The 137,038-nt window shown below is 59.4% G+C and overlaps 4 protein-coding genes, 1 long non-coding RNA gene and 2 other non-coding genes across 17 annotated transcripts; 2 read left to right on the top strand and 5 right to left on the bottom strand.

Moving 5' to 3' along the window:
• The first annotated feature begins 57,622 nt into the window (after nucleotides 1-57,622).
• On the top strand, nucleotides 57,623-66,240 carry EGFL7 (EGF like domain multiple 7). Of its 3 annotated transcripts, XM_058524461.1 has the most exons (9): nucleotides 57,623-57,641; nucleotides 61,501-61,622; nucleotides 61,839-61,955; nucleotides 63,278-63,393; nucleotides 63,624-63,719; nucleotides 63,857-64,024; nucleotides 64,772-64,836; nucleotides 65,494-65,656; nucleotides 65,850-66,240. In XM_058524461.1, exons 2-9 carry the CDS (start codon nucleotides 61,543-61,545, stop codon nucleotides 65,870-65,872), a joined length of 828 nt encoding a protein of 275 aa, XP_058380444.1. In that variant the 5' UTR covers nucleotides 57,623-57,641; nucleotides 61,501-61,542; the 3' UTR covers nucleotides 65,873-66,240. The 3 variants fall into 3 exon arrangements, with proteins under 3 accessions (XP_058380444.1, XP_058380445.1, XP_058380442.1); XM_058524462.1 differs by lacking the exon at nucleotides 57,623-57,641 and having other exon boundaries at nucleotides 61,375-61,622; nucleotides 63,627-63,719; XM_058524459.1 differs by lacking the exon at nucleotides 57,623-57,641 and having other exon boundaries at nucleotides 61,378-61,622.
• A 532-nt stretch (nucleotides 66,241-66,772) lies between these two features.
• AGPAT2 (1-acylglycerol-3-phosphate O-acyltransferase 2) lies at nucleotides 66,773-83,633 on the bottom strand. The gene is made up of 6 exons (XM_058524458.1): nucleotides 83,400-83,633; nucleotides 71,321-71,454; nucleotides 70,687-70,862; nucleotides 70,369-70,464; nucleotides 68,440-68,512; nucleotides 66,773-67,534 (listed from the first exon to the last, which is right to left on the bottom strand). Exons 1-6 carry the CDS (start codon nucleotides 83,579-83,581, stop codon nucleotides 67,359-67,361), a joined length of 837 nt encoding a protein of 278 aa, XP_058380441.1. The 5' UTR covers nucleotides 83,582-83,633; the 3' UTR covers nucleotides 66,773-67,358.
• Nucleotides 83,634-105,993: 22,360 nt separating this feature from the next.
• DIPK1B (divergent protein kinase domain 1B) lies at nucleotides 105,994-115,176 on the top strand. Of its 2 annotated transcripts, none has more exons than XM_058524457.1 (5): nucleotides 105,994-106,120; nucleotides 109,678-109,812; nucleotides 113,266-113,373; nucleotides 113,519-113,695; nucleotides 114,194-115,176. In XM_058524457.1, exons 1-5 carry the CDS (start codon nucleotides 106,058-106,060, stop codon nucleotides 115,004-115,006), a joined length of 1,296 nt encoding a protein of 431 aa, XP_058380440.1. In that variant the 5' UTR covers nucleotides 105,994-106,057; the 3' UTR covers nucleotides 115,007-115,176. The 2 variants fall into 2 exon arrangements, with proteins under 2 accessions (XP_058380440.1, XP_058380439.1); XM_058524456.1 differs by having other exon boundaries at nucleotides 109,675-109,812.
• Nucleotides 115,177-116,124: 948 nt separating this feature from the next.
• LOC131393509 (uncharacterized) lies at nucleotides 116,125-122,511 on the bottom strand. Of its 8 annotated transcripts, none has more exons than XR_009215931.1 (7): nucleotides 122,474-122,511; nucleotides 121,702-121,753; nucleotides 121,253-121,339; nucleotides 120,200-120,280; nucleotides 118,706-118,802; nucleotides 117,763-118,002; nucleotides 116,125-117,113 (listed from the first exon to the last, which is right to left on the bottom strand). It is a non-coding gene; the product is annotated as an uncharacterized LOC131393509 (long non-coding RNA). The 8 variants fall into 8 exon arrangements; XR_009215936.1 differs by having other exon boundaries at nucleotides 122,478-122,510; XR_009215934.1 differs by lacking the exon at nucleotides 122,474-122,511 and adding an exon at nucleotides 122,330-122,414.
• On the bottom strand, nucleotides 119,932-120,065 carry LOC131393835 (small nucleolar RNA SNORA43). Its single transcript, XR_009215980.1, has one exon. It is a non-coding gene; the product is annotated as a small nucleolar RNA SNORA43 (small nucleolar RNA).
• LOC131393838 (small nucleolar RNA SNORA17) lies at nucleotides 121,414-121,543 on the bottom strand. Its single transcript, XR_009215983.1, has one exon. It is a non-coding gene; the product is annotated as a small nucleolar RNA SNORA17 (small nucleolar RNA).
• Nucleotides 122,512-132,497: 9,986 nt separating the features above from the next.
• On the bottom strand, nucleotides 132,498-135,586 carry LOC131393757 (uncharacterized). Its single transcript, XM_058524797.1, has 3 exons — nucleotides 134,833-135,586; nucleotides 133,055-133,248; nucleotides 132,498-132,848 (listed from the first exon to the last, which is right to left on the bottom strand). The coding sequence occupies exons 1-3, from the start codon at nucleotides 135,530-135,532 to the stop codon at nucleotides 132,753-132,755; spliced, it is 990 nt and encodes a 329-aa protein (XP_058380780.1). The 5' UTR covers nucleotides 135,533-135,586; the 3' UTR covers nucleotides 132,498-132,752.
• Nucleotides 135,587-137,038: the final 1,452 nt, after the last annotated feature.

Below are 137,038 nucleotides of genomic sequence, written 5' to 3'. Positions count from 1 at the left end.
AGGCTGAGACTGGAAGATGGGTATGAGGCAGAGGATGGAAGGAGTGCTCCCGGCAGGGGCACAGCACGGGCGAAGGCCCAGAGTTCAGGTAGAGACTGAAGGCCAGCAGCCTGGCCGTCCACCTGGCTCTCCTCGTGGCCTGGGACCCCTCAGGGCACGGCCTGGGTCCTCCTCCTCTGGAACAGGCCCCACACACAGCAGGATCTGAGCATACGGAGGGATGGGCTTGGGGGCTGTAAGCAGGTCCTGGCTCCAGATGTCCAGGCTCTGTCCCCAGTCCCCCACTCTCACCTGAGCGCAGACCCCTCCTGGTGCAGCCCAGTAGTGGGGGGCAGCTGTGCCCTGGCCAGGATGGAGGTGACTGGCATTGGTGTCCTGCTCTCTGGGGAAGGACACTCATCGGGGTTTGGTCATGATTCCTGCCTAACACCCCAGGGGTTCCCACACCCCACTTTGTTCTAGAAACAGGGGCTGGACACCCGGATGGCAGGATGCTGGGAGACAAATGGAACACCCTTCGAGCCCTAAGGTTACCCTGGGGCCCCCTGAGATGACCCAAGGGGCAGGGAGGGAACGCCTGGCCGGACCCCCCCCCCCCCGCCCTTCTGCCTGGTCCCGTTCTGCGCTGTCAGGAGACCATGGGCAGCCCTTGTGGGGAGCAGATCCAGCCATCTGTCCTCTTGGGCATGGAAGCCACGGTGGCCGTGGAGCCCGGAGACTGCCCAGGGTCCCGTTTGGGGGGTAGAGCCAGCTCTGTCCTGGGAGTCGGCAGCTGGTTTTACTCCGTGTGTGAGAGAGAGTGAAACCTCCGTCTCTAATTATACCCCGGGACCGTCTCATCCCCGCCAACCTTCCCACTTCAAAGGCCACTGGCCTCTAGGCAGGGAGGGAAAGTTTCTGGATTTCCATGAGCCTCCCTTCCTCCTGCGGGCGGGCTCCTGCAGGAGCATCCATCCCAGGCTGTGGGTGCAGCCAGGAAGCCTGTGTCTGCGGCTCTCATCCTTCTGTGAGCAGGCCTCCGGGGCCTGGGGTGGGGAGGGGCCCTGGGGGCCCTGACCCGCGGCCTAGCTCACCGGCCTGCCAGGCCGTGCTGGCCAGAGAGGGGCACTCACCTCAGGACCTGCACCCCCAGCCTCTTTCCCCAGCTCCTCTGCCCCCAGCCAGGCAGGGACGTTCCAACCCAGAGAGGTGAGGGTGGGAGCCTGGCCTGCTTGTGGCCTCATCCTCTCTCCAACGCTCTGTGCCCACTGGATGCACAGCCCTCAGAAGCTCTGTTCTCGGAGTCTGCCCCGCCGTGTGGCAGGCCCCCTCCTGCTTGTGGCACTTCCGAGTTTAGGTCCCTCCTGAGTTTGCTTATGGGGCTGCCCTGGGCTGCCCCTTGGCCCGGGCCGTGCCCTCAGGGCCACTGGCCAGACTCATAGAACCAGCACCTCCAAGACCACACGGCCACCTCGAGCTGGAGGAGTGGGGGGTGCTGCCCAAGCCAGAGTTGGACCGGAGATAGGAGGTGGGGGGCTGAGGGGCAGGGGGAGGCCTGGTCCAGGCTCAGGGCAGGGGGACAGCTGCTCTGGATGGAGTGTGTGGGGGAGGCAGAGCCGGGGTTCCCAGGCTGGAGATCAAAGCAGGTGGAACTGGTGGCTAATTAGGGAGACGACGCTCTCCGAGGGAGGCTCCATGGGCAGAGCCAGGACGAAGACGTTCTCATCCTGGGGCGGGGCTGGATGGTCCCCCATGGACCATGCAGCTGGATGGTCCCCCATGGGGCCAGGTGGGGGTAGACGCTAGCACTGAGCCCGGGATGGAGCGCATGGGGCTGGAACACCAAGCAGAGCTGGCAGCGTAGGGAGAATGCCAGGGCATGAAGGCCTGCTAGGTGGCGTTAATGACGGTCTAGTGTCCATAATGAGGCAGGTGATTTCCTTTCTACTCTGCACTGATTGGGTCTCCCAGGCCAAACCCCACCTGTACTCCAGGCTCTGTCCAAAGCCCACCGACCCAGGAGGCCCTCCCAACCCCTGTGCCGCACCCGTACCCCGCCTCCCACAGTTTCCAAGTTGCTGCTCCTAGCACCTTCCTGACCATCTGACAGCTGCCTGCCGGCCGTGCCTCTGTGTGCGGAGGCAGCAGCTGCCTCCAGCCTGCTGGCCGCCAAGCCAGGGACAGGGCTGCCCGAGGATGTGCATGGTCAGCGTTGGCTCCGTGAAGACGAGTAACCCCTGCCTCGAGGCGTCCTCCTGCAGGAAGAAAGGATGGACTCCCAGGACCCCCAAGCCCTGGAAGTGGGCCCACTGAGGCAACTCCTACCTCACCTGTGTGTGTCCCCCCCCACCTACCCCCTACCCCCGCCCTTATACAGTATGGCCCCAGCGCCGGCTGCCTCTTCCTGTGCTCAAATGAAACTCTGAGCATTTGATCTCGATTTCAAAGGCACTTTGTCCCAGCCCGTGCCGCTGACACGTGGGCCTGGCCGCCCCTGATTCACCTGTCCCTCTGCCAGGCCAGGACCGGGGTCGGGGCAGTTGGTGGCCAAGGAGCTGGTGCGGCCGGGCTCCTCCCCCTGCTGCCCACCAGCTGGGATCATCCTCATCCTCAGATGTTTCTGTCTTTCTGGGGGCTGGCCAGCCCTTCTCAGCCCGGGTCTCTGTATCTCTTGCCCCTGTCTGTCTCCGGATGTTTCTGTGCTTCTCTCTCCGTGTCTCAATCTCTTCCCTCAGTATCTCTCTCTCTCCCTCTCTCTGTCTCTCGTTCTCTGTCTCCTGGGCACAGGCCCCACTCCCTGGGAAAACAGAAACCACAGGATCTTGTTGGTCAGGAACAAATGCCAAATGGGCTGAGGCTCTCCTCTCAGGGGGAGAGGCCCGTCGACAGCTGGACAGCAGCCTCGGCAAATGGTGTGTGTGGTCAGGGCCTCCCAACCCCTCCGGGGCCCCAACTCCCCCACGGGGCTGCTCCTGGGGGACCATAAAAACTCACTGGCTGCGTGTCCCCTTGGGCTGCAGCGGGCAGTGTGCTCGGTGACTGAGGGTCGGGCTGATGGTGCCCAGGCTCGGAGGACGGGGTCCTGGGGATGGGCGAGGTCTCTTCTCCTTGGACACAGCCCATTCCCAGCCCCATCGTGGGAACCCCAAGGCCCCCAGGCAGGGCCGGGCTGAAGGACACCAGTGGGCAGGCAGAGGGGCCGGGGGGAGTGGCTGGCGACTCCCCTACAGCGGCCAGCCTGGCCCAGCCCTTCCCCGCAGCTGCCCCCTCGAGGGCGTTCCTGGGAAATTCTCGGAGTGCCGGGGCCCCCACCCTGCCGCCAGCCGTCACCTTCCTCTGAGGGTGACGGTCCCAAGCCACTGCCTGCCCTTTCTTGGATCCTTCTCCCCATTCAAGGGGGCTTTCTATGTGGAGCTGCTTTCCACCAACCATGCCGAGGTCTGTGCGCCCACCTGCCAAGGGGCCCTGAACCGTATGCTCGCCCCCGGGCTTAGGGGTGACAGCGTAGGAGCCAGCTCCACTCCAGGGGCAGCCTCTCAAGGAACGATGGTAAGCAGGACGCTGCAGCCCAGCCCGGAGCTCTGGGGGCGTCTCAGCCCTTCACTCCACAAATCTCTCCTGAACATCTGCTCTGTCAGGCCCTGTGTGGGGCACTGGGGGTGCTGAGGGGCCCAGGCACTCTATCCCACAGAGCTCTGAGTGTGGGGAGGTGGCCACGGCAATAGGCCTCAAAGCGCGTGGGGCGTGGTGGGTGCGGAGCAGCGGTCCGCATCTCTGGGAAGTCTGCCCCCCACGCATAGCGCCCCGTCTCCACCTCGGAAGGCACTGATGGCATCTGCGGTTTTCACTTCTCCCCGCCCCTCCTGAGATGCTGCTCAGCTGCGGATGCCTCCGCAGACGTCCCCGCCTGGGGCCTTGCAGACGCCTGACCCGGATGGGCGGCTGAGGGGCAGAATGCCATCGCGAGCCCGGGCCTGCCAGAGGCTCCGCTGGGGTGGGGCTCCCCCAGCCCTCGAGGGCTTCTGGGGACCCAGAGGCCAGGGCGCCCTGCGTGTTTGCCTGGCCGTTTGGCAGCACCCTGGGGACACCCAGGGGCAGGGACGGCGGTCTCTAGGAAGCGGATGGGCAGGGTGGTCCTGCCCAAGTGGTCAGAGGCAGTTCCTGTGGGCTGAGCTACAGCTCAGCCAGGCCTGGGGAGGCTGAACAGGGTGGCCAGGGTGCCTTTATGGGATTCTCCCTCCTTATCCTTGGGGCTGGGCTCCCGCCTTCCTGGCCCCTTCTGCTCCGGCAGGAAATCCCTCAGGACTGGGGCCCCCAGGACCCCAGACCCCATCCAGCCCAGCTGGTCATAGAGACCTCAGTGTGGGGCTGTGCTGGGGCAGGGGCAGTGGGGCAGTAAGGCCACAGCATGACCAGGCCTGCTTGAGGATCAGTGGTCAGCGGGGCGCTGGGCGTTTGACCTTCACCACAGGCTGTCCGGCCCGAGGCCGGGAGTTCAGAAATAAAAACGCGTGTGTGTGCGTGCAAGGGGACTCGAGATGAATAGGAGAGCTGGACTCAGGCAAAACCGTGTCCCCAGTACCCAGCAACGAGGGGCATGCTCCCAGGAGGGTCTGTGGGGCTGGGACACTGAGAGCAGGCAAAGTTCTGGTCTCTCCCAGACTGACCCGGCAGGTGGCTACCAGGGGCCAGGGCTGGGGTGTGACAGGTGGGAGGGGTGCTCCCTCGGGACGGAAGGGTTCAGGACAACAGAAAGCGTGGGGGTCAGAGAGGCTGAGTCTCGTGTGTGTCCACGGGAGCCCAGGGGTGAGCAGTGACTGTGGACCGCAGATGGGTGGCCAATCGTGTCCTGGCCGTGGGTGGTCCAGGGGTCTCTGGGGGCCTCCAGAACCCCCTAGAACCCTCCAGAACCTCATGCCTGAATGCTGTTTGGTCCCAGGCTCTCCAGCCTCAGGCCCAATGGCCGACTGAAGCCCTGGGCAGGTGCCGTGTGGGGCTCGGGTACAGAGGGAGGGGACAAGCACTCACTGACTCCTGCCGCGCCCAGAGGTCCAGAGAACACTGACCGGTGAGGAGGTGGTGCAGGCAGCCTGTGCCCCGAGGCCAGCGCCCCCTCGCAGATGGGCCGTCTCCTGAGCCCGGCATGCTCCCCAGAATAGGGACAAGCCTCCCAGGGTGGATCCTCAGAGGGGCTGAGAAAACGCCAGTGCCCGTGTGTCCCAGGCACACATCTGCCACCCAGCATGGCCACCCCACATATGGAGAGAGGAGCCGAGATCATCCAGCGGGTGCTGGTGGCGGAGGGGAGAAATCAGGACCCTCCGACACTGCAGGGGAACCTGCAGTGGGGCAGCTGCTGGGAAATCAGCTGGCAAGTCCTCAAAGGGTTGAACACAGAGCTGACAGGGGACCCGGCAATTCTGCTCCCAGGTGCGTATGTACCAGGAGAGGTGAAAACACACACAAACTTGCACACAGATGTTCACGGCAGCACTAGTCACAATCGCCAACAGGCAGAAACACGCCTTGCCCGCCATAGGGAACACCACGGTGATGGAAGGGACAGCCACCCCACTGCCTGGATGAGGTGCCCGGACTGCCACCCCACTCTGCCCCTGCCTGGCGGAGGACCTGGGCAAGTCTTTTGTTGCTGTTTTAACAGCTTTATTGAGACATAATTCACATGCCACACAACTTACCCATTTAAAATGTATAGTTCAACAGATGAAGAATGAAGAAAATGTGGCCTATCCACACGTGGACTAGTATTCAGCCACAAAAAGGAGTAAGTGCAGATGCGTGGATGGACCTTGCAGGATGTTACGTTGCACCACGTGCTGCACCACGATGGACCTTGAGGGTGTTACTTTCAGTGAAAGAAGCCTGTCACAAAAGACCACATCCTGTATGATTCCACTTACATGAAATGTCCAGAGCAGATGAGTCTGCAGAGACAGAGTAGCTTAGTGGTTTCTTGGGGAGGTGGGGGAGGTTGAGGGCCAGGGGAGACAGCTGAAGGATGAGGGGCTTCTCCTTGGGGTGATGAGAATGTTCTAGCATTGATTGTGGTGATGGGGGCCCATATTTGTGAATACACTAAAAACCGTTGAATTGTACACTTTACATGGGTAAATTGTGTGGCACGTGAATTATATCTCAATAAAGCTGTTAAAACAACGAGAAAAGACTTGCCCGGGGTCCTCGGCCAGGCAGCGGCGGAGCGGGGTGCCAGTCTGGGCTCCTCATGCAGGCAGGGGGTGGCTGTCCCCTCCATCACCGCGGCGTTCCCGTTGGTGGGCGGGGCCATGTGGCCGTGGGAGGCCAAATGGGCCTGGGAGGGGGCGGGCCAGGGCCTGGCTGCGGTTTGCTGTGGGTCCCGCGGTGTTTGTTCAGGAGGCCCAGGCCCTGCTCACGACCTGGCCGGGGGCCTCCCCCCAGGGCCCCTCCCGGAGCCTTCCCAGAAGGATGTTTTTCCAGGGACCTGCTGAGCAAACGGCGTTTGGACTCTGGCCTGGAAGCTTCAGGGGGACGGACCCCACATCCCACCCCTGTTTAGGAGCAGTCTGTTTCCTCCGGACACCCAGACCTGGCCTGAGCCCAGCTCTGCCGCTTCTCAGCCCTCTGAGCTGTGGGATCCTGGGGCTGCTGGCCTCACGGGCTGTCCTGGGCGTTGGCAATGCCAGTGTGCAGGGCTGACCCCTCTCCCTCGAGAGTGAGTGTTTTCATCAAGAGGAGGGTCTGGGGAGGGGCTCACGCAGGACCTGATGTGGCCCTTCCAGGGACAACATTTGGGGCCCTGACCCAGCAGGCCCAGGAAAGACCAGTGCGCCCGGCCGGCGAGGTCCAGGGCAGCTCAAGGAGCCCAGCCCAGCTGCCTAAGAGGGCAGGTGGCATCCCGGCGGGCATTTCGTCCCTCCCCTGGGCCCCCCACTACCTCCCCCAGACCCTGGCCCCTAAACACAACCACACTTCCCACAGCTGGTCCCTACACGGCCGAGCTCTGCGCCATCCGGATCTGGTGGGGGTTGGGTGGGAGTTTTCCCAGAAACAGGCCTGTGAGTCACTAGCCAGCCCAGGAAGTGGCCGCCTCCTGTCCAGCCCTGCCAGCTGACCAATGGGCCTCAGTTTGGACCACAGAGCAAGAGGCCATTCACACATGACCTCCGAGTTGACCGAGCGCCTTCTGCTCCCGTCCCTGCAGAGCTCCCAGCATGGCAGGCAAGATGGCCGGTCAGCAGCCAACGACACGACCCCTGATTGAACTGCGGGAGTGATAGGCACTCCTGGGAGGAGGGGGCATCGGTGGGCCTAAGGAGGCTCCTCTGGAGGACGTGTGTGAGAGGAAGAGCCTTCCCAGAAGGGAACAGCTGGTAGGGAGCCCTGAGATCAGAGCAGACAGACAAGGCCCGGAAAGGAGGCTGGTGGCTGAGCTAGTGGGAGGGGCCGGGCTAGGCCTCACGGGCCTCAGAGGTGGCCGCGGGAGCCAGAGCAGGGGCTCCCCAGGTGCTCTCAGGCCAAGGGTGTGTCCAGGAAGCCAAGAGGAGGCCAGGGAGGAGCAGCTTGTTGCCCCCCACCAACCCAGCTGGCTCCTGACTACAGCCTTGGACATGGGTGCCAAAGGGACAGAGAGGGGCAGCAGGTATCCCAAGGCCATACAGCACTCGGGGCAGGCCCCATAAATCTAAATACTGTTCCATTAGCTTCCAGGGCCCTCTCCCGCCAGTGTGCTGGAATCTTTCAGGGAGTGGAAGGTGGCAATCGAGGGGTCCTGTCAGGAGAGGCAGGCAGGAAAACCCGGGTTCTGGGAACAGCTCAAAAAACGAGGCTGCTCAGCCTCCCAGGGGCTGGCCAGGCAGTGATGCCCTAGGCGTGCTGGGTGACAATGGCCCCCGCTGATCCCTGTAACGGGGTGGGCGTGGGGCTCAGGCTGGGCCTGGCAGGCTTGGTCCCAAATGGGAGTGACATCTACCCTGGATCTAGCACCCTTGCCCTCTGCTACCAGCTTCCCAGCCTGAAATGCAGGGGCCACCAGGGCAGAGCCCGGGCCTCCCCTCCCCTGCAGAGGCTGCTCCTGGCAGATAGTGGGGGGTGGGGGCTTTGTCAGCTCTGGTGACCGGAGCAGTCTGCAGGCCTCACTGTGCCAGCATTCAAGGCCCTCTGCTCCTGCCCTGCGGTGAGCATCCCCCACTGACACCCTCAGCCAGTCCCCGCTCTGAGCCTTTGTCCTCGCTCCCTCCACTGAGAACATGTCCATCCTGCAGGCAGTGCCCTCTGGCTCTGGGTGGCCCTACTTCGCCCCTGCTTTGGTCTGCCTCTGTGTCTGCCTCTGCTCTGGGATCTGGGACGGTGTCCGGGAGGCAAGACTCGGAGGTCGGCCACTGCAGGCTGGGGGACTTTGGAGAAGCTACCTAACCCCTCTGAGCTGGACATCCTCCTGTAGGGTGGGGCATTCGCCTCACTGAGCTGCTTTGAGGATGAACAGGGCTGAGGCAGTGCCCGCCGTGGTGGGAGCACGACTCACCCATGCACACCCCGCAGCTGGGCACACAGCAGGTGCTAGAGAAATGCAGCTGCTGGACTGGTGGAGCTGGAGAGACCCCAGAGGCTCTTGGAACAAATCTCCCGTTGGGGCAGAAGAGGCTGAGGCCAGCAAGGGACCGGGCTTACCCAAGTTGGCCTGCCAGCTCGGCCGCCTCCCTCACCTGCCCCTGAGCACTCCCTCTCTGGCAGAGACCCCTCGGTCCTGCCCCCTCTGCCTACTCAGATCCCACCTGTCCCCCCTACCTCCTCTGAGGGCCTGTCCTGTCCCAGCTCAGCCACGAGGGACCCCAGCCACCATTATGGCCCCCACCTCCTCTTGGGAAGGGGCATCAAGTCACAGTTCAGCTCCAACTTGGGGACAGCTCCAGCTCCCAGGGGGGTGGGGGTTGTCCCCACCGACTTGTTCAAACCATGCTGGGGACTTTCTCAGCCCCTACTGGGCGCCAGTGCGGGGACTCATCCCTGTGCTGAGAAAGGAAGGGCCGCCTGGAGCACATGCCTCTGGGTGGCGACACATGCAGGACCACGGGGGATGGGGTGGGCATCAGGAGTGCCCTTTGGGGGTGTTGGCTTCGGGGTCCCGCCCCCAGTCAGGGCAGACACACAGAAGTCACGCCTGGTCTGCAGTGTCATGCCGAGTGAAGGCTGTGGGGGCTTCGCAGCCTTATCAGCAGATCGGGAGAGGAAGGCTGCCATGCTGCCCCTCTCCCTCCAGGAACCTGGCCCAGGTGGTGGGCAAGGTGAGCCCCTGAGCCCCCTACAGCACGGGAAGGCAAAGCACAGATATCTGGAGCCATCAGGGAACTCTCAGTGTGCTCAGGGGGAAGCTGAGGCACATCAGGTCCGAGTTTTCCCCACACCGTGAACACCCTCCAGCCCCATCAGACTGACTCCCAATGGCCTCACCAGCCCAGGCACACGCGTGTCCTGGGTCCTGGCTGGGGGGTGAGGGCTCGTGCACGTCTCCCTGCTGCCTCTGAGCACCCCCACTCCTCCGCTGCTATCTGGAGCTCCAGACTGGGGGCATGGGGGGCCCAGGAGCCCCGCCGTCCGCTCAGCTCCCGGGGCCAAGGGCAGGAGTTTTTTTAACACACATCTGTCCCCATGTGTCTGCCCCTGGCTCTCCCACCAGAGGGGATGGCAATGGGGAGGATGTTGGGGGCTTTGCTTTCTTGGGTCCCAGAAACATTGCCTCCCCCAACATCCTCCTGAAGCCCAGAGGAGTGAGTCGTCTGGGATCCCAGCTGACAGCAAATTCCAGAACCTTCTCTAGAGCCCCCACCTTTCCCCCCGCCCCCGTGGCCCCGGGGGCGCTCCCCCACCTCCAGCTTAGTATCCTTCCCTGATGGAGGTGATTTCCTCTGCTCAGGCATCCTCCCATGCTCGCCTCCAGAGAGGCCAATTAAAGATGAAATCGGGCCAGGTCACGGGCCAGCTCTGGAGCTTCCAGCTGTCCAAACACGCTGCGCCTGCAGGGTGACCTGGCAGAGGAGACTGCCTGACCCGACTCCCAGGCTGCTGGGGAGTGGCCGGGGTTCAGATTAGGGCTGGGGGCTTGGGGGACCCTCCTCCCTGCAGTAGCCTGGACTCCATCCCTCCTGGGACCCCCAGCCCCATCATGTCAGGGATTTGTCACCACTGATGGACTTTAAGAGGTGGCCAGAGAGAGTGGTGTGGGGAGATCCATGGGGATAGGGGGCTGAGAGACATCGGGGAGCCATGGGCCACCACGGGGGTGTGCAGGAGTGGGGAGGGTGAGAGGGTTTGAGAGATGGGGCTGTGCCTTGGGGTCTGATGGGCTCTGTGGGTGGGGACCCGGCTGACCCCCAGGTCAGGGCCCAGGAAGGCCCAGGAGGCACAGATTCCTGAGTGGCGAGGCTGGAAGTGGTGGGGAGTGTGGCTCTGAGCTCAGGATGGTACCCAAGGTGGAGAGTGGATGCGTTGGCCCGTGGCTGTGGGTCTGGAGGGTCTTCTGGAACGGAGTCCTCACCGAGGAGAGCCGTTGGTGCAGCAGGAGCTGGAAGTGTCGAGATCAGGCAGCAGGACCAGGGAGGGGTTGTCTTGGCTGAGAAGGGTACAATTTGGGCAGGGTGGGATGGAGCCGAAGGTGCCACGACAGGGTGTTCACGGGCCAAAGGCTAGGGGTGAGACAGGGCAGCTGGTCCGTGGGCTCAAGGACACACCAGGGGTTCTGGGCTGGGGCTGCTGGGAGAGGCAGCCATGGGGCAACCGGCCAGCCAATTTCCCAGTCCTCCAGGACAGGCCCTGCTGTGTGCCTGCTATGTGGCAGCCCTGCGCCTGCGGACAGTTCAGCAAAGAGCCGTCAAGGAGCTTTTCGGGGAGGCGGGGGCCTGATTGGAGCCACAGGGCCTTGGTGTGAGTCTCAATGGCTCGCAGAGGTGGCAGGTGAGGAGAGAACCCTGGAGGAGGTGGCCCCACCTGGCTGGGTGACCTTGGGTGAGTCTCTCGGCCTCTCTGGTCCTGAGGGCCTCACCTGTGAGTTGGGGACAATGATAGTACCTAGAGCTGCTGCAAAGGAAAGGAGACTATGGATGAGAAGCGGTGCCCCAGCAGGGAGCAGCTGCACGGGGGTTACTGGATTTGGGGCGATCGGGAGGCTCCCAGAAGGACCTGGTGTCTGAGCCTGGCTCCCGCAGTCAGCTGCTCCCGGGGTTCCCCGGACGGGGCTGGTGAGCAGGAGCACATGCCAGGAGGCCTCCCGGACAGGTGCAGAGAGAGGGCCAGGGCCGGGGGGAGAACCTGTCTTTCAGGGCAATAAACTCCTCATCAGCCGAAACCAGGAGAAAGGAGATGAGAGAAGGGAGTCGTGGCCCGGGCCTGCCCAGGCCCTGGAGTGATGCTCTCATCCAGGCAGCCCCGCCCTGGCCGGCCCTACGGCCCACAGGCAGCGTGGGAGGGGGGCTGCCCCGGGCTCCAGGTTGGGCGGGAGGGCAGAGAGTTGGGGGGGACTGGTGCTGCCTGGCTAATTACTACGGGGAGAGTGTGGGAGAGGGTCTGGGCTGAACGAGCATCCATTCTTTTAAAGGAAAAGAACATGTGAACTCAGATTTATTGCCAGGCAAGATGTGTAGGACCTGTTGCAAAATGGGGGAAAAAAAGGCAGGAGGCTGTGCACCGGCGCGTCCAGGGCGCCCTGGGTTCTGTGAGACGGTGGCGGGGCCCAGGCAGGGGCCAGCACCGACAGCGGCATCTCCAGGTCCGGCCGTTTTTCCTTTCTCTCCTCCTCCGCATCTGTCAGTGTGTCTGCACTGACGGGTGGGGCCTGGCTGTTTTGTAAATGAGGCCCCTTTGGTTGATGGCAGGTGGACCTCCATATGGTTCTGTCTGTCAGGGGCCCCTCCCCGCGATGTGCGGGGTGTGGGGACCACGAGGCCTGGCTCCTGGGCCAGCGCCTTCTCCCTGCACCCCGGCCTGGCCAGGGCCTGGCCTCGGGGGGACGCCCGAGGCTCCATGAGTGTTCCGGGCACAGACGGGCCTGTGTCATCTCCTGCATGCTCACCCCTCGAGGGAAGCCATCACACCTTCTACAGGTGAAGACACAGAGGCAATCAGCAAACATCGAGGGAGCACCTAATGGGTGCCAAATCCAGTGGAGAATGACGAAAAAGAGATGGACGCACCCACTGTCCCCAAGCAGCCCAAGAGGGGCCACAGCCGGGCATGGGAGGGCATGGGCGTGGCTATGAGCAGAGGGGTAGCAGCAGGTGGGGCAGGACTCCCCATCGCCTAGGGAGGCTGAGACCCCTTGCAGGTAGAGCAGTCCAGGAGGACTTCCTGGAGGAGGATGATGAATTTCAGGAGCCCTTGGAGGCTAGGCACCTCTCCGGACCTGTTTCCCCTCTGTGAGATGGGGGAAGACGCTTGTCCTGTTTGCAGCATGGGGTTTTTTGAAAAGAACAGATGAGCTCATGGACGAGAAGGTGCTAGACTTTCTCCTTCTGTGTGCCTCTGTTTCCTCATTTGTAAAATGGGTCCAAGTCATCATGTCTGGGTGTTTGCTGGTGAGCCCTGGCGGCCTGGAGGCTGAGCCCTGGGCAGACCAAGGCCGGTTAGTGCTGTGGATCCCCCGCCCCCGCCTGCCCGTCCCAGGGAGCCCAGGAGGCAGCCTCGGGGACTGGCCAAGGGCCTGCGAGGCGGAGTGACTGGAGGTCGGCATCCTGACCCGGAGCCGGGCGGGAGAACAGGGTCTCTGCTCACGCTCTGCGAGGCCGGCAACACAGCAAAGAGGAAGCTGGCTGGGAACTCCGTGGTGCAACCCCGTCCTTTGTGTCGACGACCTCATGAGCTTGCGCAAAGGACGTGGGGTCCGGAAAGCGGGCTGCCTGTGGCCGCACGCAACGGGCAGTCTGAGGGGTCACCCAGGAGGCAGCCCGCCAGCCAGCGCGGCCCGGGCCAGCAGCGACCACAGGTCACCCCAACCCAGCTGGGGCCCGAGCTGGCCGATGGGCTCCCAGCCCCCTCAGCCCTTCTGGCCCTGGGGCCCACGCCTGCCCTCCCTGCAGCTTCACTGCCACCTGCCCTGGGGGCTCCGAGGGGAGAGGCCACCCCCCCAGGCATGCATGCGGCCACTGGCCTCCCTCTGAGAGGGGCCCAGCCCTGGTCGTATTGTCCTGCCCTCTGTCCCCCCAGGATAGAGCAGGAGGCCTGGCCCTCAGGGCATGGAGCCTCGGAGATGAGGCCAGAGCCACACGCCAGCCCTCGGCCAGTGCCCTCAGCCCAGGTCTGCCCTCGAGAGCAGGGACAGGGAGCTGGGAGCAGGGAGACCGAGGAGGGCTGAGAGGGGTCAGGCAAGGCTCTGGGTGGACCACGCAAGAGGGGAGCCAAGAGAGGTCACTGCAGGCTGAGGGGACCACGGGGCAAAGGCCGGGGCAGCAGCCTGCCAGCCCGGAGCCTGGTGGCCCTCCGAGCAGAAGATGGACCAAGGCGAGGAATCAGCCCAGCCCTACCCAGCGTGTGCCCTGGGGGAGGTCGGGTTGCGCCGGGCACAGGGGTGGCGATAACAGTAATAACACGACAGTGGCCATCGTCACCCCGACGCTCCTCCCACTGCGCCTGGCAGGCAGGAGCCCCCCCGCCTGATCTTTGCCTCGGCGCAGTGAGGGGAGAAAGGAGGCAGGAGTCAAGAGGCACCCCTACGCCCCCCAGGAGTGACAGCCCCCTAAAGGACAGCCCTGGAGTGCGGGGGAAGGGGAGTGCAGACTTGCTCCCCAGGACTGCCAGGCCCAGGCCAGGTCAGGGTAGGGGCTGGGAAGGGCTGGCCGGGACCTGGTTATCTCAGCTCCCCTGACAGGGCGCTGGATACAGAGCCCAGAGCCCCCAGCCAGGCAGGTTATCAGGGGCGGCTACAAGCGTGACCTCACCAGGCCCAGGCTGGGCACAGGCGGGGGTGCCCGAGGCGTTCTCAGCCCACCCAGTGCCCGCTATCTGGGGCGGCCTCGCCCAGCCCGAGATAATTGCCCAGAGCAGAGATAGATGCTGGGAACAACGCCACTGGGCTGGCTCCAGCCCAGGGAGGGAGGCTCCGCCAGGCCGCGGTGAAGGGCTTGGTGGAGTGGCTCGCCAGAGTAAGCGCTGTGGGCTGGGTCTGAGCGTCCCATACAGAGACCAGGACACGGAGGCCCAGAGAGGAGGGGTGGATTGCCTGGGTCACAGGTGTATTTGAGCCGAGCCAGGACTGGAGTTTGGCCTCTGATCTCCTACACAGAGTGGCCTCCTCCAGACCCTCTGCCACACCCCCTGCAGGCCTAGCTGTAAGCTCTCCACTTGGGGGGAGCTGCAGGATGGAGGGGGACGTGCCAGCCCCGCATGGGGCTCCCGGGGCTGCACTGCTCTGCCCAGGACCCACCGGCTTGAGCCCGTGCCCGTGGCTGCGCCTCCTCTGTGCCAGGCCCAGCGTGTGACTCGTGGCCAGGAGAGGGGGAAGAGGACAGCTGTTCCACACCCACCAGGGCCCCGGGGCCTGGCCTGGACTTTCTAAGAGCAGAGGGGGCCTGCCTCGACATGTGGTGGGTCCTGGGAGAATGCGGGCCTTCTGGGATCGCAGAAAGCCCCTCTTCCCACACAAACGGCCTTCCAGGGCCCCCACCCCGGACCCACCCAGTGCCCGCGGCCAGCCTTCCTGCCTGCTCTTGCGACACCCACGTGAGAGCTGTGGCAGAAACCAGAGTTGCTGGCTCAGGCCCTGACGTGCCCCCTGCTGTCTCACACGGCTCTTCTCGCGTGGTGGGACAGCCGGACACAAGACCCCAGGAGACCTGTGGCTCGATGCCCGCGGGTTCTCAGGAGGGCAGTGGTGAACATATCCTGGCCCTACGTCCCAGGATAAGGCACTCTGGGCCCCGACCCTCGGCACTGAGCTGTCCCACAAAGGCCTCCGTCCTGCCAGCTGGGCAGGGGTGTGAAAGGAGTCTGGGCCTGAGCCGGCCCTTGATCCTCTGGGCAGCCCAGGCAAGTCCACGCCGTCCCCACACCTCAGTTTCCCCACTGTGAGCGAGACATCAGATGCCTCGGGCTGGCACCCCCGGCCTGGCCCTCCTCGGGGAGAATCTGAGTCACACTGCCTCCTACAGGTGAGGGGCCAGCTGTGATGGTCGCTTCTCCCAGGGGCCCTGGGCAGCCTCAGGGCTGAGCACGTGTCGGGGTCCTGCCTTCTCCAGCCCTGGCCCCTCTCAGTTCAGGGCCCACATGTTGCCTGTCTCCTAGGAGAAGGGGTTCAGGTAGGCCCATGCAAGGGGAACCCTGGGGGCCATGGGGAGATGGAGGGTCCTGCCCGGGCATGTCTAGGGCTCTCAAAGCTTCTCCTGGAACGTGTGTGCAGAGCTGGGAGAAGGAGGAGGTCGGGGTGGGTAAGTGGGCATCAGGGGTCCTAGACTCTAACTGGAGGCCCCCAGAACCTGTCCAGCCCGAGACCCAGCCTTCCCTCCCCCTTCAGCTCCTCCTGGGTGGGGGGCTGGCCAAGGGCAGGTAGGCAGGTGGCCTGCTGCCCCTGGCTTCCTGTTCCCAGCACTGGCTGCTGCAAGTGGGGCCGGCGACAGGGGCCTTCCTTCCTCTGTGACAGATGGAGAAGGAGCAGTGGTGACTGGGGAATAAACAAGCCATGGGCCTCCTGCCCGTGTGGGAGCTGCTGGGGTGGGGTCCTCACAGGTGGGATCAGTGGAGGAGGGGGTGCTGGCCCTGCGACCAGAAGCCTCCTGGAGGCAGGTGATCTCCTTTCTATGCTGGGGACCAGGCATCTCTGGTCACTTTCCACACGGAATCTGGCAGGGTCACCATGTGTGGCTGTGCAGGTTGGACACTGCTCAGGAGACTGCTAGTTGTCAGGGCAGCAGCCCCGCCTACATGAGGCATCTTTCTAAAGCACAAATCAAAGTTCTTCCTTCGGCACCAGCTTCAACCTGGCATGGCGCCCCCCTGCCCACAGGGTGAAGCCCGAGTCCTCTGCCAGCGGCCCCCAGCCTCACCCTGCATGACTCCTCTGTAGCCCCCCATGGCTCTCAGCCTGGATCTCCCTCCCTGTGAGCAGGTAACACCAGCTGTATGCTCCCTGCCGCCTCTGCTGTCCCCATCGTGCCCTGGCCACACCGTGCTGGTCCTGGTCCCTGGGACACCTCCTCCCTCACTCCCCCTGCCTGGTGGTTTGTGGGCTCTGTTGGGGCTGGGAGGGCCTGAGTCAAACCACTTTGGAATCCCACAGAGATTTGTGGAAGGCAGGGAGGGAGGGACAGGGGTCGTGGGAGGCAGGTTTTGCCAATGAGGGGACCCTGGACTGGGGTGGAGAGTGAGCTGGGGGGTGTGGATCAGGTGGCCCGGGGAGCCTCTGGTCAGTGCCCAGTACAGTCCAAGGGGCCGAGGACAGCACACTGACGAAACAGTGCCCCGCCACCAGCCCCTCTGCTGGGCCCTTGAGGCCCCCTGCAGCCACTGGGCCCCATGCCCCTCACCCCGCACCCCTGCCCTCCTGCCTCATGTGCAGATGTGTGGGGAACAGAGGCAGACTTTCTGAGCCTCACCCTCTCTCTGTACAGGAGCCCGGGCACCTCCATGCCCCCTGCTTGGGCAGTACCCGCTCAGCCATAGGTGCCAGCTCTGCTCTGTCCCTCAGGTGCATCTCTGCTCTTGCAGTCGCTCGGGCCCCCCTCCAAGTGTCGCTGGCCTTCAGGGGCCGGGGCATGGGCCGCCTCTGCCAGGGAGCCCTCCCCTGGAGTTCCTGGGCAGAGCCTGCGTTTGCCACGGCCTTACGGGAAGCCTGAGGGGCCTTTGTGGGCCTGCTGGGCTCTCAGGACATTTGAAACCCCGGGGGACGTGGGAGGCTCTCAACCAAGGTCCCGTTACGGGGGGACCACGCCCACTGACCCGGCCCGGCTCTCGGGTCTACCCCAGCCTGTTCCCACCAGGCAACTTGGAGTGCTGAGAGCAGGCACATGCCCAGGCAGGGCCCGCTGCAGCTGGAGGCTCAGAGGATGGCACTCCTACCCCCTGCCGTCATGCTTCCTTGGGGGTCAGGGGTCAGGGAGGTGCCCACCCACAGGTCACACCCTCCTGGCTCGGGGCCCCTCTTCCTTTCTCTCTCCTTCTCTTCAGCAAACCAGGGACCCACGAAGGACCTGGGGTCCCTCATGGGACTCAGAGACCAGACCTCAGTGTGCCTGGGCCCCGAGTGACCACCAGGGAGCCTGGTGGCTCTCTGTCCTCCCCTCATGTCAGGGAGCAGGGGCCTCTTGAGGGGCTCTGGCCACCTCTCAGGCCTCCACACCTGTCCCCAAGGGCTGGCACAGCTCGTGACCCTGACAGGGAAGGAAATGCTCTGGTGACTTGCCTCTCTGCAGACCCCCACTGGCCACACGGGCAAACTGCCCAGCTCAGCCCCCTGGTGGAGACAACCATTGAGCGTCCGCTGTGTGCAGCTGCACGCTGCTGAAGGGGCGGAGCTGCTGGGGTGGGGGACGCAGCCAGGCCCAGGGGCCAGAGGCGGGAGTGGTCTCCAAGCCTGCTCCCGGGAGGGCCAGGGAAGGGCCAGGCTGCCCTCCTCTTGGGTGCGGGGAGAGTGGGCACTTGCGGGCACACACACCCGGCCCCCTGCCACACCTTGCTCCTGGGCTCGGTATTTTCCCACGCTCGGAGCTGGCACGGGGGGCTGGGCCACGCTGGGACATGTCGTCCAGATCCAGGGAGGGTGGGCGAGGCTTTCCTCTGGGCCCGGGGGCAGGGGCCACTGCAAGCTGAGACACGGCCTGGAGTGGGGGAGCGGAGTTGCAACACCGGCTGAGCAGCTGCAGGAGGCCCAGCCCACGCTGGGCACGTGTCCCAGCCTGCCCGGCCTGCCCTGGCACCTGCCCCCAGGGGGAGGGGAGGCAGGTAGCTGTCCTTCCTAGAGTTGGACCCAGGGACGTGGGCCAGGGCCCCACCCCACTCTGGTCCTCAGTTTCCCCCTTTGAGATTGGGGATCATAAAGCTGGGACACCCATGTGGAATGACACACACACAGCGCTCAGCACATCGTCAGAGCCTGGGAGGCGGTCAGTGTTGCTGACCTCAGTTTCCCCTCTGGAGAGCGGGATGATGGGACCAGCCACCTCGTGGCCATTGGGAGACCCCAACAAGAAAACCACAGGTTTGGGGCCCTGGTCCTTGCAACATCATGGCTGTGCCTTTGTGACAGAAAGTCAGGGATTCCTAGGGCCCCCGAGTCTGATGGACTGGGGGGACGGAGGCCTGCGGCCCCTGATCCCTGGGCCTCACCCAGTCCCGGGCCGTGACCTCCGATCTGTCCAGCCAGCACTGGTGAGGCTCCCTCTGGAGCCAAGAGCTGGGTGGAGGGCAGCCCTCCAGGGGGGCCCCCTGCCTCAAACCTGCCCCAGCCCCCAGCCAATCCCTTCAGAGGCCAGCCCCTCTGGCGACAGACCTGACCCTGAGCAAATGTATTTCCTTTGAGGTCAGGCTGGCCTGTGGGTCTCCCCCCACCCACCAGGTCCTGGGGTGGGTCTGTGGTTTTCAAGACAAACAGGCTCCTCTCTGGGCACCACCCCTGCAGGGCTGGCAGGGACCCAGGCCGATGGCGGCCCTGAGGAGCAGGCAAGGCCCTCACGTGTCCCTGACGTGTCAGATTTGCCACAGTGGAATACAGGACAGGCTGGAGTGGCGCCTTGGACAGATCCTCCCTTGTTCTGTTGTCATATGGGGAAACTGAGGCCCAGGAAGGCGCAGGCCTGTGGCCAGGTTCATGAGCCAGGCTGGGCCCCCCAGGGAAGCACTTGGCCTCTCTGGCCTCCAGAGCACTCCATTTTCCTTGCTCCCCTCACTGGGCGGAAAGGGGGGCACCAGGGCGTAGGGCTCTGGGGAAGGGACCCCACAGGTTAGGAGCTCTAACAGGCTGCCGTCAGAGGCTGGGAGGGTGAGATGCAGCTCCCCGGGGAGGCACCCCTCGACACCCCATTGCTCTCGGGCAGCCCCCAAGCAGGCGTGGGAACGTGACTGTCGGGAACAGGGCCTCCCCCGGGAATTGGCTGCTGGGTGCCGGCCAAGAGCTGGCCCATCCAAAGAGGAAGCAGGTTTCAGCTGCCGCAGCTTGACGTGAAACCGCTGGGGGCAGATGCAGACCGTCCAGACCGACCGAGCCCTGACCCCAGCCCAGGCTGAGCCCTGATCCCCGTCGTAGGCTGAGCCCTGATCCCTGTCATAGACTGAGCCCTGATCCCAGCCACAGCCTGAGCCCTGACACAGGCACAGACTGAGCACCCTCCCCAGTCATGGACCAGCCTTGACCCCAGAGACTGGCCCCTGACCCCGCGCACAGACTGACCCTGGCTTCAGCAGAGCTTCAGCCTCGTCTCTGCAGAGCTCAGACTCCAGCTTTGTCTGTCTCTGGTTCTGCTTCCTCAGGCCTCAGACCAAGACCACGGGGGTTGCATTAGCAGAGGCAGGTCTGGGAGGCGACAGCCCGCTCCACTGGGTGTTGTGTCCCCTCCTGGTCCTGCACTTTCAAAGGGACTCAGAGCAGCTAATGCAGGAGGGAGACCAGAGTGCAAGCCTGGGGGGTCGAGGGAGCCAGGGCTGGCAGGTGTAGAGGTGGGAGGCCTGGTCACCCTAGGGGGATCCACATTTGCTGAGCCCCCACCGTGTGCCAGCAGGGGAGTCTTCCAGACGTCCCCGAACAATGGAGAGTGCCCGCTCGCTTTGCGGAGGAGGAGCCTGGCTGGATGGGGTCAGTGTGTGCAGCGCATGATCCGAGTTAGTCTGACCCGAAGCCCCTCGGACCCAAGCCTCATCCCACAGACGCCTGCCTGTGGAGCCGGGCAGCCTTGAGTGGGTGGGGTGCCTTCACTGGGAGTGTGCAAGGAGACCACTAGGCTGGGGAGACAGAGCTGGATCCGGGCCCCCAGGGGAGGTCAGCTTGGGCTCTTAGGCCCCTGCGGCCACCGCCCTGGGCTCCCTGAGCCTCCCGGGTCTGAGGCTGGGAATCCTGAGCCTGGGGGAAAAGAAGCTGTGTTTATTGGATCTCTAATCTCTGCGCCTTATCGCAGCCTGTTTGCCCACGGAGAGTTCAAACACAGGCTGGAGGTCACAGGGCGGGGGGGGGGGGCGTCCGGGGGGGGGAGGCCGACGGTATTTGCCCAGCTTCTCTCGCCGTGTTATAAATAGCACGGAGCTTCTCAGCATGGAGGTCTGCAGCAGCAGATGCCAGGTGGTGTGCCTGCACTGTTGACATTCCCCAGCTCCGAGGTGGCGTCTGATAGCGACCCATGAGGGCGCGGCTGAGGGGTGCTTTCTCACAGGAAAGCCCGAGAAACGGCCACCGCTGCCCCCCCCGCCCCGCCCCACCACAGGGCTCGGCCACCTCCCACGCTGTCCCAGCCCACACCTGGATGGCAGGAAAGTCCACTTGGAGTTTCCAAGGGCTGGGCCGGGCCTCGGGTCCCAGGCCCCATCGCCCTGCTGCCGCCAGCACTGGCTGGGCTGGGGGCAGCAATGTCCCAGGGTGAGGAAGGGCCCAGCCCCATCCAGGGCGCCCATGCTCTGCTTGAAGGAGGCAGTGCAGCCTAGTAGTTAAGGCATCCGGAAGGTTCTATAAGCTTGGGCAGTGTGTAACTGGTGCAGTCTATTTCCTCAGCTATTAAATGGGGTACTCGTGGGTCCCGTGTCACAGAGACGTGGGGACACTGATGAGATGCTCAGCCCACACCCTCTAGCCTCCACATTGGGCCCTGCAGGGCCATGGCCGGGTCTCATCCACACAGGCTGACCCACCCATGAGGGTGAGGCAGGGGTGGGCCAGCCTCTCATTCAGGCACCAGGCTGAGAGCCGATGCAGGCCGCTGGGCGGGTGGAACTCTCCCCTAAGCATTCAGCAGGCCGGCACCCAGCCACTCCCCAGTTGCTTCCAAGGAGGGCCCTTTTCCTTTTCGGGGTTTATTGGGGTTTATTCATCCTCATCAGCCAGTTTACGGGGCCTCTGAGTTGCTTCAAAGCCCTCCTGGTACCACCAGCTTGAAGAGCCCTCCCGCCTCCCCAGAGATGGGCGTCCGCCTTCTGCTCCCCCAGGCCGCTGGAGCCCTGGTCCACCTCCAGGGCTTTAGGGCCGAGGGACGTGGAGAGTGAGGTGGGGAGATGCGTGGTAGGCTTGGTGTCCTTGAGGGGCTCAGAGGGGCAGCCAGAGCTGCACCAGGCCTTCGCTGTGCACAGCTGACGCCGTCTGGAGCCCGAGCCCAGGCGCGCGGGTCTGGGCAGGCGGGCCGGCCCCAGGCGAGGGCGCCAGCGTGGCCAGCATGGGCTGAGCAGTTTGGGCACCAGGCCGCGGTGTGGCGTGGGTGGGCCCCGGCGCTTTGCCTTCCTGAGCCCCTTCCTCCGTAAAAAACAAAAATTGTGAAAATTCGATTTTACGGCTGTGTTGGTCTAAAGACAAATATGTTAATACTATATGTGAAAGCATTTTCTTGTTCTTTTTAAAAATTCAGTTTTTTTCTCCTGATTTTAAAAGACATTAAAATATTTCCCCAGAGCCTCTGAAAGTCTCTTGGGCCCTGGTCCCTGGACCCCATGGAGGGGTCAGCCTCTGGGAACTCAGGGGCCCAGAGGAGGGGCCTGACCTGGGCTGAGGGTCAGGGAATCGGCTCAGAAGATGTGACACCAGAGCCAAGAAGAGACACAAGAGGAGGCAGCCCAGAAGGGGGGGGGCGGGTAGGAGGCGGGAAGAGCACCCAGCTGCTGGAGATGGGTGGAACCAGGGGGTCCCAGGAGCCTGAGCCTCCTGGCAAGGAGGCCGGGAGGCAGGGCCTTCAGGAGGCAGGGCCTGCAGGGAGCCTCCGGCCTCCGTGGGGCTGGGGTTAGTCGGGAGGGCTATGGGAACCACAGGAGGTTTAAGACAAGATCCAATCTGCATTTCAGAGGCTGCTGGCCTGGCAGGGGTGGGGTGGGGAGGGGGAGGGTGTGTGTGGGGTGTGTAAGGTGGTGGGGGTGCTGAAGCTGCATCCTGGAGTCAGGGAAGACGCTGCTGCCGGTGTTGGGGGTGAGGCAGGGGTCCCAGCAGGAACAGGGCCGGCTGCCCGTGAGGGAGAGATCGGGAGGCTGGCTTGGCCCCAGGCCTCAGTTTCCCCACCAGTACAATGAAGGGTTGGGCTAGATGGTCTCCAGGGAGGCTCCTGAAGGCCAATGGAAGGAACTGGGCCTGAGGGAAAGCAGGGTATCATCCGGGTTGAGGGGTCTTCACCCAACATTCCAGGAGGGGCCTGGGGTGGGGGTGCAGGCCAGGGAGCTACCCCACCCCCCTGCACTGCAGCTTCCCAGCTACAGAGATCTGCCCCCTCGCTGCCCTCCCCCCTCCTGGGGCTACCAGCCCAGGACCAGCAGCCCTGTGGTCTCCCCACCTGCGTGCAAGCGCCTCCCCCTCCTCTCTTGCTCCCTTGGCCAAACCGCCATCCACCAGGCCTGCAACACCTGCTGCTCCCTGCTCGCGGGTTCCCACGTTCCTCGTCCTCTGCTGTGCTCTCCACTGGCCCCGACGTGCCTGCCCGCCCTCCACCGGACTCGGGGGAGCCCAGGCGCCCAGCGGCCCCTTAAGGACCCCGAGGCAGGACTGCCCAGGCCTGGAAGCTGCAGCCCTCTGTCCTGTGAACCCGGGAGAGCTCTCAACCAGAATACTTGCCAGGAGAAACCAGGGCCTGCACAGCCTGACACCCCATTACCACCCCATTTCACAGAAGAGAAAACTGGGGCACCCTCAGTCTCCTTGACCAAAGCTTCCAGGCTCCCCTCCCCTTGGCTTTTCACCTGCAGGGAGAGAGGGGCACAGGCGGGGAGAGGGAGTGAGAACCAGGCCAGGGCCCCTCAGCTGCCTCCCCATCACTGGGGTATGTGTACCTAGTCTGTGGTCTGTGTCAGGGCTGGAGAGTGGCTGCCCCAGCACGGATGGGGTGGCTACCTGGTGGCTGAGACGTGCTTAAGAGAGCTGGGCAGGCGTGGAGGGAGCTGTGCCTGTTCCAGGCTGTCTGTTCTGGGGTTTCCTGTGTGCTGTTGGGGGGACCCTGGAGGCTGGGGTCCTTGCCTCGTCACTGCCTCCACCAGCTTCCTGCTCTGTACCTCAGTTTCCCCAGCAGCACCAGGACCTGTGGCTCTGGGCCAGTGAGTGCCAAGGCTGGGCCAGGACAGGCCCCAGGATGGGAGGGACCCTGGGATAGGATGAGCCCCAGGATGGGACGGGCCCGGGAAGGGATGGACCCCTGGATGGGACAGGCCCTGGGATGGGACGGGCCCCAGGATGAGACAGACACTGGGAGGGAACCTCCACACCTTCCCAGCCATCTCTTTATTGGCAAACAAAGGCCCTACTGACCATATGCTGCAGCTCTGATTTGTTTGGGCTGGGGGGGCCTGGGGGGCCGGCACGCCCTGCCCCACCCACCTTGGCACAACAGAAACACTCCTTAGCCTTCGTGGCCCCTCCCTGCTCAGGCCTCCCCAATCCCCCTAATCCCCCCTGACCGAGCTCCCTCCCCACAGCCTTGGGACCCCAGGCAGGCTGCCGATGTGTGGGGTCTACAACGTGGGGGGGAGGGTCACAGCTCAGTCCCCAGGGAGGAGGGAGAGGATGGGGCGGGGGTGGGGGGGACAGTATTGCTGGGACAGACTGTAGCCTGAGGGAGTCGTTACCTGCTTCAGCCCCAGAGGTAGGAGGGGAAGGGTTGGCTCCCTCAGGCAGGGCCCCCACCCCATCTCCGTCCCCCACTGCCAAAGCTCCAGGCCCATTCTATCCCCCATAGAGGCTGGCAGAGTGGGGACCTCACGTGCTCTGCCCTGCCCCTCCTGAGGCTTAAGCCCCCAGACTCTTTCTGGTTCACCTCCCCAGCTCCTCCCTAGCTGGGTGGGGTCCCACCTCTCCCCTGTGCCCCGCCCTCCCGCCTGGATCAGCGATGCTCTGTCCCCTTCTTCAGGATCAGTCGGTGGTGTGAGCATCTCACTGGGCTCACACCTGCATCTCTGTCCCGGGGTCCTGCCCCTCCCAACCTCCTCCAGCCTCCTCCCTGTAGTGATTAATAAATGACCGTGAGACATGAAAACGGAGCTCAGAGAGGCCTGGCAGTGCCCCCACACTCCAGACCAGCTCTTGGGGCTCAGCCCCAGCCCCAAGAAGCAGTCTCTAGCCTCTTGCTGTAGAATCCACCCTCTCGTACCCCCTCCCACCCTCTCCCATCCCCACACCAGCCTTCCGCGGGTATATTCCCTAAGCTCCTGGCGCCACCTGCTGGACCTCCCCCTGCTCAACCGTTGACACTCAAGTGGAGGCCCTGATGGGGAGGGGGCTCAGGAGGGGAGGGGCTCAGATGGAGAGGGGGTCAGGAGGGGATGGGGCTCAGGAGGGGAGGGGCTCAGAAGGGGAGGGGCTCAGATGGAGAGGGTCTCAGATGGGGAGGGGTCTCAGATGAGGAGGGGCTCAGATGGAGAGGGGTCTCAGATGGGGAGGGGTCTCAGATGGGGAGGGGGCTCAGATGGAGAGGGGCTCAGATGGAGAGGGGCTCAGAAGGGGAGGGGGCTCAGATGGAGAGGGTCTCAGATGGGGAGGGGTCTCAGATGAGGAGGGGCTCAGATGGAGAGGGGTCTCAGATGGGGAGGGGGCTCAGATGGAGAGGGGCTCAGATGGAGAGGGGTCTCAGATGGGGAGGGGGCTCAGATGGGGAGGGTCTCAGATGGAGAGGGGTCTCAGAAGGGGAGGGGCTCAGAAGGGGAAGGGCTCAGATGGAGAGGAGGTCAGGAGGGGAGGGGGCTCAGGAGGGGAGGGGCTCAGAAGGGGCCGAGCATGGACCTGCCCCTCCTGGGGACCCAGGCCACCTGGGCAGTAGGGCAGAGCTGCCAAGCCCCGCCAAGGACTTCAGAAGAAGAAATTAAACTCAAAAGAAGTAGAAGAAATAATAAAGATGAGTAGATACAGATGAAATAAAACTACTACTAGCTACTAGAACTAATAACTAAATTTAGCAAGGTTGAGGGGTCAAGGGTCAATTTAGAAAAATCAATTACATTTCTATATGCTAGTGTCAAACTGTTGGAAAATGGGATTTAAACATTTTTAAAATTTATAATAGCACCAAAAACATCAAATACATAGGAATCAAACTAATGAAAAAAATACGGAAGACTTGCAAATCAAAACTAGAAAACTTTGCTGAGAAGAACTAGGGAAGGTCTAAGTAATTGGAGAGATAGTCAGTGTTTGCTGCCTGGAAAACTCAATATTTCTAAGATATCCATTCTCTCCAAAATAATGTATAAATTCGTTGCAAATTCTATCAAAATTCCATCAGAATTTAAAAGGTTTTTGACAAGATGATTCTAATTTTAAATGGAATCACAGAGGATCTAGAATCGCCCAGAGGATTCTGACAAAGAAGCAAAGGTTGAAGGGCCTGCACAATAAAGACTGACTGTGCAACCGTAGGGATTAAGACAGCGTGGGTCTGGCAGAAGGACAGACAAATGCAACCAGGGAAGACAGAACAGGGAGTCTAGGAAAGGCTCCCAAATGTATGGGCCACTGGTTTTCAGCTAAGACGCCAAGCCAATTCAATAGGGAAAGAAAATCTTCTTAACAAACAGTGCTGGAACGACTGGATATCCGTATAGGAAAAATTGAACTTCAACTTTTATTTCACTCTGCACAAAAGCGAAATCAGGATGGATCATAGGCCTAAACATAAAACCCAGAACCTTCTGGAAGAAAACGTAAGAGAAAATCTTCATGACCTTGGGTAGGTAAAGATTTCTTTCAGGTCACAGAAGCATCAGCCATACAAGAAAAGAAACTGATAAATTGGTTTTCATCAAAATCAAAATTTTCTACTCATCAAAAGACACCATTAAGGAAATGAGTAGGCAGCCTAGAGACTGGAAAAAAAAATTCACAACGTCTGACAAAGGGTTTGTGTTCAGAATATGTACAGAGCACCGACAAACAAACAATAAGAATACAGACAACCCAATTTTTAAAGACAGACAAAGTATTTGAATAGGCATTTCACAAAAGGAGGTGTGTGAACGAACGACCAATAACACAGGGAAAGGAGCCAGACATCTGTAGACATCAAGGTAATGAAAATTAACATCTCAGTGAGATACCAGGATACACCCATTAGAACAGGTAAAATCCAAAGACCGATGACACCAACTATTGGTCAGGACTTTTAGCAACTAAAGCCCTCGTATTTTGCCAGTGGGAGTGTAAAAGGCGACAACCATTTAGAGAGCTCTTTAGGAGTTTCTTAGTAAGTTAAATATGCATCTGCCCTAAACCCCAGCAATCTGACTCTCAGGTGTCTATCCAAGAGGAATGAAAATGTCGCTCTATCAGTTATCTGTGGCTGTGTAACAGATCGCCATAAGCTTGGTGGCTTAAAATACGCCCCCCCACCCCCGATGAGCTCACGGCTCTCTAGGTGAGCAGTGCCAGGTGGCGTGGGTTTCAGGAAGTCTGGGCTTATCTAGAGGCTCAAGGAAGAGCAGGCTTCCACGCTCATCAGGTTGTTGGCCAAACCCAGTTCTTCGAGTTGCAGGACCCAGGTCCTTGTTCCCTTGCTGGGTGTCTGTCTCTCCTAAAGGCCACCCTCATTCCTTGGCACAGACACCCTCGTCTTCAAAGCCAGCAACAGCACCAAGGTCCGCTCTGACCTCCCCCTCTCCATCGCTGGAGAAAACCCTCTGCCTTTACACGGATCTCGTGAGTAGATCATTCTCACCAGGGTGATTCCTTTTGCCATATAATGTAACTTGGTCACAAGAGTACCGTCTGGCTGTATCCACAGGTCCCACTCACGCTCAAGATGCAGGGTGTACAAGGGCAAGGTCATTAGGGGGCCAGCCGTAGAATCCGCCTGCCACAGCCACCATAAAACTTCTATGAGGACGTTCCGGGTAGCCTGGTTCATAAGGGCCAAAACATGGGAGCCGATCCAACGTCCCTTAGCAGGAGAACAGTCAGCATCTTGTGCGATGGCCACACAATGGGCATGCTCGGTGCAAAAAGGAGCTGCAGATGCACATGACAAGGATGAATCCAGAACCAGGATGCCGCTAGGACTGTTCTTGCTGGAGCACAGGGTAGCAATGCTGAGCCCACCACTCGTGCACACTGGAATGCAACACCTAAGTAAACGGACGGTGGGTGGTGGGAGACAGGCTGGTCACTGTCGGAGTGGGAGTGACAGATAAGCAGAGGGAGGTGCTAGAATGGTCCAGGGGGTGATGGATTAGAGTTGAAGACATCAGTATGAACTCACGTTTAGCTTCATATAAACACAGATGGCTACACCTAGAAATATTTATAGATATGTGCATAGGCACAGGTTCCCATACACACATACATTTCCCTGCTCTCTCAGCTGAGCGGGCCCGGAGCTATGACACCCAGTAGCAGCGAGCACACCTGCACCCAGCCGTTGGTTTCTAACACCACTTTCCAACGAAAGGACCCAGGGCTCCTTGGGGAGATGGCTGAGTCCAGGATGGGGGCAGGAAATGCACACGATGAGCCTGGAGCATCTTGCGGTGCCAGAAAGTAAGGAAGTGCTCAACCTCCCCCCAAAACAACCCCACAATGATGGGGTGTATGTCAAAGGGACGCAGCCACCAACCCGAAAGAGCCCCCACTGGGCCAAAGATGGAGCAACCTGAGCCACAAAATAATTTCGCATTGAATTCTAACCCAGAGCATGAAATAAACATCCGTGAGTCCATCCTGACACAAATAAACGATTGAATACGTAAGTAATGGAGATGATAGACAACCCTCTCAGGCCAAAGAATTCCAAATAATTTATGCAGATACCCCCCCCCCGCACGTGGGGCCTAAGACCCTCTCCTTAGGTGTGGCCGTGCAGGGTGGCCCTTCCACGGAGGACAGCGTGGAAGGTGGGGGAGTGACTTGACAGTGGAGCCACCTGGAAGCCCGCCTCAGCCAGGTGATCAAGGCTCAGCCAAGCCTCCTGATACGATGTGATGAGAAGGGCACTCACCTCTGTGGTCTTCCCCCTACCCCGCCCCCCAGTCATGAGAAACACATCAGACAAGTCCCGATGGAGGGGCATCTACACCTGCCCAGTCCTTAAAACCGTCCAGGCACCAAAAACAAGGAGACTCTGAGAAACTGTCACGGCCCAGAGGAGCCCAAGGAGACAGGATGACCTCCTGTCATGTGGGGTCCTGGATGGGGTCCCGGGACAGGAAAGAGATATAGGGTAAAACTAAGGGAATCTGAATAAAGCTTGGGCTTTAGTTAATGATGACGTATCAATGTTGGGTCATTAATTGTGAGTAATGTAAGATGTTAATAACAGGGAAACCGGTGTGAGGTGTATGGAAGTCTCTGTGTTCTCTTTGACGCCCTTGTGTGAGTCTAAATCTATTCTAAAATAGAAAGCTTACTGAAAAGCCCTTAAAATGTGGCTGCAGTCACGGGGCGGGGCAGGGCAGGGCAGGGGCAGACAGAAGGGGGCAGATTAGTAAAATCAAACTCATTCCAGGTCACTTATGGCATATGCTTGTGGATGGAAAGCATCAAAATGAAGACACCATGTGGATGCCAAGGCCTCGTCTTGCTTTCTAAAAATGCTCAGGACAGGATTCCAGTCTGTTCTTAAAACTGTCCTCTTAGGTCAGAGTGGAAGTGACCTCATCCATTGGTCTTGGCTAGAGCTCCAAGGAGCAGCTATGTGGGTGGCCGTGGTCATCCTCTCACTAGGAGCCCCCTCCTCCCGCTAACCTAACCTGTTGTCAGCTTTCCGTCCCAATTCTTTCTTTCCCTCCATTCATTTATCTGAGGTTATCAGCTTATCCTATATCAAGTATAGCTACCTCTTCACTGTACAAAGTTTTTTCCAGAGTTTGAAAGTGAATGCCTTGTAGTATGCTAGGCTTCCGTGTGCTGTCAATAAGCTGGGACAGTAAAATTCGGTATGTAACCTACAATTAAGAAAAAAATTATGGTAGTGACGTCAGCATCATGGCGGAGTGAGCTTCCCTCACTGAATTCTCCCCCTCTAAGACACAAAAAAAGGACATTCATATTCCAACAAAAGCTATTCACAGAACACAGGGGATGTCTGAGGCACTCGGGCAGCTGTACACCCAAGGACTGAGGTGCTGGAATCCCCAGAGGACGTGGAAGGAGGTAAGAGGAGCTCCTTTCCTTCCTCAAGGACTGCGACCCAGAGACTGAGACCATGTGGCTCTCAGAGGAGGAGGAAGGGTGGCTCGCCGCGTGAAAACCAGTGCTCTCCAAGACCCCTCACAGCCCGAGGGGAACCCCCTGTGGAGGGAGCAGAGCTGTTGCAAGGGTAGTTTCAACAAGCTAGCCCCTCAGGAGAGCAGAGAACGACAGCGAGGCGAGGAACCTCTGAGATCGGGAAGGCGAAAGTAAGCGCAGCTCCCCTACCCGGACCACCTGACTGGTGCTTCAGCACAGCAGCACTTCAGCTTGGCCCCATCCCCAGAGGCAGCAGCCCCCAGGTGCCCGGCCTGACCAGCAGGGGCAGCATCACCGCCCCAGCCCCACAGGCAACGCCCCCCAGGTGCCCTGGCCTGACCAGCAGTGGGGCCAGCCTGCACCCCTGCACCAGAGGCAGCAGCAGCTCAGGCCCCACCATGCCAGAGCCCCAGCTGCTCTGGCGGGTCCAAGCCACGGCCCCAGCTTCCCCAGCTCCACTGTGCCACAGCCCCAGCTCTTTTGGCTGGAACGTGCCCCACCCACAGCTCCTTCGGCTTGACTGCCCTCCCTCCCCCTGGCTCCAGAAGCTTTGGCTTGGCCTGTGCTCAGGCTCCAGCTGACTTGGCATCAGCAACTTCGGCCCAACGCACTCCAGTTCCAGCTTCTTCGGCCCAGTGGTGCTCCAGCTCCTGCTTCTTCGGCCCAGCGCGCTCCAGTTCCAGCTTCTTCGGCCCAGCGGCACTTCAGCTGCAGCTGCTTCAACCCACCCGTACCTGAGCCCCAGCTGCTTTGGCCTAGCTGTGCTCCAGTCTCAGTTGTTCCCATCCTCCAGCTCCAGCTGTTCCCACGCTCTGCCCCCAACAGCCTCCACTCACCCATGCCTCAGATCAGCCAGGGGCCGACGAAAGTGTCCACGGATTGAGGCAGGCCAGAATACACAGCCCTTGACCTCCACCCAGTGGCAGCAAGGGGAAACTGCAACCATATATTTTCACTATGAGGAAAAATAAGCCAACACCATGCAAAAATATATTAAATCTCCAGACCAAAAGGAAAATGACAAGCACCCAGAAGTCACAGAAATGTATAACCTTGGAAAGGTTAGCACAGAATGTATAAAGCACAGAAACGTATAACCTTAACAACAGAGAATTCAAAAGAGCCATCATAAAAAAGCTTAATGAAATACAAGAAAATACAGACAGACAATTCAATGAAATCAGGCGTTTCTTCACAAAAGAGATTGAAACTATTAAAAAAAACCCATCAGAAATCTTAGAGATGAAAAATACAATAGGGGAGATAAAGACAAATCTGGAAGCCTTAAGCATCAGAGCTGACAATATGGAGAAAAGAATTAGCAATATATATTTTTTTCTTTTATAATTTTATTTATTTATTTATTTTTTCCCCCAAAGCCCCAGTAGATAGTTGTATGTCATAGTTGTACATCCTTCTAGTTGCTGTATGTGGGACGCGGCCTCAGCATGGCCAGAGAAGCGGTGCGTCGGTGCACGCCCGGGATCCGAACCCAGGCCGCCAGCAGCGGAGCCCGCGCACTTAACCGCTAAGCCACAGGGCCGGCCCAATAATTAGCAATACTGAGGACAGCAATGCAGAAATGCTCCAGATGGAGGAGGAAAGAGAATTAAGACTAAAAAGAAATGAAGAAACTCTCCAAGAAACATCCGACTCAATTAGGAAATCCAACATAAGGATTATAGGTATTCCAGAGGGAGAAGAGAGGGTAAAAGGAGCAGAGAACTTGTTCAAAGAAATAATATCTGAGAACTTCCCAAACCTGGGGAAGGAGCTGGAAATACCAGTGAATGAAATAAATAGATCTCCTAAATATATCAACACAAAAAGACCCTCTCCAAGGCATATAGTACTAAAGCTGGCAAAAGCCAACAACCAAGAAAAAATATTAAGGGCAGCTAGACAAAAAAAAAAAATAACAGACAAAGGATTTCCTATGAGGCTCTCAGCAGATTTCTCAACAGAAACTTTACAGGCTAGGAGAGAGTGGAACGATATATTCAAAATTCTGAAGGACAAAAACTTTTAGCCAAGAATACTCTATCCAGCAAAAATAGCCTTCAGATATGATGGAGAAATAATAACTATCCCAGATAAACAAAAGCTAAGAGAGTTCATTGCCACAAGATCCCCACTACAAGAAGTGCTCAAGAAGGCCCTCATGCCTGAGGAAAAAAAGAGAAAGGGGATACAAAGTTTTGAACCAGGAGGAAAATAGGCCAACAAAATCAGAAAAATTGCAGTCCTCTATCAAAATAGATTAGCACACACTTAATTATAAAACCAAAGATCAAGGGAAGGTAAGCACCAAGCATAAATATAACCTCATCATGTTAAACACGAACTCACAACACAAGAAGGAATAAGTTGTGACAACAATAACTTAGAAGGGGAAGAGGAAAGGGATCAAATCGACTTAGTCTAAGGGAATAAGAGGCCATCAAAAAATGGACTATCACATCTATGAGATTTTTTATACAAACCTCATGGTAACCACTAACCAAATAATCAGAACAGAATCACACACGATAAAGAAAGAGAAAACTAAGAGAACCCCCATACAGAACTACCAAACTGAATTGGTAGTCTGAAACACACAGGATGAGAAACAGAAGAAATGCAAAAGAACCAGAAAAAGAGTGATAAAATAACAACAACAAGCCCCCATATATCAATAATTACCCTAAATGTAAATGGACTGAACTCTCCAATCAAAAGACACAGAGTGGCGGGATGGATTAAAAAACAAGACCCAACAATACGCTGCCGGGGCTGGCCCCATGGTGTAGCGGTTAAGTGCACGCGCTCCGCTGCTGGTGGCCCAGGTTCGGATCCCGGGTGCGCACTGAAGCACCGCTTGTCAGGCCATGCTGTGGTGGCGTCCCATACAAAGTGGAGGAAGATGGGCACGGATGTTAGCTCAGGGCCAGTCTTCCTCAGCAAAAAGAGGAGGATCAGCATGGATGTTAGCTCAGGGCTGATCTTCCTCACAAAAACAAAAAACAATATGCTGCCTCCAGGAAACACATCTCAGCTCTAAAGACAAACACGGCTCAGAGTGAAAGGATGGAAGACAATACTCCAAAGCTAATGGCAAACAAAAGAAAGCAGGTGTTGCCATACTCATATCAGACAAGGTTGACTTCAAGATAAAACAGGTAATGAGAGACAAATTGGTGCAATATATAATGATAAAACAGACACTCCATCAAGAAGACATATTGCTTTTAAATATATATGCAGCCAATATAGGAGCACCAAGGTACATAAAGCAACTATTAACAAACCTAAAAGGAGATATTAACAGCAACACAATAATAGTAGGGGATCTTAACACCCCACTCTCATCAATGGACAGATCATCTAGACAGAAAATAAATAAATAAGGAAATAATGGACCTAAATGAAAATCTAGATGAGATGGACTTAATAGACATATAGAGAGCACTCCATCCAAACACAGCAGATTACACATTCTTCTCATGCGGGCATGGAACATTCTCAAGAATAGACCATATGTTGGGAAACAAGGCATGCTTACATAAATTTAAGAAGATTGAAATCATAACAAGCGTCTTCTCAGACCATAATGCCATGAAGTTAGAAATCAACTACAAGGAAAAAACCGGGAAAGTGACAAAGCTGTGGAGACTCAACAACATGCTACTAAACAACCAATGGATCATTGGTGAAATTAAAGGAGAAATCAAAGCATATCTGGAGACAAATGAAAATGAAAATACACCATACCAACTCATATGGGATGCAGGAAAAGCGGTCCTGAGAGGGAAACTCACAGCAATACAGGCCCACCTTAAGAAACAAGAAAAAGCCCAAATAAGCAATATCAAACTACACCTAACAGAATTAGAAAAAGAAGAACAAACAAAGCCTAAAGTCAGCAAGAGGAGGGAGATAATAAAAATCAGAGCAGAAATACATGAATTTGAAATTAAAAAAACAGTAGAAAGGATCAATGAAACAAAGAGCTGGTTCTTTGAGAAGATAAACAAAATTGACAAACCCTTAGCCAGACTCACCAAGAAAAAAAGAGAGAAGTCTCAAATAAATAGAATTAGATATGAAAAAGGAGAAATTACAACAGATACCACAGAAATACAAAAAATTATAAGAGAATACTATGAAAAACTATATACCAACAAATTGGACAATCTAGAAGAAATGGATAAATTCCTAGACTCATACAACCTCCCAAAACTGAATCAAGAAGAAATAGAGAACCTGAATAGACCAATCATAAGTAAAGAGATTGAAACAGTAATTAAAAACCTCCCAAAAAATAAAAGTCTGGGACCAGATGGCTTCTCTGGAGAATTTTACCAAACATTCAAAGAAGACTTCATGCCTATCCTTCTCAAACTATTCCAAAAAATAGAGGAAGATGGAATACTTCCCAACACATTCTACGAGGCCAACATCACCCTGATACCAAAGCCAGGCAAAGACAATACTAAGAAGGAAAACTACAGACCAATATCCCTGATGAACATAGATGCAAAAATCCTCAACAAAATACTGGCAAACTGAATACAGCAATACATTAAAAAGATCATACACCATGATCAAGTGGGATTTATACCAGGGACACAGGGATGGTTCAACATCCGCAAATCAATCAAGGTGATACACCACATTAACAAAACGAGGAATAAAAACCACATGATCATCTCAATAGATGCAGAGAAGGCTTTTGGCAAGATCCAAAATCCATTTATGATAAAAACTCTCAACTAAATGGGTATAGAAGGAAAGTACCTTAACATAATAAAGGCCATATATGACAAACCCACAGCCAACATCATACTCAATGGGGAAAAACTGAAAGCCATCCCTCTGAAAAGAGGAACAAGACAAGGGTGCCCACTCTTGCCACTCTTATTTAACACAGTACTGAGGTTCTGGCCAGAGCAATTAGGCAAGAAAAAGGAATAAAAGGAATACAAATAGGCAATGAAGAAGTGGAAATCTCGCTGTTTGCAGACATGATCTTATATATAGAAAACCCTAAAGAATCCATTGGAAAACTATTAGAAATAATCAACAACTACAGCCAAGTGGCAGGGTACAAAATCAACTTACAGAAATCAGTTGCACTTCTATATACCAACAATGAACTAACAGAAAGAGAACTCAAGAAGACAATCCCATTTACAATTGCAACAAAAAGAATAAAATATCTAGGAGTAAATTTAACCAAGGAGGTGAAAGATCTATACAATGAAAACTATAAGACATTACTGAGTGAAATCAATGATGACATAAAGAAATGGAAAAATATTCCATGCATTTGGACTGGAAGATTAAACATAGTTAAAATGTCCATACTACCTAAAGCAATCTACAGATTCAATGCAACCCCAATCAGAATCCCAAGGACATTCTTCACAGAAATAGAACAAAGAATACTAACATTCATATGGGGCAACAAAAGACCCCATATAGCTAAAGCAATCCTGAAAAAGAAGAACAAGGCTGGGGGCATCACAATCCCTGACTTCAAAACATACTACAAAGTGATAGTAATTAAAACAGCATGGTACTGGTACAAAAACAGACACACAGATCAATGGAACAGAACTGAAAGTCCAGAAATAAAACCTCATATCTACGGGCAGCTAATCTTTGACAAAGGAGAGAGGGACATACAGTGGAGAAAGGAAAGTCTCTTCAATAAATGGTGCTGGGAAAACTGGACAGCCACTTGCAAAAGAATGAAAGTAGACCACTTTCTTTAGCCATACACAAAAATTAACTCAAAATGGATCAAAGACCTGAAGCTATAAAACTCCTGGAGGAAAATATAGGTAGTACACTACTCGCCATCAGCCATAAAGGGATCTTTTTGAATTCTATGTCTACTCAGACAAGGGAAACAAAAGAAAAAATACACAAGTGGGACTTCATCAGATTAAAGAGCTTCTACAAGGCAAATGAAACTAGAATCAAAATGAATAGGGAACCCACCAGCTGGGAAAAAATATTTGCAAACCACATATCTGACAGGGGATTAATCTCCATAATATATAAAGAACTCACACAACTGAATAACAAAAAAACAAACAACCCAATCAAAAAATGGGCAGAGGAAATGAAAAGACACTTCTCCAAAGAAGATATACATTTGGCCAATAGGCACACGAAAAGATGTTCAACATCACTAATCATCAGGGAAATGCAAATCAAAACCACACTAAGATATCACCTTACACCCATTAGAATGGCTATAATCACCAAGACAAAAAGCAACAAATGCTGGAGAGGCTGTGGAGAAATGGGAACCCTAATCCACTGCTTGTGGGAATGCAAACTGGTGCAGCCTCTATGGAAAACAGTATGGAGATTCCTCAAAAAATTAAAAATAGAAACACCTTATGATCCAGCTATCCCACCACTGGGTATCTACCCAACAAACCTGAAATCAACAATCCAAAGAGGCTTATGCACCCCTATGTTCATCGCAGCATTAGTCACTATAGCCAAGACGTGGAAGCAACCCAAGTGTGCCCGACTGATGAATGGATAAAGAATATGTGGTATATATATACCATGGAATACTACTCAGCCATAGAAAAAGACAAAATCATCTCATTTTCAACAACATGAATGGACCTGGAGGGTATTATGTTAAGTGAAATAAACCAGAAAGAGAAAGACAAACACTGCATGATTTCACTCATATGTGGAAGATAAACCAACACACGGACAGAGAGAACTGTTTGGTGGTTACCAGGGGCTGGGGGGGTGGAGGTGGTCACTAGTGGTGGAGGGATGCACGTATATGGTGACTGATAAACAATAATGCACAACAAAAATTTCACAATAAAAAAAAATTACGCTGAGCAAAAGAAGCCAGACAGAGGCGAGAACACGCTGCCTGATTCATTTACACGCAGTCCAAATGCAGCCGAGCTCGTCCGGGGGGTAGAGATCAGAACGTGGTTGTGGGGGGTGGGGAAGTGAGGGGATGCGGAAAGGGGCCTGAGGGAACTTTCTAGGCTGATGCTTTCCATGTCTCTAACTTTTAAAAAAATTATTATTTTTAATTGTAGTAAAATATACATAACATAAAATTTGCCATCTTAGCCACTTTTAAGTGCACAGTTCAGTGGCATTAAGTACACTCAGCTTGGGCCCGCCCCGTGGCTTAGCGGTTAAGTGCACGCGCTCTGCTGCTGGAGGCCCGGGTTCGGATCCCAGGCGCGCACCGACGCACCGCCTCTCCAGCCATGCTGAGGCCGCGTCCCACATACAGCGGCTAGAAGGATGTGCAACTATGACATACAACTATCTACTGGGGCTTTGGGGAAAAAATAAATAAAATAAAATTATTAAAAGAAAAAAGTACACTCAGCTTGTTGTACAAGCGTCATCACCATCCGTCTCTAGGACTCTCTCATCTTCCCAAACTGCAACTCTGTCCCCATTACACACTCGCCCCCATCCCCTCCCCCAGCTCCTGGCACCACCATCCACTTCCTGTCTCTGTGGGTTTGACTCCTCCAGGGCCCTCACAGGAGTGGAGTCCCACACGATTTGTCCTATGGTGACTGGCTTCTTTCACTGAGCACAATGTCCTCAAGGTTCATCCATTGTAGCATGTGTTAGCATTTCCTTCCTTTTTAAGGTCGAATTGAGAAGTCTTTGGGGTCTATACCTAGGAGTGGCATTGCTAGATCATACAGTGATTCTATTTTTAATTTTTTGAGCAAATTCCATGCTATTTTCCGTAATAGCTGCATCATTTCACATTCCTACCAGCAATGCACAAGAGTTCCAATTTCCCCCCATCCTCGCCGACACTCACTCCCTGTTTTTTTGATAGCAGCCATCCTAACGGGTGTGAGGTGGTACCTCCTTGTGGTTCTGCTTCCCTTTTGAACATACGGAATGCAGCTCACAGGAACCGTTGCAACGTCCTTCTCTGCTGATTCGTTATAACATCGTGTCAGCGCTGGCGTGGTTGGGGTGATGAGTTATTCTCATCCTGGGGCATGTTCTCTGCTTCCTTGCATGCCAGGTGATTTTGGCTTGGGTGTCAGACACCATGAGTTCACCTTGCAGGGTATGGGATATTTTGTGTTCCTGTAAGTCTTCTTGAGCTTTGTTCTGGGGATGCAGTTACGTGACTTGGGAATGGGGTTAGCCGTTCAAACCTTGTTTTTATGATTTGGTGGTGGGGTGCTGTCCAGAGCAGGGCTCAGTCTAGAGCTAATGATTTTCCACCACAGAGCAAGCCCTTCCTGAGGACTCACCAACGTCCCGTGGATTCAGAGTTCCTGGTCTGGCTGAGGGGAGGAGCAGTGAGTGGGGCGCTGTTCCCTCTAATCCTTCCAGATAGTTCTTCACCTGCCCCTGGGGCACACTCTTGGGCAGAGGCTGGCCAGCCGTCCACTGAATCCTCCAGGGCACCCTCCTCAGGTCCCCAGGGATCTCTCTGTGGGGATCCCTCCCCTCTGACAATCTGTCCCCTGAACTCCAGCCGCCTGGCCTCCCAGACTCTCACTCAGGCGGTCCACTGAGAAGGCCTCAGTCCCCCTCCCACGCCAGGCCTGGAAGCTCCCCTGAGGCAGCGAGCTGGGGCCGGTGGAGGGCTCACCTTGTTTGTCCCCATCTCTCAGGGATCATTGTCCCACGTGCCTGGTGTCCAGGGCCTTGGAAGCCATTTCATGCATTTTGTCTGGTTTTGTTTTGTTTTTTGGTTGTTTCAAAAGAGAGGGTGAATTCTCCATCTCAGTTGGAAGGGGACATTTTACCTAGAGTGATGGGAACATCCTGAGTATGGTTTTGGATAGTGGCACACAGGTGTATCCAGTGGACAGACTCATTGAGCTCACAGGATCCAGCAATGCCACCTCTGAGTGCACACCCAAAGGAACTGACAGCAGGAACGCAAAAGGTACGTGTGCGCACACCATGCTCACTGCAGCCTTATTCACAGTAGCCAAAAGGCGGAAGCCGCCCCAGTGTCGGTTGACGGATGAGTGGGTAAACAAGATGGGGTCTGTCCATCAACAGAATATTATTCAGCCTTAAAAAGGAAGGAAATCCTGACACATGCTGCCACGTGGATGAACCTCGAGGACATTGTGCTGAGTGAAATACGCCAGTCACAAAAGGAGAAACACTGTAGGATTCCACTTATATGAGTGTGATGGTGAATTTTATGTTTTAACTTGACTGGCGCATAGGGTGCCCAATACTTGGTCAAACATTATTATGGGTGTTTCTGTGAGGTTTGTTTTTTTGGCTGAGATTAACATTGAAATCAGTAGACTGAGTAAAGCAGATGGCCCTCCCTAATGTGAGTGGGCCTCGTCCAATCAGTTGATGACCTGAATAGAACAAAAGGGCTGACCTTTCCCACCCCCACCCCCAGTAAAAGAATTCTTCCTGCCTGACTGCCTTCAAACTGGGACATTGACTTTTTGCTGCCTTCAGACTCGAAATAAAATCTCGACTCTTCCTGCGTCTCGTGCCTGCTGACTCACCCTGCAGATCTCGGACCGTGTCAACCTCCATAATTGCATGAATCAATTCCTTGTAATAAATCTCTTAAAAAAAAAAGTATATACACATGTATATACACATCCTATTGCTTCTCTGGAGAACCCTGACTAATGCAGCAAGAGCCTGAGAGGAGTCAGATCAATGGAGACAGGAAATGGATGGTGGTGCCAGGGGGGGAGGGGATGGGGGTGAGCGTTTAATGGGGACAGAGTTTCAGTTTGGGACAATGAGAGAGTCCTGGAGATGATGGCGGTGATGGCTGCACAACAATGAGAATGTGCTTAATGCTGATGAACTGTGCTTTTAAAAATGGTTAAGGCAGGGGCTGGCCCCACGGCCTAGTGGTTAAGTTCAGCACGCTTCACTTCAGCAGCCTGAGTTTGGTTCCCAGGTGCAGACCTACTCCACTTGTCGGCGGCCATGCTATGGTGGCATCCCACATACAAAACAGAGGAAGATGGGCACAGATGTTAGCTCAGGGCCAATCTTTCTCAAGAAAAAGAGGGAGATTGGCAACAGATGTTAGCTCAGGGCAAATCTTCCTCAGCAAAAAAAAAAAAAAGGTTAAGATGGTAAATTTTACGTTAGGCCTATTTTATGGAAACACTGAACTGAACAGCTCGGCTCTGCGGAGAGAGAGAGAGATCACACTGCACCGCAGCCACGGTCCAGGGGTCTGGAAGTCACTGCTGCAGCTGCCCTGCCTGCTGACACCTCAGCCCGGCCAGTGGAACGCGCTGCAGAGAGCGCGCGGCCTCTGTGACATTGCTCACCGGCAGAAACAGCCGCAAGGCGGCCCGGCCTCCTGAATCTCAGCACGATTTGCCGGCCGGCATCCAACAGTGCTGTAAGGCCTCTCTCGGGAAGGTTACAAACATCCGGTCACTGCTCGAGTCCATTTCTTTCTTGAACGCCTGCCTCCTGGAGCCTTTGTCCCCCGTCCCTCTGCACTGGTCACTCTTTGGCTCAGCCGTGACCCTGGTCCTTCTTTTCACCCTCATCACAGGAATGCCCCTGTGGGTTTTCCACCTCCAAGTCCCCGAGATTCAGGAGCCACTGCCCCCTAGAGGGTGTGGGGTCTACTGCCCATGGGGGTCTCCTCTCCAGGCGCGAAGCCATGAGGCGGGGAGCAGACTGCACCCCCCGAAGCGTTCAGCACCGCACGCCCTCATCATCCCCCGGTCACCTCAGGGAGCCAAGGGAGACACAAGCACCTAGGTGCCCGGTCCAGCCTCCCGCCCCTCCTGTTCCGACCATGTTCCCTGCGGCCAGGCTCGGCCACAGCGAGATTCATGTATAATGTGCTGTCACAGAGCAAGAGTCAGTGTGGCCCAGCTGGCCACTTGCAGGCGGTGCGACCTTGGGCAGGGACCCCGAGCGCGGGCAGTGGTCTGGCACGGGTTTGGGGTGAAGCCTCTCAGGCGAGCTCCCTGGGAGGCTGCCCTGGCCCTTTGGGGGAGTCCACCTGGGAAGTGCAGGTTCTCACTTCATAACCGAGCAGGTCTTCTTGACCCCCTGCACGTCTTCAGCACCTCTGGGAAGAAACAACGCGCAGGGTTGCCCTGTACAGTTGCACAGGTTGTCAGGGAAGTGCACCTGGTCACGTGTGTCCCACACTCAGGGGCCCCAGGCCCCCCCAAAGCCCCGCCCATGGTTGGGGGGATGCTCCCTGCCCCCACCAGCCCTTGGTCTTCTCAGAGGAGTGGGGTGAAACATCACCACCCTGTGGGCAGTGGGTGAACTGCAGAGGGCCGGCCCCACCTGTTCATCTCCAGCTAGACTGCTGTGGGAGGGGCAGCAGGGCTGGTGGGGCTACCAGGCTGGGGACCCTCACCTGGGTGCCCAGGAAGGGGGTCCCCACAACCCCGGCTTGGTAGTCCTCAGAGGCTCCACCCAGGGCCCTCCCTGCCTCACCCCCTTCCTCCGGGCCCAGAAGGGACAGGCGTGGGTGACCAATGCGCTGACCTCTGGGCAGGCAGGCCTTGGTGCCCCCATGTCTGGGATGTAGGGCACAGAGGTGACTGTGTGCTGAGAATCCTGCCCCCGGGGAGCCCCCCAGCACGGAGGTGGGAGCCCAGTGTCACGGAAGCTGCTGACCCTTCTCCAGGGTCTGGGCAGGTTTCAGAGAGTGAGGCCTTGGGGCCAGGCCACAGATACAGAGGGCAGGGGGTTGGCCACGGGGCCCCCCAGTTCATCCTAACACTCCTTGAGCAGCAGATGGGTGGGGTCAGCGGGGAAGGCGAGAGGCCCCCGGGGACTTCTCCGTCCTCTCCGGTCCGCAGCCACGGGGCCTCCGTCCAGGCCGGGCCAGGCTGAGGGCAAGTGTGCTCTGGACGCCAGTGCCGGCCCCCTGTGGCCCCCGCCATGTCCCACCCCCCAGCTCGGCAGGGCTGCCCACAGGGCTGGGGCCAGCAGCACTCAAGCTACAAGCCTGGCCCCATTTGATGGGGGAAACTGAGACACAGCCGGGCCGACGATGACTGGGCTTCCATGTTTCCCGGTGATACGAATGGGAATGTTTGGCCAGCCCCTCCCCACCCACCTGCCTGACTGCCCAGAAGGAGAAGCCGTAGGTTAGAGGGGTTCAATCATCTGGGGCCTCTTCCCCAGCCCTTCCTGCCCTTTGCAGAAATGGGGACCCTGCAGAGGGCTCCGGGTGCCTCCCTGCAACTGGCGTCGTGGGGACAGGCTGCATCGGGACTCTGCCCTACACTCTGTCGGGTCCCCCTGAGCCCCGTTGCCCAATCCCACTGACACAGGGGCTCTCTACCCTGGCCTCACACTGGCACCCTGGGAGCTTTCAAAGTCCCCACTGCCCGGCCCTGACCCCAGGGTTGGGAGGTGCCCACATGGGAGATTAGTAAGTGTTCCCCAGGGACCAGGACTGAGACCCGCTCCCTTCTCCTTGCCTCAGTCTCTTCATCCGGGGAATGGGCTTATCAGCCACCGGCCATGTACAGAGTTAGAGCCCAGGAGCACTTGAGGGCCCTTTCGGAGCAGGCCTCAGCCGGGCAGTGGGGGCACCCAGGAGAGACCCCAGCCCCTACACAGAGGGGACGCCTGAGGTCCAGAGAGACTTGTCCAGAGTCTGCAGCCAGCAGGGCAGAGCCTCGGACCTGGGGCCATTGGGGCTGGTGTGTGGAGTGGTGTGGAGGGGTGGAGTCACACCAAACATCACCCCCAACCCGGGCTTGGCGCTGGGGCATGGTAATCCTAACCCCAGGCTTGGTGCCAGGGGGAGATGATCACCCCCAATCCTGGGCTTGGCGCTGGGGGGCAGTCACCCCAACCCTGGGCTTGGTGCTGGGGGGCAGTCACCCCAACCCGAGTTTGGTGCTGGAGGATGGTCACTCCCCAACTCTGGGCTTCATGCTGGGAGATGGTCACCCCAACCCTGGGCTTCGTGCTGGGGGATGGTCACCCCCAACTTTGGGTTTAATATACTGGGAAGACAGTTGCACCCTTAGTGCTGACAAGCCCCAGAGAACTGGCTGTGTCCCCCAGTGTCCCCACCTGCCCCTGTGTCCTCCAGGTGGTGGTGGGGAAGGGGAGAGTCTTGTGACTTTTGCCTGAGGTGGAACCAATGTTGGCCCAGCTGGGAATCCTGCTCTGGCCAGGTGGCCAGCACAGGGCCCAGCCTGAGGTTGACCAGCTCCTGCGGCCTGGGGCTGAAGGCCGGCCCTGGCACCCCTCCTCATAGCTGGGCAGTCCTTGGGTGGATTTCACACTACACCCAATAGGAGGAAGGCTCCAGAAGGCAAGCATGAAGGGCCGCTGACCTGGCTGGTCTGGGTCCCCTAGCGCCACCTGCCAGGGTCCTGCAAGTGTGTACTTGAGAGGGAGGGAGGGAGCGGATAGCTCCCGGCAGCCCAGCCCCGCTGCCGCTGCCTCACCCTGACCCAGCGCGGCCCACGTCCACCAGGGGGCAGCTGGGGCCTGGGGTAGGGGCGGACTGCAGGGCGTGGGCCGCTGGGGTGACGGGGCCACATGGGCTGTGGGACTTCACGGTTTCCTCTTCTGTGAATGGAGCCCACAGCGCCTGCGCCCCCAGGGGAGTGGGAAGGGTCCACCGGATGAGGCCCCGTTCCCCCATCCCCACGACAGACCGACTCGACTGTGGGTCGTTGTGGGAGGACTGGCCGAGCCCCCACGCCCACAGCCTGCGGTCGCCTCCTCGTGTTGGTTCATGGAGGCACATTTTTAATAAATAAAATAAAACGTGCGTTTCCTAAGTGTACAGTGTGGTGGGATATGCCAGAGTGGTCCCCAGGTCCCCCCACCCCTGCCTATGTCGGTTCCCACCCGCTCCTGCGCATTCCTGGCAGGGACCTAGTCAGCCACAATCCCGGGACTGTCGATCCTTCTGTGGACTGCAGAGCGCTGGGCCACTGCCCTGTCGCTGCTGCTCTGGCCTCAGTTTCCCATCTGGCAGATGAGGAGAAGGCAGGCAGAGGGACTAATGCACCACTTCCCTCGTTACAGTCCAGAGCCCCCGCCCCGCTGCCCTCCACCCCGCATCCCTTGGGGAACGGGTCCCCCTCCCCACAGTGCCCGGCACACTGGCCGGGCCGTCGCAGGAAGGCGGGTGGAGAGGAGTGTTTCCGCTGCGGCCCTGGGCCCAGGAGTGCAGGCCCTGATAAGGGCGCACATGGCCGGCCGCACGTCCGCCTTTTGTCCCGGCCCCGGTCAGCCTTTCCTGCCAGGGCGGGAGGCCCGAGCGCCGGCTGGCGGCCCTCCCCCCTCCGCCTGCTCTCGGCCCTGGCCCCGCCGTCCAGGGGTCCGGAGAGCTCAAGGTGCCGGGTGGCAGCGGCCCCAGGCCCGCAGCCGGGAATCTGGACGAGCTGACCAGGCCGAGGAGCAGCTGCAGGCTTCCTTCCTGCCCGCTGCCCTCCAGCCCAGCGCGGCCCCTCAGCCCTGGGGAAGGGAAGCGGGAGGCGGGTCCCCACCCCACCCGCCACCATCAGCGCTCCTGGGGCTCCGGCCCACCTGGGCTCCCTGAGGAGTCGTCGCTGCTTCCCTGCTGGAGGCCCTGGGGAAGCATGGGCCTGGCTCAGCCTGAGTGCTGTCCCCTCAGGACCTGCCTCCCAGGCTGCTCTGTCAGCCGTCTGTCCTAAAATGACGGGTCAGCGTGAGCCCGACATAGGGCAGAGGGAGGGCCGACAGCCCTGCCCCCATCGACCCCACTGCCCACAGTGCCCACGACTCGGGGCAACACCGCAGGTCTGGTGAGCGGGCTGAGGAGGGTTCCACCGACCCCAGAAGGGAGCTCTCCCACCCCCTGAACTCCAGGAACCCCCCTTGGCTGAGGAGAGGGCGCCCGGGTCCGAGAGTGGGCTGTGGGCTGCAGAAGGAGCCGGGAAGGCTGGGCCACACCAAGCCCCCGGATGTCTGTTTCCAGAGCCCCCGCAAGTGTGGGAGGGAGGACCTGGGCCCAGAGACTCGCCCTCCTGGGCTGGAGCTCCCCCACTGGCTCCTGGGGTCCCCCTACAACACTCCCCCCCGCCCCGCAGGGTTGGTAAGAGCCGTGCCCGGATGCCCCTCAGCCAGTGGGCAGGGCCTGGTGGGCAGACACTCCGGTCACACTTAGATCTGGGGCATTTCCTCTTCTTTATAAAGCTCTGCTCAGATATAATTCACATAGCATGCAATTCACCCACTTAAAGTGTGCAATTCAACAAGGTTTTGGTATATTACGTTACTAATTCTTTTAAATCATGATGACATATATACATAACAAATTTGCCGTTTTCACCATTTTTAAGTGCACAGTTCAGTGGAATTCAGCACATTCACATTGTTGTGCAGCCACCACCACCATCCATCTCCAAAACTTTCTCATCACCCCAAACTGAAACTCTGCACCCCCTGAAAATAACTCCCCATTCCCTCCTCCCGCAGCCCCTGGCAACCACTGATCGACTCTCTGTCTCTATGGATTTGCTTCTTCTGGACACTTCATATAAGTGGCATCATAAAAGATGTGGCCTTTGCATCTGGCTTCTTTCACTCAGCATTGTGAGTGAAAGGTTCCAAGGTTCGCCCACGTTGTCACGTGTGTCAGGGCCTCACTCCTTTTTATGGCTGAGTAATATTCCACTGTGTGGATGGCCCACATGTTGCTTATCCGTGTGTCAGCTGAAGGACACGGCTGCTCCACATTTAGTTATTGTGACTAATGATATCCACGGGCTGGGTGGCCCCTGCATCTGTTTGAGGCCCTGCTATCTGTCCTCCGTGCACATCTAGAAGTGGCATTTGGTAATTATGTGTTCGCTTTCTAAGAAACTGTGGGCCATTTCTTTTAAGATGCGGTTGTTGTAAACTGTACCACCCACACCAAGGAATCCTGCTCAGCAACGGGCAGGAGTGCGTCACGGACCCGCACGCAGTGTGGACCATCTCAAAGGCACTGAGCCGAGTGCAGGGCACTGCTCTGTGGTTCCAGGAAAGCGAGTGTCCAGAGTGACAGAGGGCAAGTCAGGGACAGAGTGATGGCGAGGGGGTGTGGGGTATGTCAGGGGGAATGGAAGTGGCCCCCCCTCAGTTGTGGTGGGGTTTACAAGGGGAACATATTTACCAAAATCATGAAATCATCCACTGAAGATGTGTGTGTCTCAGAGGATGGTTAGGGCAGTGAAACTGCTCTGTGTGCGGCCGTACTGGTGGACGCGTGTCGTTATGCACTGTCCAAACCCACGGAATGCACACCACCAAGAGTGACCCTAATGTGCACGATGGACTCGGGGATGACGAGTCGATGTAGGTTCATGGGTTGCAACAAACGCACTCTCTGGGGGGCTGTCCATAGTGGGGAGGCCATGTGTGGTGGGGCATGGGGTCTATGGGAAATCTCTGTACCTTCCTCTCAATAGTGCTGTGAACCTAAAACTGCTCTAAAGATAAAGTCTATTTAAAAGCGTGCACGTCTTATTCTAAGTATTGAACATAACTTAGACCTCAGCCAAGCTGATCTCAAGGACATGTCTGTCCCCGTCCGCCATCATGGTGGCTTGGCCAGGACCCGCTCTGCATTCACCCATGTGCCCTCACCTGGTAAATGTGGGGTGTTGTAGGCACGCAGGAGCACCTGTGAACGCCAGGCAGCATTGCACGAGGCACGTGGGTTTTCTTTCATGCTTTTGTATATCAGATCCAACTGGCTGTTTCAAAACAAGCACATATTGCTTCACAGCCCAACAACACATAAAAAAATTGATTTTCATTTTGGGATGGTAAAATACAATATACATAGGTGATCTCGGGCCCAGAGGGACCTCCCTCTCCTGCCCCAGCCACGTGCCTGCGGGCTCCTCTGTCCTGGAGGAATCGCATCCTCCTCTCTGGCTCTGGGGCGGAACCTGGCCACCCTCCCTCGCCTGCGTCCTTCCCAGGCCTAGCCGCCACTTATCTCCAGGGACTCGGCCCAGGAGGGGAGGTGGCTCTCTTTCTTCTGGATGTTGTCGCTTTAAAATGGTGGGGGAGCCGAATGGGTGAGGGCTGAGGTGCCCTGGGCCTCCTGAATCAGACCCAATAAAACATCGTCTTCGTCACCATCACAACTGACATTCCTCAGCCTGCTCTGCCCCATTAATCCAGCGGAGCCTCCCGGCTGGGATGCGGTGGAGGTGGGGCGTCCCTCTCTGAGCACAGGGGGTGGCCTTGGGCACGACGGCCATCTGGGGCCTGCTTCCTGAACCTTCGCCACGCAGGCCTCCGCGGGGAGGTATCCACGTTCGACTCAGAGGCAACAGAGGCCCAGAGGTGGGTGGGGCTCTCAGGCCACCCCAGAGAGGGCCTGGCGCTCAAGCAGAACAGCCTTCCCACCTCTCCCAGGGTCACACACGGCCTGCCCAGACCGCAGCCTGAGCGAGGCTTTTCCTGCCATTGTCCAGAGCAGGGGTAGGCTCAGGAAGCTGCAATCCCCAGGTGGGGCCTGACAGTGCTGGGGGGGCTCAGGGACATCCTGGCTGAGAGTCTAGCTGGCGTCCTTTGGGCCAGGATGGTGGCCTGTGGCAGCAGCACCTATACCCCAGACACGGGAGTGATCCCCACGCCTGGTGCCTGTTTAGAAGCTGCGGACAGAATCACTGCCAGGCCTGAGAGAGGCTTGTCCCACATCCCCTCCCTCTCCAGCAAAGGGCGCAGGGCCACCCCCATACATCACACTGGGGTGCAAGTGGATAATGCCGAGCAGTGAACTCGCAGGGAGTCAGGGAGACCGGGGACCCAGGCATGCAGCCCCTGTCTCACTCGGGGCCACCTGAATACTAGAGTGGGGGGCGGGGGGCAGCGGTGAGCAAGTGCTGGCCATGTGGAGGGCTAGAGTGGCCTGGATTCTAATCCCAGCTCTGCCACGCGCCGGGTAGCAGGAGGGGCTCTTGGTGTTCTGAGCCTCAGTGCATTCCTGCAGTCGTGGTGCAGTCGTGGTCGAGGAGGAGCCCTCAGATTTAGCAAGGGGGCCTGATCATTATCATTACAGACAGAGGACCCTGGGAGTCAGAGCAGATGGAGGCTTGCCCTGGATCGCCCTGGACCCCAGGGACTCTGAACATACAGCCCAGACCAGAACACAGCACAGCCTCTCTCCCCAAGCTGGTGGGGGGCGGGACTGCCTTCCCGGTCCTGGTCCCACCGTGCCCAGCTCGGCGTCCAGAGGGGGAGCTAGGCTGCAGATGAATCCCAGGCATGGAGGCGGGACCATGAGACATGCTGAAGGGCAGTCCTGAGAACACTCGGGTGGAGTGCTGGGGACTCCCTGCACCCCCGGGGGCTCCAGCAGCTGAGTCCAGCACGTCCCGGGGAGAGACAGGCTCCTGTGGGGTCCGATGTGAACCCTGGCTCGCAGCCTGCAGAGAGGGGACGGCCACAGGCTGTGTGAGGTCCCATGAGAGCCTCATGGGGCCACAGTTCGGCTCCGAGCCTGGCCCAGAGGAGGCCACAAACTCAGGCCCCTGCACGTGCGTGTCCTGATCCATCCCGGGGTCCTGGCAGGACCCGATCAGGGAGCAGCCCCTCCAGCTTTCCTGAGGTTGGCAGGGGAGCATGATCAGAAACCACCAGCTTGGGAGGTAAAATGGGGCAGTACCACGGAGAGCAGTCCGGCAGCTCCTCGCTGAGTAAGCACAGAGTTACCCCATGACCCCATGACCCCACTCCCAGGTATGTACTCGAGAAAAGCGACCACCTATGTCCACACAAAAACTTGCACACATGTTCACAGCAGCGTGACTCACAGCAGCCACAAGGTAGAAACAACCCAAATGTGCCTCAGCTGGGGACTGGATAAGCAAGACATGGCATAGCCATACAATGGAATACTATTCAGCCAGAAAAAGGAATGAAATTCTGACACATGCTACAACATGCATGAACCTCAAAAACATCATGCTAAGTGAAAGAAGCCAGACACAAAAGGCCACGTATTATAGGATTCCACTTGCAGGAAATCCAGAACAGGCAAACCTACGGAGACAGAAAGTAGGCTGGTGGCTCCCTGGGGCGGGGGGTGGGGGCATGAGGGTTATGGGCAGAGACAGCTGAAGGGTACAGGTTTCTTTTGAGGTGATGAACATGTTCTAAAATTGGCCGTGATGACGGCCACTCCACTCTGTGACTCTACTAAAATCCATTGCACTGTACACTCTACGTGGGTGGGTCATCTGGTGTGTGATTATATCTCAATAAAGCTGTTAGATTGAAAAAAAGAAACCACTGGCTGATCCTGGTTCTTACTGAGCCACGGCCCCTCCTGGTGCCCTGACTGAGGTCACGCAGCTCTCGGTGCAGAACCAGGGTTTGCCACAGGGTGTGCCTGCTTGTCATCGCTCTCCTGGCCCCTGAGACCCGCCTTAGCTACCCTGGGAGGGAGGTGGGGGTGGGGAGGAGCTGCCCGGGGCCAGCCCAAGCATTGCAGGCGAGGGGCCTGGGGGCCGAGCAGGCAGGGGCATGAGGGGAAGCCCTTCTCCTGGTCTCCTGGGCCTGTTGGGGTCTCTGTCGCTGTCCCCCATCTGCAGCCCTAACCAGATGGCCACAGTTGCTCCACCTCCAGGCCCCACAGCCTCCAGGCCAGGCTCTTCCGCTCTCTGGGCCTCAGTTTACCCATAGGGGAAAGGAAGGCACGACTAGACGGTCCCTAAGACCCAGAAGCCCTGACCCCCAGGGACCAAGGTGGGCCTCACCCCCACCCCAAACAATGGCCATTTGAGCTATTCATCAGGAAAAGAAGGAGACTAAATTTATGCCGACCGACCGAGCAGAGGGGGGAGAGGTCAGGCTCGGTCCCACCCTGGCCCTTGACGCAGTTCCCCTTCCCCTCCAGAGGGCTTTCCATTGTTCTCGAGGCCTGGCTCCCAATCTCCCCCACACACTCACTTCCTGTTTCCTGGCTGAGAGGAAACAGAGATTTCTGGCCGGGCAGCAGATGCTGGCCGTTTTTTTCCTTTCTCTCTTTACATTTTTAAGGATATTAAAAAATGATGATAATAACAGGCGATTTTGGAGCTGAGGAGCGTGGACTGCGAGGGCTGGGAACCTCGGGGCCACCGAGCGGGGCTCTGAAGGTGGGGCCTCACAGGCCCCTTTGAGAGCCTGGTGGAAGCTGTGGGCCCTTCTCTGCCCCTTCCCTCCCTGGGTAAGGCCCAGACGCAAAGTCTCCACCATGACGGAGCTTAGAGACCCCCGGCTCCTCCCCAGGGCTCCCCAGTCCCTCCACACCCTGATCTGACACACGGGGAAACTGAGGCAGAGAAGCCTTCTGCCACGCCCCTCCCCGCAGCCTTCCCACCTCCACTGACCGCTGCATGGCGGCCTGCTGGGGCTACCACGCCCCGCTCACTGCCCCCTGCAGAGGCCGCGAGTGCTGTGGCTCTGGGTTCTGGGTCAGGCTCTGCCAGTGACAGTCTTCGTGACCCCAAGAAGTCCCTCCTCCTCCATAAACGGGGTCAGATGGTGGCGCCACCCTCGCAGGGCCGCGTGACAGCCCCACGACAAGGCCCTAGCCGTCTCTTGTTGTTATTCTCTTCCACCAGAGGCTTCAGAGCACCTGGCTCCCAGCTCTCCATCAGTGGGCAGGGCGGGGAGGGGACAGGATGGCCCAAACGGGGGCGGGGTGGAGGTGGGCTGCTGAACTGTCGCCCACCGCCATTAACTGCCCGCGCTCACGGGAACTTCCCTTCCCGTCCCAGGAGATAAAGTGTTTTTTCCCCTCCACGTTAACGGCCGCCCCATCCGGCGGGCTGGGCAAATTGCAGCTAGACTGTGAGTGGGGCTTCCGTCCAGGGTGCCAGGTGGGGAGGGCGACCCCCCCTTCTTCAGCCCCCACAAGGGGGGAGCTCCTCGGGGGTGAGGGTGGCCTCCACGGCCTGGAGGAGCCTGGCTTCTAGATGAAGCCCCGGCAGTGGGGCTGAGGACCCCGAGGGAGACAGCCCCAGGGGGGTCTCCCGCTCCGTCGTAGGGCTGTCCCTGCTCAGCAAGTCTCCTGTAAAAGTAGGCCCTGGCCACCAGTGCCCACCCTGTGAGCTTCCGGGCGGGACCCAGTGCCCACCTCACAGCCGTAGTCAGCACCTTGACCTGCTGCCCAACAGCTGTGAGACAAACATGTCATGGAGGCTCCTGGGGGCCGAGGATACACAGTCCCCGCGGCAGCAATTACTGCAGGGCGCCCGCAACCTCCTCCCCAGCGGGCGGCCTCCTCTCTCCTCCTCCCACGCTTGCCCGGTGCCCTGACACGTCCACCGTACCTGCAGCTGACAGACCCTCAGTGAAGAGGGTCTCAGCCCCCTCGGAACTGCCCTGCTCCCTGAGCCCGCTGTCCAGCTCTCACCCCTACCAGGGGTCTCCCCTATAAAATGAGTCTTTTCCCAAGCAGGAAATCTGTTGCTCAAAACACAAGATTATCCTCATCTCCCTACATTAAAGAAATAATAACAGTGATACCACTACAAAACATCAGAATGGCTAAAACAAAAAAAGAGACAATAGCAAGTGCTGACGAGGATGTGGGGATCCCAGAATGCCCTAGCACTGCTGGCGGGGGTGACTGGAGAACCACTGGGTAGTCACTGGCTTCGTGCCACTCCTGGGACCAGCGATCCCCCCGGACACTCCCAGGCGTAGGCACTCAAGGTTCATAGGTGCATCTGCCAAAAGGCCGGCACGGAGATGTTCAAGGCAGCCTGGCTGGTAAGACCCAAAGCCGGCAACAGTGTGTGTGAGCTGTGGTCCGTTCTCCCCACGGAATATGGAACATTAAGAAGACGGATGAGCAACAGCTGCAGATCACAACAGCACAGACAGGTCTCACAGACAGGCCCCAGAGCAGGAGAGGCCACGCACAGCATGGGCACCCAGAGACACTGTGGGTTGAAACCCCAAAGCAGGCAGAACCATGCATCGAGAGTCAGGGGCACAGTTCCTGGGGGTGTGACAGCAGGGCCCTGTCTCTCGGCCAGGGTGCTGGTTATGTGGGCGTGCTGGCCGTGTGAACATTCACGGGGCTGCACGCTCATGGCCGTGCGCGTCTCTACAAAGTCTCGCTGGAATGCACGTTCAAGCCACCTCTGGGGGGGGTGGGTTGTCGCCGTGGGGGTGGGGGTGCTTCGCAGCCCTTTAATCCCCTTTGCACACCTGCTAGGGGCGGCTCTGTCCCGTAGGGGGCAGGCAGCAGTGCGTCAGAGACAAGGCCCCGCTCTGCTCCCTGGAGCTCATGCTCAGGGTCGGGGCGAGAGTGTGAGGGATCGGACTTTGTCCCGAGTGTCATGGGAAGCCTTCAGAAGAGCTTAGGCATGGCTGTCACACGATCCGATGTCACCCTTCACAAAGCTCCCTGAGAACTGGGGTGGGAGCAGCAGGCTGAGGAGGAGGCCGTCCAGGCAGGAAGCATGGTGGCCTGGACCAGGTGTGGCAATGGCAGGAGGGACATGTTATGGAGGCAGAGCCCATGGGGACCCAATGGGAACCAAGGATGGGGGAAGGGCTGTGTGCCAGCCCTCCGGCCTGAGCAGCGGTGGATGGGCAGCAGAAAGGTTGTCATGGCTGGGCGGTCCCCAGGAAGCAAGGCCGGGGGGCAGCAAGGAGAAGGAGCCAAGGGTCCCCTGAGGGACGCTGCTCAGGCACCCCCGGGCTCCACATCCAAGGCTTCTGTTTCCCACTGGCCGATCCTGGACCAGCATCTTCCCCAGTGAGCCTCAGCTGCATCATTTGAAAATGGAAAATTCTCAGCTCGAGGGTATTATGCAAGCACCGCGCGTGGCGCCCAGCACAGGACACTTCCAGCAGACATGCGAGACAGGAATCTACAGGTGGGGGTGGGGAGAGGAGAGCTGAAGACCCCAGGCTGCCCTGACAGACCCCGTTCTCCCTGTCGAAGCTCTCGTGCCCTCTGGGACCTGGTCTGGTTCAGGTGTCGACAGCTCACCTGGCCGGGGGTACCCAAGCCTGGCCACCTCCCTTCCAGCTCCCACTGGGGACGGGTCACCAGGCCAGGCGCATCCCTTAATGAAGGTTCAGCCACATCTGGCGAGAAGCTGGGCCGAGCCATGACCGACAGAGCCATCCTGTCCCTGAGACTGGCCGGCCGCTCTGGGGGATAAACAGGAAGCCCCATCTCTCCCCTGCTCTCTGCTCTGGTCTTTCCCTCCCGCAGCCTGCTCACACGCCACGCCTGGCGCCCTTCTGCCTCACGCCGCCTGAGATGCCCACACTGGCCTCCGCTGGGGGCTTGGTCCACTCTCTCCTGGGGCTGCAGAGGCCAAAATCTCGGCGGTGAGGGGTCCCAGGAGGACCCCAGAGGCCCTGGCTGACCTCTGCCTCTCCCCACCACCTGACCAGCACGCTCTGGGAAGGTAAGGCAGCAGACCCCTTTCCAACCAACTTCAGAACGTTCACAGGCAGGCCGGGAGGCAGCTGCGACAATCTCGCCCTACTGACCATGGGGCAGATGGGGAAACTGAGGTCCAGTGTGGGCACAGCCTCCAGCAATGGAAGCAAAGCTGGGACCAGCTTCCCCCCTCCAGCCCTGACCTCTGCCTTGGACGCCACGCCCGGAGCTGGTGAGGCTGCAGGCCCAGGTCTCTGAGCTGCCCAAGTGTGGACAGCCTGGACTGCCGGGGCACATCGTGCCCTCTGGGGACGTAGCCCTGGGTCAGGGGCACCACCAACTCCTTCCAAAAATGATCCTCTGCAGGACGGCAGTGTGTTTGATCATCCTAAACAGATGCCATTGGAGGGGGTGGGAGAGGCTTCCTTTGGTGGGGGGTCCTGGCTGCCCCAGGTCGAGCTCCCTCCAGCCTGGAGTACAGAGCGAGCTCCATTCACCTCAGCATCCTGGGGAGGCCCAGGGTGCAGAAAGCGCCCTCACCCCTCTCCAGACCCCCAGGCCCCTTCTGGAGTCTGAGAGGGTATCAGACAGCCCGCATCTCTGTTCTCCACCCGCAACCAACCCCTGCCACCTGGGCAGCCTCTCCCTGGCCCTAAGATGCCCGATTTGGGCAGGACCCCAGCCCACCTCCCACATCTGCCCCTGAGGGTCTGGGGACCTGAGAGTGGAGGACATGGTGGGGTTTCGGGTGACCGGACAGGGCGAGGCTGGTACCCTGGGGCCCTGCGCCGAGGCCTCCTTTCTTGGATGCGTTCTGGTCTCTGCCCGGGGTGGGGCCACAGGCAGGGCAGAGCTTGTCGGGAGGGGATCACAGAGCAGTGCGGGATCGCCCAGAACAAATGGGGAGCAGGCAGGGCCAGGGTCCCACCCTGGCTGGCACCCAGAAGCCAGTGCTAGGAAGACTGACATCTGGAGGACCCGGGACTCTGCTTTCTCACCGTCCGATTCACCTCTGTGCTCTGGGACATCTTTCTAGAAAGTTCCCTAATGCCCAAGCTTTAGGGAGAGGGGTGACCCATTAACCCAGTCACATATTTGACTAGTTAGCTATTCCCAATCTCAGCCCACCCCCTGGCAGGGACAGATCTGATGACTGGGGAGCTGCCCAGTGAGGGGGGCATAAGGAGGAATTGAGGGGTTCACTGAGAAAAGAAAGGAAGAGAGAAAGGGGGCTGTTCCTGTCCTGATTCATCACCCCAGCTTTGAGCTGCTTCACTGCTCACCTGGGACAAGTCTCTTCCCCCTCTGGGCCTCAGTTTCCCCATCTGTACACAAAAGGGACTGGATCCAGCCAGCCCTGATGTTAGCTGGTTCTTCCACCCAGGGGCGCAGAGCAGACCCTGGACCTGGGGTCTGGGTGATGTGAGCAGACGGGGCACCTCCTGGGATTGGGGGCAAAGCCCAACTTGGCCCCTACACTCTGGCGAGTGCACTCAGCAGGACACTCCGGCCCTTCTGGGCAGATGGGCCCTCGGGTGGGAGAGCGAGGGGACCGAGCGAGGCAATGGGGTGCTGAGGGTGTGACCACCGTGGGCTGGTGGGCAGAGATGGGGGATGGGGTCTCGCCTGCCACCTCCAGCCTCGGGGCAGGGGGCATCCCCTGAAAGAGGCCCCCCAGGCCCCTTCCCGCTCAGACTAACAGCACCTGAGGGCCAGGAGCCTCCTCAACTGTCACAACAACCCTGGTGGCTGGAACCTCTCTTGTCTCCATGGAACAGACGAGGAAACTGAGGCCCAGAGAAGAGAAGCCCCTGGGCTGTGACCACAGCACTGCGCCAGCTGTGGTGGTGGGGAAGGGAGCTGGTCCCTGCTGACCACTGAGACCCGCCAACAAGCGCGGGCGAGATTTCCCTCCTGCTCTCAATACCCCAGCGGGGAATTTCCCAAGCTGCTGGGCCTCCCTCAGGGCGGGGAAGTCCAGGGGTGGGGGCTGGAGGGTGATAAGGGCCAGCAGAGGCACTCAAGGCCAGAGAGATGAGGGTATCACAGCTGCGGGCAGGCAGGGGTGACTCCAGAGCAGGGCTTGTACCCAAAGACAGCTGGGGTTTGGCGTGGCCCTGCTCGCTTGGGGGCCCTCGGCGGAGGTCTGGGTGTGTCCTCAGCAGCTGCCCAGCTCCCTTGGGCACCCACCTACACACTCACCATCACAGCAACTGATGCTGGGTCTGCGGGTCCCCAGCGCCACCTAAATGAGGAAACTGAGGGGCAGACCTGGGGCTGGGGGCTGGACCACCAGGCCAATCTGAGGAGGCCACCTAAAGGCTCCTGCATTCCTCCACCCCCATCCCCCACCCCTCAGGCTCCTGGAGGACGAGGGAGGGAAGAGGGCAGGGAACACACTCTGCACGCCCCCACCCCCAAGAGTAGGGGCCCCCTTCAACCTGTGAAGGGAGGCTGGAGGCATCTGCCCCTCTCCATCACCACCCCCACCATGGCCACTCTGGGCCCCAGGAACCCAGAGAACATGCTGTTCTTGGACTCCCCAGCCTGCCCTGCCATCCCTGGGTCTCTTCTGGCTGCCCCCCTCCGCTGAGGCCCCTCCAGGCTGCCGGGGCACACACATCTGGGGGTGTACACACCCGGGGGGAGAGGCCCAGCTCACAGAACGACAGTCCCTTCTGTGGCGCTGCACTAACGTGGCCTGTGGTCCCACCAGCCTGGTGGACCCACGGCACCGGGAAGACCCCAGGCCCAAAAACGTCCTCCGTCACACACTGGGACCAGCCAGGTCCCAGGGCCACCAGCCGGGCCCGTGTCTGGTCTCTGGCTGCTTCAGGGTTACACTCTGAAGTCCTGGGGGACCGTTCCCCCACCCCTGCCCGCAGCTCAGCCAGGCCCCTCCCTCGATGGCCCCCCACCCGCCCCTCGGCCTCCTGTTTGTTCCCTGACAGATCCCCGTTATCAGCAGAGAACACACACAGGAAGTCCGGCCGGGAAGGGCCCATCCCAATCCCGATTTACACGGGAGGGAGCATAAAAAGCCGCCCTTCCTCGCCCCGGGAGGAGCCTCCCTGCCCTGAGAAGGCTGTCCCACGGCCGAGATGGAGGCTCCAGCAGACGGGCCAGGCGGGCAGCCTCGGGAGGTGCCTCGGGGCGGCCGGCGAGGGGTAGGGTCCACCCCCGGCCTGAAGAGGCAGCGGTGGTGGCCATGGCCAAGCCCGGGCCTGGGCAGCATCAGGTATGGCAAGGGTGGCCTCCGCAAGGGAGGGGCAGGGAGCGGGCAAAGCGGGGTGAGTGCCCGTCGGCTCCCGCTGACTGCAGCACCTGTTGGCTGAGCACGGGTCTGGGCCAGCTCTGGACTCTGCTCTCTGGCCACCATCTCATTTTCCTCCCGATTAGTACTGTCCCCACTGTGCAGAGGACACTCTGGACCCCTGGCCAAGGGCACCCACTGGTGGGTGGCGCAGTCTGGACTGAGTCTGGCCTGCCTGACTCCTACACTTACCCCAGGGTGGCCTGGCAGCTGCTGTGACCCTTGGAAGGAGGAGCCAAATGCAACTGGCATTCCCTCGCACCCCTCTTTCTGGGCCTGCTCTGCTTTCCTGGAGAAGCCCCTGGGGTCGCAGGCAAAGCCTGCTCAGCTCATCCCTCCTCTCTGAGACCCTGATGTCCCAGGAGCATCCTCCAAGGGTGGACAGTACTCCCAAGGGGTCGAAGAGGGACCCCAGGGAGAGTAACCCCAAAGCCGAATGTGCAGCCAGGACAAGCCGTGCACGTTGGGGGCACTGAACGTGGGACCTGGAGGATCCCCACCTCCTGCTGGGCTGGCTTTGGGGGGGTGGGGGGTCCTCAGGCAGAGGGACAATTTGGAGGAGTGAGGTGTGCGCACTTGTTCAGCCACCTGGGACCCTAGGGGAGCCCCTGTTCTTCCTCTCCAGCCCCACCCAGAGCAGCCCAAGGTCCCCAAGCTGGAGTGGGGGCCTTTCCGGCCCCTGCCCCTCCTGTTGTCTCGGGCCACACCAGCAGTCTGTCCCAGTCACGCTCACCCATTTTTCAGATGGGGAACGGAAGGCGAGGCCTCAGCCCAGGTGAGCAGCAGAGTGAGGACCAGCTGACCCAGCCCCCGAGGCTCCCCCTTTCTGCTCAGGCAGGAGAGGCCACAGGCAAAGGCGGGTCACAGGGTCAAGTGACCACAGCTTCAGGGACAGGATAGGGTCAGGGGACAGGGTGGGGAAGCTCTCCCTCTGAGTCCCCATGGCTCGGCTCTTAACTCTTTACTGCCTGGGACCGGGTGAGGGCCGCCCCACTTGGGTTTGGGGGGCCAGGAGACCTAAGGTCCCTCAGGGCAGGCCTCCCCTTCACAATTACAGGCATCCCAGCAGCAGTTGCCCCGGCTGCCCTCAGACCATCTGCCAGGGGCTTCAGGGCCCCCTGGTCCAGGGCAGTAGCTGCTGGACGGCAGGAAAGGGAGGCCTCGTTCTGGGGGCTCCTGTCCAGGCACCTCGGTCCCCTCCCTTCCTTCAGCTCCCATGTGCCGAAGTAGGCCCGAGCCAGATGCCCCACAGCTGCTGGCTCTGCAAGGAGGCCCTCCCCTTTCCCAAGAATCTGCAGGACCCTCACCAAGCACCCGGGCTCTGCAGAGGGACCTTGAGCTGCAGACGCGGCAGCCTCTCCATCCTTGTCTCCGGGGAGCCCAGGGCAGGAGGCAACGGCCTCACTTGACAGATGGGAAATCATGTCTGCCCCCAGGCTGAGGGTGTGAGCCACGGCGGATCTGGGAGGCCCATCCGGTTTGGGCCACCATGGGGGTGAGCATCTGTAGGCCAAGTGCAGGCTGAGGTCCCACAGTGGCATCGACGCTCGCCTCTGGCCCCCTCCCCAGCCCCTGGATGTCAGGGTGGCGAAGGCTGTGTGCTAACCCACACCATGTCTCTGACCCGCAGACCCCGGCAGAGAGGCAGCACGGGTGGCCCCCACTGCCCAGAAGAGCAGCTGCCACCAGTGTCCAGGGGATGACGGAGGCCCCTTCTCCAGGTGAGTCCCACAGGAAGCCCGGGATGGTCTGGGCAGCAGCAGGAGCCTGGCCTCGCCCAAGCATGTTTATACGCACACACATGCACTCAGGTGACCAGGGCCCGGGCCTGGGTTCGAGGGCAGGAACTGCGGAGGGAGCAGGCCCAGCACGTCACACATGGTGGCAGTTGTAATAATCACGATACAGAAGTGACCGGCTCGAGAACAGAGTTCCCAGGCAGGGCCTGCCTGCGACTGGTTCCTGACGTGCCTGCTGCTGTCTCCTGGTGGGCACTGCTGCTCCTGGGCACTCTGCCACGTGGTGCCAGGTACAAATGTGGGAATGGAGCCCCAGAGAGGAGAGCAGTGACCCCCTCAGAAGCCCCCAGTGGTGACCATCGGGTTCAGGGGACTCCCTGGGGACCTGCGGAGCATTCAGGGGTGGTCCTGACTGTCCTGAACAAAGGGGGTGCCAGATGGGATCCCTGCCAGCCCCCTAACATGGCACCCTGGTTGGCAGGGAGGCTTGGCGTCACACCTAGGACCCAGCTGGCTCTGCCACAGCTCCCCCTGTGACCTCCTGGGAGTACAGGGTCTCCGGGCCTCGGGCTCCTGAATGCCCACCCTATGTGCGGCTGCAAAGCAGGGGTCAGCTTTAGCCAGCCCCTGGTGGCTTAGTGAGCAGGCCACACAGTTGTGATGGCCATCCCCAGGGCCTAGGGCTCAGCCTGGAGAGGTTCGAGAGCTAGCCACCCCCGGCCAGTGTGGGCTTCCCCCACGCAGCCTCCGGCACCTGGCCAGAGGCTCCGTCTTGCGTCCCCTGCGGCCGCGCGCCCTGCGGCGGGGACTCGAGCGGGCTCGGGAGGGGGGCCGGCGGCGCTCAGAGGCGGGCTGTGCGTCAGGAACCCCAGGTCTAGCTGACTCACTGCGCGGCCCGGGGGGCGCTGTCCGCCGCGGGGCCTCAGTTTCCCCATCCGCGCAATGGGGGTGGGAAGGCGGAGAGGGCTCGCAGCCCACCCCGGGGCGGGGGCGGGGCCGGGGCGGGCCAGGTGGGGCGGGGCCGGGGCGGCGGGCGGGGCCGGGGCCCCTCGGCGCGGTGGCGGCGGCGCGCGCGCGCGTGCGCGCCCCGGATCGGCGGTGAGTGCGGAGGGAGCAGGGCGCCGTGCCCGGGCTCGGGGGGCGCCGAGGGCGGGGGGTCGCTCGCTCTTGGGCTGGGGGCGGGGAGGTCGGGGCTCGCGGTGCGCGGAGCTGGGGGGCGACGCAGAGCGATCGCGGGGAGCCGAGAGGTGAGCGGGCCGGGGGCGCCGGGCGCTGCCGCGCGGGGACCCGACCCCCAGCCCGGGCCCCGCATTCGGCGGCTGGGTCCGGAGAATGGGCCCAGCGGCCTTGGGAAAGGACGCCCCCTGCTGGTGACGGATGACCTGGGCCGGGCCGCGCGGGGGGTCGGGTGGGGGGCGCCGCAGCCCCTCACCCCCCCATCTGGGCCCTGCGGGTCCCCCAGGGCCAGACCCAGGGCCCCGGACCCGGCAGGGCAGTCCAGCCTGGCCGTCTGCTGGGGGGTGTCACACTCCACCCTCACTCCCACCTCCCATGGAGCCCGCGGTGCAGGGGAAGGGGAGGCGTGGGGTGGGCTGTGGAGAAGGCATGTCCCCAGTGAGTCACTTTTGTCGTCTCTCTCCGCCCCCCCCATGGGTCCTAACGTCCAGAGCACCCCTCCCGGTGGAAGGGGGACCCAGGGCCATCGCCCCGCGGTGGAGTCAGGCCCCTCCCTCTGCGGACCCAGCCTCTCCGGGTGGCGGCTGCGGGGAGGCAGCGCGGGGCAGGAGGGAGGGAAGGTGGTGGGCAGGGTTCATGCTGACACCCAGGGCGCGTGAGGGGACGGGACGTTATTGCTTATCAACCTGGAGGCGACGCGGCCGCCCCCACCCTGGCTCCCTGGCCCCAGCAGGGCTGTGACACCAAAGGGAAATGAGATTCTGCCAGCCCAGCACAGGCTGGGCAGCGCCATCGGCTTCCTCCGGCCTAGGGGAAAAGCATGACTTTCAAAAATCGAATCTCTCCCTTCTTAAAGCACTATCCTCTTTCTACACGGCTTTCAGTAGGTAGGGGAGGTGCTGCGATGGGTGTTTGTGGGGTGGCAGTGACACCTGCGTGATGGGTCCTTGGAACCCTGACATGCCCCCACCAGCCCAGCCTGAGCCCGCCAGCCCAGCCTTCCCAGGGCCTACTCCCCAGTGCCCCCTGTTCCCACCATTTCAACTCTTGCCTGGACTGCCAGGCCCTCCCCACAACAGTGTGCTCCCCCAGGGTCCACCCCCAAAGTTCATCTTCCCAAGCTGGCTGTGACTGGCAGGACCTGCGCCTGTCCAGAAACTGCTGAGAAACACCCCTGCTGCCCCAAACTAAGTCCCAACACCTCAGCTGCCCACTGCAGCCTCTGCCTGCTCGGCTGCCCCCCGCCCTGCTCCTCGGGCCTCCAGCAGAGAACAGGGGGTGCAGGAAGTACCCTCTTCCAGCTGCCTTCCTGCCCTGCCTGGGGCTGTGTGGTGCAGTGGGCAGGAGCGCGGGCTGAAGTGCCAGCCGAGCGACCCTGTGGACCGGGCATGGTATCACTCTTGCCTCGGGGTTGGCCTTGCAGGGCTTAGTAACTGCTCACGGTGGTCACTGTTTATGGGACTGACCCTCAGAGCTGGAGGAGGGTCCCCCAAGACCCTAGTGGTGTCTTTGAGGAAACTGAGTTCCCGAGAAGGGGGCGACCTTATCCTGACTCCACACCCCTACACACACACACACACACACACACACGCACGCACAAGTTCAGCTTCTTCCTGTGCCCTTTCCTGCTGGGGGCCCTGCAGGACTGGGGGAACCCAGCCCCTTGGGGGCCTCAAGTGGGAGCGAGGAGGTCCCCTTGGAGCTCCCCAGACTGGCTGCTCATAGGGACAGCAGCGTCCCGTAGACTGCACAGACCCGCCCCCCTCCAGTCCCCTTGGCATGTTGTGCACCATTAATTCTGGGCTGGGGTTTCTCACATTCCCAGGAATCTTCCCGCGACCTCCCTGACTCCTGTCACACCAGGAGAGGGCGGGCAATCAGCTCCACTGGCATGTGTGGGGCTGCTCTGGTCCCCCCGCCAACTGGGCGCCCAGTGGGGCCGCTGTCCGGGGAGCCGGGGAGGCCGTCTGCATGATATTCCAGACCAGTGTGGTCCCCGTGTGGGAGTGACCCCCTCCGCAATCCAGGCCCCGTCCTGGACTCTGAGCAGGACCATAATGGCTCCTGCATGCCCAGTGCCCGCACCCCTGATGGGCTCCCATGCCGCCCCCATGGCTGGCTCCCCGTTTGGCATTTGAGGACACTGAAGGCAAGAAAGGTCAAGCCGGCTGGGCTGGGCTCCAGTTCTGCCCACTGACACCCCATTTGTGGTGTGACTTGGGGGTGCAAGTGTGCCCCTGCCCTGCTGTGACAGGGAGGCCACTGCACCCAGCCAGCAGAGGGAGAATTGGTCCAGATGCTCGCCCTGGGCCCCCACCTTCTCAAGTGAGCTTTCCCGGAGCTGCAGATGCCTGCAGGGTTCGCCCAGACCAAGCTCAAGAGGGTGTAGATGCCTCTCGCCCCAAGCAAGGGCGCCAGCTTCCGTTCTCCGCCCGGACATCTTGTCCTTCTGTGGTCCCTGCGCGGGCTGTTTGTGACTGGCGAGGGGCCAGCCTTACATGTGGAGGCGGGCTGGGGGAGGGGAGAGCTGGCATCCACCGTGGGGGCTCTCCTGCAAAGCGGCTGAGCTGGGCAGGTGTCACTGTCAAAGGGACAATCTCCATTGGCGTATGGGCTTGAGCGGGGATCTGCAGAGGGACTTACAGGGTCATGCCTTGTGCTCCAGGGCACCCTGAGGAGGCGGCCGTCCCACCCAGAGACACGGGCCATGTGGGGCTCCCTGGAGCTGCTTCTGGTGTGGTTCCTGGTGCTGGCAGTGGGCGGCACCGAGCATGTCTACCGGCCTGGGTGAGCCTGGCAGAGGGAGTGGGCGGCCAGGAGCCCTCAGTCCCTCCCCAGGGCGGCCCTCAGTACTTGGGGGAGCTGCGGCTCCTGCTGAGGGTCCTTCCCACAGTGACACTGGGAAGCCCCCCTCCCAGGCTCTCGGCTCCCTTGGGTTCCGGGCTGGAAGGGTCCTGGCTCTGGGAGCCCCTGCTGACTCACTGGCCACCCACACCTCCACAGCCGCAGGGTGTGTGCCATCAGGGTTCCCAGGGGCCCCGTGTCCGAGTCCTTCGTGCAGCGCGTGTACCAGCCCTTCCTCACCACCTGCGATGGACACCGAGCCTGCAGCACCTACCGGTGAGCCCCCACCACCGCAGGGCTCTGTCTGCTGCACATGCACCCTAGGGCTCGGGCCTTCGGAGAAACGGAGGCCCGGTGGGTAAGAGGACTCCTTGCATCCGTGTCCAGGGGGTGGCAGAGACTAATCCTGTTTTAACTTGGCCAGTCCTGGTCTCTGGATGTTACGTAGTCACCTCAACCATCAGTCCCTGCCCCGCTTCCTCCCAGGGCATCCAGTGCATCTGCTCCCCTCCACTTTCGGGGCACTCACCCCCACCCCCGGCATTACTGGCTACGAGTTCTAATCCACTTGGTGTGAGGCCTGCCTCCCCGAAACCTGCCTCAGTTGTCCTGGTCCTGCCCTCGGGGCTCCAGTGGGCACCCCTCTCCCCGTGACAGCCCCTGATGGTCACAGGTGCAGACTCTCCCTCCCCCCGCCCCCAGGATGTCCTGTCGTCCTAACTGTGCCAGCGTGAGGGGCCTGTGTCTCCGGTTCTCAGCTGTGGGGATGTGGCTTCAAAAGATTTTATTTTCTCTAAGGTTTTTGAAGCTGTCCCTGGTGGGACACGCCCCACCCCCTGCTGAGAAGGTAGGGGCCAGGGGCAGTGAGGGTGGGGCCCAGGGCCACCATGGGGCGAGCCATTGTTCCCTGTGCTTGGCAGCTCAGCCACTCTTCCCCCAGCCACTGGGGCGGGTGCCGCATGGGCAGGCGGGGAGGGGCTGGTAAAGCCCCGAGCTGCCTGCTCGGGGGAGAGCCCAGGAGTCCAGGTTTCAGAGGGTCCGGCGGCTCCCAAACGGTGGTCTGAGCAGCGCTGGTCCAGGAGGGCACCCCCAGCATCCAGGGCCCAGCACCCCAGGAGGGAACGGCAGGGTGAAGAATGGGGAGACCAGCCTGCTTCTGCTGATGACCCACTGCGGGATGTGGCGAGCCCCTTCCCCTCGGGACCTAGATCCCTTGCCCCTAGGCTGGGAGGCTTGACCAGGATGGCACGTCTGGGGACACAGCCGGGGGAGGTCCCCACCAAGCCTCGGGGTCCTGCTTGACACCGCAGCGCGGGGTGGGGGGAGATGGCTTGTGCAGTGACCCCGAGGTGCTGTCCCTGGGGGAGAGGACCTCTGGTGGCACCCCTGGGTGACCTTGTCCACTCTGGGGGAAATGGCTCCATGTGGCTTCTGGAGGACATGGAGACCAAGCCAGCCTGGAAGGTGGGTGGACAGGGAGGCAGGGGGCGCCTCACTCGGGTGTCTGGGGAAAGCCCGGCCTGGGCCAGGTGGCACCTACTGAGGCCCCCCCAGAGAGGTCAGGCCCTTCTGAGCTGCCACCCCCCCACCCCCGACAGGACCATCTACAGGACCGCCTACCGCCGCAGCCCTGGCCCAGCCCCCGCCAGGCCTCGCTACGCCTGCTGCCCCGGCTGGAAGAGGACCAGCGGGCTCCCCGGGGCCTGTGGAGCAGGTGAGGGCCGCAGGGCTGCCCGGGGTCCCACAGCACTAGCGATAGTTAAAACAGTGGCCCAGTTAGGCAAGAGTCCACCCCGCTCTCCAGACCCCGGCAGAGCACCTTCAGCTCTTCTTGCAAAACCTGAGCGGAGTGTCTCCTGGCTGCATGGCACCCTTTCCTGGCTGCCACCCCTGCAGGGCCCTGGGGACCCTCCTGAGTTGGTGACAGGCCTCCCCCACCCACAGCAGTATGCCAGCCTCCATGCCAGAACGGAGGGAGCTGTGTCCAGCCAGGCCGCTGCCACTGCCCTGCAGGATGGCGGGGCGACACCTGCCAGACAGGTGAGGCTGGGTCCCCCTCCCAGAGGGGGAGGGTCCTCTGGGCACCTCCCTGCACGTCCTGCGTGGCCCTCTAACGGATGGGTCTTGAGGGGGCTTGGTGTGGGCGCCGCCCCTGCCTGACACCCCTCTTCCCACAGACGTGGATGAGTGCAGTGCTGGAGGGGGCGGCTGTCCCCAGCACTGTGTCAACACGGCGGGGAGTTACTGGTGCCAGTGCTGGGAGGGGCACAGCCCATCTGCGGACGGGGTGATCTGCCTGCCCAAGAGAGGGACCCCCAGGGTCCCCCACCCGATCGCCACAACAGGTAAATTCCCGGGTCGCCCACCCCATGGCTGCTGTGCTGGAGGGGATGGGCCAGGAGGGCCCAGGGGTGGTGGGCCTCACCCCATGGCTCTGTGCTGGGCATGGCGGGGGCACCAGAGGGAACCAGCCCTGGGCTGTGGGCCAGCTCCCGAACCCGGGCCGAAGCGGGCTCTTCCCAGAGGAAGGATACGTGGTGGTTTCTCGCGGGCTCTGTGGGGGGATTGCTGGGGGCACCTCATCTCAGCCAAGAGAGTGGAAGAACCCCCCCACTGGGGTCCTATCTGGGTCCCTGCCCCAGCAGCCTGAGACGCCGCATCTCCGCTGGCGACGGGCCATTATTACTTTTGGTACGCGCTGTGACACTTCAAACTCGTACCGTGAGTAATAATGCGCCGTCGGCAGCCCGGCACCAAGAGCGGCTCGGACCTCGGCTCGGACCACCCTCAGCACGGCGGGGACCCCGGTACCCAGGGGCGGGGGGTGTCCACCCAGAGCCATGTCCCAAGGTGTGCTGAGATGCCACCTCCCGGACCTCCCAGCCGGCCCTGGTGGACAGCCAGGCACAGAACGGGGGAGGGCCTCGCCATGACAGTCGAGGCCACGACAGCCAGGGTTTGAACCCCAGTCTCCGGGGCTGTGCCCCACACCTGGAGCAGAGGTGGGGAGGCGTTCCTGTTGGGAGAAGAGGCCGGCCTGGTTGTGGGGTGAGGAGCCAGGTGTCCCTGACATGGCACGTGGATCTCCCCAGGAGTGGACCGCGAGGTGGCGGAGGAAGTGCAGAGGCTCCGGTCAAGGGTGAACGTGCTGGAGCAGGTGAGGCCTCAGGCTGGGGCCCCGGGGGCCTCAGGCCAGCCCTACCTGACTGTGGAGGCCCTTAGCCCCCTGTTGTCTCCTGTGGCGTGGCTCAACCTTGGGTGGTTGTGGGGTGCGTGGGGGTACCCCGGGCAAGAGGCTTCCTTGACACTGAGGGGGCCCTTGGGCCTGGGCTCCATGCCAGGCAGGGGCAGCGGAACGATGACTGAGACCCCTGGGACAGGAGGGGCTGGGCTCGCCCCCACCCCCTCAGGCCGCATGGAGAGCCTGAAGCCACGTCCAGCCCACCCCTGACCTTTGTCCTTGCGAGGACAGAGTGCCCCTGCGGCCTTTCCACGGGGCCACTGGCCTGGTGACGCTTCAGAAGCTCCAGTCCACCCCTCCCAGCTCCTCTGACCCGGGACCCCAGGTCTTGGGGACCATCAGCCAGGCTGGCCTGGGTGACATCCATCTGTGCCACCCATCTCTGGCTCTCCCAGCACGGCAGCTCCCTCTGGTGGACGTCCAGGGCCGCGCGGCTAGAGCAGGGTCTGGGGGTCGGCAGAGCCATCGCCGGCCAGGCCAGGGCGGTTTTCCGTAAAGCCTTGTGGACCCGAGGGTGAGGGGCTGGCCCAGGCCACTGCAGCCTCCCACGGGGGTCCTCTGCCTGCCCCGCAGAAGCTGCAGCTGGTGCTGGCCCCTCTGCACAGCCTGGCCTCGCGGGCCCTGGAGCACGGGCTCCCGGACCCCGGCAGCCTCCTGGCCCACTCCTTCCAGAAGCTGGACCGCATCGACTCCCTGAGCGAGCAGATCTCCTTCCTGGAGGAGCAGCTGGGGTCGTGTGAGTGCAAGGACCCCACGCCCCCCTCCCCAGCGCAGAGCTTGCCGGTCACCCGGGGTGCACGGGGCTGGGCCAGCAGTGCCCAGAGGCCAGAGGGTGGGTGGGGCAGCCGCAGGCTGAGGGGGCAGATCTGACTGGGCTGGAAGGTGGTGGGGAGCAGTGACCTCTGACCTCAGCCCCCATTCACCCACAGGTTCCTGCAAGAAGGAGCTGTGACAGGCCAGGCCCAGGCCCCCAGAGTCCGTGGATTCTGTCTTCTCACCCCGCCTTCCCCACTGTGCTGGGCAGGGCAGGAGGGGGCACCCCACCACTCCGTAACCAAGAGACCCACAGGGCAGGGTACAGGGGGGGTCCTCCTCTGTGTGAATCCAGCCCCTGCCCGGCCAGCACCCTGGCCTGTGAGCACGGCCCAGCCAGACCTCTGCACCCCGCTGGCTTCAGGGCCTGGTGGGCCCATGGCTGAGGGAAGGTACCAGGGCTCCTGCCCAGAGCCCGGGGCCTGGGGTCGCTCACTGAGCAGTGTGTGTGTGGGGACCCACCTCTGGTCTCTGTCAGAATAAAATGAGACTTGAGGAGCTGCTGTGTCCATGGATGGATTGTGGGGGGCATTCTGAAGCTCGCAGGAGCCTCCCCCAGGCCCACTGCCACATGCTGACTAGTGGGAGGGAGAGGAGGGCAGCCGTGGGGCAGGGAGGGGGGCTCCAGTCACACTGGGCCCTTCTAGGTAGGGTCTTGTCTCCCCTCTCCAAAGGAGGCAGGAGCTGGCCTCAGAGACAGCTTCCTCCTGGTGACAAGGGGCCCCACCCCCAGCCAGTAGCCAAGGAGCAAATCTTCTGCTTCCTTCCCCAGTGCCTGCCAGACCCCGGGTGCGGCTGCCACCTCCAATTAGGTGGACATCCCCGTCCAGTGAAAAAAGTGTTCCAGGATGACTCTGGGCCAAGCCCTGGAAGGGGTGGGGGGGGGGACTTCCACACTGTGCCCCCGTGTAGAAGGAGGCAAAGGCAGTCTCGAAGACCTCCACGTGCTGCCCAGGCTGTGCCGCCCTCATCGCCCTGTGTCCCCGGACGGAAGCCTGAGGCAGCCCTGCCCACCGTCTGAGTGACCACAACTCACCAGGCGCTTCCAAGAGTTAGTTTATAAAAAACAATCACCGAGTGGTACCGATTCAGCAGACTTGCTCCCCAAGGCCGGCAGGAGCAGCAGACTCTGCTTTCCGGCTCCCTGAGGCCCAGGTTGCACAAGACGTGGCATCCCGGCCCCCCCCCGAGCCCCGCCTCTCCCTGAGAGCCTGATGCAGGCCGTGGCTCGCCCCCAGAGCCTGCTCAGCACCCTGAAGGCCCAGGCAGGAGCGTGGAGGGCCTCAGCTCTGGTCACTGTCCCGGGGCCGTGCAGCTCAGCCGGGTCAGCCCATCCGGGGCCCCAGGCCTGCTCCTACACCTGGATCCTGGAGGCTCAGGTGGGCGAGGCCACGTTCTCAGAGCCGGGGGAGGTTCTGGCCGACTCTCCTTTGCATCTGAGGCCAGTGACAGGAAGAGGCCCCCCGCTTCCGGGGCCTGAATGAAAGCCGGGGGAGCCTCGGGAACGAGACACAGTGATCTTTGGCAGCCGGGTGGGGCAGGGGAGGGGGCCCCTCTGTCCATTCTCTAGCCAGGTTCTGCCCCTGCCCACCCCACCCCAGGTCCTGTCCCACTCCAGGCCTTGGCTACTGGGCCGGCTGGGCACCAGGCCCCGCAGTGGCCCCATTCTCCTGGGGCATCTTGGATATGTGGAAGAGGGTGGTCCTCATGGCCTGGTGGCAGGTGTCCATGAGCTTGGGTACATCAGCGACGGTGAGGCCACTGGTGGGGACGGCATCCAGCACCTCCACCTTGACCGTTCCTGTGGGGGTGGGGTGGCGTCAGCAGCCTGGTGGGCTGGGGGCCCACTATGCCTGCTGCCCAGGTCCCCAAGCTGGGGCCTCTCCTCTCCTCAGGGCCACCTGAAGCCCCTCCCTGCCTCCTCGGCCACTGACAGGCCTTCCCTGCAGAGCCTTCCCAGGGCCCAGGCTGGGCTGGGCTCCTCCCTGGACACCTGGGTCTCAGGGGGTTGGTGTTTAATTGAGAATAATCGACACAATTACACACACAGCTCCTAAGTACGCACTCAGCGGGTTTGAACAACTGTGTACGCCCCTATAAGCACCACCTAAGGCACAGAACGTCTCCCCCAGAAAGTGCCCCTCTGGGCAGCCCCCACCCACCGTTCCACTTCCCTCCTGCAGGATGGTTTAGGCAGCTGCGGGGTCTCAGATGTGGGGGAGACATCTTGGCTCCCCCCCCTGCTATCCTTCAGCCTTGGACCCCACCTTCCCACCTGGGCACCAAGCGCCCACGTGCAGGGTCTGGAGGGAAGGGCAGAGGCCCCCAGCTTCATGGTTAGTGGGTGTGGGGATACCTGGCAGGCTGCTGCCCCTGGGATTCAGGCCTGGACGCACTGGCTCAGAAGCCCACTCTCAGGACAGGAAGTGCCCACCTCAAGTCTCCCAATCCTCTGGGAGCCTCAGTTTCCTCATCTGGGAAATGGGACCACTACCACCCACCTCACAGCCCCTGGCTGGAACTCTAGATTCATTCATTCATTCCCTCCTCTCTTCATTCACTCATTCATTCCTCAAATGGTCACTGAGTGGCAGGGGTCTGGCCTACAGCAACCACCCGCAAACAGGAACTATTCTATGGGGGGCCCGGTGTCACAGTAACCGAGGACCAGCCAGGCCTGTGTGTGCGCAGGTCGGGGGGCGCTACCTGAGGTGAAGAGCTTCATCCTGCAGTTGTAGAAGGAGGAGAAGCTGGAGTACACCACCGGGATCACGGGCACCTGTGCACAGGGAGACGCGGCAGCCTGAGGACAGCCCGGGGCCTGCTCCAGCCCACCTGACCCCCAAGGACAAGCTCACAGGGGAGCCCTGCCTTGCCACCTGCCTGCCTCCATATGGGGGCTGCCCACAGCACCCAGGAGGTCCCGGGAGTCCCTGTGACTGCAGGACGGCCACACTGTCCCACCTCAGGGCCCTTCCACACGCTGGCCCCTGGGCCTGGGACACCCTTCATGCCCTGGGGGGCCCAGAGTTCCAGAAACTCATCCTGCACATCTTTACTCAAGCATCCCCTCCTCCAGGAAGCCTTCCCGGGCTGGCACATGTCCATCTGATTCACGTCTGTGTCACCCATTGGGTCCTCTGGTTACCCAGGGGGCAGGGTCCTGTCCAGTTTAGCTGGAGGAGGTTACTGAGGTCTTGCCACCCAACCCCCCCTTCCCCATCTCTCCCTCATCCCAGGGAGGCTGGGGGCCGCTCTAGCCAGGGGAGGGAGCAGGGCCTGTTGGTATCCCTGGAAGACACCAGGGTAAGTCCAATGGTGAGTCCAGTGTCACAGACAGCACCTAAGGGTAATCATTAACCCAGGCGGTCAGGGAGCCTCTCCCCGGCACCAGGAGAGGACTAGGGGGCGCTCAGAACACAGGTAGGCTACAGCCTAGCAGGCCCCGGCGGGGAGCCGGGGAGGAGGGGGAGGGGAGATGACAGGAAACCGTGGCTGAGGCGGCTGCTGCCCCAGCCCCACCAAAGGCACCTCAGTATCTCCTCTCTCCTCCCCCACCACCCCTCCCCCATGCCACCGGCAAAGGGAAGTGACATCAGCCCAGGCACTTGGCAGGGGTGCCCCCCCACCTCCTGGCTAGAGGGGCTGTAGGCCGAGGGCGGGAGAGCCTTGCTTGGGCAGGCTGGGATCAGAACCAGGCTCCCGCCCCCAGCTCGGGGCTCCTCCACCCGGCTCCTCAGCTCCCGCACCCCCATGGGGTCAGCTGGGAGCCTCTGGAAGGAGGGCGCACCTGGCCTTGCTGAGGGCCAGGCACCAGGGGGCGCTAGAGGCCACCTGTCACAGGTGCAGCACTGGAGCAAAGCAGACCCCGGCCCAGCGGCCACCCAAGCCCCACGGGCAGGATGAAAGCCCCCTCCCCCAGCCCCAGACGATGGCTTCCCCTACACGAACTGCCCCAGCACAGTACCAGGGGTGGGACAGGGCGCCCTTCACCCACCAGGAGACCCTGCCCCGTGAATGGATGCACCCCCTGCCTCTCCTGGCGTCACCCCCAGAGCCCAGGGTACCCCCAGGATAACTGCACCCCCGGAGGCCAAGGACCAGGAAAGTACAAAGCCCAGCAGTGGAGCTCACAGCCGGCTCTGCCCAGGCCCATCTCCAGGCCGGGCCGGACCCTGCCCCGCCGCAGGCCTGCTGGTCCAGCCCACTGCTCACTCCCCCCCCAGCCAGGGGTGCTGCGGGACTGAACGGGCACTGAGCACAGCCTTCCTGGGAGGCTCAGCCAGCGGGCGTGCAGCCTCGGTCTTCTGTACCAGCCCCGCCTCCCTCTGGCGGGCCCCTCCCCCGGCCACCTACATGGTGGGGGTGCTCGAGCTCCAGGCACAGGTGCAGCGTGGAGGGCCCTTATTCCAGCTGGTCGCTGGACCTCACCAGGTGTCAGCCTTAACGCTAAGTGAGGAAGGGGCCCAAGGACTGCGCTCCGAGCAGGCCAGGGACCAGGGACCCTGCCCCGTGGGAGGCGGGCCCTGAGCACCAGCGGCCCCCGCCTGGCCGGGAGGTCATCTTCAGCCTCAAGCCAACCTGGACCCGCTTACCCACCCCCTGCTGCCCCAGGAGGGGGAGGCCCTGGCGCACCTGGGCCTGGATCGCCAGGTAGAAGGCACCTTTCTTGAAAGGCAGCAGGTCCCCATTGTCATTCCGCGTGCCCTCGGGGTAGATCCACACTTTGAGCTGCAGGAGAGAGAGGAGGCAGCTGGGCAGGGCTGCACCCGACAGTCCTGGGGCCGCCCCGAGGAGGCCCACTTCTCAGCCGAGACCACCGCTAACAGCTGAGGCCTGAGCATTCTACGTGCAGTCCGCAGACGAGCACCAACGATGCTGAGAGGAAGCTGTGTGGCTCCTCGGACACCTGCTGTTTCACCCTCGATGGAGGCCCAGGCCCCGGGCACTCACGTTCTCCCTGACCATGCGCTCGCCCACGTCGGCCATCACCGTCATGGCGGTACTGGAGCGCTGCCGGTTGATGAAGAAGACACCCCCGAGGTACATGATCAGGCCCACGGGCCCCATAAAGAGCAGTTCCCGCTTGGCGATCTGCACGCAGCGCTGGGGGAGGATCTCCATGAGGCCTGCGGGTGGTAACCGGACACCAGGCGGGGACAGAGAGAGTGAGAGAGAGCAAGCAGCTCAGAGCTGGGTGGCCACCTCCCCAAAGAGGTGCCTTGATCATCAACAGGCCTGGGCCAAGTCACGCCTTCCCCCTGGCTCCCTGGGCAAGTCACTTGGCCTCCAAGCCTCAGTTTCCCACCTGTAATGAAGGGTGCTCTAAAGGGCTCCCGGCTGTCGGGGAGCAGCAGAGCCCTGTGCCTGGCGTCAGGCACACGCAGCCCTGTCCCTCGTCACGCAGCTCAAGGCCCATGGCTGAAGGAGGGCACAGGGCCCACTGGCTGCGCTCATCAGGGCCCAGCCTCTACCTTGCTGAAGCATCCTGCACGTCCCCTCCCCAGGGACCAGGCCAGTATCCTGGGCCAAGCTTGCGGCCGGGAAGGGCCAGCCCTCCCACCAGACCCTTTCGGCCCCAGCCTACCCATCATGTCCAGGATGCTCTGGTGATTAGAAATGATGACACAGGGGTGGTCGACTTCCAGCTTCTGGCGACCGTTTATCTCAAAGCGAAGGCTGTAAACGTACTTGAAGGACCGGACCCACCAACTGATGATGCTAAGAGGGGAGACGGCGCCAGTGAGCAGAGGTCCCGCGGCCCCATCTTGGGCTCTGGCCTGGAGGCCTGGGGAGGGACGTCCTGGTGCAGGCCCAGAGACAGATACAACAGAGAGGCCCTGCAGCAGATGGGGCCCCCACCTCACCTCTCGGGGGCTGGCTACGTGACCCTGAGCTCTCCTTCCCTCCGAGAGCCTTCAGGTCCTGTCCCTCAAGGGGCCAGCGAGTGCTGCCCTGCCTCCTGCCACCCCAGCAGGCGGCTGGCGGGGAAGATAAGGACAGAAGGAGCAAAGCCTCTGGGGGCTGGACGCCTGGCAAAGGGGAGGGCGCCTTCCACATCCCCATTCCAGGGGCCTGTCCTTGTCACCCAGCCCCCACCCACACCCCTGCTCTCTCAGCCAAATGGGGGGCCCAGCTGGAAGGGGGCTGGACGCTGAGAGCCCCCAGGGCCGGGCTGGGTCTGGTTCTCAGCTGTGTCAGCGACTGAAGGACCTGACACTGAGAGAGAAGTCTCTATGCCCAGGCGGAGGTGGCCAGGCCCCCCACCCACACAGCCGGGGGAGGAGACCCAGCTAGAAGTGACCATCTCCTCAAGGCAGTGCCACACCAGGAAGAAAGTGTCGGGACCAAGCGGAGACCTTTGCAAGGAGGTGAAGGTTGCTTCTGGAGTGATGGAAGCCACTACTGACAAGACCAGCATGGCCAGGCACCACGGCGGCAAGGCTGCTTTCCCTCCTTGCCCCGATCCCACAGAGCAGTGCGAGTGCCCCCTTGTCCCAGAGGAAGACACGGGCCTAGAGGGTCATGACTCGCCCAAGGTCTCACGGAGAGAAAGGAGGGGAACCAGGACGTGTGAGGGCCCGGGACTCCTGACCCGGAAGCCCACGGCCTCCGAGCTCCTGCTCCCGGCAGGCGGCTGCCCTGGAACACCCCTGCCCTTGAGGGGCCTCGTCCAAGCAGCACACGATGGGCACGGCCAGGCGTGTCCATGGGCACTGTGGCTTTGCGCTCTAATCATCTATAGGGACTGTGGGCGCTGGCTGGGCGCGGAGAACACAGGGAGGAAGGGTGGCCTGCGCCCCTGCTCTGTGGAGACACTCTGCCCACACCTGGGACAGAACAGGTGCCTGTAGGGGTCAGCCTGCGGGGTGACGGAGCCCGAGGTGTGAGCTCACTGCTCTGCGGCTCCCTGCAGGGCCCCGGGGTCCTTCCCATCCCCAGAGGGTGGGTGGCAACGGGCTGCCCCACTGACCCAAGGGCCCCTGACCCGGAACTGTCCCACTCTCCCAGAAGATTTGTGCACCTGCTCTCCCCACACCCTGGGCCATCTGATCCCAGAGCTGGCTCTCAACAGAGCAGGGACTCAGGGCCAGAACCTTGACTCAAAGGTTTTTTAAATTGCGGTTAAATACACATAACATAAAATTTATCATCTTAACCATTTTTAAGTGCTCACTTCTGTGCACTTAAGCAGTAAGTACTTTCACATTGTGCAATCATCACCACCATCCATCCACAGGACTCTTTCATCTTCCCAAACGGAAACTCTGTCCCCATTAAACACTCACCCCCAGCCCCGCCCCCAGCCTCTGGCACCACCATCCACTTCCTGTCCCTATGAATTTGACTCCTCGAGGGCTCCGGATGGTACAATTTCTAAAAGAGGTCTGTTTAACTGGTTTAAAGTAAGGGCTTATATAAATTATTTCTAAATATAATAAAAATTAACCCAAATGAATTTCAGGATGCTATGATCTAGGAAAACATTTGGTATTAAAGCTAATTTAAGTTTGTTGCTTTTAGAGTTTTAAGCATTAAATATAAAACTTTGTTCTACGTAGGTTTACCAAAAGCCAAACAAATTCATGTTACAAAATTTGGCAGCAAAAACATTGATTGCTGACTTTGCCTAGTATCTCATGAAGTTTTTGGAGGCAATGTAAACATAATTATTGGGAACAAGTAAACTAAACAGATGTAAGAAAGAAAAAAGTTTTGGGGTCAACTTTTTAATAAGAATTATGCCTTATGGTATATATACTTAAAAATAACTTCAAAACCTTTTGATAACTTGAAATCTTAGAGTTTTGCTAAATTAAGTTAAATGATAGAAAATAAAATTTATTGAGTATCTAGGTCATTTCCACATAAGATAAAATATTAGACTAATTACTAAACATAGATTTATCTACCTTTGGCTTCTTATTACAAAGAAACTAGAAAAATACTTGAGTTTATTAACAAACATGTTTTGTGCCACACTGAGAACTTTTCTATGAGAAAGCACATGTTTCTAGACAGTATTTATAAGTCTGCCAATCCACAGCGTGCTAATGTAAAGAATAAGGGAAACATCTCTGTATACAAGGAAAGTAAGATGTGTGTTTTCAGTAAAGAAGGTATAAGAAATGGAGATATTTTTGTTTGTTTATTTTGTTAAGAAAGTAAAGTGTCCAAAAGTACTAGGAAGGAGGGAAGGCGTGAGACCAATTCTGAATGTAAAAAAGAAAGTTGTAGAAGGTTTGTGGAAGAGGAACCCTGAGAAGAGAGTTTTGTGCATGGTCAAGTTGGATAAGATTGAAATGAATTTAATAAAGTAAATGAGTTTTAACATCAGAAGTAAGCTGGTACAAAAACTGGCGTTTGGTTTTCTCTCTCTTAAAAGGATAGTTTTCTCAGGCTTTGAGTCTGCTCTTGATAAGGATATTATGAAAGATTTTCTTCTTCACCTTTGACTAAGCCTATCTAAAAGGCAGAAATTTTATGTTTTGTCAAAATAATTTCCTGTGTTCAAAAAGCTGAGGTCTCTATTAAGAGAGCTAGGTTCTTTTCTTTTTTTTTTTTTTTTTAACTGTTTTACTCTCTAGAATTGTCTTTAATATCTTCTGTTATCATTTTGGATAAATGGATAACTAAGCATTGTTTCACAGTGACCTATGATTCTATTTGACCAAGTGTTTTAAAACCTTTTGATGTTTGACAAACTTACCCAAAATTCAAATCCTAAATAAAGGCTTTCTTTTGACTTGAAAGTAACTTTGAGAATTTTCAGCAAACCCCTGGGACTTCTCAAAGAATTTGTTCTCTCTTCCTATAAAGAGAGAGATACTAAACTAATTAGGTTTATTTGGTATGTTAAATTGTATGGGAAGCGTTGTCAAATAAGTGATGATAAACCTTCTTAGGTTATATTGCATGGGTAAATGTTATTAATATCAATGTTCTAAAAATTATATAAAATTCCTAAAAATATGATATATCCTAGTATAATTCTACTCATTATCTTAAAATGTGTTATAGAAATAACCAAATTTCCTTGTCAGTTGCACTGTAATCGGATCTTTAACCATGCCACTTTAAGTCTTTTGTCATCTGTAGACAGTTTTTGTTTTACTCTGATGCTTTTGCAAAAATGTTTCATCTTCAGAGAGATTCATGGAAAGGACTCTGACACTTACTCCAGAATACAGGTTTCTGATGAACTTTCAGATCATAAAACTGAACTGGATTTAAAGAAATCATTCCTCTTAAGCTATCAACAATTTGCTAAGATATACCTTTGTGAACAAAGATGAAACATTTACTTTTTCTCCTTACCTGATCCCTCCAGAATTCAGAAACTCTCGGTGAGTATTCTTATTTTCACTTATATAAATAATCAGGCCAAGTTTTTAATATAAACAAATTAGTTTTACAGTGATTATCTTTGGTAAAAAATGAGGGTAATTGTGGAGAGAAAAATTATATTACACCTTTGGAGATGTTGGATTCTAGTCCTGTTAATTGTCTTTGAGGTTTGTTATATATTTGTAGACTGGACTCCCCTGGCTTAAGGTATTGCTTTTGGTTGCACTGACTGTTCGCAGTGCCCTCTTTGGAAAACATGAACTGACCCTACTTGGGATGGTCCTGGCAGATCAGTGTCTGTGGGTACACAACCTTCTGTGGATCCCCTGTAGTCTTATGTGAGTACCACCAGCTATTGTAAGTCTCTACTGTCTTATACTCAAGTCCATCATCAACAGGTTAAAAAAGCTTTCCCAGATTCCAATTTAAAGGATCCTGTTGGTCACAGTCTAGAGCCTGGTGACTGGGTGCGTCATCAGAGGAAGACAGCCCTTGAGCCCCAGTGGAAAGGACCTCACCAAGCGCTCCTGACCCTTGACACTCCTGCAGAACTAGAAGGCACTGAACCTTGGAGACACGTCTCACAGCTAAAGAAGTTTCCACCTGACATCTGGTCCTGTACAAACACTGGAGATCTCCAAATCAATTTGACTAGAAAGAGAAGCAGCTGACATCTGAGGCAGACAGCTCTCCCCAGATGACTAGACCTCTTACATGCTGTTGTTTCTTGCCTTATTTTCTCCCTCTCTTTCTTGGAAAGACAATACTCTTAGCCGCGTCTCCCAATCTATTACAAAAGAGGGAAATCTTTCTAACTATTGAGTTTGTCATCAGAAGCCCCATTCTGTCCATGAACCTAGATAATCCTTTAGTACATTTAATTACCAATCTCTCCACCATTCCTCCTCTAATTCATTGTGCTAAGTGTCTAGAATTTCTTGCCTAACCAATCAAACCTCCAGGGATTTAATAGGTAACATTTATAACTGTTGTAAATACCTCTTGTTGTACTTGGGTCAACACCTCCGGGAACGTAGAGACAGAACAAGACAGAATTCGGGCAAAAGCCGAATGGTTAAACGCAGGGCCTCCTGACATCCTAGTTCTTTGGTCTCTTTAGCTGGCCACCCCCAGGCATTGCCTCCTGGTTCAGGTCTATTCTCCAGTTTACACCTAGCATTTTGTTTATTATAGGAATTCTCGTTGCTGTTAAACTTTGTCTCCTCTGCACAGCTCCATGTTATAAAAACGCCACTCAGATAATGATCACTCAGTGCTTTGCAAGGATTAGTAAGGCTTGTGAAACTTCACATAAGAAGTTTCAAGGAACTGCAGGAGATGTTTACCCTTAAAGGAACATGACGGTAGAGACTTCCTCTGCTCTGGCGCTCTGGTTGGTCATGTGGCTAAAGGCTCCTAAGGAAACCGCTTTCCCTCCTATGTGGGACATGACATACCAGGAATGAGCCTTCCTGGCGATGAGGGACAATGACGCTTTGATGGCCGATCAGCAATGCTTTCCAATAGTCGATCAGCAATGCTTTCCAATAGTCGATCAGCAATGCTTTCCCGAGTTTGATCAGCGATGCTCTCAGAGAAAGATCTTGATCAACAGGGGGAAAATGTGGACGATGACGTGAGTGGAGCCATATTAGAATAGAGCCGGAGCAGCCATTTCAGAGGAATTGCCTTGCACGTCTTGTTATCTTTATCTTCCAAACTGAACCAAACCACCAATGTTCCAAGAAGTCACAAAGACGAGAATACTGTCTGTAAGGACTGATGGAACTGCACTCAGCTGATGACCGGATCGCCAACCAGTCAATGGAGCACAAGTCTAGCCTTTAGCCTGATGACTGAACCTCAGGCCAATCTACGAAGTACAAAGCCAGCCTTACTCATCGAGCACCAATGACTCTTCTTGAATACAGCTCACCTCATCCTCCTCCCTTTTTCCCACAAAAGTCCTGAGCCCCTCTCCTGTAATCAGGACACAATTTGGGTTCCTACCTGAATCTGTGCTCCACAAATTGCAATTCCTTGATCCCAAATAAATGCTTTGCCTCTTAAACTGGCTTCTGTTTTCGCAGGTTGACAGTATCTACAGTCATGGGCTGCACAGCGTTTCAGTCAACACCGGGCTGCATTTATCGCAATGGTCCCCAAAGATTAGCACCACAGAGCCTAGGTGTGTAGCAGGCTGCACCATCCAGGTTTGTGGAAGTACACTCTGTGACATTCGCCCAACCACGAAATCGCCTGACCACACATTTCTCAGAACGGATTCTCATCAGTAACAGACACATGACTCTACTATCATTTTGACAGTGTTTTCTCAAAGAGGAAGGAAGCAAACCAAGCTTTGCAGAGGCTCCTGGAGCCAGCAGACATTTCCGGGCGCCCACTGGGCGCCACCAGGTACATGGTGCCCAGGCAGAGAAACTAGGCCAGTCCTTCCCCGGGCAGAGCAGAGCGCACTTCTAACAGAAGAGGCAGGATGGAAGCTCCCACCCCCACCCCACGCCTGACGTCTGTTGAACACTGACTACGCACCAAGGGAGGACACGAGCCACCGCGTTCTGTTCAGAATCAGACGATAACCCCACAAGATCTGCTCAGTCATTACACCCGCCCTACAGAAGAGGAAGTGAGGCTCAGCAGAGTCAAGTGACTTGCCCAAGGTCACACAGCAGGGAAGCCAGGATGGGCCTGAGCCCACCTCTGACCTGGCTTTTGAAAAATGTGTGAAAAATGCCGGGCAGAGGGCATGCTGGAAGTCGGGTGAAGGCTCAGGGATTGCAGGGGTTCAGAATTGCAGGATGGAATTCAAGACTCCAGAAGTTCATTCTGAGGCCTCCTTCCCTCCCGCAGGGGCTCTAGAACCCCCACCCAACCGCCAGCAGGGCTAGAAGCAGCTCTGTCCTCTTCTGCCAGCCAGAAGTTCCTCTCCCGCCAGCCAGAAGTTCCTCTCCCAGCCCAGGCCTCGTCCTGAGTGCCAGCCTTCCTGTGCCCCAAGCCTATACCCGACCTAAATGCCCCTCCCATCAGCCACAGGAGTCGGGGGGCTGCCCCATCCTCTTCCCCACAGGAGCCAGGGCCCCAAAGCTTGAGGCAGGTGTCACGGGTCCTCACCCTGGGACATGGTCACACAGCTCTGGCCACTGTCCCACATGCTGCAGCCTCCAACTCCATGACCCTGCCTCCCCAGCAGGCCAGCTGGGTGGAGCCAAGGTCGCCTGAAGCCCAGGTGGCCCGGGGATGGGTTGGGTGCCTGGCCCGGCATTCTGGAAGCACTGCTGACAGCTGCCAGGTGGGTGACTGGTGCCAGCTTTCCACGGCAAGGCAGACGGCCCCGGAGCAGGCCCCTCCAAGTGCCTGCAGGGGCAGCCACCTCCTCAAGCAGCGGGGACGTCCTGGCCCTTCCTGGATCTTTCTCAGGAGCCCTCCACTTCACCCCAGACTGGGACCACTGGCCTAGAAGTGAGCACCATAAATGTCATAGATTCTTCTGGGGCCCGTGGGGGCCCAGGCTGGGCTGCGGGCAGCCGCCAGAGGACATCTGGGCCCCTCCCACACTCTGGGTCAGACTGACCCAGATTTGAATCCCGGCTCTCTTCTCACCAGCTGTGACCTTGGGCAAGGCACTTGACCTCCCTAAACTTCCGTTTCTGCCTGTGAAATGGAAAGGGGGTAGAGGGATCAAGCGCGATGAGGCTGGGACGCCCCATAAGAGCTGCGGTACCCCGAGCCCTCCATGAACAGCGCCTGTGATGATGAAGGCACAAGCAGCAGAGAAGAACCCAGAGTAAATGAAAGCAAGAGGCCCCCCCACTGGCCCACCCCTCCCCCAGCCACACCTGTTCCAGGTAGCTGGGAGGCAGCTCAAGGCGAGGCCCGGGCCACCTGTTGACTTTTGCCCTCAGCCCCTGGACTCGGGCTAGGTGGCTCGTGGGAAACGGGGACAGCTGTTTCGGCCGAGGTGTGCCAGTCCTCAGCCAGAGCCCACGGGACCTGTCCCGGAGAGCAAGAGGCTTGGTAGGGTTCATTTAGGGGCAGCCCAGCTGGGAAGACAGCACACAGAGCCATGGATCTGCTCAGGGGACACAAGGCCCCAGCGAGCATTTTCCAAGTGTCAACAAGTTTCCAACAGGTGTCATTTGACCAGAAGCACAGGAGGGAACAGGGCCGGGGGGCGGTGGTTCCAGCCCGTGCCGACGCCCAGAGGTGTTAGGAGGCCACTGCAGGAGTGGGGAGAACCCAGGGCTGGAAGGAGGTGGGGCCAGCGAGGGACACCCTCCCAGCTCTCATTAATGAGCAAGAAGCTCCAGGGGGGCTGGCCCGACAGCGTGGTGGTTAAAGTTCACGTGCTCTGCTGTGGTGGCCTGGGGTTCACAGTTTCAGATCCCAGGCACGGACATACACGCCACTCATTAAGCCATGCCGTGGCAGGCATCCCACATAAAATAGATGAAGATGGGCACAGACGTTAGCTCAGGGCCAATCTTCCTCACCAACAAAAAAAGAGCAAGAGGCTCTAGGGCTTGCAGGAGCTCTGGTTTCTGGGCCTATAGAAATACATCCAGAGGAGAGCCTGCCCCTTGCCAGCCCACCCCAAACAAAACAAGGGTTCCTGTGAGACCAGGGCCCCGGGCCAGTGCCCAGGTGCTGCCGGCTCCTCAAACGCACTGTGTCCTCATTCACGTATCCCCCCAGGATCATGAGTGGCTGACAGCTCTAGCTAAGAGACTGGGCCGTCCTGGGTTCAAACTCTGACCAGCTTCAAGTCCCCTGGCCTCTGTGGCCAAAACCATGCCCATTCTCCCCTCCCTGATGTTTCGCGTGGGCCCAGGCTGCACAGACTGAGCGCCTCACTGCCTGGCCCCCCCCGCAGCTAAGAGCCATGCCCCCCAGGCCCTGGTCATTAGGGTGGACACAGAAGCGTGCAGTTCAATCCCCAGAGGTCCTGCTGCAATAGTGGCATGGTGGACCCTGAGAACGACAGGGCCACAGGACAGAGGGGCAGGAAGCTTTCTGTGGCCTTGGGCCACCCAGCTCTGGTCTCCTGTGATGCACGAAAGAGCAAACTCTCCTGGTTAAGTCGCTGTTATTAGGGTTTCCTGCACCCAAGCCCAATTCTAACACACACAGCTTCCCTGGGCTTCACTTTCCTCTCTGTCAAATGGGGTAATAAGGGCATCTGCCTCCTGGGACAACGAAACGTGGCTTTCTACTCTACCCCAGCCCTGTACACACAGCACTGAGCACTGTCAGCCTGGGAGGGTGCCTGGTCTCAGCCCCCCAGCCCGGTTAGAACAGTCTGCCTCAGCTCTTCGGTTCTCATCACTGTTCCCTGCACAGTCAGAATTCGAGTCTAAACAGCGGAAGGCTCCTTGGTGCCAGCCCAGAGCCCCACGGGGAGGGGCCACCACTCAGGGGGAAGATGGGACAGTGGGGGAGGGGCATGGCAGGGCTGCCCCTCCCAGAGCTCACGGCTTGCCCCAAGCCTGGTCTCCTGCCCCAGGCGACTATGGCGCTGCCCCTAATCCCTAGTGCTGGGTGGACACAGAGGGAAAATGAGAAGCATGCGCTCTGCGGTCCCTCTAGAGGGTTTGCATCCCAATTCTACCAGGTCCCCTCTAGGACCCTCCTCCCCTACCCCCCTTGGAGGCCTTAGTTTCAAGCTGCTTCTCTGAACCTCAGACTCTTCATCTGCAAAACAGGACACATAATAATGCCTATTCCCAAGATCGAGGCATCTGCGGTGCACAGTCGGTGCACGGGAGATGGAAGTGGAGACCATGGCACTGAGGACGGCGGGCACAGTCCTTCCGGAAGTCGGGGTGGGACTGGGGAGGAAAGCAGCGGGCAGGCAGGGTGCTCAGCCATGCCGGGACAAACTGGTCAGCCCCGGCACATCCCGGCGGAGGAGGAGCCTGAATAGAGAGGGTAGGGAGGCTGCCCGCGCAGCCCCGCCCACACCTCCGCCGCTGTCCTGCCGGGTCCTGCCCCTGACCCAGGGCCTGCAGGGATGCAGCACCTGCGCATTCTCTGCATTTCTGAGCCCCCCCACAGCCACATCCCTCAGGGAACTCATGTTCACAACGCGCCCCACCCCAGACTCTGCCGCCCCTACCCCGTTCATCTCTGTGACCCACCCCTGCGCCCCTACCCCCGTTCATCTCTGTGACCCACCCCTGCGCCCCTACCCCCGTTCATCTCTGTGACCCACCCCTGCGGGATCTAGCGGGACAGGGGAAGGAGGCTGGGCCCCCAGGCCTGCCTTCTCCCTGAGGAGAATAGAGTTCCTGCTGTTTTGTCCAGAGCGGCCCCTTCTCGGAGCCTGAGTCTGGACGCTGCCCTGGGGAGGGGAGGGCGGCAGGATGCTCCCACCAGAGCACCCTCAGGGCCTCCAGGGTCCTGAGGAGGACACCCTTGCTGGCCAGAATCTGGGGTGAGGCTGGGGGCTGAGCCCAGCTCTGGGCTGAGGAGAGCAAGCCCATGCCAGCAGGGGCCAGAGGACCAGGGCTGGCAGGCAGGGGTGGGCAGGCCGAGACCTAGTTTGGCCGGCCTGCCAGGGCCAGCCACCTCGCCTAGTCAGAAAGGAGGCTGGGGCCTTCTGAGTTGTCCCCTGGGAAGCAGCTTTGAAGTCCAGGCGGCAGCCCTTGAAGAACAGGTTGGGCCTTTTAAAAGACAAGGAAGCAATTTGTAAAGAGGCCACCTGGGGAGGAAGAGGGTCACCTCCAGAATCTCCTGTCACTCCTGCTGAAAACCCACTTGCACCCCAGGATGGCCAGGCCCAGGGCTCCTGCTGCCTCAGAACCAGACATGCCATACCCCGGGCCTGGTTCTGGGAGGACAGCAACCCCCCTAAGGAGCCCACTGGCCTGTTGCTCCCTTAACCCACTCCCCCCAACCCCGCTACTCTGCTCCGGCCCCCAGCACATACTGAGTGGAGGCTTCTGCCTGCAGGGGATCCTAGGACCTTAATCTCCAGACAGCCTTCAGAGATGCACACAGCCTCGGGCATCTCTGCCCTGCGAAGCCTGGGGCCCGGCCCTGAGGATTCCCTGTTTGTGGAAACAGGCCCTCCCCTCCCCAGAGGGCACTCCATTAAGAAGACCACTGGAAGGCCAACACCTGGCTGCCCCTGGGCCTTTGTTCCCTGGGTCGCTGGCCTGGGCCATTTGGGGGGGACCTATTGAGCACACCACGCCTGAAGACCCAGCCAGGAGGGGCCATGAAGCGTGGGCCAGGCCCAGCAGCATCAGCCGGCCGGGCTGGGCAAGGACAGAGACGGCAGAAAGCCAGGCACCCTCACCCACCCCACTGCCCTGGAACCACACAGCGGGGGGGCGGGGGGGGGGTGGCTCAGGGACCACGACATCCCCACACCAGGCCGCAGCCCAGAGGCCATTGCAAAAGCCGCAGAGAGAAATGTGAGTGACAGCCCCCGGGGATCTGAAGCTAGGAGAAAGGGCAAGAAGGAGCCCTCTCTCAGGCAGGGACCCCCCCAGCCTCTGACCAGGAGAGGCCCCCAACTCTTCTGGTCACTCTAGCCTGACCTCCCCTTACCAACCCACACCCTGGCCTAAGAAAGCAAAGCTCCCCCACGCCCGAAAGCCTCCACAGGAAAATTCCAGCCACCACCCCGTTCCTTCCCCCACGGGCTAACTCCCCACCTTCCCCAGCATGGAGTCTTCCCACCTTCCTGCGAAGAGGAAGGAAAGGGAAGGAGGGACCTGCCCCGGCGCCTGAACACAGGTGCATCCATCACCTGGCGAGTGGGCGGGAGGGGGGCGGGTGGAGAGAAGAGACGGACGCCACACGCCCCAGCGCGCCCAGTCCAGGCGGCGCGGTGCTCCGGCAGGGCCCACCCGCGGCAAGCCCCGCCCTCCCGGCCTCGGTTTCCCCGCGGGTGAAGCAGGACTGAGCCGGTCCCAGCTTGGTCCAGTCCCCTTCCTCTCGGAAAGCCGCTCGGCCACCCGCCACCCGGCACGCCCTCCGCTGGGCGCAGGGACGAGACTTGTTTAAATCCCTCAGGGTCTGCCCCTGGGCCGGGGCCTCCTGGCAAGGGCGCGGGGACATTGTGACGCCAGCTCCCGGAGATGCCTGCCCGCCCCGGCCGCCTCCCCGGCCGCGCTCTCAGTTCTGCTCTCCCCTCGCGCGCCCGCCCGCCCGAGCCCGGGGAGGCAGGAAGGAAGGAAAGGGGAGAAGAAAGTTAGGGAAGCGGAAGCGGGCGGCGGCCCGGCGCTCCCCACGCCGCGCGGCCCCGCTCCCGGGCGCTCCCCCCGCGCGCTCCCCCCGGGCGGCCGCCTTGCCTCATGTTCTCCACCGTCCGGCCGCCGTGGCGCAGCAGGCAGACGGCCGCGGCCAGGATGGAGGCCGTGAAGCAGAGCACGCAGTACAGGGCGATCTTGGCGTAGAACCTGGCCGCGCGGTTCAGCTGCACGAGCAGCAGCAGCAGCAGCAGCGCCGCGCTCAGCCACGGCCAGAGCTCCATGGCCGGGACGCGCCCCGACGGCGCGGGCCTGGAGTCCCCGCCTCGGCTCGGGCTGCCGACGGCTCTCTCTCCTCCCCGCCCGGCCCGCGCCCCTTATTGCGAGGGCGGAGGGGCGGGGCGGCCGGGGTGGAGCGAGGAGCGCGCGCCGAGGAAGCGGCTAGGTGCGGCGCGCCCCGCCCCGCGTCGCCCCCACCGCGGCCGCCGGTCCCCGCGCGCCGGCGCCACCCCTGCCCGGGGCCGCCCGGCCCCGCCCCGTGTCACCCGCCCCGCCCTGCCCCGCCCCGTGACACTCCTCCTCCTCCCCCCCCCCCCCCGCCAGGTCACTTGGCCTCTGGCGCCGGGCCCCCCGCCAGCCCCCGTGTCCCCGCAGGCAGGTCGCCTGGACTCTGGCACCGCCCCCCATAGCCTGGGCCTGCTCTGGGTCCATGTCCCCCCTCCTCCGGCCGGCCCCCGCCGACGCCACCTCTTCAGCCCAGACCACAGCTCCAAAGGCGGTCCGAGGACGCGGCCGCCCGTGACAGCTCCGTCGCCACACAAAGGGGCCCTTGAACCGCGCCCCAGCGACCAACAGCCTGCCCCTTCGGGTCCCCTCGGGCAATTGCCGGGAGACCCGGCTGGCCCTGGAGCCACCTCGCCCTGCGGGGCCCGGTGGCCGCACTGGACTCCTGGGGTGGGGCAGTAGGAATGGGGCGTGTTTCTGGGCGGGGCTAGGGGCGCCCGCATCAGTGCCAGGACCAGTGTGTCCCCAAGGGTGCTCCTGGAGCGAGGCCAGCGGCAGATATCAGGCGACTGTGTTCACATCAGCTCAGCTGGTCTGCCAGCCTGTCAGGGCCCCAGTGCACTTGGCTTGGGGGAGGAGGAGGGGCCCCGGGTGTTCCAGATCACCTCCCTTGTGGGTGGCTCTCAAGTCTCCCAGCAGATGAAGTTGTAAAACCAAGTTTCCTTTCTGCACAAGCTCTCCACCTGGTGGGTGCAGTCCTGCGCTTGCTACAACTTACAAACGCCTGCCTGTGTCTGGAGCTCCCAAGGGCGTTAAGAATGACATTACTGGCCTCTTCGTTTTTTCATACGCTGAGCTGACCTGTTACTGAAATACTTCACCGACGCCACCCACTGCTGTGTTTTTGCCGACAAGAACAACAGCTTCGTCCCTGAGAGGGGCGGGGACCTCTGGCCCTGAGGGAGGTGGTTTCCCTGCCGTGGCTATCACAGGTGTTCTTACCTTTTCAGGAAAGTGGAGCATCATTGCATTTGCGTTACACCCGTGGACATTTTACAATAAAACTTATCAGAAAGTTCCCTGGTTCAGTCTTGTTCCAAATTTGTCTGGCCGTTGTCTCATATCAGTTTAAATAGACTAGCTCTTTCCCCTCCTGGGACAGGATGCTGCTGCCCCTCCAGAGGAGGCCTGAGAGCCCCCGGGGAGGAGGTGCTGGTGCTGCCCGGCCGGCTGCAGGGTTTACGGCCCCCTGGGCAGACGACGACAAGGCTCAGGAAGAGAATGTTGGCGGGTGCGCTACAGCCAGTGGTGCTACAGGGAGCCTGGGGGGAGAGGTGGGTGCAGGCTGGGTCACCAGGCGGGCTTCTCAGAGTGGGGTCAGCAATATCTTCAGCCGGAGGTCCTGAGAGGGTGAAGGGAATCCAGTCCTCACAACGCCCGCTGGGCAGAAATGGCTGCTTTACCCAAGGCTTCCTTCTGGTACTTTAGCTGGCGGCTCACCTCCCTTTTCAAAGGGCCTCACCCATCACTCACATCCCCTTTGCCCACCTCACACTTACACGTTTTCGGGTTTGTGTGTTTGCTGTCCTCTCCCCCGACCTGGAACAGCTGCTCCACTGGGACTTGCCTGTTCTGTTCACTGTATGACCAGCTCTGGGAACAATGACTGGCACATCTCAAGAGCAAATGCCTCCCCATTTTACAGACGGGGAACTGGGGCTCCCAGAGGTGAGAGTCACCCAGCCAGCAAGTGACAGGGGAGGAGGCTGACCCCGGTCACTGTACCCCACACCTGCTGCCCTGGGAAGGTTGCTCTGCGCTGGGCAGGCTGCCCTGTCCTCCTCCTGTCCTCCAGGGATGGTGGTTCTAGACGACACTGTCGTGTCCTCAGACAGATGGGGAGGCTGTTACCCTATTCACCTCCTTCCCAGTTCCATCCTCCTCTTGGGGAAGCATTGAAAGGAAATGTGCACTTTTCCTCCGACACGAAGGAGGAGGAGGAGGGCTGGGTGCTGGCGAGAGGCCTGTGGAGGGGGCATCAGACTCCATGAGTGTGGAAACAAATATTTACTATTTTACGGTAATGTCCTATTTGGAAAGCTAACAAAAACTCTTTTTGTTTCCAGAACGTGAAACCCCAGAGAATCTTCCAGGTTGGTGGAGATACTGAGAAAAGAGATTTTCTCTAAAATCAGAGATTCTCAACTAAGCAGGGACTGGTGTGGGTTCTATGCGGGCCCCTCCAGGGTGTGACGGAAGAAAGGAGGTGCTGACCTGCTGGGCAGGGATGTGCCAGCATCCTGTCTGGCCTCTCAGGGCGCCCTGGGTCCCCGTGATACCCCGGGACGGTGCTGGGTGGGTTTGTTGCTGAGTCAGTCCCGTCCCCTGCGGGACAACAGCTGAGAGCCCTCCTGCCAGACAGCACAGGTGACACAATCACAGCTGAGCTGGCACCACCTCCTGAGGCCCGCGGGAGCCCACAGCCAGGGCAGGGGAAGGCCGCTGGGTGCTGGGGAGCTGGTGGCACAGGGGGCACACTGGCTCTGGCGGGCAGAGCAGCCAGAGACTGACCAGCCCACCTGCCTGTCCACCCGTGGCCTCCTTCCGCCAGGGCCAGAGCGGGGCCTGTGGTCTCTGCAGCTGGGCTGGATGTCTGGAGGGAAGGGCCAAGGCTCTCCATCTCTGGAAGCCGAGATAAAGCAGCTCTGTGTGACCCCTCCCTGACACGTGGCATCGTGGCACAGCCTTTGAAGTCCAGCACTCTGGCTCCAAACTCCAAGTTACCCGTCGCACCTGAGCCTCGGTTTCCTCGTCTGTCAGCTCGGCACGCTCCTCTCACCCAGTGGCTACGATGGGTGAGTGCCTGCCCCCAGGAGGCCAGTAGGGAGCGGGGCCACTCCCGACTTTGCCTCAGGAGAAGCCGAATTCCTCTCCCTTCACACCTGCCCAGGAGAAAGCCGGGGAGAGGAGGACGTCTCAGCCATCCCGCAGGATCAGGGGCGGTGTGGACGGGGGCAGCTGACTGTAAAGCCAGTTGGGGGCACAGGGGAGGAGCCCCTGTGAGGCTCTGCTCCCTCTGGGGGCACCTCCAGGAGGCTGGGTGGAGGCTGCACAGGGGGAAGGGAGGCAGCGAGGAGAGTCAGGCCCCGCAGGGAGGGACGGCGCCTGCATGCCGGGCTGGGCTGCCTTGGGGCCCTCAGGCAGAGCTGGCCCGGGCCTGTGTGTTTTCCGATCTCTTGGTGGCTGTGCCACAAGGCGCAGAGCCCATCCAGCCACCTGTAACTAAAGCAGCCTGTGAATCTTTCATGTGCTTGTGCTTAAAAATAGATGAGGTGAGGTGTCAGCACCCAATTCCCAGGTCTCTGCAGTGGGTGGTGCCAGGACCACACACTCCCCAGGGAGGCAGGGAGGGAGGGCAAGGGCCCTCTCAGCAGGCCAGGGCTCTGGGGGGTGCTGGCCCAGCCACGTGGAGCTGGGGACATGTGGCCTGGGCTCAGGGGCCAATGGGAAATCACCATCTGGATGTACCGTCCCGTCCTCCTGGGTTACAAGGCTGGGGGCATGGTCTCGGAGGGGCAGAGCAACACTCTGCATGATCCTTCTCCTCCCGAGTGGGATTCTGGGCCAGGAGACAGAGGGACAGAGGAGGACAGAGAGAATGACAGAAGAGTAGGGGCGATGCCATGGGACAGAGGAGGGGAGACAGAGCCAGAGCCGGAGGCCCCGGGGGTGAGGCCCTTTCTGTAGCGGCCCCTCACCTTCCCAAAGGAGCTGGGCCCCTGAGGCGGCAGCCCCCATACACAGCCTCTCATGCCCACGGCATGCATGTCTAAGTTCCAGCCCGAGAGCCTGGGGCCCCAATGGTCCGGCCAGCCTTCCTCTAACATCAGCTGGTCCTCGGAGATGGCCTCGCCCAGCCCCCCACTGGAAAGTCAGGAACACAGGGGCCCAGAAGAGCGAGAGGACACCCCAGGTCCCCGGCCAGCAAGATGGAGTGAGAGCCAGAGTTTGGTGCGGGCGTTAGAGCCCAGGGTCAGTCTCCTGTGGCCCAAGCCTGCCCAGCCCCCCGGGGGACCTCAGCCGGCCCTTCCTCTCTGGGCCTCAGTTTCCTTAGCTGTGCAAAGGGGACAATGGCAGGCACCTGGGGACCTCGTGAGATGAAAGGGGACAGGCCAAATGTGAGATGCCAGGCCTGTCAGAGCTCTGCCTCTGGCCACCTCACCCCTGGCCCAGCTGGCGTCCAGACTCAGTCAGCTGCCCGGGGCTCCCAGGCCAGCTGGCAGGACTGGACGGGGTTGGAGGCCAGCAGGCCACCCTCTGCCTCGTCTACCCACTCGGCTGCTGGCTGTGGGGCTGCCTCCCTGGGCCTGCCTCTCACCGCTGGGGATGGAGGAGGCCCAAGCCCAAGAGAAGAGGGGCCAGGGGTTGGGAGTGTCCTCTCCGTGTGAAGGCCAACAACCTGCCTCTGATGGTGAGGGGGGCAGGGCGGGACAGGGTGTGGGGGGGAAGGATGGAGGGAGGGGCGGGGAGGGCTCTGCCCTGCTAGTCGGGCCTCCTTCGCTCTTCCCCTGAATATGTTGCTCCCCCAACCTGCCCGTGGGCCCCGAGTCCAGCCCCATCACTCTGGCCAGGACGTCTGGCAGCTCTGGCCGTGAGCCCTGCCTGCGATTTCTCCCTTTTCCTCAGGGTGATCCCTTGGCAAGATGAGGCAGAAGGTGGGAGGTTGGGAGCTCAGCTCTGCAGAGACCTAGGCCTGAATCCACAAGCCATCGCTGGCTGGTGACCCTTCCCCTCTGTGGGCCACCGTCCCTCCTGGTCAATGGGAATGATAAGGGACTCAGGGAGATGATGCTCTCACCAGAACTGTGGGACTTCACCTTACAGGGGTCTCTTCTGCTGTGTTTCCTCTCAGTCCCAGAGCCACACTCCTGGGGTGACCCAGGGTGGCCCACACAGGGTGTCTTCCATCCCTCCAAGTCAGGCCAGGCCTGGACCGCATGCAGGGGGTCCTGGAGGGCCTGGCAGGTGGCTTCCTGTCCCCGCACCACACAGCACCCCCATAGTTCACTCTTGTTCTTTGTTTCTTTTTTTTTTTTTGTCTCTTGATCTCTTTACACTCTCTCTCTCTTTTTTTTTTTTTTTTTTTTTGTGAGGAGATCAGCCCTGTGCTAACATCTGCCAATCCTCCTCTTTTTTTGCTGAGGAAGACTGGCCCTGGGCTAACATCCGTGCCCATCTTCCTCCACTTTATATGGGACACCGCCACAGCATGATTTGCCAAGCAGTGTGTCGGTGCGCGCCCGGGATCTGAACCGGCGAACCCTGGGCTGCCGCAGCAGAGCGTGCACACACCCAATCGCTTGCGCCACCGGGCCGGCCCCTTGTTCTTTGTTTCTGTCTGGGCCCCTGAGACCTCTCCGTGGGGGCTCTGCTCCATCCCCAGGGCCTGGACGGGTGCTTGGCGCACAGAGGCGCCCCACACGTCCTTGTGAACCAGTAAATGAGAGAGTGAACGAGCGAGGGAGTGAAGAAACTCCCTCACAAGTCCAGAGGAGGAGGAGGCTGTGTGCTGCGGGGAGCCCACCAGGTCACGGGACATCGGGGGACGGTCAGAGGGCCTGGCGTGCTGAGCTGGGCCCACTGCCCACAGGAAGGGACCAGGGGACTCTGGAGGGCACTGGGAAAAAGTCACCAGCAGGCACGGTTGACATGCTTCTGTGCAAGCAGAGCGGCCAGGGCAGGGATGGCCCTCCAGACATCCAGACACAGGAACGCCACAGTCGTTGAAAAGGGCTGGTGCAGCTAACCTGCACGCGGACCTGGGGACCTCTGCGGGTCTGTGTGTCCTCCCTCGCCATTTCTTCTTTTTCCCTTGGAGACCCCATTCCAGGGGCCGGGGTGTCTGAGCTCTCACATCTGCCCCCTGAGTTCGTGCACACGCACACTCACTCAAACGAGAAGATGGCACTGGGGCCACTGAGTAGCAGCCGCCCAGGGTGAGGAAGTGAGTCAGAGCCCCTATCTCCATTCACAAACCAGGTTAAACTCCCAGTGAATTTAGGACCTAAATCTAACCAAGGGAACTCCTGCAGGAGTGCAGGGGCTGTGGCGAGAGCAGAAGCCTGGCAGGTGGAGATGAGGGAGAGCCCCTGGGTGAAGAAGGAAGCAGAGACACTGCCCAGGACCACCGGGCACGGTTATGCAGGTTGTGAACTGCACAAGTCTGGGGAGGGCCAGCAACACTATGGCTGGAGCCGCCCCTTCCAGAGCAAGCAGACCTGGTTCTCTGGCCTTTGACCCTCGCCACCCTCTTCGCCACCCAGAGGCCTAGACAAATAGATGAATCTTGAGTCAAGTTGAGGGGCCCTCCTGCCTCTGGGTGAGAGGTCAGAGGCAAAGTTCCCGAGCTCAGCCCACACGACTCAGCCTTGCCCCACCTGTTCCCGGACGTCAGCCAGGTCATTGCCAATATCCACCTGAGTCACAGCTTAGGGCAGGTGTGGCCTCGGTGACCCATCCAGATACCAGTCACTGAGCTAGTGAGCGTGGAATGGGCTGCAGCCCTGCCCAACTCCTTCTGTTTCCCTGCGCTGGTGTCTGGCCCTGCACTGTCCCCGGTAGGGACGCCAGATCAGCAAATATAAATGCAGGACGCTGGCTAAAATTTGAACTTCAGATCAACAAGCAATACTGTTTAGCATAACTATGTCCCATGCCACATTTGGGATCTACTTATACTAAAAATGTTACTCGTCGTTGATCTGAAATTCAAATCTGTTGGGGCATCCTGTATTTTCTTTGGCAACCCCCTCCCCAGACCAGGGCCACATCCGCTACGCCCACCGCGGGTTCTCGGCATTCGCTGCCCCATCTGCCAAGCTTGCCTGGCCCCAGCGCGCAGCGGGGCAGCACTGCCCTCTAGCGGACAGACCCCAGGAGGGTGAAAGCTGCTCAGTTCTGACCCACCCGGGGCTGGCTGTGGCCCGGCTGATGGGCACAGCGGCCGCCCTTGAACTTCGAGCAGGGGGTGGGCTCTTGTTGGTGCCCACCCTGGTGGCCAGCCTGGAGTGGCCCCGAGATAGTGCCCAGCTGGTGGACGACAGGCACCCTCGGCTCCGCCGGGACCAGGTTGCAAAGGCGCCTCTGAGTGTCTGGCGTTGAACGGTATTTAGGGTCTGGGGGCTTCGGCAGGAACTTCTCTGCTCCCCCCTCTACCACCATTTGAGCTTCATTCCCTCCCTCGATCTGCCCCACCGGGCAGGGGTCAGAGCCACTCCCAGGGACTCGGCCGGCCCCCTGGGGGCACAGGCTGTCTTCCCCGTCCCCTCAGTGCACACGGTGGCTGCCAGCGCCAGTCGGCTCCCTGGAGGCTGGGGTAGCAGAGCCCCCCAACCAGCACCCAAGGCTGTGGGCACAGGCGCTCTCTTTGTCTGCTCCTGGCGTCTAGCACGTGGGAGGTAATTGTCCTTCCTTCCTCCCACCTTCCTTCTCTCTCTTTTATTTCTTCCTTCTTCTTCCCTCCTCCTCCCTCAGCTCTGCGCTGCTGTGTCTGTGCCGGCCTCCGTCCGCAGCTCTGGTCCCCCCAGCGCAGGGCTGCAGTGGAGCCTGTGGGGTTTCTCAGCACTTGGTCCCCGTGGGCTCCTTCCTCCATGAAAACATAAGAAAAATAACATTCTCTGACCATGTTCGTATAAACACGGATGCAATATTTAACCCTAAAAGGTCATTTTTTTCCTTCTGATTTGAAGGAAATGAAACACTTCCAAAGGCCCCTAAAAGTCTGTGTGCCCTGGGTCCTGAGCTGTGGGCCTAGTGGACGACGGGCCTTGCAGAGGCGCCGGGTGGTAAGGGTCCTGTGGGGTCACACAGCCGTGGCTACAGGCTGCCAGGTGCAGGCCGCGTGACCAGGTGTGTGCGGTCAGGCAGGTCGGGCAGCCTCTCTGTGCCCAGGGGCATCCTAGCTGGCAAAGGGGCTTGTCCAAGTTACCCTGGGTGGTCCTGACCCCTGGGCCAGGAGACCCCGCTCCTGGTCCCTGGGTTTCGTAAGACTGGCTCCTCACCCGGGTGGACCCAGCAGTGTAGTAGCCCTGCCCCCACGCACATGGGCGTCGCTGGAAGCTGGGGCCAGCGGGGGGAGGGTGCCCACAGGCCGAGGGGGTAAGGACTCCCTGTCAGGTCTGCTCCCCTCTGCCTGAGCCCCTGGAGGAGGAAAGGGGGGCCCCCTGCCTGCCTCAGCCCAGAAACCCCTCTAAGGGCCAGCATGCCGGGGAGGGCCCCGCCTGCTTTGTTGGGGATGACGACCCTGCCATCTGAATAGAATAACCGCCAAGGACAGTGGCGTTTGTTGAGTCCTGGCCCGCCCTGGTACCCGGCTCTCAATGCACCACTCCCTAGGGTGAGCAGGGGACACCCCAGGTAAGCGAGGAGCCGCAGTCACAGACGGGAGGGAGCGTGCGCGAGGGCCTGCGGGTGCCCAGCCCAGGGGCCATCCTGGTCAGGGCCTCCCAAGGGAGCCACTGAGTCTTGAGGCCGCGCTGCACTGCCCAGACGCAGCGCAGCCCAGCCCGGGGTGCGGATCCTGGGCCCTGTCTTGTCCCCGTGTGTTCGGGAGAGCTCGTCCCTGCCCCGCGGCAGGCCTGGACAGCGCCAAGGGTGGATCTGTTTTCAATCCATCTTCTTAGTGTGTGGGCACAAGCCCAGACCGGCCCAGGGAAACGTGGCCTGGCCGGCAAGACAAAGCGTAAAGAGGCCTGGCAGGCACCCAACGTCCAGCCCAGTGAGATGGCAGTGTCACAGGAACCCGTTCTGCAGGCTACGGGGGTCCCCTAGGGGGGCCCGCCCACTCGCCGCACCCTCTGGAGAGAACCTGCCTTCAGAGAGCAGAGCCCCCGCAGAGTAGCCTCACGGGAGAGGCCTCACCGCCAGGGGAGGATTTGTGGGTTCTAATCTGTCTGTGGTCGTCCTGCAGAGGAGCCTTGAGCCAAGACCTTTAGGTAAAATCTCCCCTTCCTGCGGCCCCAGCCCCATACCTTGGAGAGTGCGAACAACTGGGCGAGCTTTGCCCTCCGAGTTTACCTTGGAGGAGTATTCGCAGTGGGGTCAGGATGCCCTCACTGGGGCGTTCACCCTGTCACTCTCTGCCTGTTGGAAGCTGGAGTGAGCTGGTGGCCCTCCGCAGGGGCTGGCGCACAGTCCTGCGGTCCACACGCGTCTGCAGTCCCTGCGGGTTTGCACACGCACCGGCACGCGTGCTCAGCTTCCCCTTCAGAGAACAGGACTGTGGCGTCTGTTCTTCCCCGCCTCGCTCTGTTGCCACCACAGCGTGTCCCGAGCGCCTCCCAGAGTCAGGCCAGCCGACACTAGCAGCGTTGCGTGCCTCCGTGTGTGGCCCTAGCCAGCCCTCCCAGGGGACACTGAGCTTGCCCAGGTTTTCAATGGGGCAAACAATGTTGCGGTGGACGGCCCGATGGGGCCTCTTGGCCACGCTGTGAGCATCCTTCCAAGATAAACTCCCTGGAGGGGCACTGCTGGGTGTCCTCTGGTGCCGACGGCTCGTGCAGAATGGCCCTCAAAACTCCATCCCAGACTGAAAGCAGGGTCTCGAGCTCGAGCTCGCACACCCACGTTCACAGCAGCGTCATTCACAGTAGCGAGAGGTGGACACCACCCAAGCGTCCACTGACAGAGGACTGGAGAAAAGAAACGTGGTCCATCCATACAGTGGATTATCATTCCATTCTGACACAGGCTACAACACGGATGAGCCTGGAGGACATTGTGCTCAGATACAAGCCAGACACAAAGGGACAAGTCCTGTATGATTGCACTTACATGAGGGCCCTGGAGGAGTCAAACCCACAGAGACAGGAAGTGGGATGGGGGTGCCAGGGGCTGGGAGAGGGATGAGGGTGAGTGTTTAACGGGGACAGAGTTTCAGTTTGGGAAGATGAGACAGTCCTGGAGACGGATGGTGGGGACGGCTGCACAACAATGAGAATGTGCTTAACGCCATTGAGCTGTGCAGTTAAAAGTGCTGAAGGTGGTATAATTTCTATGTGTATTTTCCCACAGTAAAAATAAAAATTAAAAAGCACGGTTGGGTTTTACCCCCAGCAGGGGGGCCGCCTTCCCCAGCCCAAGCCCAGCCCAGCAGGCTCGAAGCGGGTTGGGGCGGGCTGTCCGCCCCTGCAAGTCTGCTGGCCTTGGAAGGTCGTCTGACCTGCGGGTGCCTGGAGGCGCCTCTGTCCAGCGTATCTACATTTCAACATTCCTCGCTCTGACTTCTGTGAACGGGCTGTGACACCTGCCAGGTTTCCTCATCTAGTACTGAGGTAGAGAACATCCAGCACATGTTCATTCTACATCTGCACAGCCACGGTTTTATCTTTCTTGAATGCCACCATTTCACAGAGGACAGCCCCACCCGGCAGCCAAGGACTGCCGTCCCCGCAGGGCAGCCGGGAGCAGTGAGGAGGCTGGAGGAGCGGGGCCCGGGCATCGCCAGCAGGGGGCTTCTCCTCCCTCTCCTCCAGCCAGGCCCAGGGCAGCATCAGGAGAGAGAGAGACAGAGACAGGGAGAGACACAGAGACAGAGACAGAGACAGAGAGACAGGGAGACAGAGAGAGAAACAGGAAGACAGAGAGAGAGAAGGAAAGAGAGAGAGACAGGGAGCAGGAGAGAAAGAGACAGGGAGAGATGCAGAAAAAGAGACACATACATAGAGGGAGACGGAGACAGAGACAGAGAGGGGATCTTGGCCCCTGGCTCAGATCTCTTTGCCAACCCCACTCCTGACTGACGCCTCCTCACCTTGGCCAGCCCTTACACCTCCTTGAGGACTCAGCTCTGGAGCCCCCTCCTCTTGGAAGCCCTCCTGGGTTTCCCAGCTCAGGTGCCCCTCTTCTCTGTGCATGTTTCTCTGCCTTAGCACCCAGCATATAATCCACAGTTGTGCGTGTCCTGGTAAGTGTGGGGCCGGGTGGTAATCACGCTTCCATCCTGAGCACCCGCCAGTGGCTTCTCAATGACTGACTGACTGAATTCCAAGAGCAATGAGAAATTCCCGTCCGTTGCTCTGGCCAGACTACCTCCCGCCTCCCCTTGTTCAAGTTGATTCATCTCTCTATTTGCTCCCAAATCTGGGGGTCCCCGGCCCTCCAGGACGCCCCCTCTTTGGGAAAGGTGAGCACACTCGCCAGGGCCCGGGATGCTGCCAGGGCCTTGGAGCCGCGAGGTGAGGCGGGAGCAGCTCGTCTGAATTCATCACGTGCTGAGGGCAGCCCCGGCCTGATGGGTGCTGGGACTCGGGGGCCTGCAGCCCTCTGTCTACAGGATCTGGGACAGGCCAGCAGGCAGTAGCTGCACTTTCCCCGCGTCCCAGGAGCCCTGGAAGGGCCAGGAGGGACCCAGGCTGGCCACCTCCCTTGTGGGCACCCCCTCCTCCGCCTCCTCCCCACGGGCATCTCTTCCCTCCTCCACATCCACCTCCCCAGGGGCATCCTCCCCCCGCCCTGCTCCGGTGCCCACAGCAGACATCACTAATCCCTCACACCGCCTGGCTCCTACGGGACCTGGCTCAGGCCTCAGAACCCCTGTGAGCACAGCCCACCATGCAGACGTCGCCAGTCCATCAGCCAGCACGCGTGGTGCATGGGATTTGCTCCCACCATCTAGCAAAACACGTCGGGGGCAGATGAGAACCCGAGCTTCCGGAGAAGCAGCAACGTGCTGCTCACTCATCTCCACGATCCCACCTTTCCTCTCTGCACTTACGCTTAGCTGTTCTCTGCCTGACGAGTCCAGCCCAAGGCTCCTGGGGGTCCACATCCGACGTTTGTGGTCCTGGGTTCTCTCGCTCGTGGTGGGTCACTGCCCCCAGGCTGGCCGGTCTTGGGTTTTGAATTCGTTTGCTTGACCTTAATCTGTGGGAATCCTGTGGATCTAAGCCAGGGGTGCCGGGAGGGCTGGCGCCTGTGCTGCTGGGGAGCCAGGGGGCCCCAAGAGCTAGAGTCACAGTGCGCCCACCACCTGCAGTGGGCGGGACGGTGGCCCCCAAGAGATGTGTCCACATCCTCACCCCGGGAACCTGAGAATGGGACACAACTGGAAAAAGACCTCATTTGCAGCTGTGACTAAGTTACGGATTTTGAGATAAGGAGATCACCCTGGATTATCTGGTGGGCTCTAAGTCCAGTGACCAGGGTCCTTCTGAAAGACGCACAGAGAGACAGACAGACACAGGGAACAGGCTATGGGAAGACAGAGGCAGAGCCTGGAGTGACACTACCCCGAGCCCAGGAGCGCCTGGGGACAGCAGAAGCCGGAGGAGGCAGGAAGGACCCTCCCCAGAGCCTCCAGGGGGAGCATAGCTCTGCCACTACCTTGGTTTTGGACTTCTGGTCTCCAGAACTGTGAGAATAAAGTTCCGTTGTTTTAAACCACGCTTTGTGGTAATTTGTTACGGTGGCCCCAGGACACTCATTCATGCCAATCTCTGTGCTGGTTCCAGAACACAGAAGATAAGACAAGCCACGTGCCAGTCCTGGGGGAGCTCACAGTTCATGGGTGTAAGAGGGAAGCAGACAGTGTATGCCGGTACGGGGACACGAGTGGATGGGCGGGGGGACAGGAGCAGCAGCTGGCTCAGCCTGGGGGTGCGCTGCAATCAGGGCTGGCTTCCTGTAGGAGGTGAGGTCTCACCTAAGACCTGGAGGATGAATACCAGGGCAAGAAGTAGGAGAAGAGTACTTTAGGCAGAGGAACGGCACGTGTGTGGGCCAGAAAAGGAAAGAGTGGGGTGTTTTCAAGAACTGAAAAGTTCTGTGTGTCTGGAGTGTGAGGTACAGCAAAGACCCTGGAGAGACGGGGCTGAGGGGCTGATCCCATGAGCCTTCCAGCTCCTGCCAAGGAGTGTGGACTGACCTTACTTTCCAGATGCTGAGGGATTTTCTTTCAAATGTCTTTTGGACTCCTCCTTATCATTTGCTTGTCTCCCTCCCAGAATATTCTCCTCATGGAAGATTCTTTCCATGCATCAATTCCAAGAGCAGCCTGTATTAGTTAGCTATTGCTACAGAACAAAGCATCCCAAAACTTTGCAGCTTGAGACAGTGGACAGCTCTGTGCATCAGGAACACAGGGGTAGCTCAGCGATACGACCCTGGCCCAGGATCTCTGCAGCCGTGCTGGTGAAATGTCAGCCAGGCCCAGGTCCTTTGAAGCCTGAATGGGGCTGGAGGATTCCGTGCTGGCCAGCTGGTGCTGGCTGTTTGTGGGAGGCCTCCGTTCCCGGCCACGCTGACCTCTCCTCGGGGTAGCTTGAGGGCCCTCACAACATGGCAGCCAGCTTCCCAGAGCCAGGGATCTGAGGGAGAGCGAGGTGGGTGCGGCCTGTCCCTGGAAATCATACACCAACACCCACACTGTGCCAGGAGGTGAGGGTCCCCAGGGGCCACCTGGAGGCCTGTCCAGCACACATCCTCGAGGATGAGTGGGGTCTACGCGGGGCAGTTACACAAAGATTAAACCACAACAGGAGGCACTGTGGCTAGACCTGGGGCAGCACTTTCTTAGTGTGACGTGAACATTGGAATACATTCCCTTAACAGATTGTCCCAGGAGCCCAGAAGTGTGGGACTATTCCTTCACGCTGTCCAGAGGGCCAGCCCGGGTCTCAGAGAGGACGGGCAGCCCCCCAGAGTCACCTAGGCCAGGATGGGAACCCGTCCATCTGATTCCAGGGCTCAGCCTCAACCATAATGCCGTCACCCAGGTAGCTGTGGGTCCTGTTACTGCCGCCGGTCACGCGCCACCTGCTGTGCAGGTGAGGCCCCCGCGGGTATTCTTGTTCAGACTGTGCGGTCACCGCCCTCTCTCTCCAGCCCCATCCTGACCCCCTTGCTGGTCCTGCAGGAGCTTCTCCAGGGAGGAAGGGGTCGTAGGCCTGCAGGGTCTTGGTCCAGCCCAAGGTCCAGCTGGCCTCAGGGAAGCAGAGGAGGCCATGAACTCAGCAGCACCCGCAGCCGCGGGGTCGGTGGCCGGACGCTTTAGCTGCCCCAGTGCCTGGGCCCTTCCTGGCGAACATTCGTGGGGTCACATTTCCATCAGCCAGCACTGGGCTGAGCCCTGCTCCGCGTGTGTGTGTTTGCACGTGCGCACATGCCCAGCCCTACGCTGGGGTGAGGAATCCAGCAGCGATCAGGGACCCGGACACAGGCAGACTCGGCCCTGGCTGTGGGGAGCCCAGCATCGATGGGGGATGCAGTGGGGGGTCAGGGTCCAGTGGGGAGCCCAGCATCGATGGGGGATGCAGTGGGGGGTCAGGGTCCAGTGGGGAGCCCAGCATCGATGGGGGATGCAGTGGGGGGTCAGGGTCCAGTGGGGAGCCCAGCATCGATGGGGGATGCAGTGGGGGGTCAGCGTCCAGTGGGGAAGCCCAGCATCGATGGGGGGATGTCATGGGGGTCAGGGTCTGAAGGGGAAGCCCAGCATTAAGGGGGCCTGAGTGGCCCGTCAGACCAGGACGGCCTCCGGGAGAGGGTCATTGAACTGGAACCCACCCAAAATGGGTTGCTGTGGAGGGGAGGTGGGCTGGGTGGAACTCCCGGCAGAGGGAACGGTACTCGCAAAGGCTTCTGGGGACGGAAAGAGGAATGCAGTGGGGGGTGAGGGTGGGGTGGCCGAGGACAGTCTGCCCCCGAGAGGGAGGGAAGCAGGCAGGAGGCCAGATGTCCCCAGGACTGCCGCCCCCAGAGTCCTCAGAGTTAGTGCTGCCACAGGGCCTGCCCAGCCCCATCAGTGGCCCCACCTGACCTGAGGCTCTTCCTCACTGACCCCAGGGCGGGACTCTGGGGAGTGTGTTTTCATGGAAAGCAGCGGTTCAAAGCCTTTGACCCAGAAGAGGCACCTGCCGGAAGCTGTCCCAAGTTAATAACTAGGGAACGGAGCACAGATTTAGCCAGAAGGTCACTCACCCAGGCTTGCTTAGGAAAGAGAAAGTTTGGAACATCTTCGATGCCCGTTGAGAGGTTACATAAAGTAGGGTCCATCCAGGCAACAGAATATTGTACAACCCTTGAAATGGAGCTGCCACCTGGGGCTCGCAAACTTTCACTTGGACCCTTCCAAAGAGAAGCACGTTCTCCAGGGCCCTGGAGGTCTGCCCGAGACCCACCGGGATGTCCCGGCCCTGCATTGACACCCCTCAAGAAGTCCAAGATGTCGGGGAAAAACAAAACTTTCTGATGCCAAAGGGAAGCTTATTTTTATTACCATGGTTAGACAATTTCTTTGACGTATCATCAAAATGAAAACACAACATTTAAAATTTCACTTAGAACTTGTGGATCTCCAAGGATACGACTGAGGACCTCAGTTCCACTGAGGAAAAGAGATCAAAGAAAAGCAGGAGTGTGACCCCACTCATAGGAACTGCGTACACAGATGCACACCTGTATGGAGGTGCATGTTGATGGGGCGCGCATGACCGTGTGTGTGTACGTATTCAGTCATTGTAGCTTAATGACAGGGACACGTTCTGAGAAATGCGTTGTTAGGCGATTTTGTCCTTGTGCAAACACCACAGAGTACACTTACACAAACCTAGATGGTACAGCCCACTACACACCTAGGCTGTATGGGACTAATCTTAAATCTGGAAAGCTACACCCTTAGTTGCTATAGTGATAACAGCAGTTGGATATCGAAGTTACAAGTGACTTTTATTTATTTATTCTTGCTTACCTGAATGTTTTTAATCGAGATGGAATGCATATAACACAAAATTAACCATTTTAAACGGTACAATTCAGTTTATTAGAGGCAGTAATGCCTCTAATTCAGGCATCTAGTACATTCACAGTATTGTGCAACCAGCACCTCTATCTAATTCCAGAACATTTTCATCACGCCAACAGGAAAGTCCATACCTGTAAGCAGTCACTCCCCATCCTGCCTCCCCCCAGCCCCTGGCAACCACTAATCTGCTTTCTGTCTCTATGGATTTGCCTCTTCTGGACATTTCATATCAGTGGGAACATACAACGTGTGGCCTTTTGCATCTGGCTTCTTTCACTAGGCATCACGTCCTCAACGTTCATCTGTGTTGTAGTAGGTGTCAGAATTCCATTCCTTTTCATGACTGAATAATATTCCATTGTGTGGATGTACAAAATACCACAGACTGCAGAGCTTAGACAACAGACGTTTATTCCTTACAGTTCTGAAGGCTGGAAGTCCGAGATGAGGGTCGGCTCCTGGTGAGAGCCCTCTTCCTGGCTGGTGGGTGCCTAACATACCGGAGAGAGAAGGGAAAGAGAGACAGAGAAACAGAGAGAGAGAGAGAGAGACAGAAAGAGACAGAGGGAGAGAGAACTTTGGAATCTTCTCATAAGGGCCCTAATCCCAACACAGGGGCCCCACCCCTGTGACCTCATCTAACCCTTCTAACCCCACAAGTCCCTGCCGTCTAACACCATCAGATTGGGGGTTACAGTTTCAACATATGAATTTGGGGGACACAATTCAGTCCACAGTAAGGTTGTTTCCCACTTTTTACTCTACAAATAGCAACAGCAGGTACTATTGGCTAAAAAGGAAATGAACACAGGAGGGTTTACACACACACACTCCTTAAAAAATCCTGTAAAACGACCAAAATTTCAGGAAGACACATGGAAGTCTGCCAGACTGTCCCCACGTGACACCAAAATTATCACCGTGAAAACAGTGAGGATTTATCCTTTGACCAACTTGTCTTATCACACCGCTTTCTTCAAGTTGCACAGCCTCCCCGTAAGGAGGCCGGCCGCCCCCCGCCCCGCACCCCGCCCCTCCGCGTCTCGCTGAGTGGCCTCCTGAGGAATTCCAGGGAGCGGGCCGCTGAGCAGGGGACCGGGGCCCTCCTTCCTCCCTCGAGCCCCTCTTCTGATTTATAAAAGCAAGTTTTGATCATTCAGAAATGCAGAAATACATATGCCTATTATTATAAACTGAACACAAGCCCTCTCCTTCTCCCAAGCCCGGCCCCCAAAGTAACCACTGTTTACCAGCCTCTTTCTGAACATAAACATGCACACATGTGTGCTGACGCACGCACACACACACGCACACGCACACATGCTGTTTAATCATAAAAATGGTACCATACGACATGTATTGCTTTGTAACTTGTTTTTGTCATTGTAGTGGGTTGCATGGTGCCCACTCCGTCCTGTCCACCTGGAGTGTGACCTGATCTGGAAATAGGGCTTTGTGGATATAATTAGTTAAGGATCTCGAGGTGAGATCACCTGGGTTACCTGGATGGGCCCTCCATCCAATGACTGGCACACTTGGAAGAAGAGGAGACGCACAGCGGAGGAGGCTGGCGCTGCTGCTGGGGGCTCAACAACTCCCCCTGCCCGGACAGAGACTGCCTTAGGCCCGGAGAGGCGGCCCTGGGCCCCCAGCAGCCCCCGGCAGGCAGGCCCTTGGCTCCGCCTCTCTCTCCCAGCCAGAGTGGCCCTGTGAACAGCACATCCGCCAGGCCGTCCGCCCGTGTATCAGTCTACGGCGATTCTGGCGACCCTCGGCTGAAGCTCAAAGCCCCAGCTCCTCACTGGGCCCCTCAGGACCCTTTTGCCCATCTCAGGCCTCCACCCGACACTGCGCACACGGCTGCAGTATGCGCAGTTCCACGTCCGTCCACAGTCTGTTCCTCTGCCTGGAATGCCATTCCTCCCCCGGCCCCCGACCCCATCCTTTGCGTCTCAGTGCTTCTCCGGGCCTGGCCTGGTCCTGCCGGTGTCCCCACAATGTGCTGGGCTCCCCATTCTCCACACCTCCCAGAACACCCGTCTGAATGGAACTGTGACCCCTGACCTCAGCCCAACGATCAGTGGGATGGGCCATGTCTGGAAGGGCCATCTGCCCGGGGGCCTGAGTTTCTATTTCTCCATTTTCCTGCGACATACTTGTGCCTGAGACTGAGGGACACCAGAACCCTGGCACGTGGCTACTCAGAGAAAGACTACATTTCCCAGCCTTCTTTGCAGCAAGTAAGGTCATATGACTAAGCTCTGGCCAATGGGATGTGAGCAGAAGCAGTATGTATTTCCAGGTCCCGTCTTTAAATGGAAAGGCAAGCTCTTCACTTCCCCTTTGCTCCTCCTCCTTTCTGGAGTGTGGAGGTGATGGCTGGAGCTGGAGCAGCCATTTTGGACTGCAAAACAAAAGCCATGTCTTGAGGATGCCAGCACCAACAAGGCAGAAGGATTTTAAGGCCCTGACACGTGGGGTCTCAGCCCTTGAATGCTTACACTCAGAGCACTACACGAAAGGTAACTACACTTCTCTCCTGACTAAGCCAATTTTATTTTGGGGTCCTTTGATGAAACTTGTTGTATTTTCACTGACTCTTGTGCTGTTTCCAATGATGTAGCTATTTGGTCTGCGTAATGGGTTGGGAAGTGTCCCCAGATTCATATCCCCCTGGAACTTCAGAATGTGGCCTATTTGGAAATAGGGTCTTTGAAGGCCATGTGAAGACACAAAGACAGGGACTCCTCTCACACAGGGAGACAGCCATCATATGACAACAGGGGCAGAGACTGAAGTGGCCACAAGTCAAGGAACATCAGGATTGCTGGCACCACCAGGGGCTGGGAGGAGCCAGGAAGGATTCTCCCCTGGAGCCTTTGGCGAGACGGCGGCCCTGCTGACGCCTTGATTTCTGACTTCTAGTCTCCAGAACTGCAGGAGAATAAATTCCTCTTGTCTTAAGCCACTCAGTCTGCGATATCGTGTTACGCAGCCCTAGGAAACCAATACAGTTCACCACGTGGACAGTTACAGAGTAAAGCCTCCTCTTTGTGGGGCCGTGACCTGCGGAAATGAATTTCAGCTGCTGACCGAACCCTCTGGGCCACGCGCGGGCGCTCGTGGCAGGGCCTGCTCTCCACGGGCCCGACCCAACGCAGCTGCTGGCGCAGCCTGCACCTCCCACTCTACCACCACTGCCACCTGGACCCACCACGGCTCCGGGCTTGGGGACAGCCAACATCACAGACGGGGCACAACCTAAGGGACCTGGTATTCCTGATGCAGAGGCAACTGCCGTCTGCCAGACAGGACTTCTGCCCGAAGCTGGTTCATAGGTCTCACAGTGGGGCAAGGGGACACTGCAGGGGGCGTTGACCCCGGCTCCTGGCTGATGGACCCCACTTCGACCCCTCTCAGGGCTACGGGCTGTGCCTCACCAGCTCACCATGGTGCTGTGTTTTGAGCCAGTCAGCGGACTGCCACAACATCGTGGCCCCTGAAACTCAGCGGTGTCACGTTCTGGCTTCATGCGCAGTCTGACAATGGTGCTTCTTCTACTGCAAAAGCCGCCCAATGGGGGCTGGTGGTCAAGGTGCCAGAGGCCCTTTCACGCTTCCCATGGCCCACAGACCTGGTATTGCCGAGCACTGGAATGGCCTTCTCCAAAGTCTGCTGGAGAAGATTTCTGACTCCGCCTCTGTCCCCGCTGTCTTGCCCACATGCCTTAGGCAGGCAGCTCAGGCCCTGAACGTGAGTGTCCCCAGAGAGGAGCACCTCTGTTTGGCCACCTCCTTGGTAGTGACCAGGATGAAAGGGCGGAGGGGGGGCTATCTAGATTCTTCCTGACTCTCCTGAGCAGGGTGCTACTTCTGTCCCCTAAGGGTGCCCTTTGGACAGCCGGGGTGGTCCAAAAGGGGGCCCAGGAGATGCAAACTTAATTCTGGTCCAGCCACCTGGACTCTCCCATGGGACCGACACGGCCCTAGATCCAAGGATGACAACCACTTGGTTGAGGACATTGGGTGCCCAAGGGTGGGCCATGTGGTCAAAAGTGTGGAGTGTGGTGGGTCTCAGTAAGTTTTACAAAAATGCCCACAGCCCTTTTGCACCTGACCTTATCAGTCGGGGTCCCATCAGGAGACAGAAGCCACATGGCAATTTGAACAGGGAAAGTTTGCTATGAGAATGACTAACAGGAGTGGCGTGAGGAGCAGGGACAGGAGTACCCTTTAGGGCTGACCCCCACCCCCAGGCTGAGGTCTTGTTGGGAGGGTGCAGCTGTGGCTCATGGGACAGCAGAGAAGTCCCTGTGGTGCCGGCAGAATTGCTGGAAGTCTGCCGTCTGGAACGTGCCAGAAAACCTGCCTCCAGGATGCTGGGAAAGCTGCTCACAGGGCAGAGTCTCCCTGGAGGTGAGGAGCTGCAGAACCACCGGGGGGTCATCTTTCCAGCAAACGCGCTGGAACAAGTGAATATCCACGTGAAAAAACCCCAACAAACAAAAACCCCGAAACACAAAACACAAAACTAAAACACTACTTTGACCCATAACCTTGCACCAAAATTTTTATTTCACTGAAATTGAATCATCGACCTAAATGTAAAACCTAATACTATAAAACTTCCAGAAGAAAACACAGAAGAAAATCTTTGTAACCCTGGTAAGGCAAAGATTTCTTTGATGTGACACAAAAGGACTCACACAAACCATAAATAAAAAGAATGATAAACTGGACCTCATCAAAATTAAGAACTTGCATCCTTGGCAAGACACTGATAAGAAAATGAAAAGACAAGCCACAGGTGGGGAGAACATCTTTGCAAATCACATATTTGATAATGCACTGGTATCCAGAAGACATAAAGAAGTCTCAAAACTCAATAACAAGAAAACACAGTAAAAAAAAAAAAAGATGGGCAAAAAAATTGAATAGATACTTTGCCAAAGAAGACACACGGGTGGCAGCTAAGCACAGGACAAAACGTTCAACATCATTAGTCGTGAGGGCAATGCGAATGACAGCCACAGAGAGGCACCACTGCGCACCTCCTAGAATGGCTAGAATTTAAAAACTGACAATACAAAGTGCTGACGAGGATGTGGAGCAACTGGAGGTCCCGCCCCCGCGGTGGGAATGTAGATGGCGCAGCGGTGGAAAGCGTCTCCGCAGGTGCCGGTGAAGTTACACCGTCCCTGGCCACACGTGTCAGCAATCTCTCCTCTCCCCCTCCCGAGTGAACTGAAAACTTACCTTCACACAAAAACCTGAATGCGAAAGATTGTGGCAGCTCTGTTCCTGGTCACCCCAAGCCCGAACCAACCAATGGCTGAGCGCGCTGGGCATCTGTGCCGGGAAAGCCACTCGGCGAGGAAACCCAGGGACCGAGTTTCCATGCGCTCTGCCGCGGGGAAGGGCCAGACCCGAAGGCTATCACCACTTTATCCCATTTCTGTGACCCTGACACGAGCCAGAGCTTGCCAGGGCTGGGGCTGCGGGGAGGGCTCGAGGAGAGGGGGGCCCCGGGTGTGTGCTGTTCCCTGTCCCGAAAGTGGAGGTGCCTGCCCGGCTGTATTGTAAACACTGGCAGAGGCGCACGATAAGAAAGGCGCATTTTACTTGGTTCCGTAAAGAAACGAAAGGAACAGGCAAACGCCGCCACGGCGTCCACCGCCCCTCCAGGCCGGGTGGTTGGCACGGGACCCCCACTCGCGGCCTCGCCCCGACATGTCCCCCTCCCTGGGCTCACTGCCCCTCCCGCCCCTGCCACGCGGGGCCTCTGCAGGCTGCCCGCCTCGGCCGCCGCCTCCCTCCGCGGGGGCGCCCCAATCACTCAAGGGTGCGGGCTGGGGGCGCGTGTGGGCAGAGCCTCGGCGCCCTTCGCCTTCTCACGGGGCGGGGGCGCGCGGGGGGAGAGCGGAGAGGTAGGGGCGGGCCGCGGGCGCCTCCCACCAGCACCGCAGGCCTCCCTCCGCGTCCCCGGCCCCCCACCTCCCTTCCTCCCGCGCGCCCCCGCGGCGCCCCCGCCCCTGTGCGGCCGCGCGCGTCCCTCTCCTCTGCGCGTCCCCGCCTCTCCTCTCCCGCTCCCCATCCTTCCTCTCCTCGTCCCCGGTGCCCGGCCCGCCCCTCCCTCTCCTCCGCGCGGCCCCGCCCCTCCTCTCCCCCTCCCCATCCCTCCTCTCTCCCTTCCCGGTGCCCGGCCCGCCCCTCTCTCTCCTCCGCGCGTCCTCGCCTCCCCTCTCCCTCCCCACCTCCTCTCTCCCTTCCCGGTGCCCGGCCCGCCCCTCCCTCTCCTCCGCGCGCCCCCGCCCCGGCCGGCCGTCAGAGGCGCGCGCCCTCCCGTGGACGCGGGCGGGCGGGGGCGCGCGGAGGGGGAGGAGGAGCGGCGGCCGTTGCGGGCCGGCCCGCGGGGCTGAGGCCGAGCCGAGGCGGGCCCGCGCACCGGCCGGGCGCCCACCATGCGGCGGCTGCGGCGCCTGGCGCACCTGGTGCTCTTCTGCCCCTTCTCCAAGGGCCTGCAGGTAGGCGCGCCCCCGCCCCGGTCCCGGCCCCCTCCCGGCCCCTACACCCCCCCTCCCCGGCCCCTACAACCACCCCCCGCCCTCGGTGCCCGGGCTGCGGCGGGGGCGCGCGGCGTCCAGCCCTGGGGGAACGGCCCGGGTCCGGATCAGGACTCGAGGTTACTGAGCGCTGGGGTGCGCGGGCCCCGGCGCGGCTGGGGGCTGGGAGAGGACTGTGGGGGCCGGGGTGGGGGGTGTTGATGGGGCGAGCAGAGGGTCCCGGCGCCGCGGAGGCTGCGGAGCGGCAGTCCCCGCGCTGGGGCCGAGGAAGGCCTCCATTCCCCGCGGGCAGGACCCTGCTCCCTGAGGCCCAGAAACCACACCGAGTCCATTCCCTTTTCCTCTACTTATGAGATAAGGTTTTTTGTTGTTGTTGTGGAAAACTTGAGACACATACAAAGCCCTAAGAAGGACATAACCTCCCCTGGGTCATCTCCCAGCCAGCCTGAGCTTAGGGGTGTGCCCTGACCCCACTGTGACCTTGGACAAGTCACCGTCCTTGCCAGGAGCCAGTTTCTGCAGGGGAGGCCCGGGCTGCCTTGGGTGCCAGCTGTCAGGAGCCCTGTCACCTCTGCTTTGTGTGGTCCAAGCCAGGCCCACATCCCAGTCTCAAATCCTCCAGGCCCACCCTGTGACCCGGATGCCCTCCAGGATGGCCCTGTCAGAGCTGCCCACACCTCCGTGGCCTCCCCAGGGCTGTCCTGGGGCCAGAGCAGGAGGGTCCCTGCCAGGGCCGTGCCCTTGGCTCAGGGCCTGGCTGGCCTCAGCTCCCCACCCGGGAGAAGGGTGGGAGCCAGGAAACACGCCGGTCGCATGTCTGTGCCAGACGCCCTCCCTGCCTGCCTGGGGCCTTGGGGTGCGTGGTGGTCTTGGTCAGCTCTGGGCAAGGCGGGAGCTGAGGGTCTGAGGGTCCACCCCACAGCAGGAAGCAGAGATGTGCACTGGCTCCTGTCCTGAGGGAGGGGCCTTGACCAGGCTGCTGCCGGGGAGGCCCAGAGCAGCCGGCTCCAGACCCTGGGCACTAGGCCTCTGAGCTCGGCACAGATGGGTGGTAGAAGGGTTCCGGCAGATTCCCAGTGGTCTGAGCCCCGCCTCACCCCCGTCTTAGTGTTGGGACACTCTGAGCCTCAGTTTCCCCACCTGTGAAACACCCTCCTGGGTTGGTGGTGCTTGTAGGGCATTGGCCATGGGTCGTTCACCGTTGTGCTGTTACTGTCCTGACTGACCCTCCCCATCCTCCAAGTGGCGTCTCCAGGAGCCTGGGGGGGGCGGGGCTGGGGGGGCAGCTGCAGGGCCCCCCCCCGCGATGAGTAAGACCCGCCCTGTCCCAGGGGCCCACCCACCAGTGGGACAGGCCCCCCTGGGAGGGGGCAGGGCAGGGAAGGGGATGGGGGTCAAGGACTGGCCCTGGAGGAGGTGCTTGCTGAGGGCGAGCACCTGGGGGTCGGGCGGAACCAGCCAGGTGGGGACGGGGTGCTGGGAGAGGGGCCGCCACGCAAAGGCCCGCAGCCCTGGGGGTCTGGCGGGGGAGCGGGCAGTGTCTGGGGTGGGCCCCGCAGGCACTGTGAAGCCCAGTCCGCCCACGCGTCCAGCACTGGCTATAGCCAGCCCTCCTCCTGCTGTCCCCCAGGACCCCCAGCGCCGGCCTTCAGGGCCCTCTCCGAACTGAAAGCCCACCCAGAGGCCCCGCCCACCGCTGCCCCAGGACGTTGTTCACCACCGGCCAAAGTCCGACCTTGTCCTGCCAGAACACCCCCCTCCCTCCCCCGTCCCTCCACTTTCCTGTTGTTCACTTTGAACACGTCTGACGGAAATAGGCACGGTAGCGGGGACAAGTGGGCCTGAGGCCCAGCCCCTCACTCTGCCCTGGGCCAGTCCCGCTCTTCAGTGGCCACTGAGGCTCCGGGCCTGCCCCCGACTCTCGGGGTCCTCCCGCTGGAGCTCCTCCTGGGAGGCCAGCCTGTGAGTGGGTGCAGGGAAGCGGGAGGGGAGACCCTGGCCCGTCCTCGGTGGGGAGCCGGTGGCCCCATTTCTCAGGGCCAGCCCTCAGCCTCCAGCTAACCAGGACCCAGGACTAACCAGGATTGCAGCTGCTGCCCGGCCCGTGGGTGGAGGGCATGTGCCAACGCTGGCAGTGGCACCTTCTCTGGGGGCAGGCTGGCCTGAAGCCCTGGCCTCCTGCTCTTCGGGCCGCTGGGGCTCAGCCACCTGGTCAGGTGTCCCAGCCCCTGTGTGGGACAGTGCATGGCAACCCCGTCCCCTCGGCTGACCACTCTGTGATTTGCCAGGGCAGGGAGTGGGGAAGGGAGGTAGTGCCCCTGGAATCTGGGCTTGGGGGCTGGATGGGAGACAGCACCCTCCAGGGCGCCAGGACCCTCATATCCTGTGATTCCACTTGTAGCTGGGGAAACCTGGCAGAGGGGCAAGGCCTCTGTAGAAGCAGTTCCCATCCTGGCCCACCCTGAACATCTGATGGGCCACCCTGGACATCTGGGACAGAGCTTCTGGCAGTGGGGCCGGGGCTGCGTCTCTTATTTATTTATTCTTTATTGTGGTAAATCATGCGTAACATAAAATTCACCATCTTAACCACTTTTAAGTGCACAGCTCAGTGGCATTCAGCACATTCACGTTGTTGTGCAGCCGTCACCACCATCCGTCTCCAGGACTCTCTCATCTTCCCAAACTGAAGCTCCGTCCCTGTGAAACACTCACCCCATCCCCTCCCCTAGCCCCGGCACCACCATCCACTTCCTGTCTCTGTGGGTTGACTCCTCTAGGGCCCCCGTATAGGTGGGATCCTACAGAATTTGTCTTTTTGTGACTGGTTTATTTCACTCGGTATGTCCTCCAGGTTCATCCACGTTGCAGTGTGTGTCAGGATTTCCTTCCTTTCTCAGGCTGCAAAACCTTCCATTGTGTGGGTAGATAAACCTTGTGTTGATCCATTCCTCCACTGATGGACACTTGGTGGTGTCCACTCTCTGGCTGCTGGGAATATGCTGCTGTGAACGCGGGTGTGCAAGGCCACATCTCTTAAAGGCTCTCAGGGCACCTGTGCCGCACAGGTCCTGCCCTCTGCACCAGCAGCCTCCGTGCCCCGTCCTCCCTGCGGGCCCTGGTCCAGCTGGAACTTTGCACCAGTTGGAGGATAGTGCACATAGGTGGTGATTCTCTAGCCTGATCTTGTACGGAGGTTAAATGTCATAAAATGAGGGTAAGACAGGAGGGAAATTTGTAAAAAATGCCTTTATTCAGCAAAATAAAGAGTTGCCTACCCTGAATTCTCCCTTATTTTGAAATTTCACCTGCCCGTGAGATTTAAAAGTCCAGGAGCCAGCAGGCATCCGCCCCCACCCTGGGGTGGGTGTGCCGAGGGGGCAGGGAGATGTGGGGGACAGGGTGGGGTGGGATGGGGTGCTGGCTGCAGGGAGGGGCCGGCGGGAAGGCTGGGGTCTGTGAAATAGGTACACACACCCCAAATGTGGCGCTTCCTCACGTGCCTCCTCCCCCAGCAGGGCCGGCTCCCAGGCTGCAGGGTCAAGTACGTCTTCCTGGTCTGGCTGGGCGTCTTTGCGGGCAGCTGGTTGGTGTACGTGCACTACTCATCCTACGTGGAGCTCTGCCGCGGGCACGTCTGCCAGGTGGTCATCGTAAGTGTCGCCTCGGCCGGGCTCTTGAGCAGATTGGGGGGTGGCAGGCCCTGCGCTCCTTCCTGCCCAGTGCCCACACTCAGGCCATGGGCCACCGGGAGACTTGGCTCTCGATCCTCAGAGGCGCCTGGGCAGTGATTTTAAGGTGGATCCTATTGCGCTGTGCAGAGCCGCCTCTGGCTGGGTGTGGAGATTGGGGGGTGGCGGGGAGGAAGGGGGAGACGTGGGCAGGCTGCTACAGGTGCCCAGGAGAGCGGGCGGCTGGGGAAGGACAGACGGGGTGGGCTCCAGAGATGTTTGGAGGGAGGAAGTTTTAGAGCCAGACTGGGACGGGGAAAGGTTGGTGGCCTTGAGGGCCCCTCCTGGGGCCAGGGGTCCACAAAGGAGGCTGCAGGGCGTGGTCCTCGGAGCCTCCTGCCTGGGGGACAGTGCTAAAGTTGCTGCCCGCCGCGGCCTCTTGAGAGAGGATGTGCGTGTGTGAGGGTGCAGGTGTGGTGTGTGCGTGCACGTGCTCATCCGTGTGCGTGTATGTGCACAGCGCGTTGACTCCGTGCTTCTGTTGATGCCCTGTGACTCTGGCTGGAGGGAGGGGCCACGGCAGCCCAAGGGTCTCCTTCAAACCCCAGGCTCTTTCTGATCCCACCTGCCACCCTGCCTGGCCCTCCTGGGCCAGCTAGCGAGCAGGGTTCTGATGCCTGCGCTCCGCTCGGGGGCGGGCTGGGAGGGCCTCCCTGGTGGCAGCAGGAGCTCCTGGGTCTCGAGCTGGGAACTGTGGGGTAGAGACTCTGGGAGACCCCGGCCTTGAACCTGCCTCTTCTTGCCCCCCACCAGCTGGGCGGCCTGGAGCTGCTTCTCCTCCTCTGTAAGGTGATGAGGGATCTCTCCTGGGGGCTGTGTGGTGACTGAAGCCGGCCCTGGACGAGCTCAGACAGGCCTGCTCTGGCCAAGGTCCCACAGGGGCCAAATCTGGGAAAGTCTGGAGGTGGCGGTGGGGAGGGGCATGGGGTCCGGAGCAGGAGAGCCCATGTGACAGGACCTGCAAGGGTCCAGGCGGCATCTGAGTGTCTGATTTTTGGCTAAGTAACTCCTGGGGGCCGGGCCAGCACTGGGCACTGAGGACGCAGTGCCCACGCCGAGGGGAAAGAGGCCTTCAGGCCTCCTGACTGTTCCTGGGCATGAGTGTTCGTTCCAGAAATGCTCACTGGTGGCCTTCAAGGGCCAGGCCTGAGCTGGGCGGGGACACACGGCCCTGCCTTCACAGTCCAGAATACACGAGGGCAGACGTGCGTGGGGAGGGAGCCCACATGGGGATGGGGAGGTCCAGGATGGGCCAGGGCAGCCAGGGGTGAGCAGCAGCGGCTGGCCTGAGGGCCATGGGGAGCAGGTGAGGGTTGTAGAGAGCAGCACTGTGAGCCGACATGCCATTGGAGTGACGGCCGGGGCTGGAGGGGCCTATGGGGCAGCGAGACCTGGGAGGAAGCAAGAGCCGCCAGGTGCAGTGAGCAGATGATCAGAGCATTGACAGAAGGTTCTGAGCCTCTCGTGTGTGCCGGCAGCAGCCCCTCAACATGCAGAGGACACTGGGGGAGCAGAGGAGAAATAGGCTCCTCCTAACAAGAGGAAACCACAGCTTCCGTTTTCCCAGGGTGCCTTGGCCTTCTGGCCAGCGGGGGTGTCCCCGGGCTGCTGGGAGCCTTTCCGGAGGTCATTGCCAAGCCCAGCTCTCCTGAGGCCTGTCCCTGGGGCCATGGGGACACCCCTCCTTTCCAGAGGAGAACTACTCGCCTCATGGGGGGCATCAGCCGTCTCAGAGAGGTTTCACAGCTTGTCTAAGGCCACACAGCAGGGGGTGGGGGGCAGGGCCAGGGGTCACAGGTCAGGGCCTGGGGGGCTCGGCCCGGAGCCGCCCATTGAGTCCCCACCGTGGCCCACTCTGCAGACAGGAAACAGGCTGTGAGGTGAGGCGACTTGCCCGGAGCCTGATGGGCTGCAGGAGCCCTGAAGCCTCAGCCTCTGAGGAAGCCCCTTCCCCAGCCCTGGTGGGCAGCGTGGCAGGCGCTGGCTGGGGGCTGGCCGGGCGGAAGTGTGCGCCTGAGCAGAGCAGCCCGCCCGCCCACGTTCCCTGCAGCTCCGCAGGGTTTTTGGGGGGGGTCGGAGCAGACCCTTTGTGCTGGAGGGCCTCCTTACCAGGTGGTGGAATGGAAGGGCGTGGCTTTTCCTAGTTTTCCTTTACCCTCTTGACGAACGGCTGTCATTCTCATGATGCCACAGCACAGGCGCCTCCTTCCCAGCTCACACTGCTGAGTCCAGGGCCTCTTGGTGGCCCAGTCTCCTTCCTGTCCCTGCCCTGGTGTTGGGGAGGCCCTGACTCCCTGCCCTCCCTCCTCCCCGCGCTTGGGTGGTGCCATGTTCTACACGCTCCCTTCTCTCTCATTCCTCCAACCCTGGCTCCACCAAGGGCCTGAGCTCCATGGCAACGGCATCCATGGCGCCCAGGCATTCACCCCACAGTCGCTCCAGACGGCCACAACCCCCCACCCGGAGGGAAGGGCCTGACTCCATCACCTCCCGCTTCCCTCGCTTCCTGCTCGGGTCAGCCCAGACCCCCGGGATGCGGGGGGCTGCAAGGCCCTGTCTAGAGCTGCGGAAAGGGCCAGGGGGTGGGGGTGGGGCGGCAGCTACTCTGATCCCGACCTAATTAGTGCTGAAAGCTTCTCCCTGTGCGTCTGGCTAATAAGGGGGCCCGGCGGGGGACAGGACGAGCCTGAGGTGACAGACAGCCCTGGTGACAGCCCCGTGCCCATGACAGAGGGGCTGGGAGGAGCCTCCCCATCTCGCAGGAGGAGGTCGAGGCAGCTCGACCGCATGGCCCAGCTGGCAAGCTCCCCGGCAGAAGCCGAAGCGGGTGGTGCCCTGTGGACTGTCGGCTGCGGCCCCGGGCCTCTACACCGCGCACTTGGAGTGGGGTGGTGGGCACATCGCCTCACAGGCTCTGCTGCACCTGCTTCCGTCCACAAGGAAGGGCTGGGCTGGACACAGACAGAGACCAAGCCAGGGAGAACTGGGCCCCGCTCAGGAGCAGTTGTGCTGACGAGAAGCTTGGCATCTCGCAGGACGATGGGGACGGGTCAGTGGGCGAGCCGCTGACTCAGGGAGGGGCTGGTGGGCTTTCGGACCGCAGTGAGCGTGGGCCCCTGCCAGCCGGCGGGTGCCCGGGCCTCCGGGGTGGCTCAGCTGTGGCCGGAGTCTGCCTGGTGACCGGCTGCAGCCGCCTGGGAGCCCCTCTGAGAAGTGGCGTGGCCTGAGACCCAGGGGGCGGCTGGCAGATGTGACGTGGGCCTCAGCCTGCCCGCCCAGGGGTGCAACATGTAAGGGTGGGGGGAGGGAGGCGAGGGGAGGAGCCCCTGAGCCCCGGCCTCCCCGGGCCACTTCCTGGCATCCTCGTCCTCTCAGTGTGACCAGTACCGCAAGGGCATCATCTCGGGCTCCATCTGCCAGGACCTGTGCAACCTGCACAGGGTGGAGTGGAGGACCTGCCTCTCCTCCGTCCCCGGCCAGCAGGTAAGCCCAGCGGGGTCGGGCTGGGGTCGGGCCCCGGGGCCATGCCGGGAGAGCCTCCCTCCCTGTGTCTGGGGGCCCGGGGCTCAGATGCCGAGGTGCAGTGAGAGGGGACATCTGCACGGAGGATCCCTGTGGCCCTGTCCAGGTGTACAGCGGGCTCTGGCAGGGCAAGGAGGTGACCATCAAGTGTGGCATTGAGGAGAGCCTGAACTCCAAGGCCGGGTCGGAGGTGGCCCCGCAGCGGGAGCTGGTGCTGTTTGACAAGCCCACGCGGGGCACCTCGATTAAGGAGTTCCGGGAGATGACCCTTGGCTTTCTCAAGGTCAGTCGGCTCTCCTGGGGGCTGTGTCGAGCTCACACCCAGGGACGTGTGCACAGGGCGGGAGGCAGGGTGGGTGGGGGCCATACAGCCAGCCAGATGCCTGGCTAGCCTCCCCGGCTCCAAGCAGACCCTCACTTCGGGAACACCCACTCTGTGTGGAGGACCCCGCCCCAGGGGGCATGTGTCGGGGAGAGCAGGGATGTGAAGTGGGAGATGAGAAGTGATGGGCCCACCCCCAGGCTCCCGGGCACTGGTGGAGACGCAGGGACACAAAGGCCCCGGGAGGGAGCAGCTCCAGGACAGACGCAGGTAGGTGGGTGGTCAGGGCGGGCTTCTAGGAGGCGCAGGGGCCTCCCATGTCTCTGGTTATCCCTCCAACCCCTGTGCGGGGTCTGAGGAGCACATCAAGGCCGGCATCCTGCCCCCTTAGAAGCGCCCAAGGTCGCACTCTCATGGGCTCTGAAACGATTGGTCCCCCTCTCTTCTGGTCCCAAACAGGCGAACCTGGGTGACCTGCCCTCGCTGCCAGCCCTGGTGGGGCAGGTCCTGCTCATGGCAGACTTCAACCAGGACAGCAGGGTGTCGCTGGCCGAAGCCAAGTCGGTGTGGGCCCTGCTGCAGAGGAATGAGTTCCTGCTGCTGCTGTCACTGCAGGAGAAGGAGCACGCCTCCAGGCTGCTGGGCTACTGCGGGGACCTCTACGTCACCGAGGGCATCCCGCACGGCTCCTGGCACAGCGCCGCGCTCCCACCCCTGCTGCGCCCGCTGCTGCCGCCTGCCCTGCTCGGCGCCCTGCAGCAGTGGCTGGGGCCCGCGTGGCCGTGGCGGGCCAGGATCGCCATCGGCCTGCTGGAGTTCGTGGAGGAGCTCTTCCACAGCTCCTACGGGACCTTCTACATGTGCGAGACCACGCTGGCCAACGTGGGCTACACCGCCAAGTACGACTTCAAGATGGCCGACCTGCAGCAGGTGGCGCCCGAGGCCGCTGTGCGCCGCTTCCTGCAGGGCCGCCACTGCGAGCACAGCTCGGATTGCACCTACGGGCATGACTGCAGGGCGCCCTGCGACCAGCTCATGCGGCAGTGCAAGGGCGACCTCCTGCAGCCCAACCTCGCCAAGGTGTGCGAGCTGCTGCGGGACTACCTGCTGCCCGGCGCTCCCGCCGACCTGCGCGAGGAGCTGGGCAGGCAGCTGCGCACCTGCACCACGCTGAGCGGGCTGGCCAGCCAGGTGGAGGCGCACCACTCGCTGGTGCTGAGCCACCTCAAGACCCTGCTCTGGAAGAAGATCTCCCACACCAAGTACTCCTGAGGGGCGGCCCCACCTACCCGCCCCCACACACACACCAGGGGCCGCCTGTGGCCCCAGGGTCCTCCTCCTCTTTCCCCCTGCCACCCCACAAAGGACAGGGCTGCCGGAATGAGCACGCCGGGCTGCACCAGAGCTCGGGCAGCTGCGTAGGTTCCTTGGCGCACTCCCCCTCCCCGCCCCCCCCCACCCCGTGTTTTCCAGGCTCTCTAGGCCCCAACCACCCAGCCAGACGACCATTTAGCTGGAACAGGAGAGGCTGGAAGGGGAAAGGGCAGGAAGGAGGACCTGGAGCCTGACCACCAAGGGCTGGCTGAGGGACCCACCCAGGCCAAGTTGGGTTTTCTTACTTTGAATAATATAGGATTATAAATAAATAGCTTTTCTGTGACTACTTGAGTTCCCCTCACCCCACTCTGGACCCCTGCCCCCTAGACCACCCATCAGCCACTTGGGCTCAGAAGTGGGGGGCTGCCCCCCTCCAGTCTGGACAGAAGATGCAGCGTGCAGCCGTCAGGGGCACAGTCTGCTGCAGGAGGCCTCAGCGGGCAGTGACAAGTCTCCTAGGGCCTGCCGGGCCCTCCGCAAACTCCTAGAGCCGCATTCTGGTGGCTGCATGGTTAACGGAGACAAGGGGGCAGCGAGGGGGTGCTGGAAGCCCATCTTCCTCTCTGGTTTCTGAAGTCTCCGAGGACCAGCCCCCAAAGCTGGGCTATGGCATGGTTCCTGAAGGTCGTGGACCCCAAGCAAGAGGTGCTGGAGTTAACAGGCGGTGAAGCACAGCTTTACTCAGCTATTTACAAGACCTTCAACTTCTACGTCAGAAACTCCCTCCTCTGATGCTTGGTGCACAAAATAACACAGCCCCAGTCTAGGAATTCGTTTTTAACTCGTTTTAATGACCCACTAGATGTAAAACCCATTATCTGCGAGAGCCAAGCATCTGGTTTTCTTTGTCCCACCCTCCCCAACAAGAAGCTGTGCGCCCAGGAGCCTCTGAGCCCTTCTCCCCCCCCCCGGGGCGGGGGGGGGGGCACGGGACCCAACACCAGCAAGCACACACACACCTTCTCATGTTCAGGCCCCAGCTAATCAGACTATGAAGAAAAAGCAAGTTGAGATACAATTTATTCAAGATCAATTTATTCTCCTGTTGCCAACTCTTTCCTTGAAGAAAAAGGCATTAAACAAATCCTTGAATTCATTTTAACACCTTTTGCTTAAAATGTTCCAAAATTTCAACTATAATATCCATATTCTTAGCACTAAAATCTTTTTCCATCTAGATTTTTTCCCCCTTTTGGGGGGAAGATAATCCAAGCACAATAAAAAACAGTTTAGGACCATGGGCTCAGGGCAGTTCAAAAACTGTGTGCGCCAAAAGATCACACATCCCAGGATGCCGTGATGGCAGGAGGATTTAAGAATCAGGGCATTGAGATGAAGGGTGCTGGGCAACCCTGCAGCTAAGAGCCCCCTCGCCCTCCGCCTACGACAGATGGTGCACATGCAGGGTAGCCGCACGCTGTTCCTTGTCCCTGGGAGCTGCTCTGCAGGAACACTGCTGTCAGCCACTCGTCTCCCTCCAAAAGCAGAGCTGAGTCCACAGCTGCCTTTGGGCGCCTTCCGAAAACAACCACGTTCATGGAAAGCAGAGCCCTGGGCCCCAGCACATCTTGTCCTCTTCACCATGCTGCTGTCGCTTTTAGTTTCCCTTGTTTTTTGGATTCCCAACTGTCTCTGCTAACACTTCTTTCTGCAAATCCCTCTCACAGCACACCAACATTCCACACAAAATTATTTCATAAGCCTACGGATTCTTTCTCCTCGGAGGACACTTCTCAAGGCCGTGATTTTCCCACTTCTCTCCGACGTGCCCCCGCAGCAGAGTGCCAGGGCCCCAGCATTTACAAGCTGCATCCTCTCTGCTCTCTGGTGCCCTCCTGGAGGACCGAGGAATGTCCGTGGCTGATCCAGCAGGTTGCCCACCTGTATGGAGACAGAAAACCGGCCACTTGAGATGACCCACCGGCAGCGCCTCTGGTGCTGGATCACAGCTCTCCCTCCTGGTCAAGCCTCCTGACCTCAGGACAGCAGAGCAGAAAGGTTTCTGGAATGCAAAGACATGGCTGCTGAAGCCACCTCAGTCTTCTCCCCCAAACATGCCAAGCCCAGCTCCCCCTCTTCTGAACATTCCACTCACCACCCGGTTTCATGTCACAAACGAACAGACACAGCCTTGTGCAAGTTCAAGGACAGAAAAGAAATCCTCAACTCTAAGAAAATGTGACACCCTGTAGCAATCTTCCGTCTGAAACAAGGTTCTACCCAATTACCAACTAGGAGGGGCCGGCAAACCCAGCCCGAGCCCATTCTGCATCCTCAACTTGCGGCCTCCTCCCCACACTGAGCCGGCTGCCGGGCTCAAAGGCGGATGTGTCCACCCTCCCCTCGTCCTCTCTGGTGGTCAAGCCCACTTCCTTCCTGCAATCCCATCATCACCCCAGCTGCACCCGTCACCCGTAGAGAAGACACGGAAAACTCAAGTGCACAACACGAGGGAAGGCGGGCAAGACCTCGGGCGGCTGCTCAGCGGCAGCGAGGAGCCGCAAGTTCAAGGGGATCCTTCTCGTAAAAGAGCCACAGCCGTCCAGGAGGTGGCTTAAGGACCACGGGACGAAGGCTAACGCTACATCCCACCACGCCAGCACTGGGTGGGCAGCTCCTCCCCGCCCCGTGTTCACCTGGTGGGTGCTCACCTCCCACGCCGCATCAGGGCTGGCCAGTGACCACAGGACCCGGCGTGAGTGATGACGTCCCTTCCCAGGCTGGCTTATGCCCACGCTGGGGGAAGCCAGCTGCCACGTCGTGAGGACCCTCGGCCTCCTGCCCACAGCCAGAGCACGCCATCTTGGAAGCGGCTCTTCCTGCCCCGGTCAAGCCTTCAGATGCTGCAGCCCCCAGAGAAATCCTGCCCGAACCACCGCGTCAGGCCACTCCTGACCACAGAAACAGTAAGGTAATCAATTTTGTCATGGTTAATTTGTGACACAGCAGTAGGTAACTAACACACCACCTAACAGGCAAGGTCTCCGAGGTCAGGTGACAAGCTGGCCTGCCTCACCGCAACACGTAAGCTTTGCCACCACCCAGCTCTGCTCACCGAGGTCGTGGGTGGCTTTCGCTATCAGCTCCTGCCAACACTGAAACATCACCTCTCCTCTCAAAGGCACGGCCACCAGGCCAGGCAGCCGAGAGGGGCTTTCACCCAAGGGCCGCCTGCTGCACCGACATGAGGCACGAGCCCTGCACACAGAGGGTGCCTCAGAACCGCTCCCTGCACTTTCCACACCCATTTTGCTGGGCCTGGACTTCGGAGATGCTGCTGCAGAGCGCAGACAACAGGACAGCCGCAGACAAGCCTCTCCCAGAGCAGTCTGGAGGGCAGCACGGAGAGCACACACCACCCGCCTTGGGGCAGACCCTTGGCAGTCCATCCCATTCGCCCTTCCCCAGATTCAAAGGCTCATCGTCATTTTCCAGGTGGCCAATCAGCTGATGACCCCCCCACGACCCCTGCCCCACCCACAATGAGGATAATTTCATACACCACACCCAGCTAGATTCTGGCAAACCGGTGTCCACCACGAGGGTCCAGGAGTTCTGTCAGACCCCCAGCCAGCCACCCCTCTCCCAACTTACCTGTCCTGAAGAGAGGCCTGGCGTCCATCTGTAGGTCTGTTCCACTGGCCACCCTCACAGCACACAGCTGGGCCCCACCGTTCCTGGGCCTCTGGATCTGAGAAATGACAGAGAATGGTAGACCAGACCAGGCATTCTTGCCTTTAACCTGGATTCCCCAAACAGGCTTCGGAGAATCCAATCCGGGGATCCCAAAACTGTACGTGAAGTTACGTTTTCTGGTGGGATTCTACAGCAAAGTTTGCCACCCTCAGCACTGTCGACACTTGAGGCCCCGTAGTTCTACTGCGGGGGCCGCCGTCCTGTGTGCTGCAGGATGGGCAGCAGCAGCCCTCATTCCTGCCCATCTATCTTCAGGCATTGCCACGCCCTGGGAGCGGCACGCAGATGCCCCTGGTTGAGAACCACTGATTGACAGCTCTCGTTCAACCCTCAACGTACATGTTTTAGAAAATAAAAGCAAAACGTCTATTTTTTTAATTTAACATCAATGACTTTCTCACCCTGAGCAGATGGTCCCAGATCTCTCCATCTGCAAGGGGGCCACGACAGCCCTGGCTACACTGGCCATCCCAGGGGGGTTACAAGAACAGCCCCTTCACTCCCCAGTGCCCTGGTCTGGACGACCGTCTGTCAAGTTACAGTCGGTCCACTGAGGGGCTCCACACAGGGGCCCTGGCCTCTGTCTCAGCAACAGAACAAGTGCCAGGAGGGGACCTTTGGCCTTCGTCCCAGTTCCCAAACAGACCAAACCATCTCTTTGAAGTGCTCTGCTTGTCTCAAGGGTCTTTATGGCACGGATGTTCCTGGGCTAGGTAGCTCAAGACCCCTACCCCATCCCCCACCGGCTCTGTGAACAGGGCCCAGTGGCCTCCACGAGAAGTGACAATGCCAGACAGGACGTAGGCCGTTCACACGAATGCCTGGGTTCTCAGCCAGGGATGCATGTCACACCCGCCCAAGGACTTCTAATAAGTTCTTCCCAGACAGACCTACAGAATTATCATTCCTGGAAAGAGACCCTCTCCTGGTCAAGCCCATTGTGCCAAAAGCTTGCCAGGTGCTTACACACACACACACACACACACACCTCATTTAATCGTCACAAGCCTCATTTCACAGATAAAGAAACAGACTCAGAGTGTTCAGGGCAAGAGTGTTCAGGGTCTTGCCCGGGTTCCCAGCTGTAAGCACGCATGAGCACACCACCTGGCGGCAGTTCTGGGGAATGTCAGGCTACAAACCATTCTTAGTGCTCACTGTTCTGAGCACTGAGCGTAGAAATAGCCACTTCCTCTTTGCCCTGAGGTCACAGGTGCCGCAGAGCAGCTGCACCTGTGGTGCTGGCAGGTCCAGCATCTGTGGGGCAGTCATTCCTACCCACCCAGCAGGTGGCCAGGCTCAGCTCAGACCCACCCAGACTGCAGCCAGGGCAGCAGGGACGAGAGCAGGCCCGCCTCATCTGATGGAGTCGGCCTTCCCCTCGCCTCTTACCTTGGTAGGGACCACGACGGTCAGTCGTTCTGGCCAGTATTCACCCTGTGAGCTGATGTTCCCAGGCTGTCACCTTCCCTCCTGTATCAAATAACAAAAACGCTTGGCCCAGAATCAAGTACAGTCCGGCACTGCATGACACATCAGTCAATGGACCACACACACGACGCTGGTCCCAGAATGTTAGTACCATACAGCAAGTGTGTAGCAGGCTACACTGTCTAAGGAAGTATGCCCGACGATGTTCACAAAATGACGAAATCGCCTAACGGATGTATTCCTCAGAACGTGTCCCCGTCATGAAGCGACACACGACTGTATAAGAGAAGCTGGCTGCCCTTGTTACTGTTAACTGAACCATATACCAGCAAACTCTTCCCTACTCCTAGATGATTCTGAAAAACCTACCCCCTTGACAAAGTGTGGCACAAATTAGCCACCAAGCCTTCTACTTTATTCTTCCCATTAGCAGTATCTAGAGCTAATGAAGGCTGCTGCTGACAAGGGAACCCTGTGCCACGGCCACTTGTCAGACCCCCATGAGCAGCCCAGAGTGGCGATCGAAGGACCTGGAGGCCCCCCCAGCACCTGATGGGAAGTTAGTGCCTGATGCACGTGGGGTCCAGAGCAGCCAGGGGGGCTGTCCGGAGGTTTCTGCACCCTCTCCCAGAGAGCACCTCGTGAGCAATGATCAGAAGCCCACTAAACAAGAAGGAAAGAGGCCACACAGGAAACAACGCTCTGGAATTTTAAAAACTCTCCTGTGAAGAAAGCTGACACAGGCAGCCTGCGGAACTGGCTCTGTAATGTCTAAATTCTGCAACTTTAGTTCCAGAGGTTCTGACTGCACTGTCCATAAAATTTATGAGGCAGAGCAGCTACCCGTGAATACTTTATGACACTTTAATCCACCTAAAATAACCTGAATTACTTCAGATGGTTAGGTGGTATTATTCAGCTCACTCCCTGGTTTGGTGCCACCATTTTCCACCCAATGTGATAGGTAAGCAAGAGTCAGATGTCCAGCAAGTCAGCCTAACTGAAGCTCCTCACCTTTTCCACTCATCACTGCGCCGGTAGTCTGCTCCTGCCTCCTGCTGTCAAAGGCAAGCCCACCTCGTGACTTGAGGCAGCCAAGACCTAGGAAAGAATCAGAGCTTTTACAGGACTGGCTTCAGGTTCCCGGTAAACACACCAACAGCCCAGCACAGTCAAGTGTCAGACTACTCATCATCCAGACGTTCACAGGCCAGAACACTGGGCATAGACAAGCCTCTCTTCTCTCTGCCACCTAATGACACAAACGTGACACCGCAGCCACATCTGCACGCCTCTAGGGGCAGTGTACACGGGAGATTATATAGTTCCAGTACTTATTGCCCGACCACGTGGATGCCGGATTGACCGGTCCTGACAGTCGTCTAGGATGTCACAGGGAAGGGGCTGAATTTGCAGTTATACTTCTGGGGCAGACCTGTTCCAGCACCCACGTGTCAACTCACCAGGGACCCCAGCATGCCCTTCCAGGCCCTTGGTTTCCAGCAGGCAAGCTCCCTAGAGAAAAAAGAAACCCACGTTTTATAAGATGCCCACATGGAGGCACTTCACCCAGACTGCGTTCTGCTGCATTAGGTCTCCAGGGAGACCCTGCCACCAGGTCTACGTGTTTCTAGAAAACTCCAAACCCAGTTACCCTCCCCCTTAACTTGGGGTGCGTGGAAAATGAAGGCTACAATACAGCGGTCCCGTGTGAGATACGATGACGCACCGGCGCTGCAACCCACTGCAGGCGTCAGGCGACCAAGGCCCAGGGCTGCGGATGCAGCCACCTCTGCCCACCGGGAGGCCACCTCGCCACGGGGAGCACTCATTCCCACCATGACTCAGAAATCGCCTCACTTTTAGAGCCGGATAAACAGTGACAGTCGACCCATTTTTTAAAATGAAAAAGAAGAGATGAGCGGAAATACGAGGCGACTTTCTCGAGGCCCCCACCAGTCAGAGAAAGCAGCAAGGCCTCTCGGGCCCCCTGCGCCCTGCCGCGCGGGGCACGTCTCCGACAGGCCCCCGTCGGCCATCAACCCCCGCCGCGCCGCCGGGAGACGCGGAACCGAGGAGAGGCGCCCTCACCGGCCGCGCTCGGCCCCCCAGAGCCTCCGCGCCAGCAGGCGCCGCTCCCCCCGTCCGGAGGGCCGGACGCACGGGCCCGCATCCCCGGCCTCCGCCCCCGGAGGGGGGCGGTCGGGGCCCCGCGCGCCCCGAGGCCACACAAACCCACCCTCACGTCCATCACCGTCTCCGCCGCCGCGAAAGGACGTGCGAGCGCGCGCCGCGCCTTTTATAGGGCGTACGGCGGCCCGCGAGGGCCAACCGCCCCCGCCCCGCAGCGCCCTCTAGCGGACCCTGCCGGCCGCGCCGCGCCGCGTGGGGCCTTCTGGTCTTTGCTGGCGCCCGGTCTCACTTGTCGCGCCCCTTGGGCTCACCTGTGGCGCCTCCGGGGTCCTTCCCAGAGCCAGCCAGGCCCAGCCGGCGGGAACTCCCACCCTCCTGCCCGCGCCTGCGGCTCCTCCGATGGGGCAGATCCCTGCGCAGCCGTGGGGCCTCCTAGGTAGGGTGGGATTCTGCAAAATGGAGATCCCGCTGGGACCCACCTCCCATGGGTGGCAGGACTGCAGGAGTCAAACTATGCAAAGCCCTTAAACAGTGCCAGGCACATCGATAATGTCTTCCGTGGTCACTTTCTCCCACCAATGAGTGCCCCTGAAGCTGGAGCCACCTCCTTGTTCCCTGTAGAAGTGCCTCCTGCTGTCTGGGGAGCCCCGGTTGAGCCGCTCCTGCCGGCCCCAGTCCCCTGGAATCTCTGCACCCTCCCCCCCGCCCCCCGGGCTTGGCTTGAGGCCCTGCCAAAGGCTGCACCTCCCCACGGAGCCCCTCAGGACGCTCCCCTGCAGGGAACTCTGCCTTCACCCACTCAGGAGGGTCTCCTAGGTGCCAGCTCTGACTGGCAGGGTAGAGGTTCCCTGGGCACTAGGCAGCAATATTTTGCTTCCTCTTCTACGTGGAAGCTTCTGAGGTCGGGTCAGGAAGGGCCCACTATGGATTCATTACCCCGATACTTCTCACAAGCTGACGAGTTATCGCTAACTTGGACAGATGTAGGACGACCTGTGGAGCTGGCTGTACCTCAGTGTGAGCTCTTGCTAACGAGGCGCCCGGGCGGGACGCCTACAGGATCCTCTGTGATTGCCAGCATCTGCCTAGGAGCGGAGCGGGAGTCCCTCTAGGCACCCAGACCGCCTCCCGGGTCTGGCCATTTGGGCCACAGGCTGGGCGTCCCCTTTGGCTACTAGGCCGTGAGCATCCCCTGCAGTATCCCAGCGCTGGCGGGCAGGGTGCCCTCCCCTTGGAAGTGCAGTGCAGACAACAAGAGCAACAGGGGCCTGGCTTCCTGGGGACCTGGGGACAGGCTGGGCTGGTTTGGGAAAGGAAGGACCCTTCCCCTCCCATCTACCCCCCAGCCTGGAGGAAGCTAAGTCCCAGCGGAGGGACCAGCTGGGAAGCTGGAGACCTAATTCTCTAAGAAAGAGAAGTTTCCAGAACGCTGGAGAGGGACTTCCTAGGCCTGCCGTTGAATACACTGGCTACCTGGATCCAGTGCTCCACCACCCTGGCCCTGTCCCGGGCCGTCACACTCGGTCCCCCGAGGCAGGTGGTGATGACGCAGTTGGCAACATTGTTGAACTGGGTGACGGTGGCGTGGACAGTGGAGCAGCCAGGTGCTCCAGGCCCTCTTTGACCCACTGAGACCAGAGGGAGCCCAGGCAGTGGTAGGGCACCACCTTCCTGAACAGCTCCTGGGGAGCAGAGGGAGTGTCACCCGGCCCTGCCACGCCCCAGCTCGGCTCCACAGTGGCCCCCAGCCCCAGGCAGGGTCCCTGGTCAGAGCTGGAGCTCAGGAAGCTGAGCGTGCAGCTCGAGCCTGTGGGAGTCCCTGGGTCTGTTCTTGCCCGCTGAGGGGGCCCAGCGCGAGATGACCCAAGACCCAACACTGCGGGAAGGGGGAGGGGCTCGTTCACAGCGCAGGCTTGCTTACTGCAGGCACAGAAGGCGGCTCGCACTGCCCACCCCGAGAGGGCATCTTCTCCCCGCCCTGACCAGCCCTCCACGCCGACCTGCTGTCAGGGCCTCAGTGTGGTTCCTGCTGTTGGCACCTCGGACTCTCAGCAGCAGCTGTAGCTGGGTCAGCCTTGGAGAGCAGAAGTCCACGTTGCTGAGCCCACACATCACCACCACCCCTGCCACCATGGCCACTTGGTGCATGAGGCCATGGGGCGAGGCCGGGGTGGCTGGGAAAGAGGCTGATGGGTATCCTCAGACGGGTCATCCTACCCTCCTGATTATTAAAATCCTCACCTGCTGAGGTTCCCCTTCGATAGGCATTGACTTGGGACTCAGAGATCTTCACATTTTCCACCCATTCAGAGAGGTCTGTGCACATACCCCTTCCCCAGACGTCCTTGTCACCAATCTGGTTCTTTCCAAGTCCCTGATCATCCAGATAAACCGCTGGCCCCAGCCCCAGACTCAGTGTGGAATCTCTTGTCTGGCCGTTTCCCCTTGCAGGCAAAATGAACCACCAGGTGCACTGCTTGCCGTTGCCCCTCTGGGAGGATGTCCCTCCACCACTGTCCCTCAGGAACCCCCAAACGGGCTGGAGTGCTGCCGCTGTCCGCTCCGGTGCTGCCTGTGTTCTGAGCAGAACTGTCTAATCCAGGCCCAGGCTTTCTCTTCCTCTGTCAGCTGGTCCCGGGGAAGTCCTTGTGAGGCCCTAGGTGCCGGCTGGCAGAGAGGAGTGTAGCAGGAGTGGGGACCAGGGACATTTGGGTCACTTTTTCATGTAACTGACTTATGCCTGCTGTGTAGACCCCACTTCATGGCTCGGTGGGTCAGATAACGCCCAATTCATGATGGGCAGCTCAGGTCACGTGGTCACGTGATAGCCCGTGGTTAAGCGTTCATTCTCTGACAAGAGCTGTTTCACACAAGGAGAATAGTCATTCGCAGAGGATGGCAGGGCCTTGCTCCAAAATCCCAAGAGTCTGTGGGGTGACTCACCTATAGGGGCTGCCGGAGGCTACAAACAGCATCCCTGCCTGCCACTGACACTTGCGGCACCATTGGATCTGCCGGATCACGTGGCCCAAGGGGCAGAGCAGCTGGCACCGTAGACTGGACCTGCTGCCGAGCCTTCTCTGGTTCTGGGCCTCACTCAGCACTGCTTGGTCAAGGAGCCAGAGCAGGATGCTCAAATGAGGAATGTGTGATTCAACGTGGCCCACACTGGCCTTGTGTCTCTTTTTCAGTTGTAGGAGAGGCCAGTTGCAACAACGTGTCCTTCACCTGGAAGGGATGTTTTGCCATGCCCCTCACCACGGGACCCCCAGAAGTTTCACTGAGGAAGAAGGCCCCTGAGTTCTTGTGGGGTGTACCTCTCACCCTCTGACATGCAAATGTCTTACCAGGAAGTCTAGGCTAGTTGCTACTTTTGCTTATTAGGTCCTGTCAGCATACTGTCACCGATGAAATGGACCAGTGAGATGTCTTGTGGAGAGAAAGGCGCTCGGGATCCCTGAGAGCTGAATGATGACGCAGGGCTGCAGAGTCGATAGACACCCGAGGTAGGACAGTGACCGTGTGTTGCTGACCTCACAGCTGAAAGCCAACTGCTTCTGGTTTTTGCTAGAAGGTATGGGGAAGAGGCATTGGCTAGATCAAGAGCTGCACGCCCGGGAGCAGGGGATGTGTTGATCGGCTCAAGCAGGGAACCCATCCCTGGTCCAGCAATTGGAGTCACCACTCCCCGGGGAAGCTTGCTGTAACCCACGGCCGTCCTTCAGGATCCGTCGTCTTCCGCACAGGCCCAGTAGGGGAGGAGAGTCAGGTTCCTGTCCTCGCTGGTGGCACTCATCTCTGCCATTCCTCCGGGAATGCGGTATGGCTTTTGGTTTACTATCTGCTCGGTTGAGGCAGGTCAGGTGGGTGGTGATGCTGGGTCCCGAGGAGAATCAGGAGTGTCTTCGAGGCCGCTACTGCAGGGGCTTCATTACAGCGTCCTCCGGCCAGGCAGGGTTAGTCTCCTCCAACGGAGTGGAGCGGCTGCTTCTACTGGCAAAGAACACTCGGTAGATTGGAAGGGTCAGTAGCCCCAGCTTCACCAGGATCCTCCCAGATGTCCCCATCCCAGCATCTGGATCCCACGGCTTCCCAATCCACACCCGCACTCTAACAGGCGTTGAGCCTCCCTGGGAGGTCGGGAATTCGTTGACGTTGCCATTCAGCCCGTCAAAGGATGCAATTCTGAGTTTGGTTTTCAGCAATCTCGGCTCCGTGGCCACAGGAGATCAGGGTTCGTTACAGGGCAGGTGTGAACACTTGTAGGTCGTTTATGCAGCCCGTGAGCTGGGAACCCAAATCCTTCAGCTCGTCATTTTCCCCACTTTGTCCTGCATGGTTGGGAGCAACCAGCCAGTCTCATTATTCTTGCTAGTTTGACAAAAATGTTCTAAGGGATCAAATACGTGATCACTTGGGACTTTGCTTCTTGTAAATATCTGATTGGAGGTGTCCAGGGGCTATTTTGGGATTCCTTGTTGCCACATCACACCATGGACCGTGAGTGCTTCTTTACTACTGATGAAATAGAATCGTCAGTACATTTCAGTCTCATCAGATTCAGGAACTGTTAACAGAAACCCCAGACCCATCAGTAAACCCATGCTCCAGATTCTTTTCCTCTAGAACTACTCTAAGTACAAAATGTGCATTAGTCTGGGTTCTCCAGACAGACAGAAGCAATAGGATATGCATATATATGAACAGAGATTTATTTTAAGGAATTAGCTCCGGTGATTGTGGAGGCTGGCAATTCCAAAATCTGCAGGATGGGCTGGCATGTTGGAGACCCAAGGAAGTTGATATTGAAGCTTGAGTCTGAAGGCATTCTGGAAGCACAGTTCCCTCTTTCTAGAGGGACCTCAGTCTATTTTCTCTAAAGGCCTTCAACTGATTGGATGCGGCCCAGCCACATGGTAGAAGGTTGTGCTCACTGATGAAGCTTGGCACACGGCAGGGACGAGTCAATGCATAGTGAGTGAAGGACGGAATGAGTGAATGAAACCACGGAACAGGAGTCCTTACAAGATGAGCCTTTCTTTGTGGTGGGGTCAGAGGGTGTCACAGCACAGGCCCGGAGGGTGGCACGGAACGTGCCTGGCTGTCTTTCCAGCGCTGAGCCTCCTTCTCCTGTGACGTGCTATCCTGGATCTTCTTCGCTCCTCCTCAAATAATGCTGAATACTCCAGGGAGCAGGGCAGCAGGAGGGGACCTGAGGGGGGACTTCCCAGAACCTGTGCCCTGGGGGACCCCTGTGACAGCCTGGCAGGGGGCTCTTAACACGCTCCAGGCACTGGAGAAGAGATCCACAAGCCATTCCTAAGGTAATCCTCCCAACAACCCATCAGGAGTCCCAGTTATTTCCCCACTTCACAGATGGGGAAACTGAGGCTCAGGGCCTCGCCTGGGGTCAGCAGCTAGAAAGAGGCTGAGCAGGGACTAGAACCCCCATCTCCCTGACTTGGGATAGTTTCTAACTGCCGTCTTGCACTGTGGCCTCCTGGAGCTCAGGGGTCCTGATTCCCCTGGGACCACACCCTCCAGCGCTCCAGCCCTCACTGAACTCAGGGGGCAGAGCTGCCCCCTCTGCCTGGGGCTGGGCCTGGTGGCCGGGGGAGGGCAGGCCCTGGGCACCCTGGGCTCTCCCAGGACCGGGAGCAGCCTATCCCCCCACAGATGTGGTTTCCCTGGGCACCAGGACCGAGGGTTCTTGGACTCCAGAGCCCAGAGGTCCCTCCCACGGCATCGAGCTGCAGCCTCCTTGTTAGGGGGGCTCCATGGGGTCTAAGAGACCCTGGGTTCAAATCCCAGCTCTGCCACTCCATGAGGGAACAGAGGAGCAAGTCTCTTTAAGCCTCAGGGTCCTCGTCAGGGAAATGAAGACAATACTCCCTCCTCACCCGTGGGTTGTTGGAGGATTCAATGACAGAACTCAGCGGAGAACAGAGGCTGCGTAAGTACTGTCACCATGAGCTGTTCCTGCTGATGTCACCCCACTGAGAGCCCCCTGCTGCCCTTGGCCAGGGACTTCTGCCCCTGTGCCCCTGCCAGGCGTGCCCAACTCGCTCTGACTCCGTTCTTCCTCCGCAAAGCCTTTCTCCACCCGGAGTCTAGGGGGGTGTCCCTCAGCTGGGGGCCCGCAGCACCGGGCTCCCCTGTCAGACCCACCACAGCACTGGGACTGGGCAGGACCCCGGCTCACGACCTGTGGACAGGGACAGTCCTGAGCGTCGACAACGGCACTCGGGGCGCCCTGACTGTGTCATCTGCTCCACAGGCCACGTGTGGGGGCACCCAGTGACAGGGCTTCTTCCCTCCCAAGGCTAAACTGAGCTGCCCTGTGCTCCCAGAGACGCACCCTCCCACCCCGTCTCTCCATCACCAGGTAGGGAGCACCTTGCTCCCAGGGCGCCAGCTGCCCAGGGTGGTTTGGTGACGGTGATGGGTGGTGTTGTCCAGAGGAGAGTCTTGATGGGGATGGTGACTCTGGTGGGTGTGATTCCGGGGCTCCAAGTGCTGTCTCAGTGAACTCGTCTTCATACCTCCATGTGAGGTCGGCTGCTGCTGCCCCATTTCACAGGTGAGGAAACCGAGGCTCCAATGGTAATGCCTTCCCAAGGTCCCCAGGGCTCTCTCCCTTGTCCCCACTGAGCAGAGCCCCCTCCCCTGCAGCAGCTGAAAGTGCTGCATATGTGAGCTGGGATCTGGCACAGGGCAGGGGCGAGGTCACTGCTCGAGGACCCTGAGGTGTGGTAGGGCTCTGTGGCCTGCTCCAAAGCCCCAGCCTGATGCTCTGACCTTCTGACACCTTCCGCAAGGCCCCTGCTGTGCCTATTAAAGGTCCCTTCTGCTCACACAAGCTCAAGTGGGTGGTGCTGTTGCAACTGAGAACGTCTCCTGGATGGAGCAGGTTCAAGGTGGTCCCTGTGACTCGCTGAGCTGCCCTAGGTGAGCTTTCCTGACTCATAGGAGGGGGCTCTGCGCTTGGAGGGAGAGGGAGCAGGAGTGTCTAGGACTGAGCCCTCTTCCATCCTGGATGGCGGGTCAGGCTGCTCAGCTCAGGGGAGTTAGGGAGCAGGAACGGGGGGCTGGGGCGGGGCCTGGGCCAGTGTGGGGGAGGGGGTGGGGCCTCTAGTAGGGCAGGTCACCCCAGGTACCTTCATCTTCTCCATCCCAGCTCCTCCTCCTCCCTCCCTGAGGTCTCTGCCCAGGGTCTCTGCACCACCCTTTCCCAAACAAGGCTCAAAGTGGACAAGGAGACCTTGGATGTCGGAGACTGTGACAAACACTGTGACATCATGTTTGCATTATGACCCAGAATCTCCGCTTCGAGGGATCTGTCCTAAAGAAATAGAGATTTATGGACGCGGATGTTCCCTTCAGCAGGATGATGGGAGTGAAAATTCGGAAATGGCCCGTGTTCCACAGCAGGGGCTCTTGGGAAACTCTGATGGGGGACACAGAAGAGGAAGGAGATTGGCTGGCCAGCGTCCCCCCTGGGGAAATCAGGTTCCAGGAGAGCACACGCCCCGGAATCCTCCTTACACGACATCCACACATGCACACGGGCACACACGTGCACACCGGCATATACATGTGCACACGCATGCACACATGTGAACAGGCACCGGCCCACACGCATGCACCCACGGGCACGGGACACATGGACACACACACACGTGCACACCAAGGGAAAGGACTGGGAGGGTGAACACCGCCTGTTAAGGGCACATCGGAGTTTCCACTTAATTCTTAATTCCTTTAGAATTCATTATTTTACTATAATAAACGTTCATTGTCTTTGTAAGAAAAATCTCTAAAAATGAAAACTAAATACTGTACATTACTCCATAGATGAGTGACAAATGGATGACATTTAACATACGATTCTAATCTTCTCAGAACTAGAGAGGGAATACACGCACGTTCTAAAAAGCTTAAACCTCACCTGCAGGAGAAGACAGGAGACTGGAAGGTCCCACCCCCAGAGGGGCTCTGTGAATGGTTTGGTGTGTATCTCTCAGGCTCTCTCTGTCTCTCATCCTCTGTCTCTGTCTCTCTCACACGCAGACTCATTTCCATAGATGCCCGTCTCCCTGTCGATGTCACATACATGTGTCATACACACGGGATGGATGGATCCCGTCCCCTCTCCACGGACATTAGTGTTGTCTCCAATCCCTGCTAGTTCAACCAGTCTGTGATGAAGACTCTTGAAAACACATCTTTGGAAACTTGGGCAAGAATTCTTGGGGGATAAACTCCTGGGATCTGCACTGCCTGACACCCGCAAGTGCACACACACACGTGCACACACTGTACAAGAATTCCTGGGGGATAAGCTCCTGGGATCTGCACTGCCTGACACCCACAAGTGCACACACACAAATGTACACACATGCACACACTGTACAAGAATTCCTGGGGGATAAGCTCCTGGGATCTGCACTGCCTGACACCCACAAGTGCACACACACAAATGCACACACGTGCACACACTGTACAAGAATTCCTGGGGATAAACTCCTGGGATCCAACCTGCCTGACACCCACAAGTGCACACACACACATGCACACGTGCACACACTGTACAAGAATTCCTGAGGATAAACTCCTGGGATCCGCACTGTCTCACACCCACAAGTGCACACACACACATGCACACACGTGCACACACTGTACAAGAATTCCTGGGGGATAAGCTCCTGGGATCTGCACTGCTAGCAAAGGCTGCCCCTGGGGACTTTGGTGGTCCTGCACGTGTTCTCCAGAGAGGAGGGTCCTCTCACATTTGTCTCCAGGGGATCTGCTGGGGCCTCTGCTTCCTCACGTGTCGCCGGGGCTGGTCTCCATCAGACTATACACCTGCCAGTCTGCTGGTGACTAGTGCCATCTCCACATGCGTGCGTGTCCTCATCGGGAGGCCGAGCATCTCTGACATGTACGCCCATCTGCTTCTTGCTCCTTGGAACTGCCCATGTTTGCTCTCTGTCCCTTTTGAAAACACTGACTTTCCAGAGTTTTTGGACCACAGGGATGTGAAACCTTTCTCTGGCCTAGGGTTATGAGGAATGCTTTTCAGTTTGTGGTTCGTCTTGCCAGCTTTCTCCATTTTTCTTGTTTTTGTTTTGGCCACAGGAAGAGCCAGCGTTTCCTGTCTGGCTTCTGGCTCTGGTGTCACACTTAGAACAGCGGTCTCTACCCCGAGATTATGCACTTATTTACTAAAAGGGCTTCATTTTATACATCTAGTTTTTAATCCATCTGGGACTTTCCTTTCAAATAACAAAAATGCTATTTTAAATAAAAAACAAAATTAACCAGTTCCATTCATAGGAAACAACAAGAATAGGTAAAGGAACAGAGCCAGAAAGCAGATTAGGGGTTGCCAGGGCCGGGGGAGGGAGGAATGGGGAGTGAGTGTTTTGGTGCAGGGCTTCCTTTTGGGGAATGAAATATTCTGCAGCTAGACAGTGGTGATGGTTGCACAGCACCATGAATGTACTTAACGTTCCTAAATTGTACAATTTAAAATGATAAAAAATGAAATTTTATTATATTTAATTTTTTAATCATACAGTATAAAAAATCATAAAAAAGTAAAGGAAAAAATAAAATTTTTTATTGTGACAGAAACAGTAACAGAAGAGAGAAAGGAAAGTTCTGGTGGGGGAGTAGGTCGAAGGTGTGGCTCGGGGGCTGGTGAAGAGGGAGGTTCCAGAGCTGGCTCTCCCTGCAGGGACGGTGAGTCCTGAGCTGGCTCTGGCCTCCTCCAGGAGCAGGGGCGGGGCTGGCTCTCCCTGCGGGGACGGTGAGTTCTGAGCTGGCTCTGGCCTCCTCCAGGAGCAGGGGCGGGGCTGGCTCTCCCTGCGGGGACGGTGAGTCCTGAGCTGGCTCTGGCCTCCTCCAGGAGCAGCGGCGGGGCTGGCTCTCCCTGCAGGGACTGGTGAGTTCTGAGCTGGCTCTGGCCTCCTCCAGGAGCAGCGGCGGGGCTGGCTCTCCCTGCAGGGACTGGTGAGTTCTGAGCTGGCTCTGGCCTCCTCCAGGAGCAGGGGCAGGGCTGGCTCTCCCTGCGGGGACGGTGAGTCCTGAGCTGGCTCTGGCCTCCTCCAGGAGCAGCGGCAGGGCTGGCTCTCCCTGCGGGGACGGTGAGTCCTGAGCTGGCTCCGGCTCTCCTGCAGGAGCAGCGGCAGGGCTGGCTCTAGCTGCACAGTTGGCGGATCCTGCCCTGGCTCTGGCTCTCCTGGAGCTGCTGCAGAAGCTGGCCCTGGATGCAGAGTTGCTGCTGGAGCTGGTGGTGGTGTTGGCCCCGGCCCTGGTGCTGCTGCTGGAGGTGGCTCTACAGCTACTGACGGAAATGCTTCCAGCTCAGGATGTGGCTTTAGTTCTGTCGCTGCTTCAGCAGCTGAATCTGCATCTTCAGATTGTGCAAGCGCTGGGGCTGGAGCCACCGCTGGATCCTGAGACGGCAATGAAGCTGCAAGAGGAGACCGACATGTCTGCCTTCCCACTGCGGCTTTCCAAAGGGATAAAACTCCCATGCAAGGACGCACTGCAGGACGTCTCCCCCGAATGCAGTCCACCAGACAGGTGGTCTGAGGCCGGTCTCTGCTCCTGGCCCAACACCCGCCTCTGGGGGCTCCTCTCTGTAGACCCAGTACCGACCCCTCCCCACGCGCTCACCTCTGGACTCTGCCTCAGTGGGCTCCAGGTCCTCCAGCTGGGCCAGGAGAAGGTGGGCACGGCGCTCCAAATCAGAGCCAGGCACGTTGAGCTGCACGTAGGCCACCAGCGTCTTGAGGCAGGGAAAGTCCCGGAGCTGACAGAAGTCCTCTGGGTACTGGTCCAGCCAGGTGCCCAGGATGGAGGAGATGGCACTAGGGGTAGGCGGGTGGGCAGCAGAGTCAGAGGCCCGGCCTCTCCTTCAACGTGGCCTTCCCACAGCACCCCTGTGGAGGCTGGGCTCCTGGGCCCGCCCCTGCCCAGCCAGAGGCCAGTCCACCCCAGCCCACCCTGACTTGGTGGTCCAGGCAGGGGCAGGCCTGGGCAGCAGGCAGGGGCTGCAGAGAGTCTCCATGGGAGGGAGCCCTCCATCAATGGTGGGACCATCTCCCCCTTCCTCGGGGAAGCCTGACACCCTCCTGTGTGTCCCCCGCCCCTCCCCATGGGAACATCAGCTCCATGCAGACAGGGAGGGCTGTGCCTGCTCTGTTCATCGCACTGGCGGGCTCGCAGTAGGTGCTGCATGAATATGTGAGGGAGGAGGGAACAGGCAGAGGGTGTCCTCCCGCCCAGCCTTCATGGCCCTCGTGGCACCTCAGCCTGCAGCTCATGCACCATCGTGCTGTCTTATTCTCTGAGGCACGTGTGGGTCTGTCTTCCCACTGACACTATCTTGGGAATGGGGACACAGCCGGGCCAGCCCCATGTGCAGCTGGGCTCAGAGGACCAAGGTGCGAGGCTGGTTTGTGAGCAGGTCGCTCCCCACACCTCCTTCTGGGGCCCTCAAATCAGGGAGGGGGCGAGCAGGGCTGGGAGGGGCTGGGGTGGGGATGGATTCTCTCAGGGGCAGGCTCTGAGCCCCCAGCCTCCTCTCTGCTCCCTGAGGGGCCTGGACCCCATCTGTAGCTCTCTGACTCCTCTCCTTCTGCAGGAGAGGCCCCCAGACCTCAGCCCTCTAGTGAGAATCACAAGATATGTGGGAGCCAGGGGACTGCCCTGCCCCTCCAGCCACAGACCCCAAATGTCCCCCACCTTGAAGACAGAAGCCCTCCTTCTGGACTCAAAGCCCAGGCATTTCCTAGTTGGTCCTGGGGTCTGCCATCCTCGTCACAATCAGTGTAGACGAATCCATATCTAGAGGAGGCCAGGAGGGTGTCGCATGGAATGTCCTGTGTCCACTACCTGCTCTGGTGTCTAGTGGGCCTGGCTGACTCCCTGACTACATTGGAGCTCAGGAGGACAGGGATTTTTGTGTCTGTCCACGGGGTGGGGTGGCTGGGGCTTCATGTACATTTGTTGAATGAATGGGGTCCAACCAGCACCTTCCCAGACATCCCAGTGGGCCTGGGCCCCCACTCAGCCCCCAGGGATCCCTGCTCTGCCTACACACAGGATGGGACCCCCATAAGGAATCTGAAACCTTCTTTAGAAATGGGAAAACAGCTTTGCCCGAGGCCACAGGATGGTGAGGCTTGAGGCAGGAGCTTCTTCATGGGGAGAGGAAGGTCATAAATAGAGACAACCACAGCCCTCAGCAGCCCTTCCCGAAGGGCCAGGCTAGGGTCAGCGCTGTCCTGGGCTGATCTCAATAGTCCTGACAACAACCCCGTGAGGTTGTCTTCTTAGCTCCGCAGTTTTCACACGAGCAAACTGAGGCTCAGAGAGGTGAAGGGACATCCCTGAGACACACAGCGAGCAGGGGGCAGGGAGCCTCAGAGCTGTGGAGGGACGGGGCTCACCTTTTGAACAGCAGGTCTGGGGCCTACTGGGTGGCAGCGAAGGCTCGGCAGGTGCACAGGAAGAGGGTGACATAGGAGAGGTCGCTGCCCTGGAAGGCAGGCACAGACCCTCCACCAGCTTCTCCAGGGTGTCTGCGCTGACCGCCCCCACCCTGCGGGTCTCATCCAGGTAGAGGGTTGACTCATTTTCACACTGGGACTCATCTTCGGACAAAGAGGGACAGCTCAAAACACCGACAGTACAAAAATACTCGTGTTTGCTTCCTGAAGTGCAGCAGTTTGTGAAGGATCGGCTCGGACAGTCTTGCCAACGTGAAAAGTAACTTTGCATTTGGCCAAGGCTGGGGCTGGACGGTGGGGGTGGAGGAAGGGAGGAGCCCCGCTCCTGGGGTCGGGACTGCTGCCACCAAGGGGCAAAGCCCCGGCTGGGACTCTGCGGATTGGCCTGGGCAGCGTCTGGGCAGGAGGCCTTCCCTCGCCTCTCCGGGCCTCGTTCTGGAGGCTCCTCCAAGACAGCACTCACTCGGAGCTCCCCAGCCCTCGTTGGCAGCATGGAGCTCCTGCTCTCACCCGCTCTGGCCCCAAACCCACTGTGAGCCCCGCTCTTCCAGGCCCTTGCTCTGGTGGCTGCCACTAGTCCCCCCAAGCTGAGCAGGGCACAGCCCTGCCGGGCCCAGAGGAGGTCAGGTCTAAGCGGCATGTCAGGCACTGGCAGCAGGAGGGGAGGCCTTGGCGGGGCCAGCCCCCTCCTCTCCTGACCCCAGGGCAGGCCCCCTCCTCTCCTGACCCCTGGGCCCGGCCCCCTCCTCTCCTGACCCCCTAGGCCGGCCCCCTTCTCACCTGGCCCCCGGGCAGGCCCCCTCCTCTCCTGACCCCCGGGCTGGCACCCTCCTCTCCAGGCCTCGGGCACACTCACCATCTCCTTCGGCGGTTTCTGGGCTCTCTTGGGGTTCATCTCCAGGGTGGCAAACTTGGAGGTGCCCTCCTGCCGGGTCAAGAACGGGGTCAGTGAGGCCATCCCCACCTTTCACCTACGCCCCCCTGGAGGCTGCAGTCGGTTCAGAAGGGGCCCCAGGCTGCTTTCCCTGGAGCGGCCCGCACCCCTGCTCTTTGCCCCGTCAGCCTGCGCCTCCTCTAGGTCCTCACCACCCCTGAGACCGGCTGGCTCATTTTGGGGACTTGTCCACTGAGTCACCCACTTGGCAGGGCCGCCCATGCCAGCAACCCCACTACTGGGTAGATAGCATGTGACCAATAAAAACCGTTACCCTTGCAGGTTCCAGGGGGCCCTCAGGGGACAGAGGATGGCAGGGGCCAGACAGGCCATCAGTGCGGTTCCCACAAGGGTGTGGGGTGGGGGCCACTCCAGGGTCTTCTGGCCTGGACACGCAACCCTGTTCTCTCAGGGCTCCTTTATCTTGGCCAGGGCTGCTTCCCTCCCCCCAGCCCTTGGACCCCAGCCCCCAAATCAAGGACGAGAAAACAGGGCCAGTCCCACGTCACATGTGTGTTCCTGCCTCCCTGCCTGTCACTCACGGTCCTGCACAGGCCTGACCAGCCCCGGAGCTGCCGGTGACGCCCTCCCTAAACGGCCTGCTTCTGAAGGGTGGTGTGGGCTCTCTGCCGCCCTCAGCCTCGGGGAGGCCCCGTCAGGTTCCAGGAACTCCTGTTCTGTTAGTTTTATATTGTGTTCTGATTGCAAGGGTCATGGCTCCTCCAGCTGGCCTCTCTGGAGCTCCAAGGGACTGGGGGCCCAGCCAGGCCTCTCCATTAGGGCTCAGCTTGGGTAATGTCACCCGCATACACCAAGGGGAGTAGTCTGTTGGGGGTAGGGCTCTGGAGGGAACCCTCGATTGATGTGCCTGTGAGTCCGCATTGTCACACTTCAGGCGTGCACAGTGAAGCAATGCTAGTCAGTGGGTGGTTTCTCACTGGTGCCCAGTTCCCTGTGCCTTCTGAACCACGTACTCATGGCACCCCCAACAAACACCAGCAACCCTCACCATGCACCCCCCACCCCCAGCCCCAAAGGAGAGGCTGACTGGACATGGGGACTCCTGTCCCCTCATGGGCTTCTGTAGGATCTGGGCTGGCACAGGCAGGCATGTGTCCACCCATGAGGACCCCGCTGGCCCGACGCTCCCCAGCAGACAGGCTCCTGGGGTGGTCAGGCACTGGGAGTATAAACGCTGAAAGCAAGGAAGAG

This window comes from Diceros bicornis, chromosome 28 (genome assembly GCF_020826845.1).
Source record: "Diceros bicornis minor isolate mBicDic1 chromosome 28, mDicBic1.mat.cur, whole genome shotgun sequence".
NCBI lineage: Eukaryota > Metazoa > Chordata > Mammalia > Perissodactyla > Rhinocerotidae > Diceros > Diceros bicornis.
This window is presented reverse-complemented; position numbering and strand designations above follow the sequence as displayed.

What these genes read in the sequence shown, in the direction of transcription:
- EGFL7 (XM_058524461.1), top strand. Translation starts at nt 61,543, where the DNA reads ATGTGGGGCTCCCTGGAGCTGCTTCTGGTGTGGTTCCTGGTGCTGGCA. An exon ending in GAGCATGTCTACCGGCCTGG is followed by an intron (nt 61,623 to 61,838) that starts GTGAGCCTGGCA and finishes ACACCTCCACAG; the next exon opens with CCGCAGGGTGTGTGCCATCA. An exon ending in GGGTGAACGTGCTGGAGCAG is followed by an intron (nt 64,837 to 65,493) that starts GTGAGGCCTCAG and finishes CCTGCCCCGCAG; the next exon opens with AAGCTGCAGCTGGTGCTGGC.
- AGPAT2 (XM_058524458.1), bottom strand. Translation starts at nt 83,581, where the DNA reads ATGGAGCTCTGGCCGTGGCTGAGCGCGGCGCTGCTGCTGCTGCTGCTG. An exon ending in CGGACGGTGGAGAACATGAG is followed by an intron (nt 71,455 to 83,399) that starts GCAAGGCGGCCG and finishes CTCCCCTCTTAG; the next exon opens with CATCATCAGTTGGTGGGTCC. An exon ending in GATGAAGCTCTTCACCTCAG is followed by an intron (nt 67,535 to 68,439) that starts GTAGCGCCCCCC and finishes CCACCCCCACAG; the next exon opens with GAACGGTCAAGGTGGAGGTG.
- DIPK1B (XM_058524456.1), top strand. Translation starts at nt 106,058, where the DNA reads ATGCGGCGGCTGCGGCGCCTGGCGCACCTGGTGCTCTTCTGCCCCTTC. An exon ending in CCTCCGTCCCCGGCCAGCAG is followed by an intron (nt 113,374 to 113,518) that starts GTAAGCCCAGCG and finishes GGCCCTGTCCAG; the next exon opens with GTGTACAGCGGGCTCTGGCA. An exon ending in TGACCCTTGGCTTTCTCAAG is followed by an intron (nt 113,696 to 114,193) that starts GTCAGTCGGCTC and finishes GGTCCCAAACAG; the next exon opens with GCGAACCTGGGTGACCTGCC.
- LOC131393757 (XM_058524797.1), bottom strand. Translation starts at nt 135,532, where the DNA reads ATGCCGCTTAGACCTGACCTCCTCTGGGCCCGGCAGGGCTGTGCCCTG. An exon ending in CCAGACCTGCTGTTCAAAAG is followed by an intron (nt 133,249 to 134,832) that starts GTGAGCCCCGTC and finishes GCCTACCCCTAG; the next exon opens with TGCCATCTCCTCCATCCTGG. An exon ending in CACTGAGGCAGAGTCCAGAG is followed by an intron (nt 132,849 to 133,054) that starts GTGAGCGCGTGG and finishes CTCCTCTTGCAG; the next exon opens with CTTCATTGCCGTCTCAGGAT.